The sequence below is a fragment of the Diceros bicornis genome, chromosome 5 (assembly GCF_020826845.1).
Source record: "Diceros bicornis minor isolate mBicDic1 chromosome 5, mDicBic1.mat.cur, whole genome shotgun sequence".
NCBI classification, from domain to species: Eukaryota; Metazoa; Chordata; class Mammalia; order Perissodactyla; family Rhinocerotidae; genus Diceros; species Diceros bicornis.
This window is the reverse complement of record NC_080744.1, coordinates 80,408,527-80,530,613: the sequence shown is the minus strand read 5'-3', so window position 1 is coordinate 80,530,613 and position 122,087 is coordinate 80,408,527. Positions and strand designations below refer to the sequence as shown.

Sequence of the window (122,087 nt, the reverse complement as noted above, 5' to 3'; positions counted from 1 at the left end):
CAGTTTTCAAAGTTTCTATTGATATATCCTCAAGCTCAGAGATTCTTTCCTCAGCCATATCTAGTCTACTAATAAATCCATTAAAAGCATTCTTTAGCGTTTTTGATCTCTAGCTTTTCCTTTTGGTCTTTTCCTAGGATTTCCATCTCTCTTCTTGCATTGCCCATCTGTTCTTGCATATTATCTGCTTTATCCATTAGAGCTCTTAACATATTAATCATAGTTGTTTTAAATTCTCAGTCTGATAATTCCAACATCCCTACCATATCTGAGTCTGGTTCCAATGCTTGTGCCATCTCTTCAAACTGTGTTTTTTGTCTTTCAGTATGCCTTGTAATTTTTTTCTTGACAGTCAGACATAACGTCCTGGGTAAAAGGAACTGCTGTAAATAAGCCCTTAGTAATGTGGTGGGGAGGTGGGGGGGCTGGGGTGGAGAAGTGTTCTATAGTCCTGTGATTAGGTCTCTGTCTTGGTGAGTGAGAGAGCCTATGTGTTTGGATTGTGAACTTCACAATGTTTCTCAGACGTTTTCACCCCGCTTAGGTGGGACAGGATGGCTGGAGTGCACTGGAGTTGGGTATTTCCCTTTTCCCAGGTCAGTTAGGCTCTGATAATACCCCAGCAGGTTAGGCTCTGGTTAACTAGTTTCCCCTGAGGGCAGGCCTTGTTAAGAAGAACAGAATGCTCTGGCATATTTCAAAAGGGTTCCCTTTTCCCTCCCCCTGCCAGAAATATAAGGGGATTTTTCCTCTGATACTTACTGTGGGATCCTGGTCGAGCTCCTGCAGGTAAATCTCACAATACTGTGGGCCCCCCTGTGACTGGGTCCCCTAAAGTTTTGGACTCTCAGAGTTGTCCACACTGAGCCTCCAGCAATGCAGCAGTTACAGTTCAGGTTTTCCTCTCCGGGCACTGGTTCCCACGGCAGTTTCCATCCATGAGTCTCTGCTCCAGGAAGCCACTACTCCCTTCAATCTCCTTGTCTGCCTCTCCAGGCTTGGGGGCAGCAGTTTTCCTTATGTCCTCCCCTCTCTTACTGATCCAAGAGGAGTTCTTGATTTTTGAGTTTGTTCAGCTTTTTACTTCTTAGGACGGAGTGCTGACTTCCACACTTCTCGCATGCAGAATCCTATTCTTTAGGTTTAAATTAATAATCTTAAAAGAACATATTTAAATTTTAAAGACATCATTCCAATTTAGTAAAATTGGAATGAACTAAATGAAAATGAACTAAAATTTACACTCACCTTGCAGTTTGCACTCTCATACTATTTTAAATTTTAAACACAAATAAAATTTCAGTGGTCTCATAAAATGGAAGAATTGAAGTAACTCAAATTGCATACCTTCATCATTCCAATCACTGTACCATCATTATTGTGTCAAATCTGCTGTTTAAATGAAGGAATTCATAGTAACCCAGGTCTGGAGACATGAGTTGCCCAAAGTTGCTTCCAACCCCTCACAACTTACTTTCAAAGCACATTTCTGGGCCAACTGTATATCTGGGAGTTCTCAAAATTAACTTTCATGTAGAATACAAAGTTTCCTAAAGGATAAGAAATAAAATCATGCTAACTTTTGGCACATATATACCCACAGTAACCCTAGCAATTGTTTAGAATTTAGACCAACAAAATATTTCCCCTGGGAGGAGTATTTCATCACACCTGGTGATAAAAAAACAGCATTCCAACTTGGTGGATTTCATTATTGGTCAATTCTCTGTGATGGCATCCCCTTATTGCCTAAAGCAAAGCAGACAGCTCCTACAACCCGCCCTTGGTTCACCACCTACACTTTCTGTTTCCCTAAGGCTTAGGAGTTTTTATTTTATTCAATCCTCACCAGAACCTTATGAGGTTAGGTATTATAATCTCCATTTTACAAATGAGGAAAGAGAGGCCCAGAGAGGTGAATGGCTTGTCCGAGGGCTAGCAGGATGGTACAGAGCCTAGAGACCAAGTCTGCTAGGCCCCGGTTCTCAGCCACTCTAGTTCAGGGCCCAGCTCCCCACTCGTAGGACCTCACCCAGACTGGCCTGTCTTATTGCTGCCATGGTTGGTCCACCCACCATCTTTCTGCTTTCAGATTCACCCTAGCTGGGCCTCACTCCCAGGAAACTGTCCTCAGCCCAGTGTCTGCTGTCAGCCCAGAAAGAACCTGGCAAATCATTCACAGTAAGGTGCTGAGAACCTGTAACAGGCTCCTTTCCCAGGAGGTATTTGCCCTTAACAAAGGGGGTTCTTCTTAAATAGCCAAAAGAATGCCTCTACAGGTACAATGTCAGGCCTCACCAGGCTGCTGGGAGCATCTGTACACACATCCTTTTTCCTTCACATCACCTCCCGAGTAGTTTGCTCCCCAAAAATGAGCCCTCCCTGAGGGTAAGTCAAGAGAGAGACCCCAAAGTCAACTCAGCCTCAAAGTGTATTTGGAGTAACAACTAAATGACACATTCTCATGCCTTGTGTCTGGTTATGTGGGGCCAAGAAAATCTAGTTTCTTCCTAACTGGTGCTACCATCCAACAGATTAGCCTCTGCCTTGTGAACACAGACACCCTCACCAGGGCCTGGGAGAAGGAGTTGTGACAGGACAGAATCTCATCACCTCCAGAAGTCGGTCCTGTCCTTCTCATGGCACTCAGATGCCTCACCTCCAGAGTTATCGGATTTGCCAAGCTTAATAAGTGCCACTTTTCTCATTATTGTCCTCCAGGACCTCACGACTCATTAAAGTCCTTCTGCACAGACAGATTAGGGAATAGGCCTGAGAAAAATCTAAACCTGCTTTTGAAAAAAATGGTTACAGGTTTCAGATTCCACTTTATATCAGTCATGGTTTAGTTACAGGAAACAGGAACCACTCTAACAATTTTGAGCAAAAAAGAGTTTAGACAGGAAATTAGGGGCTTACAATTTTATTGAGAGGGCTGGAGGAGCAGGCGTGGGCCAGACCTGTTGGAGTGATGCCCAGAACAATGCCTGGGGACCAGCCGGCTGGGTGCTGCTGCCTCAGCCAGATGGAGGGTCAAGAGGTCACCACTGCTGCCTCTACACCTGCGTCTTAACCCCACAGAGGGACTGAATGGACACTGGACCGCGGCTGCAGGAGGAACAACCACCACGACTTTGTGTGCTAGCAGAAACAGGTAGAAGCAGCAAGAGGATGCTCTTGGCCTGGAATCGTAATGGTATGCAACTAATTGGCAGAACTGGCATATGCTGGTGCTGGCTCACCCTGGCAAGTCAACTGAGCACAGCAATTCCAACTCCACCTTCAGTGACAACCCGTGAATAGCTTGGTTGAAATTGACTATGGTGGGAGTATTTACACCATGGAAATCAGCAAGCAAGACAAGCCAGGAGGCACTTTTTTTTTGAGAGCTGGTTGTTAAATATTTACCAGCACACCCCTGGGTGAAACCTAGTTCACATCTAGAACTCGAGCTGCAAGGGAAGCAGGAAATGCAGTTGTTCACTTTCCAGCCTTTGAAGGGACACTAAAAGGAGGGTAGAAAGGATGCTAGCTGCCAAACCACCATCCATTACACACACTTCTGGGAATGTATCCCACGGTAAACTGGCACAAGTGTGAAATGATGTACGACTGATGATGTTGCAGGATTGCTAGTAAGTGTATTGAAGCGAAAATTTCTTAACACAAATTGTTCTTGAGCATATGTGAAGTTTATTAATCCTCCAGCAAGGGAATTGGCAAAGTAACAAAATAGTCTGTTGGTTCAAAGAGAGCTTGGAAATTGTTAATGTGTATCTACAGGGGGGAAAGAATGCTCACATAAGCAGCCCATTAAGGAAAGAGGCAGCCAATAAGGTCAAAATTATGGTTTTATTTGCCACGATCATTAAAATGTCATTTCTGTATCAGCTGCCACAAATGAGATTTGAAGCACAACAATCTTGAAGGCAATTGCTGGAGAGGCCAATTGTTCATCAGAAATAACAAGAAACACATCCAAGGTGCACTGCATCTGTGACTATTAATTAGACACACAAAGTTACATAGTTTCATGTGCCAGCAGAGTTGGACAAGGGCCAGTCAGCCCTGAAGCAGCAAACATGTCAAGCAGAGGTCAGACCGGAGTCCAAGCAACCAGGTCCTGCTTTGTCTCCACCGCCATTTTGAGCTTCTGGTTCAAAAGTGTTGAATGTGCAGGTCATCAAATCCTTGGTTTTGTTTTTTATTTGACAATAGCCAAATATGGAAACAAGCCATTATGGACTGAATTGTGTTCCCACCCAAAATTCATATGTTAAAGCCCTAACCCCCAACATGACCATATTTGGAGACAGAGCCTTTAAAGAAATAGTTACTGTCAAAAGAGGTCATAAGAGTGAGGTCTTGAACCAATAGACCGGTGGAGAAAGAGACCCAGAGCTTGCTTACTCTCTGCCATGTGAGGACACAGCCAGAAGGCTGCCATCTGCAAGCCAGGAAGAGAGCTCTCACAAGAAACCAACCCTGAGGGCACCTTGATCTTGGACTTCTAGCTTCCAAAACTGTAAGAAAATAAATGTCTATTGCTTAAGCCACCCAGTCTGTAGCATTTGGTTATGGCAGCCCAAGCTGACTAATACGCACGCTAAATGTCCATTAATAAGGAACTGGTTAAATAAATTATAGTGTATCTATCTAGGGCCACATGGAACATCATGTGAAAAGTACCCCCTAGAGTTGTGCATACAGCAATACTGACTCCTACAATGAAATACAATGCAATCATTAAAATGAAAGCTCTATAAGCATAATAGTCTCCATAATACGTTAAATGAAGAAAGGAAGGTGCAAATCATTATATATAGTATGCTGCCATTCAGGGTAAAAATGGTCAAAGGAATCTATAAATGTGTTTGCCCAGCTAAGTAAAACTGTCTCTAGAAAGATATCTGAGAAAATGGGTCCACTGTTTGCTTCCAGAGAAGGGTAGCTGGAAGCAGGAGTGGGGAAGGAGATTTTTACCATATGCCCCTTTGTACATTCCGAATTTTGTACCAATGTGCTATTATTGCCAATTCAAAAACATTTAATTTTTAAAAAACATTTGCAGGAATAATAATACACTGGCCATTGGAATGTGGCATTTGGCCCTGGAAGAACAGGGAGAATCAGAGCACTGCCTTAGGCGACTGCTTTGCTGCAAGAATTAAGCCTGGACTTCAGGGCACGCAGTGGGCTGGGGCCCTGGTCTAACCTTGGGCAAGTCACTCACCCCGCGGCCTCAGTATCTTTATGTGCGACCGCCCTGCCTGGGGGACAGACAGATCTCTGCATGTCTGCACAAACCCAGGTGTGAGGTGGGCTCTCTTCCTAGGCGAGGCAGGGGTTTGGGTGCTCATTGCAACGTAACCCAGATCAGACCCCAAACCAGACACATCTATCAAACCCCATCCCCGGCACCCACAGGAAGGCCACTTCCCTTCTCCACGTGGAGGACAACCAGCCCAGCGGTACCAGCGGTAAGAGAGGTGACAAATGAGGGCCCTTGGCTGGCTTGTGTCCTTCACTACCCTTGCCCACACCTAACCTTGGCCCGAGGGACAAGCCTGGTCCACCCTGAGAGGTGCTGTGGGGACTGGAGGGCATGCGGCCCGTGGAGTGGGTGGCATGGGGCCACACAGAGAGGCCCATAAATGCTGACCAGTGCTATTTCCTCAGGTCCAGCTCTGGCCGGGAGGGGCCACCACAGCTGCTTCATGGCATCCCTGTGACTAAAATGTCATACAAACCTAAAGGCTTGTTCAAAGGAGCAGATGGCTTAGCAATTAGGAATGGGCAGGGTCCATTTGAGACGTGTGTGTAGGTGCCCTTGGCTGGCCCTGCTGGGCCCAGTCAGAAAGGCGGGCCGGGCCAGCCATGGGGTGCTATGTGAGAAAGCACCCAGGCCAGCCCTTGTCGGTCCCTCCCCAGCACCAAGGAGGCCCTGGTTGGCCAGCAAAAATGCCTCATTTATTCAAGAAATAGTCTCCATTTGCTCTTGAAAAAGTCCCTGTGCTCACCGACCTTTCCCCTCCTGACCCCTGACCCTCCTCCACCCCAGCGCCATGCTTCTGCAACAGGTCTCAGAGCTTGGCAGGACCCCAGCATCTCAGGGCAAGGGTCTGGCTGGGCCACAGCTGCTAGGAGCCTCTGACACCCCCCATCTGTCAGGGCTGCTCAGCCACATGTTTCTAATTCCCTGTCACCCGGGCTGTGAGGTAAGAGGGGCAGCCAGTGCCGGGCAACTGCAGGCTCCCAGGCAGCCTTGGTGGAGACAAGGAGGGGCTGCCCACTCAGGCCTGGCCTGCCCCCCAGGGAGCTCCTGCCAGGGTGTCCAGAGCTACTGGGAGAGCAGGGAGTGGCTAGCAGGGCCAGGGCTGAAGCAGGCCTTTTCCGGGCTGGATGTTTCTAGAATCTGGCCTTGAAAGGTCCTGACAGAACCCCTCCTCAGAGACGGACCTGCTCAGAGTTTCTTTAAGTGAGTCAAGATGACGAAGTCATTTCCCCAGAGCCTAGGAGGTAGAGCCAGGCCCAGGGTCTGAGCATTTAACCCGGGCTCCTTGGTTAGTGTCCTCCTTTCCTTCCCGGCTCTCACTGTGGCCTCCTCAATCCAGGATATCTGTACCAAAGATGGGTATCAACTGGCATGGCCTGGCAGGTGAGTAAATGGTCAGGTGCGGCCCTTCAGGTTGAATTATTTCTTAATCAAATTTATTGAGGTATAATTTACACACAGTAAAATTCACCCATTTTAGGTATACAGCTTGATGTGTTTTGACAAATGTATACAGTCATGTGACCACCATCACAATCTAGATAAAGAATATTTCCATCACCTCAAAAGATTTCCTTGTGTCCTTTTGCGGTCAATGTCCCTCCACCATCCCAAAACCTGGCAACCACTGATGTCTTTTCCATCCCTGTAGTTTTGCCTTTTCCAGATTGCCATATAGTTAAAACCATAAAATATGTAGCCTTTGGGGTCTATTTGTTTCATTTAATATTTTCGAGTCTCATCCATATCATTGCATGCTTTAGAACTTCACTCTCCTACGGCTGGGGGTGTTCCATTGTATGGATGTACCACACTTTGTTTATCCATTCAGGTGGACATTTGGGTAGTTTCCACTTTTTAGCTATTATGAATAATGCTGCTACGAACATTAGTGTACAAGTTTGTGTATGGACATGTTTTCATCACTCTTGGGTAAATACCTAGGAGTGGGATTACTGGTCATATAGTAAGTATATGTTTACCTTTATAAGAAACGACCAAACTGTTTTCTAAAATGGTTTACCATTTTATATTCCCTCCAATGGTTGGGAGTTCCAGTTCCTCCACATCCTCGTCAGCAGTTAGTATTGTCAGTCTTTTTCATTTTAGCCATTCTAACAGGTGTATGGAAGCATCTTATTGTGAATTTAATTTTCATTTTCCTAATGGTTAATGATGTTAGCATTTTTTCATGTGCTCACTGGCTATCTGTATATACTCTTTAATGAAGTGTCTGTTCAAATCTTTTGCCCCTCCCTGCTTTTTTAACAGGCTCATGAAGCTGTCAAAAGGGTTTCCCAGCATCAGGGGAAACTAGCAGACTTAAGGCCTGAGCACAGCTCTGAACACTGGCCAGGGAAGAGCCCGATTATTCAGCAGTGGTCTCTCAGCTCAGGGCTGTGAGGGTCTACATGTCATGCTCTCCCCACCCCCAGACTCACTTCACAGGCTGCACTAAAGTGAGAGCCACAGGCCAGCCAAGAGGAGGGCCAGTGGACGGCGGCATTGCCTTGGGCTGCAGCTAGGACATGCCTTGGTCCTGCCTTGTCCTTCTGGTGGGCAGTTCCCATGGGACTTAGACAGGGAGGAATGCAGAGTTCCCTGAACGGTAAAATAACAGTACCTATAAAGGTGAATTTGGAAATACACGGAAAGCATTCAGTTAGTGCCAAGCAAATAGCAAGTGCTCATTATGTGTCAACTATTATGGTTATTATAATCTAGTCATTCAGAATTTGATACAAATGTTCCTCAGTCTGGAACCTGATGTCCATGCCTCTAAGTCAGAGACCAAGTCTGGAAGGAGGTCTTCTGGATATCACAGGCCCCCTAGGCCTGTCCATCTCTGCAAAGTGGGCTCAGCTCCCACTCACTGCCTACAGGACACTCCCCACTGCCCCAGCAGGACTCTGAGGGTTTCTGTTGGTGTCATCTACCCTCTCTCTTCTAGTGGCCTCAAACAGTCCTGCATCTCACACGCACAGACCTGGCCTCATGCCTCTGTCCCTTCACCAGGAACACCTCATCCCCACCAACAGCAGCTTCCAGGAAGAGGTCACTGTCACTGTCGTTCCTTTGAACCCCTAAGGCCAACATCTCCTGAGCGGTGACTGTGGGCAATGATTGTGGGGGCAGAGAGCAAGGCCTGGGCATTGGGGGAGTGGGGGCAGGCCGTCTTAGCTGGCACCAGGCAGTGCGAATAGGAAAGCACCGGCGGAGAGGAGCCTGAGAGAGGGGGAAGGCTGCACTGCTAAGCAGAGGCCTTGAGTTTCATTCTGGGCCAGCAGGGGGACAGTGAAGGCTGAGAGCAAGAGGTGATGTGATCAGGGAGTTGGGCGGCAGTGCAGGAGCTGGGCATGGGTCGTGGAGGCTGGAGTGTGCTGTGGAAGGAACGTGGATTCAGGAGAAGCCACTCCTAGCTGTGAGACCTCGGACAAGTCCCCAAGGCTCTCTGAGCCTCATTTTCCTCCTCTGTGAAATGGGGCTAATGATAATAAGCCAGCCTGCCTCTGCAGGGAGCTGGGGTCAAGTACCCCAGAGGTACAACATGCTGTGAACACCAGGAACACGATGCCACAGGTCATCACATTGGCACTAGTGGATGTGGAAGGGGACGTGGTGGCACCAGGGTGGTTGCATGGCTTCCTAAGCAGGGATATGATAGGGACCAAGTAGGACAGAGACATCGAACATCCTAACCCCGTAGCACCTTCTACATATGCCTGTGTTCCAGAGAGCGCCTCCCCCTCCACACACACTCCAGACTGCCAGACCTCCCTTTAGATGTTTCTAATTCCACAAGTAACACACGAGGACAGACCAAGCCACATACACACACACACACCCTGCTCGCTCCCCACTGCGCAGCAAAGTGGGCTGGGGCCTTCCTGGTCTTCTACGCTTAGCACACAGATGCTCAGCACCCCAAGTGGGGTGTGTTTGTGAATGGTTTCTTAGCATATGTGTTGTCCCGAATTGCCTTTGTCATTTGACACCAGGACTTGGGGGGACCTTGCTCCTACAGGCCATAGGGACGCCCATCCTCTGTGGGCAGTGCCGAATTTCACAGAGCCACCCAATTGCTGAGCGGTGTTTGGGTAATCTCAGACCTCACTCAAGACGACAAAAGGCCTAGGAACAATAGCGACAGATTTCTGAAGTGTTTTTTCACAAACTGTCCAGAACCAGGAGGGATGTGGATCCAAGGGCCACTGATTTTCCAGGTGAGGAGATCGAGGGGTCTAGAGGCCATGCCAAGGCCTCACCCAGGGGTCAGAGCCAGACACCCAAGGCCTGCCCACCACCATCGAAGAATGCATCTCTGTTTGAAGGAAGGCCTCTCTCAGGGATCTGCTCTCCAGCGATGTGAATTGCTCCTGCCCCTCTGGGCCACATGGGTGACCAGACTCTGCCCTCCAATTGCGAGGACCAATAGAGGGGCTCAGAAGGCTGGGGCAGAGACCCTCGCCCATGGTAGCCCTTCCCAGAAGGGAAGCAGGGTTGCAGGGGTGAGGGCTCCAGCTCAAAGAGCACTGGAATCCCCCATGAGGGCTTTTTTACTTTAGTAATTGCCAAGTTACTGCCGGGTGATACTTCGGGGCTCTGTGACTATCCCAGGCCTGGTAACCTCTCACTAAACAGTTTTAGCGTCCACCAGTGGTCCTGGCCTGAATCAGTTACTCACTGAGGGTTGCAGAGCAGACACTTTCTGCTCCTCTCCTTCTTTCCACATTAGCCAACATTCTTCCGTGGAGAAGAGTTTCCTCGTCCCCTGGGATGAACAAGTGCTTCTCCTAGAGAGGTGCCATGCTCACCGCTAGTGATGGGAAACGGGCTTCTCTCTCTCTCCTCTTCCTTTCTTGCTTCTTTCCTTCCTTGTTTTTTTCTATTTTTGATGATCACAATGGGCCCATGGATTCGTATGTATTATTCTTTGTGCTCAGTTACAGTCATTATGCTTTTTGGTGCTTTAACCACCCCAGAAATCTTTGAGCACTTCCTTCTTTCCGGCACCAGATGTCCCAGGTCCATCTCATGCTATCCCAGCCCCAGACCTAGAACCAGCCAGTCTCTCAAAGAGCTGTGGGTCCTCGGCATGGGGACGGGATTTAGACCCCAGGATCTGGCTCTTGGTGTGCTCACTGCCACGGAGGTGACCCACTTCCCTTTACAGAAGGGGATCTGACAACAGAGAGGGGCTGGGGATCAGCCAGTTCCCACAGGCAGCCAGGGCAGAGTGGGGACAAAACGCCTGACTCTTGGCTCAGGCTCTGTGGGTGGGGGAGAGGTTTCCAGGTGGGTCAATTCTAGGCATCTGGCCCATGGTGCTCCCAAAGGGGGCCTAGCCAGGGTCTTTTTCATATTCTTGGTCTCACTTTTGTGTCAGGGCCTTAAGCCCAGGCGATGAGTCATTTCAAGGGCACTAGAAAAGGCCAGACACAGAAAAAGAACTGCCCACCCACTAGCTGGTGACTAAAATTCCACCATTCATTCCTAAATGTCAAGATTTAGATCTCTCTTAAGTACAACCTATCTGAGGAGTTCAATTTAAGTGTTCAGATGTTCCTAAAAGCAGATGCCACTGATGTGACAGACATAACCCTGACGTGCCTGGGTCCTGAGGTTGGAGGGAGGGGCTACCCTGCATGGGGAGGAGCCTGGGGACTTACACAGACTTTGGGGACTATCTAGGTCTGGGCACTACTTCACAAACAGGTGTCACAATCTGGCAGCCCCAGCCCCCTGCCTACCCACGGCTCTAGGAAAAAAATACATCACCCCCTGCAACCTTCAAGAGCCCCAGGGGGCTCCTTGGGCTAGATGTAGAACCCCCAGCTTTTGCTGGAGCACAGAGGGCCTTTATGGCTGCAATACATTGAACTCATGGTTGCCAATGAAGAAACCCATGTGTTTCCTTTTCCCTTGTAAGCCCTGTAGTCTCCAGGGCCTACCAAGGTACAAATGGAAATGTTATTCTTCAACAGAGTTGAGAGGCAAGGAGTGAAAACATCAAGCCAGCCAGAGTGGTGGTGGGCAGAGTGTATGCGCGTGTGTGCACGTTTGTGTGTATGTGTGTGTGTATGTGTCTGTGTGTGTGTCAGTGTCTATGTGTGTGCGTGTGTGTGTGTTAGGGGCCTGACTCAGGCTGGCATCTGCTTTGAGAAATGGGCCCCAAAAGACCTCAGGAGGGCTACCACCTTTGAGATGGGCTCACCTCACCCCTCCACACTGCCCTTCCCACCTGTCCCTCATGGGATCCAAAAACCTTTCAGGACAAAAAAGGTCTACCCATTAACAGAATAAAGAAAAGGTTTGTTTTCATTTCACAGGGAGCTATTTCTGTTTGCACCAGGATAATATTTTGACGTATTAACCAAAAGGTTTTTTGTACTTTATGTTACCCCCTCCCTTAGCCCATTCAGGCAGGGGCTTATTTTAGACAGGCTGTCCTCAGGGTGGGGGCCACACAGTGGAGAACAGAGCCCACACATGTAGGCTTTTGACTCCCACCACAGGCTGCTGATACTCAGGGAAGAGAAAGGATGGTAGGAGCCAAGGCTTAACACTGCAAGAGCCAGGCTTCTCGAAAGAGAAGGTTTCAGGTTTGGGGTTTTCCTTTTGGTCCTGAAAGGCCCAGAGGACAAGGATTAGACCTTAAACAGCAGAGCAAGAAAGAAGCATGGAGAGCCAGTGCTCCCACTGGAGGAGATGCAGTTTGTCCAGGAGGGCGGGAGGAGGGGACGGCGGGAAGGAGCAGTGGCCCCTGTCTGAGCCCCTCCGCCCCAGCCAAGACTGGAGACCGCATGCTGGAGAACGCGTGCTGGAGAACGGCCGGAGCCTGCAGAGTCGGGGAGATGACAGAAGAGAGTTGGGCCTGGGAAGACTTGTCCTTCAGGATTTCTCACCAGGGCAGGTGAGCTAGTTATGCTTAAACATGGGGCCCAGGCCACCTCCAGCTTTCCCCTCCACCGTCCCCTGGCTGCCCCCAGGCTGTCCCCGGTCCTCATGACTAGAGATGGAGTGCTAGGCATCGCGACCACGCTCCAAGCAGCATGATGGAGGAAGGGGGAAGGAGAGCCAAGGCCATTCCACAGCCGTGTTTCAGGATGTTCCCCAATCACTGCCTCACACCACTTCTGCTTTCATCCTTCTGGCCAGAACACACTCACTTGGCCACACCCAGGTGCCAGGGAAGCTGAGACATGTGGTCTTATTTCAGGAGGCCACGTGCCAGCTCAGTCAGGAGTTCTGGGAGGTGGTGAAGGGACATGGGTAGGTGACCGGCAATCTGGGACACAGCACATCCAGGCAGGAGATGCTCCAAGCCAGCCCTGCAAGACTCCTGCCCCTACAAGACAGTGGAGGACACCCGGGGCCCCCAGGGCTCTCTGCCAACATCTCTGCTCTAACGACATCACTCCCCCAGATTCACTCAGGGTTCTTAGGTTTAGGAGTCAGAGGCCTCTCTGTCCCAGAACCCTCCCTTAGATGAGGCTGTTCGACAAACAAGAGCTAGCCCAGCCCACCAGAGCTGTGCTGCCCCAAATGGTAGCCACTACTCAGCTGTGGCTGTTGAAATATAAACTTAAATTAACCGAAATTAAATAAATTTTGAAAGTCAACTCCTCTGTTACACTAGACACTTTTCAAGTGTTCGATAGCCACATGGAGCTAGTGACTACCATACTGGACAGCACAGACATAGAACATTCCATCATAGCAGAAAGTTCTATTGGCAGCACTGCCCCAGAGGGATGAAGGGCCAGAGTCCACAGCTCCCGTGGGGGAATATGGCAGTGGGCCCCGTTCAGTGACCCTGCTTCTTCCTTGACCACAATTCCTACTTCTGGTGACCAGAGCCACACCCTCGGCCTATAGTGCCAACCAATGGGATGGAGACTCTGCCAATGCCAGGGCCCAAAGGCCAGCTAAGTCTTGTGCCCCCACTGTGGGAGAAGAGACCAACGGAGACAAGGATGAAGACAGGGAACTTAGAGTGAGGAGGACGGGAGTGCTGTCGGCCTCTGTGTTATCTGACTGGGCAACCGGAGGCAAATCCCCTTTCTATCCTCAACTTCCTCATCTACCCACCCATCAACCCATCCATCCACTCATCCACCCATCCACCCATCCATACATTCATCCACCCATCCATGCACCCACCCATCCACCCATCCATCCACCCATGCATCCACTCATCCATACATTCATCCACCCATCCACCCACCCACCCACCCATCCACGCATCCACCCATTCACCCACCCATCAACCATCCATCCACCCATCCACCTATCCATCCACCCATCCATCCACTCATCCACCCATCCATCCACCCATCTACCCACCCATCCACCCATCCATACATTCATCCACCTATCCACCCACCCATCTACCCATCCATCTACTCATCCATCCATCCATCCACCTACCCATCCACTCATCCATCCATCCATCCATCCATCCATCCATACTATACTCCTGCCTTTCAAGCATTGTGAGCACAAAAAAGAGAAGGAGCCACAGTCTCCCACCTCAATGTGACAACAACTAGCAGACTAAGAATAATAATAATAATAACAACAACAACAACTACTGGCATAGTGGTGTGATACGTGCTCTGATAGATGAGGAGAGAATGCCCCATGGAGACATGGTAAATGTAATGCTGGTGAGCGCTGAAGAGCCCTCCCAGGCCTCTCCTCCTCTGGAAGTCTTCCCAAGGTGGGCTGAGGCTGTCAATCCACATGCTGGTACTGGCCAAACACCCTGAGGGAGGCTTGTGGGAGGCTGAGCGACCCCCTAGGTCCTGCTCTGGCCAGGCCACTCAGCCAAGGCGGGGCCCAGGCCAGTCCCCCACCTGTCTTCCCTATGGCCCCATGTTCCCAGGCTACCAAGTCTCCGCCCCCACAAGAGGAACAAGCCCAGAAACCCCCAAAGTGTGAGCTCACCTGCAGAAGAACCTGGCCAAGGCTGCCTTTGTGGCTCCAGCCTCCTTTCAGAGGAGTTGGAAAGGACGCTCTCAGGGCCTGGCCACAGTCCCAGCTCTTTCACTCTGGAGCTGCGGGGCTGCTCAGAGCTTCAGGGGCCCTGTCTGTAAAATGCAGAGCCATCCGCCTGGCAGAGTTGTGTGAGAATTGAAGATGATGTGAATAAAGGCCTAGACGGGGGCTGGGACATACTCAATGCTACAAAGGGTTACAATGTGTTCCTTTTCTACTCTCACATACTCTGATGCTGTAGAGATCTGAGGTGCATAGGATCATTCCTATAACTTCACAAGCCTGCACAGAACCATCTTGTCCTTGGGCTCCGGCTTGTACTCAAAGGGAAAGGGCAACACGTCATCAATCAAAACACCTCTGACCTGCCTGGGAGATCTGCTCCCCCACACACTGCGCCTGAGCCTGTGGAGCATTTGCATGATACACGTCAGTGTGCCAGACAGCCAGGGGGTCTGGGGCCTCCGGGGAGCCGCCTTTCACAACCTTGCAAACAGCCTTGGAGCCTCAGTTCACGGCAGGCAGCAGACAGGGCCTGTGCACACCTGAGGGCGAGCTGGTTGGCTGCAGTTCACTGCTGCTTATTAAAAGGTTCAAGAGTAGATCGATTAGTTGTAAATGCAGCTCGAGAGATCAGGGGGCCACAGGGTTTGCAAAACCATTTCTCCCCCACAAGCACATATCCTATAGGCAACATTTGCCCAAGCATTCAAGCCAGATGAGTCAACAGAAATTTCTGGAGCACGAGGTGCTGGGCTCTGTTTGAGAGATCGACAGAAAGATTATTCAAACAACATTTATTTATGGAGTGCCTACTCTTCCAGGTACTCTGCTAGTCAGTGAATAAGACGAGCATGGTCTCTGCCCTCATGGGCCTGGTATTCAAGTTGAGGAGCAGACAAGGAAATAGTCGAATAAATAAAATGCTTACAAATCAATGTGTTCAACTGATGACGATGATAATACTGTGCAACCAGAGGACTCTTCAACAGCATGACATTTAAACTGAGATTGGAAGGATGGAGAATGAGCCAGTCCTGGGAAGAGTGCAAGGAAAAACACTACAGACAGGGAGTAGTATGTGCAAATGCCCTGAGGCAAGAAAGAGGCTGCCATGCTCAATCCCCTGAAAGCCTAAGGCAGCTGAAGCATAGTGAGAGAGACAGGAGCAGAGGGCATGGGCCACGTAAGCCATAGAAGAGTGTGGATTTTATTCTTAGTTAAATGGGAAACTATTGGAAGGTTTGAAGCAGAGGAGCCATATGCTAACATTTATGCTTGAGGAATACCACTCTTCTGTTGCTGTGTGGAGAATAGACTAGAAGAAACAGAAGTGAAGGCAGATACCAGTTAGGAGGTCTTTGGAGCAATACAGGTGAAAACTGATGGTTACTTGGATGGCAGTGATGGTATAAGATAGGGAGAAGTGAGGAGAATTGAGATATATATTGACTACAGGACCCAACGTAACTTGCTGCTGGATTGGCTATGAGGTTGGAAGGGAAAAAGGAGAATCAAAGATGTCTCATACACTGCTGGCTTTAAAATGGTGGTCCCAGTCACTGAGATGGGGTACACTGATTGAAGTGGGTGGATAAATTAGAGAGGGAAACCAGGAGTTCTGTGTTGGCCATATAAAGTTGGAGATGCCTGTGGAACAACCAAATACAAGCAATGTAAGGGTGCTAGAATTCAGAAGAGAGAGCTGACATAGAGATAGAAATGTGAGGCCATCTATTTTTAGATGAAATCACCGAGACGGAGCAGGACCCTCAGATTTAGCAGTCAGGAGGAAAAAGAAGCGCAAGTTGAGAAGACAGAGAAGCAGCCAGAGGAGGAGGAAGGAGACCAGGAGAGAGTGGTACATTTCCCACCTTGAGAGTCCTGTGTCCCTGAGGTAGAATGGAGAAAACTTCCTGGTTTCCTGGTCTCCTTTGCAGCCAGGGCACAAGTATGTGACCTGGCTCCACCAATCAGATTCAACCTCATGAAATGTGAACTCTTTTTCCCAGACTCCTTTGCAGCCAGGGCACAGGCATATGACCTGGCTCTACCAATCAGATTCAACCTCTGAAGATGTCAATCCAGAAGGAGGCTCCAGAGGTCAGCAGTGGTTGAGCTCCAAGCACCAAAGGGACACTGGTGGTGGCAGCAGTGCTAATTGCTCCAGGCAGCAGACACACTGTAGCATCTAGTTTTCCATGGGACAATGCCAGTGATTTCCTCTCAGCTGGTCCTGTGGTGTTACAGTTTAGAGAGTTCATCTTTGGGGCTTAGTTTAAAGTCTGCTATTCCAGCCTTCCCCCAAATTCCTTTTAATACACTCCTGTTTTGTTTAAATTATCTTGACTTAGCTTCTGTGGCACAAACCACGCCTGATTTAGACAGAACAGAAAGCAAGGAAGAGCCTGAGTGCCCTGACACCTCTGGATGCTGGGCCAGCCCTGGATGGCCCCAGACTTCCTGTTGTGTGAGACCAAGAAATCCCTCCCCATTAATCAGGTTTTCTTGCAGCCAAATGCACTCCTAACTGAGCCAAAATCTGGTAGCTGGCAATGGAGAGCTGCAGTAATGAGCTGAGGAAAGAGGGAGGGGCAGATATGGAGAACTGCAACTTTGCAGGATGGAATGTTGGTGACGCCAGCTATGCTGTGGCAAAACGTTTGGCCTGTCACCTGCTACATGGTGGGACACAGACCAAATGCCAACTGAGGCTGCAGACTTGGGGAAATGTTAGAAAAAATCCTGATTGGGGCTGTTATTGGCTACTTTGGGCAATGTTCTACAAGAGAGGAATAGATTGAGACCAGAGAGCCAGATGTCAAGCAATGACAGAAGGGAATATGACAGCGTTGAAAGAAGCACCCTCTCCTGGTGGCCTGCAATCTGAATGGATTGAAAGTCCCAGAATTTGGAGTCTTGCAGGAATAAATACACACACACACACGGAGATATACACAGAGTTTCTTTACCCCAGACTGAAGCAGGTTCTTGCCTGCAAATGACAGCCATAGCAGCAGATAAAATTGGGACACAGGTCTTTCTCCAGAACCTTCTCTTAAGAATTCCATCTAACAGAGAGGCCCTCAGAAAAAAGCATATAAAGGGGGCATCTCCTACTGAGGCCATTGTTTTAAATCACCCCCATGCAGTAACCATTCCGTTAGGTGAAGGCAAAGCACAGAGGCCAGTAGGTAAATCATTGGAACTGTCATGTGTAAGGCTTAGGCTAGAGGAGATCTTTGGCTATGGTTACTCTCAAATGGAACTGATTCCCCCCCACCCCCCTGATCCCCAAAAAGGCCAGAAGCCAACCCAAGTTTTTTAGTAAAATGTATTATCCAAATTAATCCAAGGCTGGTAGGTAACAGCCAATTCCTGATGCAACCCCCAGGACCCCAAACTCACATCAACAGGAAGCCATGTGGCCCCCAGGATGGCACGCCCTCTAAGATCCACCTCAGGTATGGCCATAGAGAGTAATGGACAAGGAGGACCCTCTGGAGGGCAGAACAGAGTCCACAGGGGGAAATGGCTATGGCAGATCCTCCCAGGAACAGAGCAGGGTGCCAGATGACCACCCAAGGAGCAGGGCGTCCTCGCGGAGCAGGACTTGAGCTGCCCGCACCACTGACAGCCGCCGGCTTCCCAGTCTTCCTTTTTCTAATGGAAGCTGGGATTGCAGTCTTCCTATTTCTAACCCACCGCTGATCCTGAGAATGTTGGAGCAGATAACTTGCCTTGCAGTTTAAAGGTCACAAGACCACAGGGAGCCTTATGGAGAAGCCTGCCCTGGGTGCAGCATGATGAGATTCTGGCTGTCTGCCTTGGGAGACAGTGATGTTTTCTGTGTGTGAGGGAAGGGTGTGAATGAGTGTTGGATAGCAAGCTGTGTGGAAGTTTACTGCTAGCTGCCTCTCCAGTATCCATTCTCCCTTTCTTCTTTACTAACAGAGCCCTGGTTTGGGAGGGGGTATAAATGTGCCCTTCTAAAATACTCATCTTCTCAAGTAGAGAGGTCTGGCCAATGAAACGTAGGTGAAAAGTTCAGGGGAGAAGAATGCTTTCTAAATAAAAAGTCAAAACTTTGCTGGAAGAAAGACCACCTTTGTTCCTTTGCCTTTCTCTCCTTCCTCCTCTTCCTACCCAGAAAGGAGATGTGATGCTGGTGATGCAGCAGCCATCTTGTGACTATGTGGTGTGAAGAGATGTCATCAACCAATGTGAGAGAGCCAGAGAGATGTGGGGGGTTAGGAGAGAGAGGAAAGATGTGAAATGGTGGTGAGTGGGAGAGCAGGCTTGCAAAGAAACCCAGACATGACCCCACTCTCAAAGGAGAAAGGCAGGAAGCACTAGGAGAGGAGCATGCAGCACTATGGGAACCTAGAAGGAAAGAGGACAAGGAGGGGAAGGAAGACTGCAGCCCAGTGAAATTGATGGCCTTGCCAAGCATTTTCTAATACCATCCATTATCTGGAACAGTAGCAGCGTCATCAGTGATATTCACGGTGCAATGAGCTATACACTTGCGATTCTCCCAATCTATTTAAGTGGAGTCAAAAAATAAAACTGAACTCTAAATCAGCATTAAATTTTTATGGTGCTCATAAATATTTCGCTATTGCTTTGGCCAGGCGGGCTGACTTTCCCATAGAATAGGGAGGTCAAGAAGATGAGTAAGTTCCCGGACGTCCCTTTTTGGAATTCAGAGATGAATGTGAAGGGGAAACTGATTACCGACTGGGGGCATGTGCCCTGGGCTTGCAGACTGGCTAGTCCCCAGGGCCATCTGATGAAACCATGGAACCCAGAGCAGGACATCAGACAGCTGAACCACAGCTCCCTTGGGTGGGCAGGAAAGCGTTGGGAAAGCATTATTTTTCCCCGTAGTTTCACGGCTCTTTAGAGGCCAGACACAGAGTGCGGCCTTGTGCACCCGAGTCTTATGTTGTTGGGTCCATTTGCCTCTTCTAAGAGCCTCGTGAGGCAGGACGTGTAGAATGGTCACTGTTTGCTGATGCTGCCCCTGCACCCAGGACACTTAGGGGACAAATGGGAAGGAAGAGGACTGGGGATGGGAGCTCACCCTTCCTGGATGTCCCACACTGCCAGGGGGCTACAGAGCTGCACACATGCATGGAGGTCATCTCATTTCATCTTCGTAGCCCCCCTGTGAAGTGGGGATTATGCCCCCACTTTATAGATGAAGTACCTGAGCCTAACAGAAACAGAGGAATCAGCCACATTGCCTGGAGGGTAAGTGGCAGTGCTGGGATGCAGGCCCAGGTCAGTACGTGGAGCCCCCACACTTCCCCCAGCTCCAGTGCTGGCACCTGTGACAGTCTATAGGAGAGGACTGTGAGATTTGTCATCTCTCAGTACTGACGGGCTGTACAGTGAGGTGAGTGAACTAAGGGACTCTGGAGTCAGACGGCCTCCGTTTCATTCCCAATTCCACTACCCACTGGCTGTGTGACCTGGGGCAAGTTTCTCAACCTCTCTGTGCTTCAGTTTCCTCATCTGTAAAATGGGGATAATGAGAGTAGCACCTAACACATAGTCATACTGCGTAAAGCACATAGAACAGTGGCTGGCACGTGAGGAACCCTGTGTAAGTATCAGCTATTGCCATGTTATTATTTTTATTGCTGTTGTTGTTGTTGATGATGATAACGATGATGATGATGCTGCAGAGGGGTGGAGGAGCCTGTGAGACTGCGTGGCTGAGGCAGTTCTGGGGGAAAGCATCCTGAACCCTGCCGAGCCTGGGAGCCCCAAAAGCCCACGTGAGTGGTGGCAGGCCTGGAGGCGGGCAGCCGGGCTCTCCCATCCCAGGCACTGCCCTCCCAGGAAGTGGTTTTTGTTTTGTCTGACATTTTGTTCTGAGCGATCAGACACAGGCCCTTTTGGGTTCCTGACCCCACACAACCTCCCGTCCTGCTCCCCGAGAAGAAGTGAACTGTGCCCATTGTCACGTCCCGGGCACGCCCCTGCTGAGGCCTTGGCCTTCCTCTGGGGTGGCCAAAAGAGAGGGCGTGAGTTCCGGCCAGGCACCTGCAAAAATGTCAGCTGCCTCTGCTGAGGTTGCCTGTGGGCCTGTGGCCCGGCCGGTGTGGGGACACATATCCCTCATCCCCGAGCCATGGGGCCCTGTGTGTCCCTGGGAAGGCCCAGCCCACACGGAGAAATGTTCTGGCTGGTGGGGGTGGGTACCAACCTACACCTCTTATCTGCCCTCTGGGCTTTGATGCTGACTGGACCTGCCTGTTGTTTCCCTGAGGGCCGTGCTCTGCCTGAGATGGGTGCAGCATCTCTGACCTCCAGGGCCCGGCCACCCTTGGGCCTGGCTATAGTCACTCAGGCCTGACCTCCTGAGAGGCCAACACAAGGGCACGGGGTAAGCAAGGCTGCCTGACCCTGGTAGGCAGCCCCCTCAGTGCAAGCTCCAGGAGGGTGGAGACAGGGTCTGGCACAGTTAGAGCCCCACCACCCCCTGCTGAAGTGGAGAGCACTGTCCTCAGACCCATGTCCTGCACGACAGGCACTTAAACTGGCCAGAAACAGTCCCCACATAACCTTATCAGTCCAGATAGCCACAAAGCGTCCCGACTGCTCCAGCCTGGCCCCACAAAAATAGAGCTGCTGATTAGACCCTTCCAGAAACACTGAGGCCAGAGCCCTCCAAGGTACTGGAGAGACATTCTGGTGAGCTTTTCCTGCCCCCTTCTATCTTTAAAAATTACAAGAAATCTCTTTTGGGTTTTGCAAATTAGCACAGCATCTTTGAAGAGAAATTTGCCACTATCTTTAAAAGGCTGTAAAAATAGCTATTCCCTTTTACCCAGAAATCCCATTTCTGCGAGAATGTAGCTTCAGAAAATAATTGAAATGAAGGAAAAAAAAGTAATAGTTAAAGTTATCCACTGCAGGGTTTGAGTGAAACATCTAAGTGGACCCTGGAAATGCCTCATGTCCAGCCCTGGAAAGATGGCTATATTAGTGCATGGCTATCAACTCAATGGTGTCCTGTATGGCTGTTAAAAATTACATCTGTTTCGGGCTGGCCCCATGGCCTAGTGGTTAAGTTCAGCGCACTCCACTTCAGCAGCCTGGGTTTGGATCCTGAGCGTGGACCTACACCACTTGTCGGTGGCCATGCTGGGGCAGTGACTCACATACAAAAATAGAGGAAGATTGGCACAGATGTTAGCTCAGGGTGAACCTTCCACAGCGAAAAAAAAAAAAAAATTATGTCTGTTTCTAAAGGACAAATATATAATAAGCAATAAAAGAACACAAAACGGCATGAGTACTAGCTGGCATGACATGTGCCTGCACGTGAGCCAGAAGGAGGTCAGATGTTGGGATGCTGGGATTGCAAGTGGTTCTCCTCCCACTCTCCTTTCCTTCTTTTTTTCTTTCTGTCTCTCCCTTCCTTTAATGAGGCCATTGGGTTTACTGCCTGTCCTCCAGAAGCAGGGATGAAAGCCCCCAGGAGTGGCTCCTCTTGGCAGATGGAGAGACAAGGAAATGCCCTAAACTTCTTCCCAGCCTTCCTCCTTGTGTCCAAAACCTTGTTTTTCCTCTCAGCCCTTGTGGAATCCAAACAACAACAAACACCATCATCATCACCATTGTCGTTGTCATCAGAGCCAGAGTCATGCTAAACACCCTTCCTGATGAATCCACATTTTCCTGAAGGCCCTGCCCTGAGAGCCCACCTCCAGAGAGAGCTACCCCTGGAAGTCGCTACGTGGCAGTGACGTCACAGACACACTCTCAGGAGCAATCTCCAGCCACTCTCCCCAAGGCGGGCAGAGGCACTAACATCCCAAAGGAGAAGTCAGATGCTTGGTTGCTCAAGGAATACAGGCCAGTCGTCCTATGGGGACACACATTACACAGAAAAATAAAATTCCAGGCCTGAAGGAGGAGCCGATGATGGTACATGAGGGTGGGGAGACTGCCACGGTGGTCAGCAGAGGGGGCCTTAGGGAGTCCAGGACAGCGTCAGAGCCCAGGGTATTCCTGGCAGGTCTGGAAAAGGCAGGCATCTCCCTGGCTCACTCAGGCCTTGGGAGGCTGGGCTTGTGCTGGCAGCTCCTCAGGAGGAGCAGACTGGGTAGGAAACTGGGCGCCAATCCTTGGCCTTGAGCACGTTACCTAAACATCTGAACCACCGTCTGCTTCCGTGTAAAGTGGGAATTGGGACCTCAGCCAAGGAAGGTTTCTCAAGCAGGAAACAGAAAAAGTTAGTCTTAAGGGAAAGATTGATTCATTTGACTACAATACATTCTGAACTTCTGTTATCCAAAGACATCATGAAGAGGGTAAAGACAAGTTACAAACTGACAGTATTTGCAACAATTATAACCAACAAAGAGTTACCATTCAAAGTACAGAAAGAACTCCTCCATCCAATACGGAAAAGATAACAGTCCAATGGAAAAATGAGCACAAGACACACGGAGGCATTTGCAAACAAGGAAACTCAAATTACAAAGAAAGGAAATGAGGCTTAAACTGAAATGCAAAAGAAAGCCAAGATAAGAATGTGGAGCAACGAGAATCCTCTGTCTGTGGGGGTGTGAGTCAGTACAACCACTCTCAAAGGCAGTCTGGCAGCATCTAATGAGGGAGATACAGACCGGCCTTATGACGGAGCAAGTCCACAGTGAAGTGCAAGCTGCAGGGAAAACTCGTGCACAAGTGCACTGGTAGCCAGAGAATATTCACACCTCATTGTCCAAAACCCAGAACACTGGCAATGGCGCAAGTACCCTCAAAAGTTGACTAGATTATTTTTTAAATGTGGTACGTTCATTCAATAGAATCCAGCATTCATTAAACGGATAAATCTCGAAAACATCATTTTGAGCAAAAATGGGGAGAGTCACAGAATTTAAAAAGAATACCTTTAATCTGATCTTATTTACTAAGTACAAAAATAAGGAAAACTACCTAATGAATTAATTTGAGGTGCACACATACGTGGGTGCTAAGCGTGTAACTGTTCATTTTACTGCTACTCTTTAAGATGTACCTAAAATGATGCTTATACAGAACAACTTATTGCACCGTTGTTTGTAACAGCAAAAGATTGCAACAGCTTGTGTCCATTGGTGGGGACTCAGTCAGTGGATTAAGATTCATCAAGGTCCACTGTACAGAGGTAAAGCAAAACCAACCACCCAAAACAGACTCCCAGTACGAGCAGATCCGCAGGATATATTGATAAGCGGGAGAAATAAAACCAAAGTGTAGAACAGGCTATATGGTGTGCCTTCCTTTTCTGTAGAAAATGGAGAAAATAAGAAAACGTATTTTTATTTGTTTGTCTTTGCTTGCTCTTGCTCACAAAAACCAGGGCGACCACGTGTTCCTGTCCCAGTTTGTGTCTGCTGTCCTGGCATAACTTAATCACACCTTTTACTGGTGGTAAGGTCCTGATCTGGATGATAAATTTCATGGGTCTGCCTCATCAAAGCCCATTTTATTTTGTCCTGAGCACACAGCTAGATTACATTTCTCAGTCTCTTCTGCAGTCAGGTTTGGCCATGAGAGTGAGTTCTTGCCAGTAAAATGTAAGTGGAAGTTATGTCATGACCTCGGGCCTGGCCTGTAAAATTCTGCCATGTGAGACCATTCCACTCCAGCTGTCTGGGTGTCAATGCCAAGGGCAACCTTGGCAGCCATGAGCTGAAGATGGTGGAGCCCCTGGCAGCCTGGGTCCCTGAGTGACTGTGTGGAGAACAGCTGCCCACCCTCCTCGTCCGGCCTCTGTTGTCCTGGACGGCCTCGGGCTGCTTTGGTGAGTGGAAATTAACTTCTTTCTGTTTTAGCCTTTAGGTATTTGGGGGTCTACTTGTTACAGCAGTCCCCCTAACTAATGTAATTAATTTTTTATTAAAAACAATAAATGTACACATATATTTTACATGCTTCTTTATTTGTAGGATGTATTTTACAGGGAAAGTTATTTAAAATAGGGATCCTTAACCCACAGGATTACTGTGAGGATTAAATAAAATACTGTACATACAGCCTTCCTCAGTGACTGGACCATAGTTGGTGCTCTAAAATTTGTAACATCTGTTAATTTATCTGTTTACTTGTTTAAATTAAGGGCCATTGGCAGGGCTGATTACTGGACAGCTGGGCCCTGATCTGGTCTCTTTGCTGAGGCCTCTATCTTTTCTGTCCCCAGGTAGTGTGTCCTTCATCATTTTCTCTGCCCATCCCATCACCAAAGCTGTTCCCGCGCTCCTTTCTGGACGGAGAGGACCCACCCTCCTGGCGGTAACTCCATCAGGTACCAGGCCTTGGCTCTGCAGGCTGGAGGCGCAGTGAGGGCCGTCCCAGTCTTCCTCGGGCTGGAACTGCTCCTCACCCTGGTCTCCCAGCCACCACTGACCTTGGGGCCTCATCCAGCGTCCTCTGCCCACCTGGACAAGACCCAGGCCCTGGGTAGGAGGAGGATGAGATCTTGGCAATTAATGCCCCACTCTCTCACTTTTTATTTCCTTTTAAATTCTTAAAGTGCCCTCCTCTCCCCCCTCCAATTATTAAAGTAATAACTGCTCTTTGTAGGGAATTGGGAAAACATATTAAGGCTCAAGGAATAACATTAAAATGTCCACAATCCCCCTCATGATAAATAACCTCGGGGCTTCTTAGTGAGGTGAAGCACGGAGGGGCACCACCCAGCTCAAAGTGTGCGTGTGTGTTCATGTGTTAAAATATACATAACACAAAATTTACCATTTTAACTGTTTTTAAGTGTACAGTTCAGTGGCAATAAGTACATTCACATCGTTGTGCAAGCATCACCACCATCCATCTCCAGAGCTTTTTCATCTCCCCAAACTGAAACTCTGCACCCATTAAATACTAACTCCCCATCCCTCTCCCCCAGCCCCTGACAACTAGCATTCTACTTTCTGACTGTCAATTTGACGACTCTAGGTCCCTCATATAAGTGGAGTCGCACAGTATTTGCCCTTCTGTGACTGGCTTATTTCACTCAGCATAATGTCCTCAGGGTTCATGCATGTTGTAGCAGGTGTCAGAATTTCCTTCCTTCTTAAGGCTGAATAATATTCCATTGTATGGGTAGACCAGATATGTTTATCCATTCATCCAAACACGGGGCTTTAATCTGAGTGTTTTCTGTGGACTTTCCTCCCCTCTGACACTTACTGGTGCCCTGAGGGCCGCCTCCCCGTCCCAGCTCACAATAAAGTCTCATAGAAGGTGCTAGAGCAAGAAACAGAAAGATTCGGATGTGTGCGTGCAGGGCCAGGTGAGGTGGAGGCTCCCTGAGACCAGAGAGAAGGCCGAGGTGCAGGTCAGCTGGAGTCGTCAGGGGGACAGAATGGAGGTGGACGGGGGACTCTCCTGTGAGCTGAGCCTGCAGGTGACCCACTGCCCAACCGTCCTGGACACCTGGGAGTCTGGGGGTGAAGGAAAGACCCTGTCTTTGACAAGGACACAGGAACTGAACCAGGGAATGTTTCCGGAATCTTCCGAAGGAAGACAGTGGTGGACGCGTGACCTCTCTTCAACACTGATACATACCTACGGCCAAAACCCCCTGACCAGCTGTGGGTTGGTTAATTGAAAAAGACTGGGAATCATGAAATAAAACCACTCTTACAATTTAAAGCTTTTAAATGAAAACATACCTAGTGACTACACTTGGATGTCGGTTCAAGGCCTCCTATTTGAGAATGAGCCACTCAGTGGAATTCCGCATCAGCTTTTTTGGCACAAATCTTATCCATAAGGCGCATCTACGATTCCCAGCTTGGTTTCCTTTAAAGCAGAGCCAGAATTTGAAGACCCATGTGAAGCAAGGACCTTGGGGGCAGGATCCCCTCAGCTGGGTCTCCTGATCTTGCACAGCTGTCTTGCCCGCATCTAACTTGACCACAAGAGCAAAATGGTTCATCTTTCTCAAGTGTTTCCAAAACATTCAACTTATAGAAACAACGATTCATTCTTATTACCCTCAGATCTCATTGGTTTGCACAATATTTAATTAGATCACATCCTTATTAAAACAAGTGCAACTGGTATAAACAAGATCGGGAAGAAACTCACAGACTCTCAGGGGTGGCTCAGCGTCCTTACAGAGGAAATGCACGCACTGGCCCAGGGGTGAGCGGGTCAGGTGGGGTCAGTCCCAGCCCACGCACATCTGCATAGGTCACCAAATTGGGACCTTTCTCAATACCAACTATTAATAAAATAATACTTGTAAAGTGCTTAAACCAGTGCCTGACTCGCACTAACCCTCCATAAATGTTAGCTATCATATTATTATGGATCTCACACCCTTGGAGCATTTCTCGTAGGCCGGGCTCCACACGCCGTGGGCAATTCAAAGCAGCAGGACCCACAGCACAACTGGGGAGATGGGACATGAAGATCCCCAATTAACAGGGTAAGTACAAAACAAGCGTTCAAAACAGCACGAGAAAAACAGAGATAGCACGTGATCCACTGACACATCAATGGTTAGCACATAAGAACTTGCTCTGCAACACCTGGGTGCAAGAAACATTTCTTTGATTTCAAATAAAAATTTTTAAACTTTAAAAAAGCTGTGTTTGAGCAAGTCATACTGGAACACATTCCCGAGGTACAAGCCAGCACTGCTCAAGAGTGGGGAGTAGGTCTCCCCACCTCCACCCCCAGAGGGAACGCTCTTCAGGACTGGGTTGCTCAGGGTGCTGGTCTCACCACTGAGCAGGACTCCTACACCCAACCCCTTCCCCTCTCTCGGGGTGGCCGGGCCATTTCCCAACACCCCTGACCCAAGGCACCAACCTCCATCCTGTTCCACGGATGCAGGCCCCCCCAGGGACTGAACCACAAAGACCAGTGGCTTCCCCATGGGAATGGCCCAGCCCTTTCCGACACCCGGGGGCGGCTTCCCCTTCCTGGGATGGGGGGTGGGAAACCCTCTAGGGAGAGCACAGCTGCGAAAGGAAAAAGCCACACACTCAAAACCCACACAAGGAGACACCCGCTCATGTTTTCCGCAATTACTCACCTTTTCACACCCTCCCTCCGTAAGGCCCTGCAGACCCAACGTTTCTCAGCTGGGGCTGAGCCTCTGCCCAAGGCTGCCCCAAGGTGTGGGTGAGGGGTGTGGAGATGCAGCGTGTCTCCATCGCGAGTCCACACCCCCCACCACAAGATTATTTTTCTGTAAGGAATCACCCTGTTACACAAGGTACAGACAGCAAGTATATAATACAGAGGGTCTTAAGGGACAGGATGGGCAGGGAGCTGGAAATCAGAACACCTAGAAAGCCATCTCCCCACCCCCTGACTACCGGAGATCTCTAGACGGAGCAGCTCTTTGTCCTAGACATAGAAAAGAAGAGGACAGATTTGAGCTGGATGGGGACGAAAGGCAGAAGGGCAGGTGGGTGGATGCATGGAGGGACAGATGAAAGAACTGGGAGGGGGGATTTGACCATTAGTCAGAACTTTGTCTGTTACCAATGACAGAAACCAAATTCAGACCAGCTGAGGCAAATAGAGAATCTGTTGGCTTACATACCTCAGATATCCAGGAGAGGATCTAGTTTAGGCTGGATCCAGGGACTCAAACAATAATATCATTCTCGATCTTAGTCACATTCTGTCTTTACTTTCCTTGTCTTTACTCATCTTATATTTATGTGTTGACCTTTTCTTTCTTCCTGCGGGTGGGCTGTGCTATCAAGGAAGAAGTCACAAGTAGCCCAGGCTTATATCATCCCAACTTGGCACACCAAGCAGAAAGAGACACTTCTCTAATAGCCACATAGAGGCCTGACTGGCTTGAATCTCATGTCCACCCCTTGGGCCAACCCCTGATACCATGGTGATGGGAGCACTAGGATCAGACAAGCCTGGGTCACGTGTCATCATGTGGCCAGGAGGGGGAGGGACACTACGGCCCCAGTCCCACCAGAACTATATCAGTAGGAGATGGAAGAGGGTAGCTCTTGTACAGACAAGAAAAAGTCTTTCTGCTGCAATAGTCTAAGTTGTTGGAAAGGTATAAACAAAGGTCAGAAGATGGAAACATCCAGCTAGAGCAAAGCATCCTTGCTGAGAGAAGCAAGAAATAAGATGGAAAGTGGGTCAGGACACACCACAGAGGGCCCTGCACACCCCACGAAGGGCTCATCTTCTCAATCCAATGTTTTTTCCCTTTGCCTTCCATCAAAATCACCTGCGGATACAACTCAACACCAAAAAAACCCGGACTTAAAAAATAGGCAAGGGACTTGTATAGACATTTCTCCAAAGATATATAAATGGGCAATAAGTCCATGAAAAAATGCTCAACATCACTAATTATCAGGGAAATGTAAATCAAAACTACAATGAGATATCACCTCACACCCACTAGAATGGCTACTCCCAAAAAAACCCAGAAAACAACAAGCATTGGTGAGGACATGGAGAAATTGGACTGTGCACTGTTGGTGGGAATATAAAGTGGTGCAGCCACTATGGAAAACAGTATGGCAGTTCCTCAAAATAAAAAATAGAATTACCATATGATCCCGCAATTCCACTTCTGGATATATACCCAAAAGAATTGAAAGCAGAGTCTAGAAGAGATATTTGTACACTGATGCTCATAGCAGTATTACTCACAACAGCTAAAACATGGAAGAAAACCAAGTGTCCATCTACCAATGAATAGATAGACAAAACGTAGTATATGCAAACAATGGAATATCATTCAGCCTTAAAAAGGAAGATAATTCTGACACATGCTACAACATGGATGAACCTTGAGGACATTATGCTAAGTGAAACTAGCCAGTCACAAGAGGACAAGTACTGGATGATTCCACTTATATGAGGTCCTAGAATAGTCAGATTCACAGACAGAAAGTAGAAGAGGCTGGGGGTAGGAGGAATGGGGAGTTAGTGTTTGATGGGTATAGAGTTTCAGTTTGGGAAGATGAAAAGAGTTCTGGGGATGGATCATGGTGATGTATTTGTTTTAGTCAGCTCAGGCTGCTTTAACAAAATACCACAGACTGGGAGACTTAAGCAACAGACACTTGTTTTCTCACTGTTCTGGAGGCTGGATGTCTGAGATCACGGTGCCAGCCTGGTCGGGTTCTGGTGAGGGCCGTTTTCTTTGCTCTGCACTCACGTGGCCTCTCCTCAGTGGGTGCTTAGAGAGAGAGAGCTCTCTCTTCTTCTTCTCATAAGAGCACTCATCTCGTCCTGAGATCCCCACCAACCTGACCTCATCTAACCCTGATCACCGCCCAAGGCCCCACCTCCAAATACCACCACAAAAGAGGTTGGGGCTTCGACATGTGAATCTGGGGGAGACACAAACATTCAGTCCATGATAGTACTTAACTCCGCTGAACTGTACACTTAAAATGGTAAAATTTGTTATGTATATTTTACCCCGATATTTTTTTTTAAGTTACAGAAGTTAAAAAAAATCACCTGTGGGGTGAGTTAAAGATTCTGGTCCTCGGGCTCCACCATTGGTGATCTGATTGCTGAGTCTAGGATGGGACCTGGAAGAGGCTGATCTTTTACGAGCTACAAACAAGTCTGAGGCACACCACAGTTTGAGAAACATCACTTTAGGCAATAGGGAGCCATGAAAGGTTTTGGAGAACAGCGTCGTGAAAAACACAAGTGGAAGGTTATGCGGCGGTGTGCAGAAAGAGGCTCTGGAGCCATCCTGTCTGTGCAGCTAAGAGGAGGAAGGGGGAGAAAGACAGAGGAGCAAGTCATGAGAGAACAGGGTGAATGATCTCCAGAGAAGCACTGGGCAGAAACCCATTGACCTCGAGGCCGTTTCCAGCCCAGCCAGCAGCCCCCTTTCAAAGGAAGGGGAACTTCCGCTCCTTCCAGCTTGCTCATCCAGAGCCACCCCTGACCGAGGTGGCTCCCAACAGGACCATCTGCAGACACAAAAAGAGCAGCTTCTTCTGCTGCAGAAAACCAGCCGGCGTCTCTGGAACCTGGCCAGAGATGGAATCCAAGTTTCGGAGCCACCAGGAGGGACAAAGGCATCTGTGCTGTCCGGGCCAGCAGCCACCCAGAGGGAAACTCAGAACTCTCCCTGGGAGCCTCGGGCTCTGCGCTGACCCTCTGGCCACAGACGACTGCTTCTCATTCAAGGGACAATCCCAGCCAGGCAGAGCAGAGCCCAGGCCCTTCGAGGCTGGCCTCTCAGGAGCATTTCCACTGTCACTGGAGCAGCGAGGCCGCTCTTGTCTGGAGACACTGCAGCAGCTCCGGGAGGAAGGCAGGCATGTGTCCCCGCCCTGAAGCCAGGGCTTTGCCAGGTGAGACCAAGAGAGGGGCTTCTCACAGGGCCTCTCTCTCCTCTCCCCACGCTTTCCAAGGCTCAAAGCCAGACCCAGAATAATAAAGAGGAGCAGGAGCCCCAAGCCCCAGGGACTGGCTCCCTCCTTCCCTTCCAAGGTGAGTCCAGCCAGGTGGCAGCTGGATTCTACCGGAGGATAAAAATGGAGGGCACAGGGCAGGGGGTCCCCCTCTGCCACACAGAAGACCCCTCAATGGTGCAGGGGCAGATGAGTGTCATGTTAGTTCTTGGATCCTGCTGTCAACCAAGTGATCACTTGGAAGAATATGGCCAGAAGGTCGACGTCCGTGCACTTGGTGCTGGCCTTGGGCAGTTCCGGAGGGTCACAGCCTCCACATGGCCCTTCCCAGCACAGCACATTGTCCAAGTCTCCAGGATTTATCTGCAGAGAATCCTAGCTTCCCTTTTTTCCTCCATCATACACACTTTTTGTAAAAGCCTTGAACAATACTCTTAGGGTTGAATTGTGTCCCCTCCAAATTCATATGTTGGAGTCCTAACTCCAGTACCTTCAGAATGTGACCTTATTTGGAAATGGGGTCATTGCAGGTGTAGTTAGTTAGGAGGAGGTCATAGTGGAGTAGGGCAGCCCCTAATAAAAGAGGACATTTGGACACAGAGAGAGACGCTGTGTCTGTGTAGAGGGAAGACCATGTGAAGACACAGGGAGAAGATGGCCACCTATAAGCCAGGGAGAGACGTCTAGAACAAATCCTTCCCTCACAGCCCTTGGAAGGAACCAACTCTGCTGACACCTTGATTTTGGACTTCCAGCCTCCAGAACTGAGAAACAATACATTTCTGTTGTTTCAGCCACCCAATCCATAATATTTTATTCTGGCAGCCCTAACTGGCTCCCTCAGCCACCTCCCCTCCAATCCTCCAGGTAACCCCCATGGATGGTGTCCTAGGGCCACAATGCTCTAAACTCCATTCACAGACTTTCATACACCAGGGGTTCTGCACATGAATTAGATTCACTCATGAGGGGCATTCTTGTGTGATTTGGAAGGCAGGACTGAGGTAGAGGCCAGCTTGTGGCTGCTCCTGCTGCTGGCAGACATGAGACCATGGCTGTCCATGGCCCACCTCAACATAGTCCAGCATCTTGAGATGCTTCATGGGTGTGAGAGGTGTGTGTGGTAGTGGCAGCCTGGACATCAGTGACCTCTGAATCAAAGCCACAATGGTGTGCCCTCCCACAAATCAGTCCAGCCTCTGGCTCGCCTTCCAATAGCACAGCGGGCACCTAATCCCCTCTATTAAATGCCTTTCCTGGAAATGCCTTGAGAGGCTTCCATTTCCCACACTGGATCTTGACGGATAGAAATAATTAGGTAAGTCCTATTTCAGACCTTTCTGCAGAGAATTTACATACATTTATTGGTTTATTATTTAAAACTGAAAAATTAACACCCGCTTGTCATGAAAATTTGGGAATTACTTAAGAGTATACAAAAGAAAAGAAAAGAATCACTGTTAACATTTTGGAGGTTTTTCCATTCAATCTTCTCTCTGTGAATACATACATTCCCCTCTAGGCTGGGCTCATAATGTGCATATGGGCTTGTAACTTGCTTTTTATTCTTATTAATATGTGGAACAATTTCCCATGTTGTAGAATTGTCTTCAGGAAGATGAATTTTAATGGATACGGAATACAGTGCCACAGTTCATTTTTTTTAACTCATTTTTTTGTGAGATAGCTAATATAAAAGAAGTCATTAACATATGCAAAGTTTAAATAATAATTATTATAACATGAACACCCAGGTAAAGAAAAAGAACATTTACTGTACCCCAGAAACCCTTCCCCTGCCAGGTTAAACCACCATCCTGTTTTTATGATAATTTTTTCCTTGCTTTTCTTAGTTTTCCTATCTTTGGGTTCATCTCTAGACAACATTGTTTAGTTTGGCTGTTTTTTGAATTTTGTATAAATGGAACATACAGTAATGTCTTTCTGCTGGCTTCTTTCATTCGTTTGTGGATTCATCTATTGGTGCATGTAACAATAGTTAGTTTTTGTTGCTATATAGTATTCCTTGTATAAAGATATGCTTACCTCTATTTATTCACCCACTTTTATTGTTTGTGGAATTTTGGGTTGTTTCCAGTGTTTGGCTACCGTGAACAATGCTATTATTAACATTTTTGTATATGAATCCTAGTGCACATGCCATGCATTTCTGCTGGGTAAATACTTATGAGCGGAATTGCTCCTAAGACAAAGGATGTGTGTCATCAACTTGATTAGATAACATCAAACTTGCTTCCAATGTGTTTATACCAATATACACCCCCATCAACAGTGGATGAGTTCTCATTCCTCCATGTCCTCATCAACACTAGGGATCATCATCTTCTCCTGGTCTAAGGCTTGTCTTTTTGTTCCTTTTATGATCCCTCTTGATGTGCAAGAATTTGTCAGTCTTTGCCTTTACAGTTAGTACATTTTTGGGGTCTTGTTTAAGAAACCCTTCCTAACCCCAAGGTCAAGAAGATATTCTATGTTACTTTCTAAAAGTTTTATTGTCTTGCCTTTCACATTCAGGTCTTTAATCCACCTGTAGTGTTTTTGTATATGGTATAAAGAAGGAGCCTAATTCTCCCCAATTGTGCCAGCACCATTTGTTGAAAAGTCAATCCTCTCCCACAGATCCACATGCCTGCTCTGTAACATTTGGTATCAACCTATGCACAGACCTGTTTCTGAGCTCTCTAGCCTGGTCCCACTGATCTGTTTCTCTGTCTGCCCCAGGTTTTAATTAAGCAGTCCCCTATTACAGAACAGTGTGGCAGAATTACATTTTGAAAACAAATGTTTCCTCCACCCCACTATTTCCTGTTCCCCACTGTTCCCTCACTCAGGCAGCTGGCCTATGAGACATCCATTTCCTCAAGGGATGATTAATGATAAATAGTCAAGTTCTTGACTTTTGAATTTCAAAAGGACACAGATAAGTCAGAGCTAGTATCTCACACCCATGGGATGTAATAAAGATCCCTTAGATGAGGAGGAGGAGAAGCAAGGGGCAGAGCAGGGCCTGGGCCAGGCTTCCTGTCTCTAAGCCATCTCTCTTGAACCCTTGGTTTCTTGGGAATCTAAGAGCAGAGGGAACTGGGGGCCCCATCCTGAGTAGGACTGGGGATATTAGCAAGACCCCAGATTTACCCCTGTGCCTGGCAGTGCTGGAGCAGTGAAACAGAAGAGGCCCAGAAGGGGACACATGTTTCCTCAATGTGGCAAGTAGCACTACTGAAATCGAGAAAGGGTGCCCCGTGCAGACAGGCCTTGCAATGGAGTAGTGGACATGATAGTGACCTATGAAGCTCACAGCCAGAGTCCAGTGGCCAGAACATTTCAGCAGACACTGCACTCTACAAGGCCTCCAGTACAATGCTGAATAGAAGTGATGAGAATAGACATCTTTGCCTTATTTCCAATGATGGGATAAAGTGTTCAATACTTCACTATTGAGTATAATGTCAGTGCTCAGGGTAATTTTGTATATATACCCTTTATCAGATTAAAGAAGTTCCCCTCCGTCCCAAGTTTGCTGAGTTAATATCACGGATGAGTGTTGAATTTTATCAAATGCTTTTTCTGCATATATTAAATGATTATATGATTTTCCACTTTATTCGATTAATATGATTAATTCTATTGACGGATTTTTGAAAGCTGTAAAAACCCTACATTCCCAGCATAACCACCATGTGTTGCTAAACTCAATTTGCTAATATTTTGTAAAGGGTTTTTGTGTCTATGTTCATAAGTGATATTGGTCTTTTTCTGTGATATCTTTGCCAGGTTTTTGTATTGGGGTTATGCTGGCCTTAAAAATGAAATTGAGAAGTGTTCCCTTCTCCTCTACTTCCTAATAGAGCTTCTGTAAGATTAGTATCATTTCTTCACTAAATATTGATATAATTCACCAGTGAAGACATCTGGGCCTGGAGTTTTTTCTCTGGTCATATTTTTTACTACAAACTAAATTTCTTATTGTATGTGGGGCTATTCAGATTATCTGTGTAATCTTGTGTCAATTTTGGTAAGTTGTGTTTTTGTTATGTGTCCATTTCATCTTTGTTATTGCATTTATTGCCATAAAGTTAATATTCTCTTATTATTCTTTTAATAGCTGCAGGATCTGTAGTGATATCCTCTTTTTCGTTTCTAATATTGGTAATTTGTGTTTTGTCCCTTTTTTTCTTGATCAGTCTTGTAGAACTTTGCTAATTTCTTTAATCTTTAAAAAAAAACCCCAACTTTTTGCAATTTTCAATTTTCAATTGTAAAGTCCATCCAGTGAATTCTTCATTTCAGATACTGTATTTTTCAGAATATCCATGAAGTTCTTTTTCTATTTTCTATTTCTGAATTAAGATTCTCCATGTAGTCACTCCTTGAATATTTTTATAATAACATTTTATAAATAATAAATTTTATACATTTTTATAATAGAATATTTTATAATAAAATAATAAATTTTATATAATATATTAATTATAATAATATATTTTTATAATAAAATACAAAATTTTATCATAATTCCAAAGAACTTATCTGATCATTGGAACACCTGTCTCATCACAAGGTCTGTTTCTATTGCTTGAATTTTCTCTTGACTACAGGTCACATTTCCCTGTTTCTTCATATGTCTACTAATCAAAAGTTATTAGTCTGGTGTGGCAGCCAGACAACCAGTAGATCTTGACAAGAAACCCCTAGTAAGTGCTAGAACTTACCAGGGTGTAGTACAAAGAGGGTCCAGGATGGGAGTGGGGAGCCATGACTAAAACTCTGCCCAAGGCACTAAGAAGGCTTAACTGAGAGGGAAATTTTGGACCTCACTGATCTATTGTGCAAACTCTGGATTCTGTTATCTTCCTCTGAATAGTGTTGATTTTTGTGAATTCCTGACTGTTAAATTCCTAGATAATCATCTTGATTTTGTGGAGGCTTATTTTTCACACTTATTAGTGGAAGTCTGCTTTGATTTTGCCATTTGTCTTAGGATAAGTCTGAGACATAGTGTTTGTTCCTAATATGCATCCTGCTTGGGGTTTCTATGGAAATCCCAAGGTGTTTGCGAAGCTCCTCTGACTTAGTGGGATTCTAGCTCCAAACTCTGACTCCCCTGCAATGGGAAGCAGCTGAAAGCTGCTGATGAGATTTTCCAGCCTTCCAGCTATTGCTTTCTGCTGTGCTCCTTACAGTCTCCCCCACGCAAGCACAGTTCAGGAGTATCTGAGGCTGCGAGGGGAGTTGACATGCAGATTTGGGGCTTCCCCTCTCCATGTCTCCCTGCTTCCTGGGATTTCCTTCTTCCACTTCCAGTTTTGCTCTGTCAGCTCTAAATTTCATCCTCTAACACCGCAAGCCAATAAGAGTGGACCTTTCTGAGTCCTAATCTGCCAGTGTTCTGTGGCCTAGAGAGTGACCTCCAGGAAAGAGCTGGATAAATAATATGCATAATTATAGCAATATGCAGATCCCTTCTTTCAAGGGTCAAATATCCTCTGGTATCTGCCTGATTTTGGTCACTCTCCAGTGCCTTCAAATAGTTTTTTGTTTTTTGTGTGTTTTCTTTGCTACTTTGTCCATAGTTTATCATTGCTATCTACGGGAGGGTTAGTTTGATACAAAATACTCCACCATTGCTGGAACTGCAACTCTTCTGAATACCGTGTATTTTGAAAAACTATTTTTACTGCATCTATGTTGAATTGCATGGTTTCGGAAACTTAAAAAAAAAAAGCAGCCTTTTAAAAGGGCAGAGAAAAATTAAAAGATAAAGTATTTATGAATTCTGCCATTCTCCTATGGTTCTGAAAACACCCCATTCAGTGGGCTCCCACTTCCTGGTAGTCTGTGAGCACTGTAGGCTGAGGACCTTAAATTTCCCTGACAAGTAGACTGCTTTTCTCCACCCCCCCAACATGGATTTTGGAAAAAGGCTGACCTGGTATGAATTTTGGATCTGCCATTTATTAGCTCTGTGACCTTGGGCATGTCACCTAAGCTCTCTGAGCTCCATTCCTCCCTTGTAAACTGAGGTCAAGTATCCTGATCTCATAGGGATTAAAGGAACAGTAAGTGAAGTAAATTCTATAAAGTGCCCAGCACTTAGTAACTGCTCCATAAATGTTAGTTTCATGATTCAAGAGGGAAGGCATTCCACTTCTCTGAAGTAAGGTTCTTGTTCTTACATTAAAAATTGATTGTTTTTAACCTAAAAACTCAATGTCCCAGGTTGTCTGTATAGAAATATTTCATCTTAGTTGTTATTTTCCCTTGGCAAATAACACAGCCAAGAGCCTAGAATAGAAGTAAAGAGAAACTAAGATTGGCTGCACACCATGACCTGCCGGGCCCCTGGTGGATCACAAAGGTGAGGTGAGCCTTGGTCTCATCCAGTCTGGAGTGGCAACCAGGCAACCAGCAGATGGAGACAAGAAGCCCCCAGCTAGGAGCTAGAAATAACACGGGCACGTAGAGAGGGGGCCTGAGATGGGGTGAGGTGGCAGGATGAAACTCTGCCTAAGTTGCCCAGGATGGCTCCACTGGGAGGGTAACATTGCCACAGAATCCGCACCTTTGCCCAGGGGAGAGGAGGCGGGCATTCCAGGCACATGATACCCCCTGGGCCAAAGCTGGGAGTTTTCAGAGGGATTTCCTGTCTCCTCTTGAGTAGAGAGGTGTAGTGACGAGGGCAGGGGTTACTGAGCTCAGATGAGGCTGGAAAGGCAGGCAGAAGCTGGGTCAAGCAGAGCCTTAGGGCAGTCTGGCTATGTCTAGACTGGAACCGGGGTCATGTCTAAGCAGGAGAGTCCAGATGAGGTTTGTCTCTTTTAGGGAGAAGAGTTTGATGGCCATGCAGAGGCTGGACAGGAGGAGCAGGAAATGGGCAGGGCCTACCCTGTGCATGCAGCTTTGTGGGGAGACGGTGGGGCGGGAGGGGGGCCATCCTGGTGACTTTATCCAGGAGAGATTCATGGGATTTGATGACTCACCAGATACGGGTCTGGAAGGAGTTCTGAGCAACTGAAATTTCTAGGTGGGGAGGTGGTATGGGGGTGACACATTAACTGAAACAAAGCGACAGGAGGAGAACTAGATTCTGAGAATTCTCTCATCAGTCTTGTGAGGTCATCATAACTGTGCCCATTTTAGAGAAGGAAGCTGAGCTCTGGCACAGGCAATTTGTCTGAGGTCCCAGTGGCAGGCAGACTGGCACGGGGCCCAGCCCATCGTCTGTGGAGTTGATCCAAACCAGTGCTGTGCTGGTAAATCGAACTCTTAGAAGAAAAAAAAAAGCCCGATTTGAAGCATCTGCCATTTCCTGTGGTGTAAATACTCCCACCATGGCCAATTTCAGGCTATCCGCATGACGTCACAGAACTTGGAGCTGGGAAGAACTGTGCATAACCGACTGTTGTGAGCTGGTACGAGCCAGTACAAGCTCCAGCCCACCACTGACTCAAACCCAGGTCTGCCTGGTACTGAGGCCCCTTCTCCCTCCACAGCGCCAAACCAAACACCACACAATCAACCCAGTTCTTTGTCTTTTTATTCACTGCCCTTCACCCCAAACTCTCCCGGGTTTATACAACCACAGATTGGTGTGGCAAATGGGTTTTAGGGAGACACTTAACACTCCAGTAGAATCACTATCCTTCATTAGGTCCCCAGCCCCAGGCTATTTCAGGATGCCCAGTTTAGTGAATTCTGGAGCCATATTCAAGCGGGAAATCTCACGCAGAGGGACTTTTTGCTGAGAGTGCACAGGAATCTAGCCAGCGCACAGCGTGTATCTGGTTTTCGTGCTTGCCTAAGGAGCCGCACTTGGCAGCGCTCCTACATCAGCAGGATCGGATACCTGCTCACCATTTGGATCCCCAACACAGCGATTTCTCGTCCCAAGTAGAAACTGTGTTTCTGGTGTCACACTCTGCAAATGGATTCAATTTGCGCATCAGTCTTCAAAGTTGGCAACTCTAATCCTCTTAGACAATTCATTTTAAGACAATCTGCAGCATTTTAGTGCCAAACCTATGAAAGTCCATATGTGTCACATTTTCTCCCAAATCTTGCGGTTTGTGGATTTTTTCCTTCTAACTTGGGAATGACTGCCATGGAGGCAAGAGAAAGGCAAACACTCGGAGCCGGGAATTAGGGCAAGCAGAGTCCGGCTGACGGTGCCTTCTGTGGGGGAAGAGGAGAGGGGCTTTGGGGTGAAACGGAGCGATTCTATGATAAACTCACCTCCCAAAGCAACGAAGGGGCAGCTGGCTGCTGCAGCAGTGACTCTGAGGGCAAGGGCTGTGTCAGGCCCTCAGCCAGGAGGCGAGGGTGGTGACACAGCACTGCAGAGCATGAGCTAACTGGAGGGTCCCCAGTGAGGTGGGAAGTGGGAGCCAAGTGTCCTCCTAGCTCGGGGAAGACCTGGCAGCCGAGACCCAGCTCCTGGGCAGGCACAGCAGCCCAGGCTGCCCGGCAACTCCCCGCAGACCCATTGGACAACGGCAGGGGCTGGACAGGGCTTTCCCATCCCGCCAAGCTGGCGGAACATAAATGTCACATCCTCCTGAGAACGCGGCCCAGCCAGGGACTGTGCTGACAATCCACCTCAGAGAAACCAGGCCTGGTGAGTTTTCGCTGGAAGGCACATCCTTTTGGGAGAAGGAAAGGCCCGTCCCCAAATCTAATTTTAAAGAAGGCCTGTGAATCATAAAACAAACTGCTCATTACCCAGTGACTGCGTGGGGAGCGACCTCAGACCTTTAGCCTGCTCTAGCCCGTGAAAAGTCGTGAAGGCACATATTATTAACAGTGGCTTTCCTTGAGCCCAAGACCCTCTCTCAGAGATCTCCAGCTCACTGAGGCCCAACAGGGGTCTCCGGGTGCCCTTTTCCACCATGAGATGCCCTGTATCTTCTCTTTATGACCTGCTCCTGCTACAAGGGATGGTTCAGAGTCCCCAAGCCCTGGGCTCTAAACTTACCCACAGCCAAATATCACCTTCAAATCTAGTCACGCATTTTGGCTTCCAAGTAATAGGGAAGCTAAATAAGAATAAATTATAATTAACATATATTTTATATATGATAGTATATAAAATATATAATGAATCCTCAAAACTTACCTAGAACATAGGTAGGTGGTTCACAGTTTCACCTTTGAATAATACGATTAACTCCCATCTGTGTTCAAATGTACATGTTTCCCACCAGAAAATGCAGACTCACTTCTGGCTGCACAGAGGGATGCCTGGGTGCCTCTGGTCATGTCTACAACTCGCCCAGCACCCTCACCACCTCAGGAAGTCTGGAAAGAGCCACTCTTATCTTGAGCTGGCCACTTCCGTCCCTCGCCCCTGCCCTTCAGTCTCCTGGGACGAATGTCTGTGGTCTGGGAGTGGGGAAATATACCTTGTTCCCAAAAACAGGCCATCTGTCTGGAACTTGCCAGTCCTCACCCCCTGAGTCATCGATAAATTTGTCTGCCTTTTCTCTCACTTTGTAGTGACTCAAGTTTTGCAGTAACAGAGTTGAGTTTGTGGAGTTGCCGTTTTCAAGAGATGATGTAACCAAGATGCTGTGTGCAACATTCCCATAGTATTTCTCGAAGTTCATTTAGCTGTTCAGGTTTATTTTTAAAAGGTTTTATTAAAATTGCTAGTAGGTACAAAATGTCAATGTTGACCAAGTAAAATACCAAACAACTGAGTGTTATGTCAGAAATAGTCAAACATAAAAAGTCCCTCAGCCCCAGAGGTGGATGAGCACTTCTGGAAATCTATCTGATGACCAAGTATGAAAAGGGCTATCTATGTGCAAAAGATGCCCACTGTGGCATTATTCAAGACAGAACAACGGGACACTCAGGATGGTCAACAGTAGGGAAATTCCCAACTCTAGGTGACGTGGCAGCCTTTAAAGACGACTTTAAAGAATTAATGTTTTAAGTGGGAGTGGGGGGAGCAAGATGCCAAACTGTATGTACACCATTACCTCAAACTATAAATACATTATAATAACCCCATAGGAATCTGCCAGAGTGGGAACACGGTGGTGTAGGAGGAAGATACTGTGGAGGTTTGGTACTTTGAGGTTTGGCCGGAAGTGCTTTCTTTTCTGCAATGGGAATGGGTATGTAGCACAAAGCCAGGTAGGCGGTGAGCTGTGGCCTGACATGGGGTGATGAGTTGTGACACACCAGCAAGAGGAAAGAGAAGGTGGCAGCCCAGAGGCATCACCGACTTAATTGTGATGGAGAGAAATTCATTACAAGTGCATCAGCTCCATTTAAGTAGATTCCCGAGCTTGCCTACTTTGCATCATTAAATGATTTGATCAATCTCTTCTTATATTTTCTCATTAGAAATCAGGCAGGCATAACTGACAACTCTTACCATTTTGAAGGAAATGTAGCTAGAATGTTTTTTAAAGGAAAAAATTTTGTTTTTCTCTGTAGTAGAAATGAAGGCCCTTATAAGTGGAATATAATGGTAAATTAAAAGCATTAAAAAATATCTGACAACAGGCATTTAAGTGGTTTCACTGTATTGATGACAAGCCAGCCCCTAATCTGGGGGCCCTATGGCTTCCGGTTGAAGATTTTACACCCATCCCCCGCTCCACACACACATATCCCTGCAAAAAAACCAAACAAAACCCCGAGGCATAGCAAAACTGACAGAAGTATTTTCTTTTTCCTACTGCAAGTCACACAAAATGAGTTGCTGTAATTTGATCCATTGCATTGTAATATTTACATTTTCACTGCATTTACAAGTTAGCCTAAACAGATGTGGTGCGAGTGGCCTTTTCCTTCAAGTGGAACAGAAGGGGGCATCCTTCCAGGGCTTGGAAAGCACAGTGCGATCCACTGAGGCAGGTACGGCCCTGTGCAGCCACTTGAGCAGACAGATCCCCGTGGGCCCCCAGTCACTGTGGCACATAAGCTCCTTTACAGCAGAGATTACAGCAATTCGGACGCAGTAATGCAGCCTAATCCTCCAGGGCAGGCGCCAGCACAGGTGTAGGAGGGCTGGCAGGCACTTCCCTCAGGGACAAGAAAGCACAACGGGAGACCTTGGAAGTCTGGGGCCAGGGCAGAGCTCCTCAGCTGCTGGCAACCAGTCCAGTGGTCCTCTTGGAGGGCAGTCACCTTCCAAGAGGACCAGCCTTGAAAGGCAAGAAATGCCTCGGAGAACCCACTGTTCCGTTTAACCTCACTGTTGTCTGTAAGAGATGGGGTGTGGAGATGGCGGCTCACTTGCTCATGCATTTTACTCCATGGACACACTAATGAATGGAGGTGGCTGCAGAGGATACCCAAACCTCCAGGTGACCCCTCAAGGACACAGGATTGAGGTGAAATGTGACTGTCAATTAGCTCGGTCACACATCATGACAAATGGTGTGAGCGTTCTGAGCCTCCTGGGGGCAGAGGCATGTGGTATTAGCCGTGTCCCTTGCATCTGGCGTCTGTCTGCGCAGCAGAGCAAGCACACGTCCGCCGAGTTGGGGCTCAGGCTCGGAGGGCTGCATGAAATAGGATGTGGTCAGAGGTCTGGGCAGGAAGGAGGAGCAGACAGACTTTGCCTACACAGATCAAGAACTTGATCTGCTAGGCTGATGGGTGTTCAGGGAGGCTGGGTAAAGACGTTTCAGAGGGTCAGAGTTCCTTCTGTGGGTTCACCAGGACCACCCTGCCCTCTTCTACTCTCAGCACTCGGTGAAATGGAACGCACCTCCCTTGTTCCCAGTGTCTGCCTACTTTGCAGCCAAGAGAGATTGTCACATGACCTATAACGTGTGACACATGGGCCTGTCTCCAAACATGAAAGTCCTGGAATGCTATGGCCCATGTGTATGCTCTGGTCTCACGCTGGCTCAGAATAACAGTGCTGGAAAGTGATCCTGCCTTCCAGAAGTGAGGTGCAGATCAATGGCTGCCCCATGAAACAAGGCCCTCCTGCTCCCACTCAGGGCAGGGTCCCACATGTGCAACCACAATGCCCGGGAAGCCCTGCCCCCACCTCTGGACTCATGTCCACCAAGTTGTTACAGAACCAGGTCCACCTCTCCTGCAGCGAGAGAGGCTGGCATGGGTCCACGGACCCAAGCAAGCAAATGGTTCTCTCTCATTTGTGCAAAAAAATTTATGAAAATGCTTTCCATGATAGTCTATACACAATTCACACCCCCCTTCCCCACTAGGACACACAAACCTGGTGGTTCTTTGCAGGAGGGTCCTGAGGGCTGGATAGTTGGTGGGAGGATGGAGGCTCCATTTCATGCCTTTGTGCACTGTGATCCCCTCCCCGCTTTCAATCATCTTCACATATTATTATTAATTTTTAAATACTGTTAACAAGAGTTATCTGGTTTGGGGGTTATGAGCCATTTCATTTTCTTAATACTTTCTGTATTTAAAATAATGTATGCTAAGAGAAAGTATAAAGTAACAAATGATACAGAGGTCTAACTAGAAAGCATTCAGAGTTTAAGGGAAGGAGTTATTTCCAGGTCATGAGTGTGGGGGGACACAGGGTCACAGCCATGCAGTGGCAGGTAGGACTCAGTGGGAAGGCCAGGCCAAGGGCATTCCATTGGGAAGAGCACAGAGGTGGAGAATGGTGCCTAATGGTGCGGCTGGGGGGAGTGTAGGGCACCGTCATTCCAGACACAAGGGCCCAACATGCTGGGGTACCACCGGGAACAAGAGACCCAGGCCCTCAACGGCCTCCAGTGAGGAAAACAACATCACATGACCAGAGAATCAAATCCAGTAGTTGTATCCACACTGGAAAGATGTGGGATGATGACATCAGAATGGACAATAGGGGAGTTTCAGCCGGCCCCTGGAGGATGAGTCCAGTCGGCCAGCAGAGTGGTGTGCGAAGAGGGCTCCATAGAGAAAACATGTGTAGAAGAGAGACTGACGCCCCCACAAACTCAAGAGCCGTTTGGCTGGAGGAGGTTCCCTGAGGGTGGCCTACAGAGTCCACTCTCCGGGCAGCAGGAGGGCACTGGAGCTGCTGATTTGGAAGGGTGCTTTAGGAAGAGGGACCCTGGCAGCTGGACCAAGGAGTGGCCAGGGGGTGGGGGCAGGGTGAACGTGGAGGGCAGTGGGCACAGAGTCCAGGCATGGCACTAGCAGAGGAGGGGACCCGGAATGAAGGAGTCCAACCGTATTTCTGGAGACTGAGCATGGATGAATGTAAGGCAGCACCTTCATGAACATCAACTCTGACATCAGGAAGAGGAACAGACCTGAGCAAGAGTGCGAGCAGGGAAGGGAATTTGAACAAAGTCATCAGGGACAGACATTCAAGCTCCATGAAGCTATTGCTCACATCCCCTCCCAAATCCCTACATAGTTCACTATTATGATAAACGGGAGAGAATTTAAATTACTTTATCCTCAAGATGTATATTGTGCTCTTCCTTACTAAAGAACAAAAATGTCTGTGCTTTTCTCCAAGGAAAAACTAAACACTCCCACAAAGTAAATGGCAATTAGGCTGAATGACAGCAATTCCTACTGTGAGCACAATGTCATTATACTGGGTCTTAACTGTCATTACAAAGTAAATACCTGTCCTGGGAGTGTAATTCACATCCACAGAGCTTGCTACCTTGGCATCAAAAATCTTACTTTTTTTGATTCAACTGTATGCAATTTATCCTGCAGCTAGATCTGTCCTAAAACCCTGAGAACATTCGTGCACACAGCATCACGCGGGCACTTGTTAAAATGCAGATTCTAACGGGCACAGTAGGTCCACTATGGGGCCTGGAAGGTGCATTTGCACCAAGGAGCCAGATGAAGCTTGGACCTTGGACCAGATGAGGTTTGAAGATCCTTTTTCTAGAGAACACAGACTGAGCAAGCTGAAGAGGAACAAACCAAGGACAAATTCATTCTACAAAGAAGAGAGGAAGAGGCACTTGAAAAGTGAGTTTCATTTCACTTTCAAACTGCAGTCAACATCAATATTCCTCTTAAATAACTTGAGAAACTTTATGAATCAGTGTTTAAGTTTTTTACTTTCCAAATATAATACAATTCTTCAGCTAAAACAGGAGTAATGAGACAAAATGGATCTGAAAAGTACAATAGAAAAATATTGTTCACTGGTTTATTTTTCCAAATGAGCAACAGGCTATTTACAAATAAGCAGATCTCCAATGATGTATATTAAAATGGCAAGTCTATTACTGTTTGAAATCTAAATGAAAAAGAAAATTTATTAAGGCACATTTGATCTGTGAGTTTAAAACAAGCAAACTTTCTGGTGTAATGTCAGATTCATTTCACTTTTGTCCCCAACACACGTGAGCACCAAAATTGTCAAAGAACACTTAATATTTAGTAAAACAGTAAGGAATGTAAAAAATTAAGGAGGGAGGGAAAGTGTTTTCAAAAGGAAATCTTTGGAGATCAGTTTACTGCAAATAAAACATACTAAACACACTCCTGATACACATAAATACTAGCAACTAATAGGTACTCCAGAAATGGCAGCGCTCTAACCAATGGATATTAAATAAATTAAAGGTATTTCAGATACAAAGGATAAAACAAAACAGTAATGAAAATGAAATAACCATTTCCACCAACGTAACACAGACAGGATGAAGGGAACAAACCAAACACATTTCCCCCAATGCTTTCATTAGGGTGGTGTTTTTGTTTTTGTTGTAGCTTACGCACATTAGATTTATTACAATAATTCTTTACTGTTCTAACGATTAATATTTGACTCTTTAAAGAGAAGGGTCAGGAAGACAGAAAATGCCAACGCCTTCCTGGAATTTAATGCCGGGTCCGTTCAGGCTACAGGAATCACAAGAGCACCCGTGACCTCACTGTGCCTTCCTTGTTCCCTCTGCTTTGAAAAACCTACATGACCACAAGCAGCCCAAGTTTGGGGGAAAGAATCCACTTTGGAAAGCTCTCCTGAAGATGATGATACAGCTATTATCACATTTCCTTAGTTTACAATTGGAATATGAAATAGCTTTAAAAAAAAAAGTCGTAAAAAAGACAAAAGGTAGAATCTGTGCCATGTTAACAGTTACAACAAAACATTTACCAGTTACAGTGTTCTGTTACAATAATACTTTGCAGGATCGTTCATGTTTTTTGCCATAGGACTATAGCAAAGGGGTTGGAAAAGAAAATGTAAAAAAAATAAAAAATAAAAAGTTTTGTTCATCAGGTACATTTCAAGTCATAGTTAAGCAGGTCTGCTACAAAATGTTCAGCAATAAAATGTGTTCAAAGGCAAACATGATCACATTTTTGTTCAAAAAGCTCAATCTTCAAGGAGTCCTTTGTAAGAAAATCACGTGTAAAATATATCCTTGTATGTATGGACTTCAAAAACTGATCATACAAAAAATTTTTGAAAAATAAATTAGATAATTAAAAATGTCTTTTCCAGCAGAGCTGGACGTTAGGCTGTCCTCACTGAGCCATTATTATTGCTGCTTTTACTGTAACTTGGGTCGTTTTTTTCTAGCCACATTTCAGCCAACTGCTGTGTGGACCCATAGGTTGATGCTTTGGACCCCAAGCACATTTTGTACTGTTTGGGATCAAGATTGGGATCACAAAACACAGGATGGTGGATGTGGACTACTCCTACTTCTTGGCTCCTAAACGTCTTCAAACCCGCCTGGACTACCTTGTTGAAGAGGTCCACATCCTCGAGCCCCCAGCCTTGGATGGAAACATCAAAGCCACCTACTCGGACAAGATCTCCCTTATAAATACAAGTAATGCCAAACCCATAGTTTCTCCAGAAGCCAGTTTTTTGAGTAAAGGCAAAATGGTTGTCACTGGGAACTTTCCCACTATAAACAATCTTTGGATCGTACTGGCTAAAGATGATTGGAAAATATATTTGTTGGCCCAGAACTGTATTTGCTCGACATCGTTGGAGGAATTCTGTAGTGAAAACGAGGTCAACGTCACAGAAGAAGAGCAAAGATTCGTTATTAAACTGGGAAGAGCCTACTTCAAGGGCCAGAGCTCTTGAAAACTCTCCAGACACAGGCAAAATCTGCATGTCAGCTTTAGGGTACTTAATGCGATAATCTCTCATGAGTTCTACTTGTTTGGCCTTGTCAGGGTTGGAGTCAGAATTGAAAAGCAGAACAACAAGCTTGACATTCTGATTTGGAATGAGACATGTCTTCTCAAAGTTTCCCATAAATCTCACAAACATGTCGAAACGTCCAGACAAAGGAATCAATATGTTTATCTTTTTCTCTTTGGGTTCTTTGTGCTCATTCTTTGACCCGGAGAGCTGAAAGGGAACAAGCTTCTTCAGAGAATTCGAGAGAAAGGACAAGGATCCAGATTCTTGATTGATTTTGTTGGCCAATTCCTTGGCATCCAGTTCCTCGTGCTCCACAAACTGGATCTTGCTGAAGGTCTGCTGTAAATACGCATGCCTCCGCACAGGAACCGTCATCTTCTTCCCCTTGTGTTTTTTGTACAGAAGCAGCAGGTCCAGGATGTATTCGGCCCCATACATGGGATTCACTCGGCGATAGCCATATTGTATCTCCTTAAAATCAATAATGCGCCCTCTGGTCTTGGCATTGGCATTGATCATCTCCATGACCTGCATGACAATGTCATCCAAGGCCTCTCTCTGCGCGGAGTCCATCCCTCTTCGAGGGGGCTGGCCATCAGCAGCCGAATACAAATATTTCCCAGTCAGAAACTCCCACTCCAGAATCTCCTCTCGTTGGCGGGGCTGAAACCTCATAAAGGAAGGAGGAATTCCCAGCTGGAGGTCTTCCTTATGGACCTCGGTATTGCTGTATTTGCTCATCAGGACAATCTCCCGGTGCAGCTGTATGGTGCGGTGGCGGAGGTCGGCTATTTTGCGACTGAGCATGTAGCTGTGGAGCCGGTACTGGTAGGGCGGGTTTTTGTTGGGGTGCAGTGTGATGGCTCGGTGAATTTTACTGTTATGGAGATCTCTAATGTACCCCTTTTTGTTCTGTTCGTAATTCTCATAAAAAAGCTGCTGCATCTGTCAAGAAAAAGAAGATTGCTATTTTAGCATTATGTGACTGAGTGTCCCCCCATTCTTGTATTTCCTTACATGCCTGCATACTCTAAAAAAATGTAAATGTTAGAAGTCTTTCTAAATGAGCCACAGTACACAAAAGGTCCTGGATAAAGCCCAATCTATGGCAGTCCAATGAGATTAGAAGAATTAATATATATAAGCTGCTTAAGAAAAGTAAGACTTCATCAGTAACTAGAGTTGGCCAATGTAATTCTGCAGGCAAACAGAATTATGGAAAAGTTTCCCCACAAAGAAAAAGCATAATCCTGAGATCAGAGCGCACCAAGTCAGCATACCTGGAAGAGAAGGCACCTCAGGTCCCAGCAAGCCTGTGTCAGGGACCTGAGAGCCACAGTCCCCTCACTGAAGACTGGCACCCAATGGGAGCTGCCACCTATCTGGAACAGCAGACTCTGCAGCCACCCTTGTTAAGGAATGAACTGCATCTGATGGAGTGAAAAGGAGAACTGCGGGAGGACGACCTGAGCACAGGATTAATACTGCTTCTAGGGAGCTAGAGAGAAGGAAAGCGGTTCACATGCAGGGGAGGCCTGCCATGTGGAGGGACATGCTGTAGGGGAAACCAAGGTTCTGCAAGGCAGCTGGAAGCACACACTCTGAAAATCCTTTAAATGTCTGCTTGTTCCTGTGTCAGGTGTGCTATCCACAGCCTCTGTGCAGGCAGGAGAGCGTCTGCTTGCCCAGCACCGGGTCTCCAGCACCAACACAGAGCCGGCGTGTGGGGGTTCAGAGAAAGTCAGCTGAGCTGAAGGGCAGGGAAGGCAAGGCGGCTCGTTATTCCACCCAACTCTCCCTCTGTCCTATGATACAGGTTTGGGGGGAACATAAGCTTGAGGTCCATCAGCCAAACAGGGTCTGTGTTCCCTCAAGTTAGGTAGGGAATATACTTAATTCCCCAGTTCATTCAACCCACAAGATGATGAATGTCTACAAAGTCTTCTGGAATGAAGAATAAAAATTTGCAAAAAATGTTTAGTAAAAATAACGTTTGAGGTTGCTATCTGATAAATTAGTCCTATTTCTTTCATTTGTGGTTGTTTTGGTTTTTGTTCATATTGTTAAATACTAACTCTTGATAAGGGTGATATGGATTTGGACTGAGTAGTTATTGGTCTTTGGAGAGTCATATTTTTGACTTTTTCTTCTGAGCCACTATAATTGCCATAAAACAAAAAAATATAGATTAGCATTTTTAAATCCCATTTTCTTTTTCTATACAATACTATAAGCTACCAATAAATAAAGATAATAAGAAAAACAAGGGAAATACTTCCAAAGAATGACTTAAAAGAAGACAGGGAGTCTGGACTGCTTGCTGGCCAAGTTCCATGCAGAGGCTCTATGCACAGTCACTCTCTCTCTGAGTTCTCATGGAACCCTGAGTCTGACGAATCTGAAACTCGGCTCTTTCCTCTGCTGGACACCTGTGAAGTCTGTTCTTAGACTAGGAATTAGCATGGAATTACAGCACCTCCGAAATGCCCTCACTGTTTCTGACTTTGCTTCCCACATCCTCTGTCATCAACATATGAGATATGTACACGAATTATCCAATGCAAAAATTTCCAAACTTTACAATTAGAAATGGCAGTCAAGTTTAAAATAAAAAGGGAGCAGAGCGCATCTAACCTTGGAGAGAGCACCGCTTTTTCCATGTGCTAAGAGGCACTGGGGCACATGTGGGGGTGCTCACCCAGGTGTGTGCAGTGTCTGCTCTTGGCTTCTCTCTGCGTACTGCACACAGTGGCACTCAGTTACATGGAACTTCACATACCTTTTCTGTGACCTACTGTAATGAGGGGAGAGCAAAACTCGGGCACTTGATACAGCCTGCAGGAAACAGCCTGGGGTTTGCTGAGAGAAGGCATGAAGCAACTGATGCTTGGACCCCACCAAGGCCTGACGGACGGGCCATAGTGACAACTGAGAAAAACAACATTAAAATAAACACCCGTGGCAAGGTTTAGATGACGATCATAAGGACCATAATAATTTATCTTTCTTTTTATTTCACTCTTTCTGTGGGTCACAACAAAGGAAATTTAATGAGAACTGCCTATCCAAAGCATTTCTACTATTCATCTTCTAGCTGGGCTGATTCCTGGGCACAAATCGCATGGCGACAAGGTGACAACTGAGTGTCATCTGGAGATTCCAAGCCCTGAAGAAAGACTGAAGAAAATTTTTTGCAGGTGGTAAAAACTTGAAACAAACAGTCATCTCCCATCCTCTATCCCTCACCCCTTAAGTGCCCCAACAGTAACAGGGAAATGCTCGTGAGGCCATTCTTCCAGTTTTAACAGGGGTAGCCTTTACAACATGAATCAAATAACTGGGTGTGCCATCTGAGGACAGGGTGTCCACCTGAGGACACCACTTGTGTAAGAAGGGCCACTGAAGAGGTCACAGCAATGCCCCCACCACAGCAAATAAGTCAGCAACAACCTATGTGCTCTGTGACTGGTAAAACTATTACTGCACGCTATATGGTGGAAGGCTACATAATTTTGGCAGAGATTTTACAGATGGTTATAATTACGTATTATTTCCATTTTGTCTACTTATTTCCAAATTTTTAACAATGAGCATGAAGAACTATGACTTTTTTTTAAAGGTCCCTCCATTTCCAAGAATATAAACACACTGAGCAATCAATTTGGCCTCACAAGTTGCTTTCCAAAATGAGGTCAGAACAATCTGAAACAGGTGGTGGTCCTTACTCTCCCCCTGCAGACAGCTCATGCTGCCAATTCCACCTCCCCTGGGTATCTCAGACCCTGCTCCTCTCTCACCCCCTCGGGTTATGCCTCAGCCTCCCATCTGTCTCCTTGCAGAATTCTGTTCTTCCCTCAATTCCATTCTCAACACAGTAGCAAAAATGGTCTTCCTAAAATATAAATCAAAAACTATGGCTGAAATATGGGTGGGAGAACTCACACGATTCTCTCTTCCCAAATATCTCTTAAAAGAGAATAAACACATATAAAAGGAATAAACCCATAAAGACCAAAAAAGGGAAGAGACACAGCGGACAAGAGATGCCCCCACATTCTCAGAAAATGCAGTGAGTGAGAGAAGATAAAATCTAACAGACTGCTCTGAAGAGTGATACAACTTACTCTTCAAAATCCCAAGAAACATACCAGTGCTGCAAAAGGCAGAGGTGAGGCCCAGTGCTGAACACAGGGAGACTGGAGGAAGTGGGAATATGGAGCAGTGAGATCCCTACCTTCCCACCCCACACAGCCAGGGGACCACTCCCCCCCGCCACCACCACAGGGGTGGGGAAGGAGCGGGGTGGCGGATGCCCAGCATCTTCAAAGACACGCTCCAAGTTACTCTGCCATTTAGATGATGGAGCTGTTGACACAGTTCACGTAGGATTGCCTACCAATTGTTGTAACTCAATTAGGCTAGTAGCACATACTGGAGGTTTCTTAACATGTTCATCATTTGCAGTAGTTATTCCTAAATAACTTCCTCTTTTCCCTTACTCCTCTGGGGTTAGTTCACTGATAAGCACATAAGCCTGAAGTTCAATCTCTCCAGAAATGAAATCTGAACACCTGAGTAGGGATGAGTTCAAGGCTGACAACAGGGCGGGAAATGAAAGTCTAAACATTAGAAACGCCAGCCCTCTTCTCTCAACTGCCTCCCTGAACACTCATCCTCCACTCCAATCCTAAGTAGGAGACTGGAAGCATCTTTTCTGGATCAACTAAATAGCCCCATAGAGATCTGGAGTCCAACAAAAAAACATCAGCCAAAACACTGGATCACTACAGTAAAAATACAAGTTAAAAAAATCTTGCCTACAGAGTTTCCAGTTAACTTGTCAATGCTTTACTCTTAAGAGACAATCAACAGCCAAGGACCCTCAGGCAATTGAAAGAGGGTTCATTCATTCCAATGGGAAAGATGGAGACAAAACAAAGAAACAAAAAGCTTGGTGGAAATAGAAACAATGCAGCCAACAGAAGAAAAATGCAACAACAAAAACAAAACTGTAACGTATTCAAAGAGAAGATACTGCATCCATGCAACAAAAACTGAATACTATAAAAAAGAAAATCAGAAAAAGAGCTCTTGAAATTAAACATAAAATAGCAAGACAAAAAAGAAGAGTAGGATTTGAAGATAAAGTTGAAGAATATCCCAGAAAACAGAAAGAAAAATGGACAACAGAAAAGTATTCATTCTAGAAAGAGAAAGCACAGAATGCAGAAAATAACAATATAAACAATGGGGCTAGGGGCCTGCCCGGTGGTGTAGTGGTTAAGTTCGTGTGCTCAGTTTCAGCAGCCCAGGGTTCCCAGGTTAGGATACCAGGTGCGGATCTACGCAATGCTCATCAGGCCATGCTGTGGCGGCATCCCACATACAAAATAGAAGATTGGCATGGATGTTAGCTCAGGGACAATCTTCCTCAAGCAAAAAGAGGAAGATTGGCAACAGCTCAGGGCCAATCTTCCTCACCGAGGAAAAAAGGGGTAACAAAAAAAAAAAGGGTCCAGAATTAAAAGACTCAGGTGCCTGGATTAAGCCCTAAGTGCCCAATACAAAGTGTACAAATTCAGAACACCACAAATAAAACCATCTAAAAACTTCCAAAGAGGAGAAAAAAGGCCATTTACAAATAATCAGAAATTGAGTGGCATTGAACATAGACAATCTACTGGGAGATAAAGACCAATACCTTCAAAGGTGGGAGGAGTGAAAGTTATTCCTAATGCAGAATTCTCTTCCCAGCCAAACTATCCACCAAGTAAGAGAAGAGAAGAGATGTTTTCAGGTATTCAAGGACTCAATTTTACCTCACACCCCTTATTTCCCAGGAAGAGGATGTCTCTCTCTAGAACTGGGGAATAAATCTGGAAAGATGATGACATAGGATCCAGGAAACAAGGGGTACAACACAGAAGAAAGGAGAGAGCTCCAGAACTGCAGGGCAAGGAAGTCCCACAAGAAGAGTACTATGGACTGAATGTGTCCCCCAACTCATATGTCAAAGGCCTAATCCCAGTGTGATGGTGCTTGGAGGTGAGGTAGTTGGGTCTGGATGAAGTCATGTGGGTGAAGCCCCATGATGGCACTGGTACCCTTATAAGGGGATGAAAGGACCAGGGCACTGTCTCCCTACCGTGGGAGGACACAGCAAGAAAACAGCCATGTGTACACCAGGAAGAGGACCCTCACCTCAAACAGATCATACTGACACCCTGATCTTGGACTTCCAGCCTCCAGGACTGTGAGAAAATAAATGTTTGTTGTTTAAGCCACCTGGTCTAGGGTATTTTTGTTACAGCAGCCCAAACAGACTAAGACAAAGAGCTTTGCAGCAGGCTGAAGGAACCAGTGCACACGGGAAGAGCACGGAGGTTCCCTGTCTTGATCTCCAGAGTCTAGCTCAGCGCCTGACACATTACAAGATGCTCAACAGGTATTTGATGATTTCATGGTAAATAGTCAAGTCTTTAAGCATGGCAAATAAGAAATTCTTGAATGATCTCAATGCAGAAGAACACAGTTGATGAGAACTGACTTACAATCTACATACCTGGTAACTAACATACAGGGACAAGGCCGTGCTCCTCTGACCAGGAAATATTTTAAAATGTAAAACTCAGCAGTACATGTTAAAGGAAAATATATCCCCTTCCAGACAAAGGATGTAGTTGTCATCTGTTTTTCACTCCCGAGAAGACCAAATATTGACTGCACATTTTATTCTTGGCTAGAAAACCCCACAGGAGAGCGAGCTCCAATGGGAGTCCTCTGCGGGATGCACGGGCTTCTGTGCATGAGTGATTACTTCTTACAGACTCGCTAGGACAGCATGTCCCCAAACATTCTCAGGAATACGTTTCTCAAAGTGTTTCAGAGACTGTTTGTAGCCATTACTTTCATAGTGACTGAAGTTTAGGCGTGCTTTACCTGAAACACAGTGTACGTGGAAGGCATCAAGACGAACAGGAGAAAACTATCGACTAACAGGCTGATGAAAACCTTAAAAGCCCCGGAAACCATTAGAGACTGAGAGTTTTAAACTACAGTAAAGATGTTGTGGGCACCTTCTGGCTAAACTCCAAAAGTCTGACGGAAAGCAATGCTGTTACATTCATTTTTGTTTTTTTTTTTACAAAGAAGAAATCAGTTGCAAGACGAGAGAGAGAATGTATGTGTGTGTGTCTCTCTCTCTGATGGAGGGAGCACTGGACAAAAAGAATTTAAAAATAAGGCCAAGTCTATGCTCAGACTGGCTGGTGTCCTCTCACCTTACTCTTAAGGATTAACATAGTACACTAATATTGCTATAAAATAAATGTTTTAGACAAAGAAGCTACCCACCTGACTGACTAGATGGAATACATACCCACAATGATCTTAAGTCTAAGGAAATGCCAATTAAATAGGTCCTTTTCTAAAAGGGCAAATGCAGACCTAAGTACTTTACAGGTGAGCAGATAAAATGTAATAGGTGAGGACATGCAGCTCCACATAAAGGTATTAATGGTGACACGAAGACTCTGCCCAAATCTGCTTCAGGTGGCACCTGTCAGTCACTGAGCACACTCAGCAATCACCCTCAACTTCTGTACAAAGCCTTATTAGAAGTGGCTTTGGGGTAGAGGTAACGAACCATTTTCTTTTCACCCTCAGTGCCATGGGATAGGAGAAGTAGAGAGGGAAATTCAGATTTCAGAGAAAAATTTTTTGTGAGAAATGTATGTTACAAATCACCTTCCAAATTAAGAACAGGGAATATAAAATATAATTCAAAGAAAAAATTTTAATTAGATATTAAGGCCAGGTTAGGGAAGAATGATCCAGAAATCATCTGTGATTCCTGAAATGGACGCAGGAGGAAAATAACAGAGAAGCGGTGGCCCCAGTGGATCCACGACCCGGTCCAGACCTCTAGGGCCAGCTCCTGGCTGTGAGTGTGCAACACCTCCACGCACTGTCATCTCTCCCCTTTGCACTTTTATTCCAACTCACCCTTTCCACCTGATCACATCCAGTGATCTTAGGGCTTCTGGATCTCATTTCTGCCTTTGCAGTATTTCAGGCATTTGCATTTGATTTCGGAATCCCTTGCAAATTCTCCTCAAATTATCTTTGTTTGTTTGTTTATACTTTCAATAGTTTCTGGTTTCTCTGCTGCTATTTGGGTTTTTCCTACTTTTGTTTCTCTTTAAAGATGCTTGGCTGCACTTAAGAAAGCATGCTGTGGACGAGATGAAATAGAACCATTTTGCTCTTAGGTACCTCAATGAGAAATCATTGGATCATTAAACTGAACACATATCTTCTATCCATTGTCCCTCTCTCCCTCATATTACGGCCAATTTGCCACTTACCACAGAGTCCCCCATTAAGCAGCTAAGATTTAATTTCTGAACACCAAACAATTTCTTGGATTCAACAGGAATGAAGTCTAAATCCTTGAGCGGTATAATCATAGACTAAAGTAAGTGCTTAGCAATTTTCTGATAATAAAAATAAATCTATTAACTTCTCTGGAAAAAAGTTTAGAATATAACAAAGAATAAAAGTTAAGAAATAAGACTGTATAGAAACATTTATTGCTTTTATGCTACAAATAAGTTGTAAGACCTTGGACAGGTCAGTTGCATTTGTTGGATCTGAAGTTTTCTCATTTATAAAACGACTGTACTGTACTAGAGGTTCCATCAAGGTGAAGAATTCTCAGATCTTATGTACCCATTTTAGAACCAGCCACATATAATTCTAAAGTCGTGACCTGATGTTCTTCTACCCACCCATCTGATGTGGCTGAAGGTGCAGCATTACAATGTTACAGGATTCTACCTGCATTGAATCAAACTGTACCTGGAGCAGTAAAGGGTAATACCACATCCCAAGGAATTGTTTCCATCCTATAAAAACAAGCCTCCAATTCTGCTACAAATAAAATTATTTAAGGATATGAGATTCATAAAAGTTCATTTTAGTAACTCCACGGGTTAACAAATGTGTAATTTTTTTCTTATAAAGAATATTTTGTATAGTACCAAATTTAGAATTTAAGAGGATTTTATTATCATAAAGTATTTCAATGATCTATAATTTGGCACATTATTTGGAAGACTATTATAAAATAGAAAGTTAAAAAGTACTGCAGAAGAAAACATAAATCAATGCATACAGTTTATTTAATAATCACAAAGTTATTCCTTGCTTAAAAAAACTCACTGAAGAAGGCTTTTTAAGACACATACAGTACCACTGATGGTTTCATTTAATTTCCAGCGTCTGTAAAATAGCCCCTAAAATTTGTTCTGAGAAGTACCCACGTAATCTTGGACTCCAGCAAAGCCATCTCCTTTACTGTGAGATGTTTCAGGACTCTGAGTCATTCCACGGTAAATCCGAGAGGGGATAATAAATATCAAGGTCACGCTATTCCCAGGAACTTCCAGCCCAGCTGGGAACAACCATCAACTACCCACATCTATCTTCAGTTCACAAATACCTTCTACGGTCTTCATTAGCAAAAATGTCCTTCTTCTCCTCTGTGACGTTAAGTCATGGTCCTTCCCATTAACTGTTTACATGAACGTCCTTCATTAAATACATATTTCAGCCACATCAACAGACTGCCACTGCTCCGGATCTATTCTATCTAGCTATTTCTAATCCTGACTTATACAGTGTTTCAATTCATTGCAGAGAAGTTGTTTTCTTATCCTTTTGTCCTGAAAACTGGTTCAAAGAAAATATGAGTTGCCTCAACGTTTAGAGACCATAACTGGTGGCAGTTTCAAAATAACGATCTTCACGGGTTTTAAGTGTTTAAATTAACATCCTCATATACCTACAGGTAGGGGTTCGAGAAAATTTATTATTCGAAGCAAGACCTTTTGAGATGAAAGAGGGAGTCTGTTAACAACTAGGCCAAGACCACCAGCACAAACGGGTCCTGTCCCCAGCTCTGAGGACATATGGCCATCCTACATGTCCCTAGTATGTCTCTCCTAATTAGTTTTGTGTAGGCTTTGCCAATTTTCATCCAATTAAATTCAAGGATTAGGTACTTTGTATTTTAAAGACTCCATTCAAAAAAGTAAATTTTTCATGGGAATTAAGCTGGGTCTCTGGTGGTAAAAAATGAGAACTATATGAATGTGTCTTGAACAGTTAGTGTCAAATTCTGAAATCTAAATACCTTTTAGAGAAGTCTGATGCACTTCAAAATAATTGAGAATTAAGCTTGGCAAAGTAAAAAGAAAACTGTTGGTGATAATTTGAGACTTCTACATAAGACAATAAGCACAGTAATCAAGCTGAAATCAATTGTCTGCAAGTGAACATGCCGTGGTCTGAATAGTCAATAGCGAGAGCGGGAGGAGGAGAGGGCCCTTATCCACAGCCAGAGAACTGAATCTGAACTCAAGTCTCTGCTCTTTACTAATGTCTGACCTTGGGGGAGTCACATGAGCTTTTCCAGGCATCACCTTTTTCTTTTTTCATACAGAAAGCAGCAAATGCGGCAGCATTACGAACAGTGAACGTATGCAGAACTACTTTTTAAGGAACAAATGTGCAAAGGTGGCACCAAATACTTACTGGACACTCACGTGAAAGGCAGGGGAAATTCAAGAGGGCACGTAGAAGGCAAGGAGAACCATGCACATAAGATACAGCACAGGAGTGGGCAGCATTACAACCTGGGCCCTGGCCTGCTCACGAGGGATGGCCACGGAGCGCTCTCTCTAAAACCCCACTCACCAGTGGCGCCCGGATCCAGGCACCACCGGCCTCCACTTACACATCCCCTCACAGAGCTCCCTCCTCACTCCAGTCAGTGTGTGACCACCGACTAGCTCTCACACTCGACCAAAAATCTACATGATAAACTGATTTAAGCTGTAGTCTACGGGATCACCAGAAAAGAAATCCAAAACAAAATAAAACTAGAAACAAATTTACAGGGGCAAGGTGGGGGAACGCACCAGGGTGGGGAGTTGGGAGAACAGGGACAGGCAGGGATACAGGCCCAGTGCGCTCCTATCTCCTGACTTGTAAAGAGCAGCTAGAAATCTGGCACTTTGTGCAGTCTCCTAACTTGTAACACTAGCAGTCAGTTCAAATTAGAAAGTGCGAGAGAGAGAGAGAGAGAGAGAGAGAGAGAGAGAGAGAGACAGAAAGAGAGAGAAATGTGAGCCAAAATAAATTTGTAGGTCAACAAGTTCACTTCCTCCTAGGATTTTTTTTTTTAAGTGTCTTCCTGATTTGTTGCAGAATCTCATTTTATATAAAGACATTTTACACCATTTTAACATACCACATTTATCAAGTAATAGATCACACACACAAATGAAACACAAATGAAACAAAACAACCTAAAAATTCAAGCAGCCTTAAATGATGAAGGCCTAATGACAGGACAAAACACTGCAGTTGCTGTCACAAAGTCACAAGACAGGGCATCAAGGCCAGTGAGTAAGGGGGACAAGAACACAGCCCAATTGCAGTCCACTCAAGCCTGCAGCTTCTGCTTTAGAGCACAATGGTACGTGGCACGGCTTCACTTCAGGCAGTAAAGCCAGACCTGTCAGTATTTGTCATACACAGTGTTGACAGTGTCTGTGGTGGGGGTGGCTTCTGGATGCCTAGGTTTACCCTGTGGGGTGATGGAGGCCATGTGTGTGATCATAAGGAAAAACTTTGCTGGAGAGGAGTTGGGGGGAGCAAGTAAAACTTTAAATTCCATAGTGTTAAATTTCCATAGAAGTAATGCAAATTAACATTTTCAAAACAAAGGCAACCAACAAAAGGGCAAAGACAGTCTTTTCAACAAATGGTGCTGGAACGACTGGACATTCACATGCAAAAAAAAATCAATTTACATAGACTTTAAACCTTTCACAAAAATATACTCAAAATAGATCATAGACCTAAATGTAAAACACGAAACTATGAAACTCCTACAAGATAACCTAAGAGAAAACCTAGATGACCTTGGGTATAGAGATGACTTTTTAGATATAACACCAAAGGCATGATCCATGAAAGAAATAATTGATAAGCAGAACTTCATTAAAATTAAAGACTTCTTTGCAAAAGATACTATCAAGAGAATGAGAAGACAAGCCACAGACAGGGAAAGTACTTGCAAAAGACATATTTGATAAAGGACTGTTATCCAAAATATACAAAGAACTCAAATTCACAGTAAGAAAAATGAACAACCTGATTAAAAAATGGGCAGAAAAACATCTTAAAAGACACTTCACTAAAGAAGATATACAGATGGCAAGTAAGCATATGAAAAGATGTTCAACATCATACTTCATTAGGGAATTGCAAATTCTAACAATAAGATACCGCTACACACCTATTAAGATGACCAAAATACAAAACACTGACAATACCAAACGCTGGCGAGAATGTGGAACAACAGAAACACTCATTCACTGCTGGTGGGAATGCAAAAGGGGATAGCCACTTTGGAAGACAGTTTGACAGTTTCTTATAAAACTGAACATACTTTTAGTGTAAGATCTAGCAGCTGGGCAGTTTCTTACAAAACTAAACATACTTCTTGCATGTTTCATTAGCAATCACTCACTTGGTATTTAACCAAAGGAACTGAAAACTTATGTCCACACAAAGTTTGTCGCTTATGTCCTGCACGTGGATGTCTACAGCACCTTTATTCATAACTGCCACAACGTGGAAGCAACCAAGATGTCCTCCAAGTATGTGAATGGATAAACTGTGGTACATCCAGACAATGGAATATTATTCAGCAATAAAAAGAAATGAGCTATTAAGCTATGAAAAGACATGGAGGAACCTTAAATGCACATTACTAAGTGAAAGAAGCCAATCTGAAAAAGCTACATACTGTATGATTCCAACTACATGATATTCTGGAAAAGGCAAAACTATGGAGAAAGTAAAAAAGATCAGTGGTTGCCAGGGGTTGCGGGGAGGGAGAGGAATGAATAGGCAAAGCACAGAGGATTTTTAGGGCAATCAAACTATTCTATATGATACTATAATAGTGGATACATGACATCATGCATTTGTCAAAACCAGTAGAATATACCACACCAAGAGTGAACCCTCACGTAAACTACGGACTCTGGGTGAGGATGATGTGTCAATGTAGGTTCATCAGCTGTAACACATATCCCACTCCGGGGGGGGGGGATGTTGACAGTGGGGGAGGCTATGCATGCGTGGCAGGTAGAGGATAAATGGGAAATCTCTGTACATTCTGTTCAATTTTGCTGAACCTAAAACTGCTCTAAAAATATAGTTTATTAATTTAAAAACCACATAGGCAACCTAGTAGAAAAGAATCCTCAAATTATTGTTAATGAAAGTAGATTCTAGAGGAAAGCAGTTAATCCTTTCTCTGGCTTTTTATTTATAATCAGTTCTTTTGTTCATTCCTTCATTCCTCCATCCACTCACTGCTCTAGGGAAAACACAACCTTGAGAGGAATATATAAAACATACTAAACTTCAAATCCTCTGTGGAAAGAGGCAGGTGGAAATAAAATGCAAGTGATTAACAATTCGCAATCAGTAAGATCTTTCGCTCTTTAAGATAGTGACCTAAACTAAAAAGCCCTGTATAAAAAGGAGAAGACGGGGCGGGCCCGTGGCACAGCGGTTGAGTTCGCACATTCCACTTTGGCAGCCCAGGGTTCGCTGGTTCGGATCCTGGGCATTGACCTACTCACCACTCAACAAACCATGCGGAGGCAGCGTCCCAAATGCTTATTACCTACAACTATGTACTGGGGCTTTGGGGAGAAAAAAAGAAAAAAGAGGAAGATTGGCAACAGATGTTAGCTCAGGGCCAATCTTCCTCAAAAAAAAAAAAAGTAATATTTTTTGAGCATTTGAACATTTACAGTGAGACACCATGCTTTTCTCTCTCTCTAAACATGCACACACTCATTTAATCCTCACAATTTTAAGACAAAATTTTGAGGGCAAAATCCACTTTTGTTCTAGCTGCCTCGTCTAAGTAATTGCCCAATAAGTACGTGCTGAATAAATGAATGAATAGGTATTTCTCGCATTATACAGATGAGGACAAAAAGATCTACCACAGGTAACAATGTAAGTGGCTCCAGGAAATATTTAAACATCACAGAGAAAGAGAAGCACCACACTCAACAAACCACAGTGCTGACACCTTAGAAAAGAGAGCACGCCTCAGCACGCGGAATTTTGCCTGGCTGTCAAAGATACCCCCATCCTCACCCAACCCTACTCCTCCCAGTCCCACGGCCTAACAAACACGGTGACAAGAGCTGGGAGAAGAGGACTATAAAATGTGGATAATCTATATCCTCAGGGAAATGCAAGAGAAAAAGTATCCTCAAAAGTGGGTCACCCAGAATTCTCTATTTGCCCCACTAGACTAAGGTTCCTTGAAGGCAGGCCTCACATATTATTTGTGGCCTCAGCATATAGCAGTGCCTGGCACATGATAGATTCCCTTAAAAAACGTTTACCCAAAGGATAAAATGTTAATAACTGGGAATTTTAAGGTACTAAACAGATAATCATCTGACACTTCCAAAACAACCTACTTCCCCTACATGACCACTCAGCATAACCCTTCCGTTAGTTAAATGTTAGGCAACACGTCTGAACTGACAGCTTGTCCTTTAACTCTTCAGAGGCACTGGATTTTTTAAAAAAAAAAGCTTATTACCCCAATCCCTAATGGAAGTGAAACAATTTGTGTGATTTTATAACATTAATAAGCAATGCCTCTTGGAAGCTATGCACTTACCATGTCTTTACTCATTAATCCTACGAGGCAGTCTATCACTCTCCCATTGTAAGAACGGGGAGACAAGCCACGTGTTCAGCAACCTGCCCCATGCCCACCATCACCCTGTGGCTGGCCAGGGCTGGACCCTCAGCTCTGCCTCAGGAGGGCTGATTCCTGACAACTAGAGGTGTTCTCCTGGCAGGCCCTGATCTGGGCACACGCAGAGGCCAGGGGGTGGGAGCCCTGTTCTCTGGGAGCTCACACTCCGGGGGAGGGACAAGCAGTTTACAGTAAATAGGTAACACGTGAGACAGGAACTAGAGCTTTGAGGAAACATACCGTGAGGGAGACAGCAGGGAGGGTGCTGCACATTCATCTCCTTGGTCGGGGAAGGCCGCTCCAGCAGGAGAAATCCGAGCAGAATCCTGACGGAAGCGAGGGGTGAGGGAAGTGCTCTGGAGAGCACTGTCAAAGACTTGAGAAGATGCTGTACTCCCTCTAGAACATTCACTTTTTCAGCAAATATGACGCACCTACTCTGAGCAGGGCTGCACATGAGAGCAAGGAGCAGGCACCAGGGCTGGCCGCCCTGCCTGACCATCCACCCTGGACCTCTCCAGCCACGGCTGCAGTCCTCCTTCCACCCTCCACTTTCCACCACTGTTCCTCCGTACTGGCTCATGGCAAGGCTCATCATGTGTGCAGGGGGCCTGATTATAAGTCTGGGGTCAGATAAGGCAGCGCGTGTGTCTGTGCGTGTCCGTGCGTGCATGCTCACATGCAGATGTGTATTTTAATGGCATAATCAATAAGAAAAGTTTAACAGCTAGAAACAACAACCCCAAACTTTCTACACAAGTATGTAAACTCCATGGAACCAAATTTTGGTCAGATAAAGCATAAGAGCAAAGAAAAGAGTAGGGAAGTCCCCTATTTACCGTGCGCACAACAAACACTGCTGGCACTTAGGAAGAAGATCTGGTAACAGCGCCAATCTTCCACATCAGGATGAAGTGAACCGCACTCCCTAAGAAAACCCACCCTCTTGGCAATGGAGAGCACAGCAGGATCATTTTCGCTTGTGAGTAGGTGGGGGCACGCAGTCTCGTCATGGGGGATGCCAGGAGAGGAAGGGCCATGCCAGAGACAGTGTCACTTACATTCAGCAGGGATTTCCACACCTCCCTCTCCACCCACTTCCTTCCTCCTCTGCTGACTTACAGGCAGCCGGCAGCCACCTCACATTGGCCCAGCACCAGAACAAAGTGGGATCCAAATACCAGCCCAGTCATCCTTTAAAGTGGAAGTGAGTCAAAAGTACTAAGCAACTTCCCCCAGTGCTCTCTGGAAGTAGTTACTAAGTTATCAGCAGTAAAGCCATTACTAGCAACAGTAGTTAAATAATCTTTAAGCTAGAAAAATGAAAAGAAAACCATTCTTAAAAGTAAGAATGGGTAACTTTTGTTTTGTTATTAACATTTACTTACACATGGGCCTCAAGTACTGTAAAATGAAAGGAAACAGAATGAAAAAGTTCATTCAAGGTAAAGCTGTCTCAACTAACCAAATGCATTTACTCTTGTCTCTTTCTTACCCTGTTGATACGGACCCTTTAAAAAGGGTACCTCAGCTGAGAAACAGTTAAGCAGGCTAGGTAAGATTCAAGTATTTCAAAGTAACACATTTTCACTACTGCATTTTAAATCATAATTTCTAAATTAATTTCGCTCTGAATTGCGTGGCCAACACAACTGTCTAGCCAACAGTTTTCCCCTCCTATTCCTTGTTTCCTCTCTAATATTCTGCACCATTAAATACAGCTATATAATAATCAAGTACCAAAAAGGAAAACTGCTTCTAAACCCCCAATACAGCGGTATTTAATCAATCACACCCAGAACTTGCTACTCCTACGTGGAACAGAACCACTGCACACCCCACTTTCTAACCTTGCCTCCATTTCTAAGTTAAATCACAGCCCCTGACGACTCTGTGTCCATGTGTTTTGTTGGGGGAAAGGGGAGACAGTGAGAGCTGGGAATGGTGGGGGTTGAGGGATAATCACTGGTGCCTTTAAAAAGTCAAAATTCCATTTTCAAGAGTAGTCTTCTGAAAAGGATGCCAAAGAGATAAGATCTCATCTACTTCTTTGCCCTAAAGTTTCAAATAGATTTCACAATATGTGTCTTAGAATAAAGGGCAGATACAATGAAATAAAGGGAGATTTCATGAATCAAGTGTAGTCTTACACATAGCATTTCATAAGCCTGCGCTGTAAGCCACGTTTCTTAAAATGCCATCTTACAGAAATATTTAAATCACTTATGATTACCGACTATTTTAAAATATTTTTCATTACTGTAAAGCAACATTCATTCTAAAATACTGAAAAGAGAATCACTTACAAACCTATTCTGCTGACATTTGAAAAGTATTTGTTCTAATGTACATATTCACATATAAGGTAACAAAACTATACTCTGCAAACCATACAGTGCGTATATACTTGTAAGTTCATCATTTCTGAGTAATAATTCTACTTCAGGCCATCTTATTTTCCTGATATAGTTAACAACACTAACTGCTATATAAAATCAAGCTATTCTATTTGTCAATCAGGACTTTAACCAAAGAAAAAGAGACACTAAAATTATAAACTACAAGAAAAGCAAAAATTTCATAGAAATGAGGAAGCTTAAAGGCTATTATAAAGGAATAAGTCATATGTCAACCCAAGGCTGGAAGTACAAATTTTTTCATTAAAAAATTGTGTGTGTGCACGCGGGGGGTAACAAGAGGAAAGAATTTCACATAGATTCAAATTCAAGTTACATATTACCTTGAGCCAAGTTAGTCAATATAAATTATGTGTAAATATACAAAGTAGAAATAATATATAAAATTAAAGCATACTCTAACTAAACAATACTCATAAAACCCCATAAATATGAATTACACTAGAAGAAATGAAAACCTCTTTCTTTCCCAGTCTCTTGGTCAGGCATTTTCTCCTGTCCCATTCTGATGTGAAGTCCAGGTGTCAGACTGTACTGTATCATTGCAGAAAAAAGGGAGGGAGAAGGTTTATTATACAACCTACGTTCACTGGCAGAAACCAGGAAAACTCAGAGGTAAAAAGAAACGGACTCTATTCTTACTACCCAGCGATAACCAGTGGTACTATCTTAGGGTCCAATTAATGTCAAAATAATTGGGAAAAGCCAAAACACTGTAATGTCACCAAGTAATATTATATACTGAGATCAATGACAAATACTGTAAACTATAGAACAATTAGTCAATGTGGGCAATAAAAGCCTTAATTTAAATGTGAATGTTCTGGTTTCTTTTCAAATGTATTAGTCTAACTTGCTAATAAAATGTTACACTGGGTGAATGTAACCCTAGCAATTCACAATGAACTACAGGCATATTCCTAGAATACAAAGGAGCAATGCGTGTTGAGTTTTAATTATTTTAGTTCTGTTTTACCTTACTCACAAGTATGTATCTATGCAAATACTCAAGAATCACAAACTTTGCTTTATTTCTTCCCAAACAAGATGGCGTTGATCCAATTTGAGATTTTTCCCTCAAATTATTGATAAATTTGACTGCAAGCTCATTAATTATATTCCTTCCTTAAACATCAGGTTAAGCTATGCAATAATAAGGCATATCCATGCTCCCCAAATGCAAGTTTAATCACAAATGCATCCCCTGTCTCAGTGTTACGGTAAGGGTAAAGCTAAAAGCCACATAATATAAATTCAAAAGGAGACATCCCAAGGGAAACTTCCCCATCTGGGCTGATTTGCTAGTTTCATACTATATTTTGAGAATATTCACAAGTCTTCATATCCTACTATTACAGCCAGAATGATTTTCTATTACATTATCATTCTATTCCATTACATTTCTACCACATTACATTACTATTACATTACGATTACTATTACAGCCAAAAGAGGAAAATTTAGGTGAAATATCTACTGATATCCCAAATTATAGCATTTATATAAAGTTAAATTACAAGAGCATCATACAATGCAGTAAACATAAAATCAAAACTACAAATAGAATATACAGATGACCAGCTCCTAACAGGCAATGTTAGAAGCCTATTTCCTATTTGGATCTCCTATTAGGATCTAAACCTAAAAGTCAATTAAATTGCCTTGCACAATTGTATTTCTTAAACATCTGACCTTGGTACACTGCCATGATTTCCAAAGGTGGTATTTACACACCTTACACTTGCGACCTGAGAAACAAAAGCCCAATCCCCTAAAAGGGAAAGGCTGGTCAGGATCCACTACAGGATGTAAAGATTTCTTGCGGTCGTGTGGCACAGCCTGTGACCTCATCTCCAGTATCTGTCTTTCCTTCCTCCCTGGTGACAGACTGTGGCCTGGCTCTGGCTGCCCGCTCCCCATCCAGTTAGGTGTGACCACACATCCAAGTTCTCCACTGTGAGTGGAGACAACGTGCTCCCCTTCCCGCTGGGGCTTTCCCAGGGCCGGGCTCTGCCTCCCAGGCTCGAGCATCATAACCACTCAATTGAGGACGATGCCACAGGTGACTTGGGAGAAACGAAATGGAAGAATCTGGGCCTCTAAATGACTATAAGGAAGAGAGTCCCTGCAGTGCTGGAATACCTACCCTGGGCTGTTACTCGATAGAGAGAAATGAAGGTCTCTCTGCATTTCTCAGGTGTCTGCTATAGTGTTTAGCCCTTTTGTAAGTCAGAAATTATAAATCTGCCTACTATAGTAAACACATGAGCCAATTAATAAACTATGATTGATTGATTGATTGATTTTTGTGAGGGAGATCAGCCCTGAGCTAACATCCATGCTAATCCGCCTCTTTTTGCTGAGGAAGACCAGCTCTGAGCTAACATCTATTGCCAATCCTCCTCCTCTTCTTCCCCAAAGCCCCAGCGGACAGTTGCATGTCATAGTTGCACACCCCTCCAGCTGCTGCATGTGGGACGTGGCCTCAGCATGGCAGGAGAAGTGGTGCGCCGGCGTGCGCCCGGGATCCGAACCCGGGCCGCCAGTAGCGGAGCGCGCGCACTTAACCGCCAAGCCACTGGGCAGGCCCTAAACTACGATTTAAATGCAACTTTGCTGGATGACATCTCACAAAAACTGTTAGAAACTATTTTCTAGCAGCATTTTACACATTATTTCACGTAACCTCATGTCAGCCCTAGATAGTATTCCCATTTTACAGAGGAGAAAAAGAGCTTTGACAAATTGACTAAATTGACAGGGAAACAGCAAGTAAAGATCTAAAACACTCATGTCTGTAACTAGAGCAGAGGTTGGCCCACGGAGGCCCGCAGGCCGAAATTGGCCTCCTACTTGTTAAAAGTCTTGTTGCAACACAGGCATGCTCATTTGTTCAGCTACTGTCTATGGCTGCTTTCCCTGGGACAGGGACTCTACAGCGCACAAAGCCTAAAAACCTCCTTACAGTCTGGCCCTGGACAGAAAAAGCCCAATGACCGCTGATCTGGAGCCACACTATCCCAGTGCCCGCACTCGTGAATGTGAGCCAGGCAGGTGCAGACTCTGCCTGAACAAACCACGTTCCGAAATGTGGCATTCTCCCCATGCCTTCCACCTTCCTGTCCTCAGCTGACGTCTCCTCGCTCTCAGCTCCCTGACACCCAATCCACTGCCCTTCACCAGGCCAGGCTGTGTCTTCCTAAAACAAGACACCCCGTTTTATCTGTGGAAGTCGCACTTCTGGCTTCCTATCTTTTCACTTCTTACAGAACTCCTTCACGAAAAAGTAATTTCAAAAGGAACAAACATTTGATTCAAGCTAAATGAAAACCTGAAACTAAGAACACCAGAAGCAGAAAACACAATGCATCCAATTCTGTGTCCCTTATACTTTGTGGTATATGTTTATTCTACTTTCGTTTTGTCCATAAAAGGCAGTTTTAAGAAACTAAAAACAGACACAGCACTCCCCAAAATAGAACCCTCAACGACCACGAACAGCAGACTATGTTCATTTTATCCCCACTTCTAACCAGTATTATAGCTGCATCAGCAACTGGATATGAATGAGTCACAAAAGCTCTCAAAAGCATCACTCTCAATAAGGTACAAAAATGTGACTTAATTCACATAGTCCATCCCACACAACAAATATTTTGTGAACACCCACTATAAGCCAGACATAGTTATACAGGTATCCAATACTCTACAGCATGAAGTAAATACTTTTTAATTCCAAATACTCATCACCATTCAGGTGACAACCTAGGTTGAATAGGACAAACCACTGTCACCACTTATAGTTATTTCATTAGCCAGCTTACCTCTAGAATTTTTTTTTATTTTCATTTTTATGACTTTCAAGGTAAAATAAGAGAAGTTTTAACAAAAAAAAAGTTAGCTATAAACAAAATTATTAGGGTTTGCAGTGCCAATACATCTAACGTGACTGGTAAATATGACGCAAACAAGAGACCAAGAAGTTGGGGCCTGCTTTGCTTCTCACAGGCTGTGTGTCCTTGAGCAAGCCTCGGTTTAATGGTGAAATAAGGGGACTAGACATGAAAGTCCCTTCCAGGTTACAATTTAGGGCAAATTAATAGTATGAACAAGATTCAGGATCGTTCGAAGACTATTCTCGAGTACAATAAAAACAGGCCTTGACAAGGATACCTGGCTGCTCCCTGCCTCCCACCTGCACCCCCCAAGTTGGTCAGTGACTAAACACTGGGAAATGCAGCCCCTGAGTCTTTCCGATGTATTCAATCTTCTGTAGCCCATCAGCAAGGCTAATCTTAGCTGGCTCTGAGCCTCATCAGTTCTCACCTGGCTGCTGCAAAAATTTCTTTGCATTCCCTGTCCCCAACCTTACCTTCCTCTAAACCTGTCAGGGTGGTCTTTCACATATGGAACTCCGGTCATAATTCAATCCACCCGAAGGAACTGCTCTGTGTAATCTCTAGGTCCCCTTACATTCCAGTCACCTCCACCAGACTCAACTCCGTGGCAGCTCTGTGGCTGGGCCAGTAGGTTCCCTCACTCCGTACATGCCAATCTTCCAGCTTGGTCAGCCTCCTGGGACTCAGTCCTTCCCTGAGCCAGGGTCTGTGGGCCCCAACGAGCCTGTGCACTTTCTATTACACAATAGCCCACTGCCTGCTGCCCTCACAGGATCTCCCAGGGTGTGCCTAGGGGTGTGTGTGTGTGTGCACGCGCATGCATGCATGCATGCGCTGGGGGAGGGTATGAGGAGAGAAAGAAGATAAATCTGCTTTAATTCTTACAGAGCAGTGATTCTTCAGAAGGGGCACACAGCAGAATCGTCTGAGATTCTGATGCATGTCCCTGGCAAAACCCACTACAGAAAGAACATAAAGAGGCTGGTGTTTGGAGAAAGGAACCTCAGAAAGACTTGCCTATTACTCCCCGAATCCCCGCCTTCCATGAATCTCAACATGAAGGCACTCAGGCAGGAAGGACCATCTCTCAAATCCTATGGAACAAGGTGGGGGACAAATGAGTAAATGAGAAAGGAATGCATTAGAAAGCTGCCTAAGAATGGGTAGGAGGTTGATTAGCAGTCCCAGCCTCACTCCTTAATGTCCTTTTGGGGCTAAATTGATGCATTTAATGGGTGGAGAAGTGGGCTCCTTTTCCAGCAGGAAGTTGGGCAGGCCGGGAGGGCAGGCAGGAAGGCACCACGTCAAAGGAATGAAATCTTAGCTGAGGGTTACAGCCGTGAGTCACTGGATGGAGAGATGACAAGAGGTTAGAAGTACCAGCGGCAGGGAAGAAATGCAGACAGGCGTTCCCTGGCAGCTCTGGCAGCCCTGGGCTGGTAGGGGCTGCCCTTCTCTTCTTATTCAAGGGATATCTTCTCATAGCAACCAGGCTATCCAGATGGAAAGGAAGGAAAGGAAGATTGTCACCTTCCTTGAATTGAGCCCAAGAGAGAACTGGAGGCTGCCTTCATGCCCTCCCGGCTGGGACAGGAAGGGTTAGAAGTGATCTCAAGTCAGCAGCAAGCCACCCAAGAGCCATCACCACGGCTGAGGACAACCCTCAGACCTCTGACTGCACTTTAGCTTCCAATCTGAGCTAATGTAATGGGTCAGACTGCATTCTGTGAGCTTTAGCAACTTCAGAGGCTGCTTATGACAAGCTCTGGTCCTGCCCAGCATGCCAGGGGGAGAGGAGGCAACCAGGCCTGGAAGGGGGCAGTGGGATCTCAGGACGGGGGCATCTGTGACCACTGGCAGCACTCACTGGTACAAGATGGGACAAGGTGACCCCAACTTAGGACGCTGTTGGTTGTTTTTTACCTTAAAAAAGGTTGCTTATGGGGCTGGCCCAGTGGCACAGTGGTTAAGTGTGCACGCTCTGCTTCGGTGGCCCAGGGTTCACAGGTTCGGATCCCAGGCGTGCACCGACGCACCACTTGTCAAGCCGTGCTGTGGCGGCGTCCCATATAAAATGGAGGAAGATGGGCATGGATGTTAGCCCAGGGCCAATCTTCCTTGACAAAAAGGGGAGGACTGGCATTGGATGTTAGCTCAGGGCTGATCTTCCTCACCAAAAAAAAAAAAAAAAAAAAGGTTGATTATAAACAGCAGTTTGCATGTTTAGGGATTTTAGAGAAGTAGTTGAGACTAAAGGATAAAGATTATAAAATGAAGACCAATAATTAAGAAGGTCCTATTTAATGGAAATCAGATAAGAAAAAAACCACAGAGTACAGGTGAGATAAACTATTTTTGCATCTTTAGATGGCTTTTGGGGCCGGCCCGGTGGCATAGCAGTTAACTTCACACATGTTCCGCTTTGGTGGCCCAGGGTTCACCGGTTTGAATCCTGGGCGCAGACCTACTCACCACTTGTCAAGCCATGCTGAGGGGGCGTCCCACATAGAGGAGCTACAACTTTACAACTATGACACACAACTATGTACTGGGGCTTTGGGGAGAAAAAAAAGAAAAAGAGGAAGATTGGCAACAGATGTTAGCGCAGGGCCAATCTTCCTCAAAAACAAAACGAAACAAAACAAAACAAAACAAAACAAAACAAAACAAAACAAAATTAGACAGCTTCTTTTCTACCAGCATAAACCAGCTATAATTTGGGGGCAAATGCCATGGTCTTTGGGCTTATAGCGTATGTAGACCTAGATTCCATTTTTTTTTAAAAATCCATTTTGCACTGCTATAGAAAGGTCATTTGTTTCTAGAAGAAAACATTAATAGCATTGGTCAACATATAAAAATAAACATGTGATAACAAGTTTCAGTAATAGCTATTTTCAAGTAAACAAAACAAAAAACAACCACAGATTAATTTTATTAAGAATTGTTTACACCTAAAACCAAGCTTTAAAGTGGAACATGCTGGGTTCCAGAAGCCACAAGCCCCTGAAAGAGGGAGGTGAGGGGGTACAGACTAGATAACAGCAGAGCAGGCACCCAGAGAGTGTTCAGTACATGTCCACAATCCCCAGAGGCCACACACCTTCTCCCTCTGGGCTGCCCATTCCACAGGTCGAGACCATACATCCAAGAGTGCAGGATGACAGAGGACAAGGGAAACACTATTTAATTTCAATGCAAAGGCTTCCCACATTTATAGCCACTCAAACGACTTCTAAGAAAGTAAACAATTACCAAAAGCCCCTGTATAAAACTGCAGGGCAAAAAAATTACCATCTGATGCAGTTAAGAATACGACCATTTGAAAAAATCAGAGTAATTAATTCAGATAAGAATCATCAATGGAGGCTAAAATTAGTAGATGGCAGATAAAGGAGAAATGGGATAGCTCAGAGTCTCAAAATATCTCCCTATAAAATATGTATTAATTACAAAGGGAAAAATAGTAATTTTACAGTGCAGACTCAGCAAGCGATCAGAGTTAATCCTGCCCATTGGGGTCACAGTGACATCACGTACCTCCTGATGTGATGCACTGTGGAGGACACACATCACTTAGCTGGAGACACAGCAGATAAACCCAAAATGAGGGACGCAGCAAAATAACCAGCACTTTTTGACAATGTCAAGGTCATGAATAGCAAAGACAAGGTCAAGGTTAAAGGACACTTAAGACACAGGTCAACAAAACGCTGCATGTGATCCTGGACTGCACCCTGGAACACTTGAAGTTTTTTGTTTTCATTTTATTTGTTCTTTGCTATGAAGAACATCAATAGGACACTGGTGAAACAAACAGAGTTTGTAAATTAGATAACAGTATTATGTCAATGTTAATTTTCTGACTTTGATTATTGCACTGTGTTTATGTTAGTGAATGTCCTTGTTCTTAAATACACACTGAAGTATTTAGTATTTAGGGGCAAAAATGGGCATTATGTCTGCAACTTACTCTCAAATGGTTCTACATATACATATAGAGAAATGAAAAAGCTGACGTGGTAAAAGGAAATCTGGGTGAAGGATATATGGGGGGTTTTGGTACTATTCTTCAAATTGTTCTAAGTCTAAAGTTATTTCAAAATTTAAAAATCACCAAAAAGAGTGGTTAAAAATGACAGTGATGGTTTTTTGCAATACTCCAATCCACCAACAAATAAATCATGAAATTACAGTATGACATTTCTTAAAGATCCTTTGGTTATTCAAAGAGACTTTCAAAAGTATAAAGAAAGAAGCTTTTGATCTATAATCTGTTTTATTAAACCTAAGGTTTCAATATTTTATCCTTTGGATTTTTTTTTCCTTTTTCCTTTTTTAAAGTAATCGACATGGCAATACCTCATTATATTCTTTGAGGTTTCCTGGACAAAAACTTGTTACTATTTCTGTCTCTAATTCATCCTTTTTGCTTGCTGTGTTGTGGGCATGACATCAATTTATTATAACCAACAATTTACAGTGCCTCCTAGTCACTAAATTACCACCATATACACTGATGATTCAGAGGGATAAAAAACAGTATGTACTACTAGAACCAGCACATTCAAAAGTCTGGTCCTTTTATTTCCCATTAATATAAACAGTGCAGCTATAAATTTTTACAGCTATTTGCTGACATATACAGATAAAACCTAAAGAGTATTGTGACAACAAAACTGTTATGAGTCTGACATTTCTATTGACGACTATTAGTATTAGCCATTCTGACACAGACACACAAACCCACACATGCTTACTCTGTTCAAAGTGAAGAACTTTAATTTTGAAGATGGTTTAATAATTTGCTCTACCTCCCATGTCCCTCGTATGGTACTGTTTTCTATTTTAAGTACCTATAGCTAGGAATATGCTCCATTCTTAAAATAATAGTATTCAAGGGCATTTAATTTTTGATGCAAGTTACATAGTGTTTGCATGACTAAATGAGAAGTTTAATTTCAAACCCAACCCCAGGTCAGCTGTCCTTCCTTTCCCTCGGGCAGTCTCTGAGCAAAGAGGCACCATCTAGGAAACAGACTGAGGCCACACGGGCATGGTCACGCCCAGGTGTCAGCATGGGATAGTCTAATAGGAAAACCCAACAGACATCAGCAGGAGAAGATGCTCCTAGATGTTTGTTTTTAAGGAGTCATATGATCCATTAAAGAAAATAACTAAGCCACTGGGACAGGGATAGGAATGTCACCATAGCCCGCACAGGGGGCAGCAGCTCCTGTCAGCTGGTTTATTAATGCACAAGCTCTGAGGATGGATGTATGCTAAGTGCTATGGAGGCAATCGGGACGCTTCCCAGGGAGATGGTCTGGAACAGAAGCATTTACATGGGCTGACTTCATACAAGTCATACCTCAGAAATAAACGAACATTTATTGAATTATTCACTGAAAGAACCTGGTGCTCTCTAGAACGGTAGTCAATTGAGGAAACTAGGAAGCTAGAAAAGAGAGCCGCATTAGACCCATCAGTAAACTGGCTACAGAAAAGAAGAAACGGATAAAATACACTTTATAACCTGTGAGAAAACATGTAGTTTTCTCATTTTTTTAACACAGAAGTACCCCTAATGGCAGAGAAGAGTGAATCAATATTCCCATGGTTTGCAGGGCACAGCTAAAAGCAGTCCTCCAATGAATATTAAATTTCTTTTTTCATTTTTAATCTTAAAAATTCCCACAAATTTGCATTATATTCTATGCTATCCATGTTTGTCTTATGACGAAAATGTCTCTCCCTCTCCCACACCTGATGTAAAACTCCTGTTCTGGGAACTGCAGCCGTGTGTAGTCTCTGGTTACTCAGTACCACCTAGCCTATCAGCACACACGTGGACACCTTTTGGGAGAAGCCTGGTTCTCAAACTAAAATTTTATTTAAGAGAAACAAGACCAGACAAAACAAAACAAAATCAAAAGCAAAGAAACAAAATTTAAAGGGAGAAAAGTCCTAATGGGATATCAGAACAAATCTTGTCTATTTCTCAGAAACAGTCCACTCCTGAAATATGTTTTTCATATTAACATAGCATTTATAGTCAAAAAGAAAAAGAAACCACTCACTACCTAAAATGGGAATAAAAGGCTTTTCTTCTATACCTCATTTCTGGAAACAGAAAATCTTTGGCTGAAAGAAAAGGAAAGAGTTACACCCATAAAAAACTTCAGAATGGGAAGAATTAGTATCACCAAGTGCTTCTTAACTTTGCCAACTAACAACAGGATTTTAAAAATTATTCATTTCAATTTTTAGAGTACAACTCACGATGCTAGCTGGCTGTCAACAGCTACACACTCTAGTACTTTATATTTAATTTCAACGTTAGCAGAACATTTTTCTTAAATCTCAAAGTACCTTTACCATATTATTTATCATATAAACCTACATATGTTTATCAAACATGTAAGTGTCTAATGCATTAGCCTCTAAGAGGAATACAGAAATGGTTAAGATCCAATCTACTAGGAAAAAGACAAAGTCAAATATTTAGTGCAAAGAAACATCCAAAGAAAACAGATCTTTAAAGAATATGCTATCAAAACAGAAATACTGTTTTGCTAAATTTACCAAGAGGTTTTAAAATTACTCTTAAAAGGACGGCTACATTGCTGTGTGACATGGTCAGGTATTACCTAGAATCAAGTAACTAAAACTACAAAAGCCTTTTTCAAGATAGATTTAGGGTCCTGCCCACCCTCCCCCTTTTTCCTGAAGTGGGGTCAAGCAAGGTAGGGTCCTCTAGTGTGGGGAGGGTAGGCGCGCACAGCAGCCCAGTGTGGGGTGTCGGAGGTTGAACAGTGAGAAACGCATGTATACGGGGCTGTTACAGCAACAGGAGATTGGATTAGAAACTGATCCAATAAGTAAATATCTGAGGATAATGGGAGCTAAATTCCTCAACTGTCAAAGAAAGGACTTATGAATATGGAAAGGGAGATAACGATAATAAATTCCCCTTAGTGCTGAAATGGGATTTTTGGCTATCAGTGTGAAGCCATGGATACACACATGCATGCATGCGCACACCACACCCCCTTACCCTGGTTCAGTTCTCTGAGCAGGCCTGAGAGCAGCCACACCCCAACAGCAATAAGCAAACTTAGAGCCTAGATCTTGGCGTCTAAATATTTTCCATGAAAGGGAATCAGCGTCTCTTAGAGAAATGGCAGATGCAGAACTGGGGCAGGAAAAAAATAAGAGCCTGGAACATCTTGCTGTGCCAGAAAGCAAGAAAATGCTCAAATAATGACAGAGACATGTCAAAAAGACATGGAAACCAGCAACAAGGGCTGCCTCTAGACAATTCGGGGATGATTTAAACACAGAAAAAATATAATAGTAAAAGACTATAGCCCATTGAATAAAATAGGAATACGAGAGTTTATACTCATACAAACACATACATGAATAAATAAATGGGAAGAAGAATAAGCTTTTCCGTACTTTCAACTAATAAAAGGAGAAAGAATGACTGGAATTAGAAAATCACCATTTGGCAATCACAGTAATAACTTATTCAGCCAAGAAACATCAATAGTTGCTAAAACTAGTGGGTGTGAGTTTGATGAGGAACAGGATATTTATTTACATATTCTCAAAGTACCTCTCCACCATTATGCTCATTAATTATAAACAGAGAGTAATTTTACAGAGGAGAAACCTGGCAGACACTGCCTTAATCAAGTGATCAATGTTAATATCAACAATGACAGAACAAATCAAAATCATCAACTATTAGAACACAAGAACATAGCATCACTTCTGTAAAACTCCTGCCCCAAATGCATACCTTAGATCTAATCATGAGGAAACAACAAACAAATCCAAACTGATGAACATTCCACTAGCCTGTAATCTCCAAAAGTGTCAAGGGCTAAAAATCAAGGAAAGAGTGACGACCTATTTCAGATTGAAGGTGACTGAAGAGACATAACACTCAGAGCATTTAAAATGCCATCCATTTTAATAAAACTTCAATTTATATAGATTTATAGAAAAATGATAAAGAGATATATACCTGTACGCTGTGAAGCTTTTTCTGTTTTAAGGAAAAAGGGTTAAGTAAAAACCTTCATCACTGATGCTTAAGAGACTAGAAATTGTTATGCAAATTCAATGTTCCATAGGAAAAAAACTGCAAAACAAAAATCACAAATACAAAGTGAGCTGCTATGCAACAATGAGACACGTTTGCATGAAGCCAACAAAGGAGGAGAAAAGGCAATAAAAATGAATCTTTCTATATTTCCTACGTTAAATTTCCAGGATAGGCTGTAAACAGTCTAATCAGAAACTGTTCCATTAGACGGAGAGGTTTGCTCTGAACATACACAGTGGCACGCTTCAGTTTATTGGGAGGTGGAGTGGATATAACATTATATTAAAGACAAGTCTATTAGCATGTGATTGATCTGTACTAAAAGACAATTTAAATAGCAAGTTCAACAGAGAAGATATAAAAAGTGCCTTCAATTTTGTAGACCCTTTAAGATTACAAGTTAGTTAAAATACTGATCAACTTTTCCCAAGTACTTGTCTTAGACTTTTAGTCTAGTATTTTTCTTCCCACCTACTGACTAACCTTGGTAAAACTTTCTCAATGCTTCTAGTAAAAAAAGCATGGAAAGGAAAAAAAAAGCTCAAAAACAAGATCTCTGTTTTTAACCTTGGTACAGATTTGGTTGTAATTACTCATTAAATAGTTTGAGATTAGACAGTACCTTTTATCGGTCAGGTGTTTTAAACACCTGGTCACAGAAGTTGTTCGTATGGCACACCATAGCCAGAATTTTGCACAGCACATAAAGTAACGCTGCTCAGTAGAAAAAGAGGCTGAAGGCTCTACCACATCAGCCTCTTGAGACTATATTCTTTGGTCACTGCAAAAACACTACATTTGATAGAAAAACTCATTCTGATATAAGTAACAATCTAGAAAAGATACAGAGATACCTACATGGGTGTTGGCAAAGCACTGCTTTGAATCCCAAATCCTATTTTCTTGAGTTTCAAAATGAGAAATAGTTTCTGTGAGTCAAAAGAAACTAGGATCTAAGTTGTAATAAAATATCATAATTAAGAAGACTGCAAAATGGAGGGGGGTGGAAGGAGAAGAGGAGGAACACTGCATCATAAGCCTAGGGGTGGCAACTCCATGTTCCTGGGTACGATGTATCTCCTCTGCCCCCTCACATGCATTCAACACCTACTCACCAGGGCCTGTTTATATGACAAAAGCCACTGCAATTTCTAGGTTCTTTTTTAGGGAGACACTGACTACAGCAAGGTCTGCATCAACCTCACTCCACAAGCTCTTTGTGTCTCCATCTGCCATCTTAAAACAACGTCATAACTGAACTTTCAATCAGGTACGTTCTCTACAATTTTAATAAATTTTTACACTTTGGTACATGAATGATGTGCAAAGACCTGAAAATACTAGGTAAAGCCTATAACTCACAGGGCCAGTAATCTAAAAGGTTTTCTGGAGTACAGTATCAACATGAGCCTACAACGTCAGACAGAGCAAACTTAAGTTTGAAAGCCCATTAAAAAATGAAGGGGTGAGTATATAATGTTCAGTAGTTACTGAGTAAGCCCTTTCATGGCACAGACTCGTACATAATTTTAAAACACAGAGAAAAATAAACTCCTTCAAAATAATTTCATAAATCAAAATAATTGTCAACTGCAAACAGATTTAGAGTATTCTCATGCCAACACTCATATTACATGCTTCTGTCACTGCTGTATGACGTTGGGCCTCAGTTTCCTCGTCTGCAAATGAGGGATAACAGTACCTACCTCCTCGGGTTGTTACGAAGATAAATGAATTAGTATATGTGAAGGGCTAAAAAAAGGGCCAAGCACTTACTTAACTGTTAAATATCTTAGCGAGTATTATTACTATAACATAGCAACACTGGTTTCCGTCAAATTCGCTACCTTAATAATTTTTCTAAGCATTCAAGCTGCCTGAAACACCTTTCCCCACAGACCTTCTCTATCTGCCTAACCATCTTCAACCCTTAGCTCATTTATATTGATGTCTGTCCATCCATCATCCATCCATCCATCCATCGACATATTCACTCTGCTATCAGACACCTACTTTGTGCCAGGAACCGTACTAAGAATTGAGGGCATGGGCAACAACCTTGGGAGTTCACAGTCTATTCTAATTCCACAATTCTTCACACTGATCTTCTAACAGGCTAGTAAGCAGTAGGAAATACTGAATTTCATCCATTCCAAGTTTTTCACATCCTCACATCTCAGAAATCGGGAGGACTTCTTACTGATAAGAAAGCACTCTATCATAGTTAATAGGTGGCAGTGCTTTCCTTCTCAACGGTACATAAAATAATGGCGTGTCTTACGATGGATGGCATCTTAGAGTCAATGAAATATGGTTAAGTTCCAGTCCCCAGAGCCAACTGCTTGATTCCTGTGCTCTGTTTCAGTCCGAATTCTTATACTTTGCTGAACAAATCATAATTCTGCTTACTTTTCCACAGCTTTTTCAAGTTTCAAGCTCAGAGGAAAAAATAACTTTGTGATTCACTCACCTGAGGGGAGGATGGGAGTTAAGAAGATTTTAGGATCCTCCTGTCTTTGAGCAGAAGTAGCTCAGCGACCATCTTCAATAAGACTCAACTACATAGCTTTTCAACTACACGAAAATATACTTTACTCTGCACTGGCTTCTTCCACATAGTCAAGATCATCAAGAAAATTTACAGTCTTTGTTTTTTCTACCACACCATGGAATGATTCTCATTTACAGAAGTTTCTGTGGATGAATCAGGCAATGTCAGCTGGGCACATACAACTCCCCATGAACAAACACACTGGGGGAATCTTCAATCTCTTCATTGTAATTACTTTATCTGTTACAGGAAGCTCAGCTTTTCCACACAAAGGTCTATTAGTTTACTTGTTAGCTAATCAGGTAAAAAATTTCTCTGTTAAAACATCAAGGCAGTCCACATGGAATGGACTGCACGTTGATGCCCTAACCCCCTAAAATAAAATCTAATCAGTTTAGTCTATCTATCTTTCCAGTCTAATTTCTAATTAAAGCCACGTGTAGTTTTCACAGCAGCTTGGACTATCCCATATCCCTGTGACTTCATACTTACTGTTCCCTTTGAGAGGATGCCCCACCCTTGTAAGGTGGGGACCATCCTCTCGGTTAGTCTGCGCAACAGTTCCCTCCGCACGGACTTCTCCTTCTCCCCACTCCTCCACCAAGCGGTCTGTCTTTGGTTTCCTAGAACACGCTGTTCCCAGCTCCATCAGTTCTTCTCACTGAGATGTGTGATTACACACGATCTCTCCCCAGTGGGACTACAGGCTCCTTGAAAGTAGGGTTCTTGTCTTACTCATCTTTGATCTTCTGCCCGGCTAAAAGGAGGGGAATGCTTTTTACTCTTATATTAGCCTGTACTGTTTCTATTAGACAGTAAAAATGTCATCTAAAAAAATCCAGTCTCTGCAAGAAGTACATTCAACATACCACTGGTACTTTATTTACCTATGAGGGGAAGGGATTGGGGTGTGAAGCACAAAAACAGTCTTTGCTGGGGGAAGACATCAAAATGAAAGGAAGGTGATTACAGAACATTCCCAGGTTCTACTACCCGCCTACCCTCAACCCTCCTTCTCGTTCCACTCTGCACCTCGCCCCCTCCCCACCTGAACCCACTGGACTTGTACTCATCATTCAGACACCTCTTCACGGAGCCGCCCTGACCCACCAGCTCAGGTCAGGCCTGCCGGCTCTACACGCTCACAGCTCTCTATCCTTTGTCTTCGTAGGAGTACCAATGCTATAGTCAATGAAAGATTGCCCTCACTCGGATGTACTCTGCAGAGGGCAGGGATCTACCTGCTGCTCACTCAACTCCCCAGTGCCAGGCACATAGCAAGCACACGAGTACTTGCTAACTGCCCATTTTGCTGAGTGCTGAATGAATCACAGAAGTTTCTATATCTTCTGTTTCTCTCATCAGAAAAATTACACAACGTCAGGGATGGGTACATGTCTACTCACCTTAGTAGCCCTGCCATCTAGCACCACGATCTCATGGTAGGCATTTAATAATTACCTGTTTAGTGAGCAAATGATGAACAATTCATGTGTCTCTTCAAAATCAGCTTGTTAATATTCACCTAGGTATGAAACACGGAATGTGATCATCTTTTGTAAGCCGTTCAGACTTGTTCCAAAAACTTCTGCCATTACCACTAAGGTTAAGTGCTCTATATTAATATTCTAGATGCCTAAGGCACACGAATAACCATAAAAAAAACAAGGGGAAAAAAAACCAACCCAAGCCAAGAGAAAATCAATTCAACAATTTTCCATATCCTCATTATAGTCAAGCATAAACCTGTCCGAGCTTAATATTATTAAAATACAAAAATGGAAAAGCCACTTGCCCAAATTACACACAGAAACACAGTACCAAATGAAAGCACATCAGCCTTTTATTTGGTCCAAAAACCTCTTCCTAAAACAACAATGAGATACCACTACACACCTACGAGGATGGCTAAAATCCACAACACTGACAATACCAACTGTTTGAGAGGATGAGAGCAATAGGAACTCTCGTTCATGCTGGTGGGAATGCGAAATGGGACAGCCACTTTGGAAGATAGTCTGGCAGTTTCTGGCAAAGCTAAATATAGTCTTACCAAACAATCCAGCAATCACACTTCTAGATACCTACCCAACTGACTGAAAAACTTATGTCCACACAAAATCATGCACGCAAATATTTTATAGCAGCATTATTCATAATTGCCAAAAACTAGAAGCAATCAAGATGTCCTTCAGTAGATGAATAAACTGTGGTAAATGCAGACAATGAAATATCATTCAGCAATAAAAAGAAATGAGCTATTAAGTCACAAAAAGACATGGACGAATCTTAAATACATATTCCTAAGTGAAGAAGCCAGTCTGAAAAAGCTACACACTATATGGTTTCAATTATATGACATTCCAGAAAAGGCAAACCCACAGAAATGGTAAAAAGATCAGTGGTTGCCAAGGGCTTACTTACAAGGTGTGGGGAGGGAGGGAGGAGCACTGAACAGGGGAAGCACAGGGATTTTTTTAGAGTAGTGAAACTATTGTGTATGATACTGTAATGACGGATACATGACACTACACACTTGTCAAAACCCATGGAACTTTACAGCACAAAGAGTGAACCTTAAGGTACACAAATTTCTTTTTAAAAGTCATTTAAGAGGTCAGGGGATCCCAGGATGGAATGCAGCCTGTGACAACACAATCAAACTGTTTTACGAATGCACAAAACAACCTCACTAAAGGGAATGGAGGAGAAGGCTGCTGACCTAAATAACTGTGGAAACTGTAAGACTAAAGGCAAATGAAACTGTACATAAGTGCTGTACTCTAGTTGATAAAGTTTCTCATGGGGGTACATGTTAAAAATTCTAAAACAAACATGTATACTGGAATTGAACAATGAAGTAAGGGATGGTGGAGGGTGAGAGCCAGGTCTCTCACTGTTGGAACGGGAAGTTACAGTTAAGCAAAGGGAGGAGGCTAGAACAATCCAGGTGGTAGTGACTGGAGCTGGAGACATCAGTATCAACTCACATTTAGTTTAATAAAGATACAGCTGGTTACATACAGAAATATTTATAGATATGTATATATACATGGGTCAGTATACACACATAGATTTCCTTGCTCTGTCTTATGTGGGGGCCTAGAAGTAAATGAAAACCCAACAGCAACTAGCACACCTAGCACCCAGATCTTGGTTGCTAATACCATTCTCCAATAGAAGGAGCCTGGGCTCCTTGAAGAAATGGCTGATTCTCGTGCTGGGGCAGAAAATTTAAAGATGAGCCTGCAGCATCTTCTAGTGCCAGAAAGCACGGAAGTGCTCAGGAGGGAGACGGAGAAATAGGGAGGGAATCCCAATGGCCAACGCTGGAACAATTTTAACAACCAAATAAAGCAGCATATAACCTAAAATATAAAATAAATATCCATGAGTCCATATTGAAATAAATAAATAAATGAATAAACAAATGGGAGAGAAGAGATTAATCTCCTGTGCAGAATTCTAAATACTGTATGTAGATACTGCAACCTCAAGGGGAGGAATGTAACTCCTCACTCCCTTAATGTGGGCTGTGCTTAGTGACTTCCTTCCACAGAGCACAGGATGGAAATCAGAGAAAAGAGTTTTTACAAAGGAGAAACCTGACAGTCCCTCAGTCAGGTGATCAGGGTCAACATCAACATGACAGTCACGTTGATAGCACAGTACTCTTGATACGATGTGTGAGAATGGCACTTTATCACTGTTTTTCCTCTCAAAAACCCATAACCTTAGTCTAGTAATGAGAAAAACATCAGATAAATCCTATTAGAGGGACATTTTTCAAAATACCTGAGCAGTATTCCTCAAAACTGTCAAAGTTATCAAAAACAAAGAAAGCTTAAGAAACTGTCATAGACCAGAGGAGCATAAGGAGGTATGACAATAGAAAAAAGACAGCAGGTAAAAACTAAGGACGTCTGAATAAAGTACAGACTTTATCTTCATAATGTTTCTGTAAATCCAAAACTGTCTTAAAGTCAAAAGTTTATTGCAAAACAAACAAACAAAAAAAAAAACAAAAATCTCTTTCTACTCATCATTCTGTACACCACCAAACCTTAGGTCAGTGATCCTCAAAGTGTGGTCCCTGGACCAGCAGCATCAGAAGCACCTGGAAGCTTGTGAGAAATGCAAATTCTCAGGCACCATGCCAGCCGTGCTGAATCAGGTCTGGGGACAGGGCTCAGCAACGTGTTAAGCCCTCAGGTGACTATGATACACGCTAAAGTCTGGGTGCACAGTGGCCCTGATTTCTCCTGCAGGGAGTGGGTGGGACTTGAGAACCAGGTGACACTCAGGCTGCTGGTCTGGGAACCACACTTGGAGAATCACTGCTTTAGACAAACCAAGCAATAAGAACGGCCATTACTGAGTGCCCATTGTGTGCCAGGTACTTACCACAACAAAAGGTTTTACCGCCTCCACATTAGAGAAAGGGGGTGGTTTTCCTCAGCCCACATAGTTACATGAGGCGACTGTGGAGCCTTGTTCTGCCTTCCTGAGTGGCCGCATTTCTGGGTAACACACAGTTATTCGTCTCCTGAGGCTGCTGTAACAAATTACCATACACTGGGTGGCTTAAAACAACAGGAGTTTACTCTCTCTCTGTTTTAGAGTCTGGAAGTCTGAAATCCAGCAGGGACATGCTCCCTCCAGGGAAGACCCTGCCCTTCACCTCTTCCAGCTTCCGGTGGCTGCTGGCATTCTAGGCTGTGGCCACATGCTCCAGTCTCTGCCTGTCTTCTCCTCTGTGTGTCTGTGTTATTTCCCTTTGCCTTTCGCTTATAAGGACACTTGTGATGGCACTTAGGACCCACCTGGATAATCCAGAGTAATCTCCTCATCTCAAAATCCTTAGCTTAAATAATCTGCAAAGACTCTTTTTCCAATAAGGTAATATTTACAAATTCAAGGGATTAGGACTTGATTATCTTTGGGTGGCCTTTATTCAACCTACTACACATATTATAAGTCAAGATGATATTCAATGGATTTCCTCTACAAAACTATAGCAGAGAAGGAAGATTTCTGACCAAAGATGTGACATCTTTTTTTCTATAGGGACAATCACAGAATACTAAACAACATGAGCTGTAAACGTGGAATACTACCATCTTCTAAACGACCTAAAACTCAATTATACAGTATCTTCATCAGGGTCAGAGAATTCAGAGGGCTTGTTTCAGAAGATCCTAATCCCCATCTTTAAACAGACTTTGGAGAAATTTTAGGACTAGCTTAAAGATTTCTCAAGAAACTGATGCAAAAATTTTTGCTCTGCTGCTCTCTTTTATAAAGAAATTTTCCTAAGAGTAAATCCAGGGACTAGAGATCAAATACCTCTTTTGTTTGTTCTTAGGTTGAGGTCCACCACTCTAAACCCATTTAAACCACTGCTTTCCACTAGCCATTTACACTAGCTTGGCAAGAGTCTAACAAATAAAAGCGACAAAATACTATGAGGTCCAATTGCTACCAGTTGAATATTATCTTAAGCATGAGTATACTAAAAATATCCCATCAAAGAAACGTAAGAACCATGAAAATTTTCCCTCTGTCTAAAATTCTCGACAACTGAACTTTATTGGTTCTTTTCAAATGAATACTGGCAATATGTACAATAAAAAGGTAGACTGCAGTGCAATATTATACAGAGAAAGAAAATGAAATTTCATTTGAGTCAAACTGCAGGCTCTGCAGTTAGACCGCCTGGATTCAAATTCTGAATCGAGCACGTTACCATCTGTACAACCCTGGACGAGTTAAGTAACCCTGTTTCAGAGAAGCGGACACTGAGGCTCGGGAGAGCACAGTTTAAAGGGTTCTCTCTCCATACCAAAAGCATAAGATATCCTTTAAACTTCACGCTCCTCCAAAAACAAATTTACTACAAAGGTTTAACTGATCAATGTTCAATTATAACTCTCTCCTGAAATTAACAGTGATCTCTACCTTCCAAGTTAAGTGCCTACTCAGAAACCTTACTGATCTACCGTAACTGTTACAAAACGACAGACCACCTGGTGATCAGCAAGCTTTCCGTCTATTATTTCTATAGGCCAAAGATTATAACAGAAAGGCTGAGCCCTGGTACATGCTATACCAATTAGTAAAGGTAGTGGAGTGACTTCGTGATGATGCATGCAATTCTACGGAGTGAGTGGCTTATCTTTTAAAAAATAAGCAAAACAATGCAGTTTTAAATCAGCATAAGTGAACGTCAAGTTTCATGATAAATAAAAACTGGGGCACAAGCCCCATGGCTTATTACTCCAAGGAAACAATATTCCAGCTTCTGCCCGGGTGTTGGCCACCAGCCATCTGTGGTCCTCTGGTCCTCGGGATGCCCCCTAAGGTTTATTAGTTTCAAGTACTGTTCCCACACACCAGTCATCAGTAGATAAAAAAATTCCCCACCATTACTTCAGTACATCTCCCACCCTGTCCACCCCATCAGAAAATTCTCTTTCTAAAGAAGATAATGTTCACTTTTGATAAAAATCTGCCACATTACCACCTTCCAAGCCAACTATAACAAGTACCCAAATGGTGAGAGTTCAAACACTGCAAGCTCAAACTTGCAAACTTAATCATGAGCAAACGTAAATCGAAGGTGAGGTTTTCCTCCTATTTCACTGGCCTGCCCTGCTCATTTCCTTGGCTAGATCCTCTTCATCTCTGACTTCTAACTCCTGGAAGCCCCTGGGCTCAGCCCTACGGCCTTTCCTCTATCTCCACTAACTCCCTAGCTGATGTCACTTGTCCTCTGGCTTTCAATATCGGCTAGATGCAGATGACTCACACTTGTATCTCTAGCTGGAACTTCCCCAGTCTCTCCCATCACAGTAGCTCTATCCCTCCAACTGCTCAGGCAACTCTTCTCTCTCCCCACATCTCATCCCTCAGTAAGTCTCATCAGCTCTACCTTCAAAATTCGCTTCAATCTAACCGCTGGCTCACCACTTCCCCTGCTACCACCCTGGGCCAAGCTATCTTTCCCTCTTCCTGAGTTACCAGAAGTGCCTGCTCACCCATCTCCCTGCTACCACTCTTGCTCCCCTGCAGTTTCTTCTCCACCCACCAACCAGAGGGGTCCTCTGAAACATCAGCTCCCAGCACTCCAGTGCCTTCCCAGCTCACTCAGCATAGTACCCAGAGCATTTATCACCGATAGGCCTTACAAGATTTGGCCCCTCTCACTCACACACTCCAGCCACCTAATCAGGCACACATTCCTTGCCTCTGGGCCTTTGCACGCGCCTATTTTCTCTGCTGGAAATGGTCCTCCCGGGATACATAAACAAGGTTGGCTTCTCACTCTCTCAGCTGGACTAGCATCCCCTCCCCCTCCATCACTCGTATCCCCCTATCATGCTCGTGTCTCTTCAGAGGGCTTAGCACCAACTGCCAGTATATATTGGTCTCCTTATTCTCTGATGTCCTTGTAGAGAAGTAAACGCATCACGAGAGCAGGCTTTGCTGTGCTCAATGCTGCAGCCCCAGTGTCCAGAACGGGGCCTGTCACACAGCAGGTATGCAGATAGTTGTTTTTTTTTTTTTTTTAATAAATTAACCGTGTTAAAAATTTTAAGAAATTGGGGCCGGCCTGGTGGCGCAAGCGGTTAAGTGCGCGCGCTCCGCTGCGGCGGCCCGGGGTTCGCTGGTTCGGATCCCGGGCGCGCACCGACGCACTGCTTGGTGAGCCATGCTGTGGCGGCGTCCCATATAAAGTGGAGGAAGATAGGCACAGATGTTAGCCCAGGGCCGTCTTCCTCAGCGAAAAAAGAGGAGGATTGGCGGATGTTAGCTCAGGGCGGATCTCCTCACAAAAAAAAAAAAAAAAATTTTGAGAAAAAAAAAATTTTAAGAAATTAACTATGTTAAAAATTTTAAGTATGTTTATATCATCTGGGACATTTCAATTTCCATACCCATCTTACCCTAATAAAACAACAAGAACTCCAAATTATTACAGAATCAATTTATAAAAACCTAAAAAGCAAACAAGCATTCCTCTGGTGGTAAAAAAGAAATAAGAATGTACTCATCTTTCTGCCTTAAATAAACCACATCGTTATAAATAAGTCTTATGTCTTTAAAGTGAGTGTTCTGTTGAAGGGCAATGCACAGATGTTAAAATATATGAAAGGAAAAGTAGTAACAACAGCATTTTTCAAAAGAAAAATCTTTGAAAATAAATGCCAGAATCAAAGAAAATAACTTTGTACTGATTTCTTTATCCCTGCAAGGGTTCACTGGGAGAAAACAGAAACACTATATAGGGTTAACCATGATGACGCAGCGAGAGCGCTGGCATTAACTTGCCGAGGGAATGCTGAGAGATTCTTTTTGGCCAGGGAAAAGTTTTGCTGTAATGGTACCATTACAAATTTCTTACAGTAATAACACGGTACATTATAAGCTTGCTCAAATGATAAGCTCTTTATGAGGGCTAGAAGTCTGCAGCCCTCTCAAACAAAGATCTTTCTGTCTTCGATTTCCTAGAAGTCAATAAGCTAAAAATCACATCCTGCACAATATCCACTTAGACTCACAGAAGATCTAGTCTTCTACGGCTTCACCCTGGTTCCCCAGGGCACTGAGCAGTCAACAGGACACAGTGGCAAAGACGGCAACCTTACTTCTGTGTCCAATTAGATCATCTCTGGGTTCAATGATTTTTTATTCTGAAACAATTTCAGTTTTGCAGCAGAGTTGTAAAGACAGCAGAGAGTTCCCATCTCTTCACTCCACTTCCTCCAATATTAACATCTTATGTAACTATGCTACGCTTATCAAAACTAAGAAATTAACAGTCATACAACACTATTAACTAAACTATAGGCTTTATTCAGATGTCATCAGTTTTTCCACTAATGTCCCTTTTCTCTTCCAATCCAGGACCCCACATTACATTCAGACCTCACGTCTCCTTGATCTCCTTCAATCTGTGACAGTTCTGCAGTCTTTCCTTGCTTTTCATGACCTTGGCACTTTTTAAAAAACACTGTCAGGTGTTTTGTAGAACGTCCCTCAACCTGGGTTTGTCTGATGCTTTCTCATGACTAAGGTGGACTTATGGCTTCAGGGCAGGACTAACACAGAGGTGAGGAGCATTCTCATCCCATCGCATCCAGGAGTACATGATATAAACATGACTTAATACTGGTGATGTTAAAGTGGTGTCTGCCAGGTTTTTCTACTATAAAGTTACTATTTTTCCCATTCTCTACTCTATTCATTAGAAATGAGTCACTAAGTCCAGTCACTGTCAAGGAGAGAAGGAGTAAGCTCCACCTCCAGGAGGGAAGATTATCAAAAAATTAGTGAATGTAAAACCACCCGAGTAACTGATAAATACTTTGTAACTACCTTTTTTTTTCCAACTGAAATTTGTTTGATAAACAAATCTCAAGTTATGGTTCATGGCAACTAACAAAACCTGAGGCTTAAAAAAACAGCTTAGGCTTGAGAAAGATTTATAACCAGACCACATAGACGTGGTCTTTACATGTGTAAAATCGTCAACTGCAGAGACAAAAAGGATATTAAAAATATCATTTAGTTTAAGTGTTCATCAGTTTAATCTCTGGCCAAAAGTCCTTTGTTTTCATCATCGCATCTAACAGAGCTTCCTTCCTGTCATTACTCAGGATTTACTGCTGACCATCACTCATCTTCACTGACTTTTATCCTGTTACACAACTCTCTGCAATTAACATGGCTTAGAGGAGGGAAGAAAAGGAAAAAACATATAACCCATTAAGCCTGCCAAACACATACGATGAGGTGACACTGTGTGCCACGTTTGGCTTCCCTACCAACCAGACTGTAAGATACTTACTGGAAAGACCAAAGTCAAAACTCCATTCCTGTCTTCTCTGCTACCTAGGACAATGCTCTGCACAGGATAGGTGCTAAAGAGATGATGCCAAGTAACCAAAACAAAACTTCAGTCTCTACCCAGTTCTAAAACACCACTGTATCATAAAACATGTTGTAAGAGTATAAATGGCATCGATGGTTCTTAAACATGAGCAAGTAGAAGAATCACCAGGGAAGCCTGTGCACGGTGCAGATCACTGGACTCCAGCTGCCAAGAGTCTGGTTCTGGGTTTGGGCCTGGAAATTTACTCTGTAACCAACACCTGAAGTGACTCTCTTGTAGATGACCTCCTTTGAGAAAGAGTAACCTGGTATAAGACCTATGGGCAACGCTAACAGTTGAAGCACACACACACAGTGACATACACGTATACACACATGCACAGATATACACACACACAGAGACATATATACACACGCACAGAGACATATATACACACGCACAACGATTTTCCCACTGGAAAAGGTCCCTATGTCATTCAAGTTTGAGAAACACTAATTTACAACACCCTCCTAAAGCTTATGCAGCTTTACTTCCGCCTCTTTCTTCCTAACCCAGACAATACTGCTACCATCAGACTCATTCTTGCCTTCGTCCCCTCACCTGTTACTCTTCAGACACCAGTCTTATCAGTTCAACAAAGATGATTAAATACTGGAATTAAAAACTTTAAAAAGCTTTGCTGTTGCCATCCCTAGACCTCTTACAAATGTGAAAGGATACCATCCTGAATGTCATAATGGCTCGTATAGCACTTTGAATACTGATAAATGATTGAAAAGATCTATCAGCTTACTGCAGGAATTGGGTATGACATCTCTGATCTCAATCTTTCAAACATATGGGAAATGCTACTCAGCTATACCTTAAGATAAAGAAAATGGTATATCAATCCCACCTCCTGATAATGTGGCTTAAAGCCCTTTTCTGTCAACTAAACATAAGTTAAACATGCCCAGTGATGACCTTCCAATAAGAAAGGTGATTAACATATAAAACCTAGAATATCTTTAACATACTCCTACCAAGCTTGAACATTATGAAGACATCAATTTGCCTTTAGACCCACACCTCCTCCCTCACAACCATAAGACTCTAACGTACCAAACGGTGAAACTATTTCAGAGATGTTTATATACCTATATAGTTTATATACCTATAGGTGAAACTATTTCAGAGATGTTTTGTCAGTAAAATAATTACAGGTCCAAAGCAACTAACTTCTCCATTTTAGGTAAACTTTGATTTGTTCTGTCAGAATTGTCTCCTCTAAATTGTAAAAGCAAAAAACAGGGATTCCAAGACCACAATGTTACTACAAATCATATTCAAGTATTTGTTTAAACAGGTCAAAATCCATGCAAAGTTCTCAGGGAATGAGTTCTGAATGGCTTAGTTTTTCAGATACTTGAGGAAATCACCCAACAACCTGAGCTTTTCACAAGTAGTCACTCTGTGCCAAGGACTAGCTACGGTAGTCCTTGAGATGAGATGCATCATCTCAATTAATCCTTGAAACAATCCTACAAGATAGGTAATTCTTCTTATCCTATTTTTTAAGAAAATTACGGTCCAGAGAAGTTAGGTAACTTGCTGCCCAAGATCACACAGCTGGAGAAGAATGAAGCCAACTGAACTGCGACTCAAGCCCAGTCTATTGTGCCCTAAACAATATCCTCACCACTCCCCTCGCTTCCCTCAACATCTCTGCCACTTGGCCTCATCCTTCACCTCTCTCCTTGCTCACCCGACTCCAGCAACATTGGTCCCCTTGCCACCTCTCAAACACATCACACACACTACCCTGTACCATCTGTCTCTGCACCCCAGCCCAGCCCCACTAGAACGGAAAAGCAGGGCCCTGGCTTTCTGCACTGCTGTGTCCCCAACTAGAACAGTGTCTTGATCATAAAACATAGTTAAAATGCCCATACTACCTAAAGCAATCTACAGATTCAATGCAATCCCAATCAGAATCCCAATGACATTCTTCATGGAAACAGAACAAAGAATCCTGAAATTCATATGGGGCAACAAAAGACCCCAAATAGCTAAAACAATCCTGAGAAAAAAGAACAAAGCTGGAGGCATCACAATCCCTGACTTCAAAACGTACCACAAAGCTATCATAATTAAAACAGCATGGTACTGGTACAAAAACAGACATACAAATCAACGGAACAGAACTGAAAGTCCAGAAATAAAACCACACATATATGGACAGCTAATCTTCAACAAAGGAACTAAGAACATACAATGGAGAAAGGAAAAGTCTCTTCAGTAAATAGTGTTGGGAAAACCTGACAGCCACATGCAAAAGAATGAAAGTAGACCATTATCTTTCACCACACACAAAAATTAACTCAAAATGGATCAAAGACTTGAAGGTAAGACCTGAAACTATAAAACTCCTAGAAGAAAATATAGGTAGTACACTCTTTGACATTAGTCTTAGAAGGATCTTTCCTAATACCATGTCTACTCAGACAAGGAAAACAAAAGAAAAAATAAACAAGTGGGACTTCATCAGACTAAAGAGCTTCTGTAAGGCAAAGGAAACCAGGACCAAAATGAAAAGACAACCCACCAGCTGGGAGAAAATATCTGCAAATCATATAGCTGACAAGGGGTTAATCTCCATAACATATAAAGAACTCACACAACTGAACAACAAAAAAACAAATAACCCAATCAAAAAATGGGCAGAGGATATGAACAGACATTTTTCCAAGGAAGATATAAAGATGGCCAATAGGTACATGAAAAGATGTTCTACATCACTAATCATCAGGGAAATGCAAATCAAAACTACACTAAGATATCACCTCACACCCGTTAGAATGGCTATAATCACCAAGACAAAAAATAACAAATGTTGGAGAGGTTGTGCAGAAACAGGAAATCTAATTCACTGCTGGTGAGAATGCAAACTGGTGCAGCCTCTACGGAAAACAGTATGGCGATTCCTCAAAAAATTAAAAATAGAAATACCTCATGATCCAGCTATCCCACTGCTGGGTATTTATCCAAAGAACCTGTAATCAACAATCCAAAGAGGCTTAAGCACCCCTGTTCATTGCAGCATTATTCACTACAGTTAAGACGTGGAAGCAACCCAAGTGTCCCTCGACAGTTGACTCGATAAAGAAGATGTGGTATATGTACACATAATGGAATACTACTCAGCCATAAAAAAAGACAAAATCATCCCATTTGCAACAACATGGATGGACTTGGAGCGTATTATCTTAAGTGAAATAAGCCAGACAAAGACAAACACCGTATGACTTCACTCATATGCAGAATATAAACTAACACACGGACAGAGAGAACAGTTTGGGGGTTATCAGGGCTAAGAGGGCTAGGGGGTGGGCACAAGGGGTGAAGGGGTGCATTTATATGGTGACTGACAAATAATAATGTACAACTGAAATCTCACAATGTTATAAACTATTATGGCATCAATTAAGAAAAAAGAGAGAGAAATCTTGGATTTGCAACAACTTGGATGGACCTAGAGGGTATCATGCTAAGTGAAATAATTCAAAGACAAAGACAAGCACTACATGTTTTCACATATATGTGGAATCTAAAAAACAAAACAAAAATGAACAAACAAAACAAAACAGAAAGAACTCAACGATACAAAGAACAAACTGGTGGTCACCAGAGGGGAGGAGGATGGGGGGATGGGCAAAATAGGTGAAGGAGATTAAGAGGTACAAACTTTCAGTGGTAAAATAAATAAATCACGGGGATGTAATATACAACATAGAGAATATAGTCAATAATATTGTAATAACTTTGGTGACAGATGGTTAATAGAATTCATTTCATAATGTATATAAATGTCAAATCACTAAGTTGTACACCTGAAACAATACAATATTGTACGTCAACTATACATAAATTTAAAAATTAGTTAATGCTTTTCAAAAAAAAGAAAGAAACCATGGATACCAGAAAGCCTCCATTCAAAGTGCTGAAGAAAAAGACAGTCAACCAAGAATTCCGTATCAACAAACCATCCTTCAAAAGTGAAGGAGAAATTAGGACATTCTCTAACATTCTCAAACAAAAACTGACAGAATTTGTCACTAGTAAATCTGCTCTATGAGAAATATTAAAGGGGGTCTTTCTGACTGAAATGAAAGGACACTAGACAGTAACTCAAATACACATGAATAAAGAGTCCAATGAGGGTAACCACAGAGATAAATATAATTTACAAGACAGTATAAATTTATTTTTTTGTTTGTAAATCTTTTTCTCTCTAATTTGATTTAATAGACAACTACATTAAACAATAATTACAAATCTGTGTTGTATGGGCATACAATGATAAAGATAGAATTTGTATGACAAGAACAGCACGAAAGAGTGGGGAGATAATGGAACTATATAGAAGCAAAGATTTTGCATATTATTGTTAATAAATTGGTATGAATCTGAACTAGGTTGTTATCAGTTGTTAACTGTAACAGTGCAACTTCTGAGAAAATACTTCAAAAAACTAAAGTAAAAGAAACAACAAGAGAGTGAAAATGTATAGAAAATATCTAACACAAAAGAAGGCAGGAACAGAGGAACAAAAAACAGACATAGAAAACAAATAGCAAAATGACAGACATAAATCTGGCCCTATCAGTAATGACATTAAATGTAAAGGGATTAAACACTCCAATTAAAAGGCAGAATTGGCAGAATGGATTAAAAAATGATCCACCTATATGTTATCTACAAGATATACACTTTAGATTCAAAGACATAAACAGGCTGAAAGCAAAAGGATGGAAAAAGATGCAAACAGTAAACAAAAGAGAGCTGGAGTGGTTATACTAGTATCAGACAAAATAGACTTTAAGACAAAAATTGTTACTAAAGACAAAGAAGGAATTTTAGAAGGATAAAAGAGTTCATCCTCTATATCAGGAAAATGTAACAGTTATAAACATATATGCACCTAACAACAGAGCCCCAAAACAAATGAAGCAAAAACTGACATAATTGAAAGGAGAAATAGACAATTCAACAATAATACTGGAGACTTCAATATCCCACTTTCAATAACAGATAGAACAACTAGACAATCAACAAGGAAAGAGAAAAACTGATCAACATATAAACCAACTAGACCTAATAGACATCTACAGAACATTCAACTCAACAACAGCAGAACACATATTCTTCCTGAGTGCATATGGATCATTCTCCAAGGGAGACCATGTTAGGCCATAAAAAAAAGTTTCAATAAATTTAAAAGAATTGAAATAATACTATGTTCTCCAACCACATGGAATGAAATTAGAAATGAATAACACATGGTTGGTCTTAGATTCCTGTGCTGTTCATGGTCTCACTTTCTCTTATTATTTTTCACTTCCCCTTCGTGCCCTTCCCAAACACTGCTGATACAGTCCTTATATAGTAGCTCCCTTTTTTGGGTGCTAATTTGCCCTTCTAATCTACTAGGAGCTTGGAAATGGAACCACCAAATTTGCAGAACAAAAGAATAAGGCTCAGTATAAGCGACAAAGGGGCTCTTCCTTGAATTAACAGGCAGCATTAGTGCTCAGTATTTGGAGCATCTCTTCTAGCCATTCAAGGGCCTGCCTGGTTCTCAGCCATACAAGGTTAATGGGCAGCCTAAAGGAGTGAGGAAGGCACCACCCTAACACAAATCAGGTCCATGACAATCGGCAGTTAAGAAACATTATTTCTTCTGTTATTAAAGAAAAAAAAAACCCAGGCTTCTGATGTAAGGATATTCAACATTCCTTTATAAGTGAGTCAGACTAACAAGGAAGAGCTTCTCTTTTTACATATTTTGCTCTAAACTCCAATTCCCCTTGATGATATGCCTTCTCACAAAAAGAACATCACTAATCTTACCCTTCCCTCTACTGTTTTATATTTCAAATTAGTACCACAGGGTTTTGTACTTTTAAATTTTTTTCAACTATTTCATGAACATATGTTTTTGTCTCCTCAACTAGACTAAATTCCTTGAGGCACCAAAAGGCCATTCATGTTTCATTCTTCTTTTGCAATTTCTTACCAGTTCAGAGGACAGTGCTGGGCCCAATAATGATCCCTTAACAAATACTGGTTAACCCAGAGTGTCACAACTGGTGTATATTAGTATACTAATGTATCCCAAACAAGTTCTAGGTGTGCCAACATAACAAACCCTTCAGGTCGGCGGGTGGAGCGTGCAGTGGTTGGGGGCTGGGGTAGCAGGAGCACTTTGAAGGCAGTGGCCTCTATGTGTGTGCCATGATGTGAAAACGGTCGGGAAACGCTGGGTTAAATGACTGATTAGAAACACTGCTGAAAAGAACTGGAAATAGCCTGAACGTCCAAAAAGAGATAAAGCTCTTTATGTACTAAATGGAAAATCTTCTGAGACATGTAAGTGAAAACTAGCAAGACGTAGATGGTATATAAAACATGCTACTATTCATGTAAAAGGGGGGAAGATATACAAACTTAATAGCTTATACATGCATACGGCATATCTGCAAGGATACACCACAGTGGCTGTCCCATGAGAGGAACCCAGTGGTTGACACAGAGGTGGGAAGATGTATCCCTGTAAACCCTTTGCACTTTTGAATTTTGAACTATGTGACAGCATTAGCGATTAAAAAGACAATAAATTATTTAAAGTTGCCAAATCCTCCTATGCCTGTCTCCAACTTTCATTAGTAATAATTATTTTCTACCCAAAACACCTTCATTACTAGTCAAAAGTTGAGTTAAAATAATAAAAGCAAGATCTGGATGCTGGTTACCCAGCTGTGTTCAGTTTGTGAAAACCCACTGAGCTCTATGCTTATTTATAATCTATGCACTTTTCCGTAGGTATAATATACATCGATAAAAAGTTAAAAATAAAATGAGTAGGTTACTCAGGTCAATTTTCTTTTTGTTTTCTCTTATTAAAAGAGTAGTATAATATTTCATATATTTACCTAAATAAAATATTGTTTCATATTTTTCAATAATGTTTCTCAAAAAACTCTTGTATAACTTGAGTTCATAATGCCGACCCACTAGTATTAAGAGCATCAAGGCCCACACTCTCACTCTGCTGCTAGGTCTTCACAGTGGAAGGTTTCAATAAGCCTTGAGGAGCATTACTAAAAATCTCCTTATGGTTTACTATACTGCAATCGTATTTTTTCATCATGAAAATGAAGTATTTAAAGCCACTTATCAAAAATACCAAGGTCATAAAAGACGAAGAAAGAGGCTGTGCAAACGTTCCAGATTAAACGAGGCTCAAGAGACACAACAACCAAATGCAACACCTGCCCCTAGGCTCCATCCTTACCGGAGAAGGAAAAACTGCTAGACGGGATAGACGGGACCTTACTGGGTCAACAGACAAAATTAGAATATAAACAGTAGGTGAAAGTATCCACGTTAAATTTACTTAAACTGTACTGTGGTTATGTAAGAGAATTTCCCTATTCTTAGTCAAACTACACTGATATTATTTAAAGTAAAGGGCTACAATGTACGTTACTCTTGAATGGCGGGGGGACAGGTCTATGTTTCTGTGTAGGGAGGAGGGGAGATACTCAGGAACACAAGCAAATGATCATGCAAATGGAGTAAAATGTTAACAGGTTAATCCAGGTTTGGGGTGGATCAATGTTCTTTGTACTATTTTTTACTTCTGTAACTTTTCTGGGAAATTAACATTATCTCCAAATAAAGTTTTTAAAAGCCATGTATTAATAAATAACCACCAATAATAATCAAAACAAGCTTACAAATGAATCTGGATTTTGATTATGACAGTTGCTCCTCATGAGCCATTTTAATTATATAAGTGTAATTCCAAGGCATTATTTCGACTTGCAAAAAAAAAAATTACACCTTCTGGCTAGGTTTATAATAGAGCTAAATAAGTACCTTCCAAGACCCAAAGCTTAACATAATTGTCTTTAACATAAGACTCCACCTCAATAATTTCTCATAATGTGAGCCTTAATGGAGAAACAAGATTTACAGGAAGTTTAATAAAAGTTCCTCATTCACATGAGGGATTAACCTCGCCTGAGTGGTGAACACATGATAAATCCTAATGACGACTTAGGTTAGAAGCACTTAAAGCCCTACAAAAGAAGAAAGGGGAAGAAAAAAAAAAAAAAAGAAATCAGAAGTCTAATGAAAATGGTAAATGTCCCAATAGAAAGAACTCTTAAAAATGATGATGATGAACTATATGTGAAAGGCGAAATTTTAAATTTACAGAAAAATATATAGGAGAAAATTGCTGTGACCCAAAGAAAGGAAGTTCTCTTAAACAAAACACAAAAAGCACAAACCATACAGGAAAAGGACGATAAATTAGACTTAAATTCCAGTTTGCATATAATAAAAATATCATTTAAAATGAAGACAAGCCACATTCTGGAAGAAGATATTCTCCAACAAAAGGAGGGTCATCCGGTACAAACGCCGTGTAGAGCAAGCCGGCAGCATCTAAGAAAAGTTCTGTCGTCATCAGGCATTTAAAGAAATGAAAAGCAGCAGGGGTACCACTCGAAGCTGACTGGCCACACTCCTCTGTGGGGGACCCTGGGCGGGGGACAGGGAGCTACCTTGGAAGGGGGCTTCCACCCCCACCAGATGCCTTTAGCTAATAAGGTCACTTACCAGATGCCTAAAGAGGTGGCTCCAAGTGTCCAGACAGGATGAGTCCCAGCACCCCAGCTTCAGGCCTTAGAAAACTTTGGCAATTACACCATAATAGAGGGAAAATAGCCCTAAAACTGTCTCCCAATGTTTGCAGCCCCAGGACAATACTTTCTAATTATATCTTGGCACTAATGCTAAGTCAAAGTTTTCAATAACTCAAGATACTGGCTCTACTGGTGTCTACCTAGCAGTATGTAAGGTAAAACAACATGACGACACTAAGACACATATTTTTTAAAATTCTCTCTCAAAGGTAGGCCTCTCCTCTACGATTCCAGCAGGAAAGCTAGCTTCTCAGAGACCAGGGGCAGTGTAATGCATTTCAAAATACACAAGGCATTAAATATTTTAACCCTAATGAAACATGCTAAGGTTATAACTACTTAACTAAGGATAGAGAAAATGCAGAAACACTGCCACAGTTGTTTTCTGCTTAAAACTGCACGAAATCCCCAAACGGCTTTCCCTGCTGCAGAAATCCATGACAACAGAGATCCCCCCTAGACCAAGGGAGCGGGGGAGGGCAGACACAGAGATTAGAGGGTTCACTCAGATCACATTTGGGATTTCAAATGTATCTTAAAATTAGAAACTACATGAAAACTACTTCCTGTATACGAAAATGTCCCCTTCCTTAAAAGTTCAAAGGAAAGACAGAGTGACAGGAGACATTTAGAACCAAGTTTGGGGGAAGGCAAAGACAGGCAAGAATACTGTTTCTTCACTCAAGTACTTTAGAAAATTAACTCAGAAGAAAAGCTAACAGTTTACAACAGAAACTGTTTCTTTTTCTTGGACAAAGGGTCTAGCGATTCCCTCGGCTCCTCACAACTATCGGTAGTTTATCAACCTAAACACAACACAACCTAAATAATTTTTTCCACTCTGACTAAGATCAGATTCTGCACCCGCAGGCAAGAGGTGCACGTCTGCCAATAACAACAGAGAAAAGCTAACTCAAGTTCTCTAGAGCTGTTCAAGAGAAAACATCTACAAGTAGATTTCCTTCAAACAATTGCATTTATGTGTCAAGATAACTCAGAAATTGCCTATTCTGAAAGGAACAACTATATTTCAAATTCACAGATTACAGGAACTGTCTAAAATGTCAAGGTTTAAAACAAATGCAAAGCCAAATGCTACTGGCTGTTTTACACCATTACTAATTTTATGAATTCAAAACATGTAAGCTTCTAAACTGTGTGGGTCAACATGACCAGATGAGAAGTCAGGCCTTCGGGAAAATACCCTATACTCTTGCAATCAGCACAGTCAGATTAGATGAACTTTATGGATAATCAAGAAAATATCACTGCGACCTGCAGCAAACCTATCTTTTCTTTGGCCTCCAAATGCCATTATTTATTAACTAAGGTATTAGGACAAAAGTACAGAAGATACGTTCTAAAAACTAAGAGAAAAGGTAATAAGAGGGAGGGCCGGCCCCGTGGCTTAGCGGTTAACTGTGCGTGCTCCGCTGCTGGTGGCCGGGGTTGGGATCCCGGGCGCGCACCGACGCACCGCTTCTCCGGCCATGCTGAGGCTGCGTCCCACATACAGCAACTAGTAGAATGTGCAGCTATGACATACAACTATCTACTGGGGCTTTGGGGGAAAAAATAAATTTAAAAAAAAAAAAAAAGGTAATAAGAGGGAATTCAAATAAAAGTAGTAACAATACCAATTTTAAGCCTTATAGAGGATATCACCAGTTTCCTATGATTGGTTCAGGACTAATAACAAAATTAACAGATTTTTTTTTCTGTTCTTACCTCATAAGACCAGACACACTGCACCCCTGCAAATCTCCGGACGCATCTGCCCACCTCCACGTCCTCGTGGGTGGTGTACATTTCCCGGAGACACTTTCCAATGTGTGGTACCATCCTCCGGAGGACCTCCCGGCTCATGATCACACCAGGGCCCCCCATGCAGAAGTTCTCACCGGGTTCCAGGGCCAGTTTCCCCATTTCTTCTGTGGTGCCCAGTCCCGTCTGCCCGAGAAAGAGGGGCTCACTGCTATTCAAACTCCTCAGGAAATTCTCCAGGCGGTCTCCTTTGATATAAACATCATCGTCTGCTCTCATAAACCATTCATACTTGTCCAAGTAGTGGTCATGCATGTACTTGAGCATCATAAAAGACTTCTTCTGAGGTGGGTAGGAGTCATCCACGCCCCGTAGTGGCACTATCGGAATTGGTATCGATGTGTCTGAACCCTCACTAGAGAAGAATTCAACTTTCCCAGGAATTGTCTTGGACCACGTTCTGGAATTAAAATAAATATCAGTGAGAGAACAGTTTATTTCAAGCTTCTCATTTCCAGAAATTCACTTATCTACTTATGTTGCATCACTGTGTGCTCAAAAGGATGATAAAAAGCTACTTGATCTGCTTGCTTCCCCTTAACGGAAGCCCACACTACCGGGTATTGCAAAGTCCAAATTCATTTTCAAAAGAATCCCAGCAAAAAAGAATGATGAAGTGTTAAAATACTGCCAGGATAACTAAGTTTTAGCTATGGCTGAAAACCAAATTGCCAGGGCACCAAGGTCTAGATATTCAGGTTAATTTTCTGATACTATCAACTCCATACCTACAAACTCCTCTGCTCTAAAAACAAACAATAAACAAGTCAAATTGTTCATTCCACAAATGTTCTTTGAACGCTCATCAAGTGCCAAGTATGCACTAGGCCCAGGGGGATGCAGTGATGAGCAAAACACATACCCTCACTCATGGAGCTGACATCAGGAGAGACAGACATTTATCAAAATGGTCACACGAATATACATACAATTATGAACTAGGCGAAGACCTTTGAAAGAAAGGCGCCCAGTCCTAAAGGGACGCAAAGTACACACACAGAATGGAGAACGCTTCCCTGAGACAGGGGTGAACGTCAAGGATCCAAAACGCAGTGTATGGGGGGCTGACATGAGGGGAGGACGGAGGCAAACTGCAGGGCCTGGCAGACCCCCCAGAGAAGGGGGCATTTATGCTATAAAAGCCACGAGAAGCCACTGAGGAACGGAGCAGAAGTCGAGATGAAGGGCTACGCCTTCTGAAATCACCAGTGGGGGGAGGAGAGGGCTGAAGGAGACCAGGTAAAGAGAGCTTCAACTGGAACTGCTCATCCCACTGCCAGAGGAAAAACTGGTGGTCAATTAGAAGGAAAAAAGGAAAGAATCCTGCTGCTGAACAACTGATTTAAGGCCATCATATTACATTTTCTCTTATACTTTATCCTATATATCAAGAGCTGAAGTAGTCTAGCTACAAAAATGCATTTATACAGACTACTTCTAGGAAAAACATACCAGAGAGAATACATGAAATCATAAATTTAGCCTTAACAAAATCAAAAAGGCATAGTTCCCAGATGATGTTCTCCCAAATATATTTTTATTTTATTAACTGTTACAGTTGTATTCATTATAGTGAAAAGTCACTTGAAGGATCAACGAAAACCACACATATCTTTAACGGAGAATCTTAGGAGAGAAATATCTGAAAAGATATATACCAAACCTCTGGGGAAGAGGTACAGAAGAAGGAAAATGGGGAGGGGCTGGCAGGTGGATAAAGATGACTTTCACTTTTTATTCTGTGTATCTCTATATTGAAGGAAATTTTTATAGGCATGATATTACTGTTTTGGGAAAAAATGTTTAAATTGTGATAAAATATACAGTACTTGAAATTTACCATTTTTAAAGTATAATGTTCAGTGGCATTAAGTACATTCACTTTGTTCTGCAACCATCACCACCATCCATCTCCAGAACTTTTTTCATCTTGCAAAACTAAATTTCTAAAGTACAGTATTACTTTTATAATTTTAAAAACAATCTACAATGAAGTACTTAAAAAACAATTACTGGCTTTTAGTTCTCTTCCTACCCCAAATATAAGGAATACAAAACGACTTCAAACTTATCTCTTTCAAGCAGAAAAAAAATTCGATGGGACTGAACTTTTGCCAAAGGTGCTTCTCAAAAAGTCCAAGGATTAAATACATATCGTTTTTCATCAAATCTAGGATGTCAACTGCAAGATGCACCATGGTTTTATGTTCCAATAACAAAGAAAAAATACTGTCAATCATAATCACAGGGGTGCCAGCAACTATAAAATGTACCATGATTTCAGAGATGTTAAAATGTGGGGGAAAACATGTGCATCTTAGAATGGTTGTAATGCACTATTTGTAATATTTTCCCCTTAATGCCTATGAATTTAAAATGGACCTACAGAGACTTATGTCACTATGGAACTCTTCAACAAAGAGTTCGGCATATATGCAACCCAATGAGACTACAGCTATCGTACCAGGTACTGTACTTCATTTTCACAAAGGATATGCTCCTATAAAAAAAGATGTAAAGTAAACACAGTAGGAACTGGGCAATTCATTTAGAGAAACCAACCCCTCCCATAGAGAGACAAGCCCACTTAAAATATGAATGAAATGCAACCTGCATAGAACGTATGATAACCTAAACACACGCTTCTGACGGGGTAACATCTGGAGGGCAGGCGACTTTCAGCCTCAGGAAGTCAGCGATGATGAGGCTGTACTGAGGAGATCCCGTCCAAGTCAAGGAGCCCCTGATTCCTCCCTTCATGTAGAAATGGTTTTTGTTCTTGCAGTCACAATTCTTTGAAAACGTAAATAATCTCACTGCTTGGCACGTGACAGAGGTCAATAAATACTGCTCACTGGTGTGAAATAAGTGACTTAAACATGCCGTGTGAGTGTGTGTGAGCGTATGCAAAAGCACAGAAATCATTTCTGTCTCTTATCTTCGACACATTGCCAGGTGAGCTTCTCATTGCTTTCCATCAGCCACACTAACCACTCCTACACACAGAAATAAACTGAATCAAACCACAAGCAGGAAACAATTATTAAGAGGTAAAATTCACAGGCATGCTGGAGTTGAAATATACTACCACTCATGGTACTTCTGAAATGTAATTGAAAGCTAACAGTCTGTATTACCTTAAAAGTGATTTTACAGGGATAGTGAATAAAATCTACTTAACTTGAGCCTCTACCCAACTGCTTCTGAACTCAAATGTGATTAATAAAACAGACCGGGTTCGCAGTAGCACTAAAGTAGCCAAGCCCAGAAGCCATTAAAACACTGAAGCACCACGATATTATTGGGACACGGTGTGGCTAAGACAACGTCTGCTTCAAAGGAACAGGCTACTAAAGAGACAATACACAGTGTAACGGTTAAGAGCATGGGCGCTGCAATCAGGCTGCTGGGGTGGGAATCCCGGCTCCCCTTTGGCCAAGTTAATCTGTGCCTCACTTTTCTTATCTGTAAACTGGCGGTAATAATAGTACCTTCCTTATAGGGTTGTTGTGAGGCTTAAATGGATTATTATCTCTAAAGTGCTTAGAAGTCAGCCTGGCATGCAGTAAGCTTGATGTAAGTGTGACTTATTAGGGAAGACAGGAGTTTGCAAACAAAATAAGGTAGTGAAAGAGAAAATGAGGGAGACAGGAAAGTGGGGGCTGAACTCAGAACAGTCAGTCTCAAGATTACACTCTGGAGGCACAGTATTACAGAAAATGCCACTTCTCACATTTCTGGCTAAAAACCTGACACTCAAGCTATATATCAGAATTCTGTTTTACTATCAATCGCAGACAATGTTACAGTAGAAGTCTAGTAAGACTTCAAACTTTGAAAGCATTTTCACTTAAAACACCGGAATCCTTCATATTAGACAGAAGACCAAAGTTCATTTTCGTCTGGCCCTGCTTCCCATGTGCCCCACCAGAAAGAACACAGTGATGGAAGCTCTAAACCATCACTGATGCTATTAATGCCCAAACTATGACTTGAGATGGTGTAATGTGTCCAAGAAGAGAAACCAATTAATTTTAAAAACAGACAATCTAACCTCAAACCATCCTTAGAGCCTCTCTGCAGTTTTATGGTAACTTCACCCAATTATTATTTTTCCCTTTTTAGGTAACCCAGGGAAAAACCTCATGTTGCCCTTTTCTGTTCTAAATGACTGATGCTTTGAGGCAAATCTCTCAATATGAAGTTTCTGTAAATCCTCCAATCTTAAGAAATTATGATCTTTTCTCTTAGGGTAACTTTAGTTTAAATAGTTCCATAAAGTTAAGGAGTTCTGGAACATAAATCGTGATTCACCACCCTGGGGGAGGAGGGAGAGCGCCTTAATCATTTCAAAGGAAATGCTGCTGAAGAAGCACGCTGGCCCTCCTTCCGGGATAGAAACAGGTCAAGTTCCTTAATTTTCATAAGCTAATGTCAACTTGGCCACCAACACGTTTGTCACCGGAGCAAACTGCTCTCACTTAATGGAAACCACAGAGCACTGGCAAAGGTCCTTGCCAGAAAGCTCAAGTTTCAACGGACTAAGGCACAGATAAGACAAGTGAAATTTGAGAATGCCAAGCAAGCAATCTTCCACTCCTCCAGGCTTCCAAACGCGGTCCCTTCACCAAGTTAAATCACAGGTAAGCAATGCAGTTGGACACCATCAGCTTCACTAAGGAATGCCTTTGCTCAGTAGGACTTAATATCATAGCCTCCATTGTTATTCAGTACCATTTTAAGAAAAACTACATAAAATACATTTTTGTACAAAATTGCATGACTGTTGTCCTGGGTGTACATTCATAACATATGGGTAAGTTTAAAAAGCAGGGAATAGTATGTAATTGTGATGTAGATTATTGAGGGAACAAAAGTACACAGACAAAAATAAAGTAATGTACAATTTTACCCCAAAGTGTTTACTGTGGTTATTTTTCAATGGAGGATCAGAAGGAACTTAACTGTCCATGTTTTGTACATTTTCCAAATTTTCTGCATAAGACAGGTATATTTAGAGTTAGAAAAAAATTTTTTTTATCTGAGGGAAAGCATTAAGCTAAAAAGCATCCAAAGAAATAAAAACACTTCACAAGAGAAAATTTTACTTTGTAATAAAAATATTTTTTTACTCTAGCCAACGGACAAAAACTAAAAGAAAAACAGAGTAAGACTGAGTACTTCCTTTCACATTTGCTAAACTTTAACAGTTACACTAATTTTTTTTTTTTTTTTTTTTTTTTTTGTGAGGAGATCAGCCCTGAGCTAACATCCGCCAATCCTCCTCTTTTTCTGCTGAGGAAGACGGCCCTGGGCTAACATCCGTGCCCATCTTCCTCCACCCTACATGGGACGCCGCCACAGCATGGCTTACCAAGCAGTGCGTCGGTGCGCGCCCGGGATCCGAACCAGCGAACCCCGGGCCGCCGCAGCGGAGCGCGCGCACCTAATCGCTTGCGCCACCGGGCCGGCCCCCAGTTACACTAATTTTTATAAGCAAAAAGAGGAGATGTTCTTCTGTAAGTTCCCCCAAATCACAATTACATACGTTGTCCACAGTGGTAAGTGTGAAAGGACTCAAATGATCAAATCACCTCAGAATTTAGAGTCAAGGAAGGGAGAATATAGTTTTTTCCCTGTAGAACTGATAGATAATAGGAATTAAATGTATATATTTATATTCTTCCCTATTACAGAAAGGATTTAAGACAACTTAACCAAAATGCATACAGTATGAAAAAATAAGCAAGAAAATGAGGCCAAAGAAAAACAAGTGTAGGAAAGTTGGAGCAAGGCGTGAAGGTGGCACCTGTTCCAGGGAGGGCAAAATCATGGCAGGGCTGCCCGCCCCGCTCTACGTCCACGGCAAACACCAAACCAATGAGAGCACTGAGGAGATACCAGCTCCAACGAGGGAGCTCACATGGTGAGACCTATTTGCCATCACATGGCCTCATCATCTGCTAATGGTGGGCCGAAATTCAGCTACAAGCCTTTCAGTGGGCAACCAAGAGAAGTCACAAGACTGTCTCCCACTGTTCAGGGTTAAGTGAAATAACTATCCCAGATGTTAAGACCTGAGGGAAATTTCTCCCCTGGGGCCACGGTAGGGAAAGCAGGGCAAATGTAGTGAGTATCCTTACAGTAAGCACAGTTTGACGGAGCAGCATTCTAGCTCACCCTCCCAAAAAAGTACATGGAGGACAGTTCTATGCTGCCCGTCAGAGCGGCCCTGGGCTTGAACCTCATCAGGCCTTGGGAAAACGCAGAGGTCTTCCGAGGCTACCAAGTGATGACTCAAGGCCTCTCCAGGAGCTGAAGGAACGCCCTCCGGCAGGATGCTGCAAGCACTAGTCAGCCCATTATCTCTGTTCTGTCCTGGTCTGGGGAGCTCAGCAGCCGGCATACGTAGCTGCAGGTTGTCCCTTCCGTGTATGTGGTTTCCGGTTATGTGGTTTCCTCTTTTAAAATCTTTAACTGTCTCACTGTGTATGACTTTATGAGATGAGCAATCTCTAGGTGGGGAAACAGAACAGAGATCACAAATGGTGGGAGAAATTTTTTAAAGAGAAATCAAATTATACTCTTTACTGTTAATCCTAAAAAATAGACTTAAGGTGAAAGCAAGTATTAAAGAGCCTTTTTTCCCTCAGTAAAGCTGTTGGCGGGTGGATTACAGCTTCCCACCTCAACAATGGCCTGGGCACTAGCCCAGGAGGCAGTTCCAAGGTATTAAGAGCTAATAGCAACTTGCCTTTGGAGCCCAGGTTCACAGCAAACAATGGGAATACTCATCAGTAGAGACCACAAATACACCCTCTTTGAAACAGAAGAATTAAAATTTGGAGTGTTATTGACAGAAGGCAAATTCTGATCTCACGATACATTTCCAAAGCTGCTAGTGTTGGAGCGCTACCTTACATGGTTTGTATTTTGCTGCTGTACACTTAAAAGCATAAATATGCAACTAATTCTTAATCATGCATGAACAAAATTAGTTTCCAAATCTAATTCTAAGCAACAGCAACAAAAAAATCAGTGTTGTTTCTCGCAAACAATAAAACCATGCTGAGCCTACTCTGGCTGACCCCTTTGCAAGTCAGTCCTCCCCTACTGAGGCACTGCCCGGTATCAAGCCCCCTTAACAACAGCCAACAGCCACCCTTTACTGAGCAGTTCCGGAGTGCAGGACCCCGAGCTGAAGGCACGAGACACTCAATCTTATGACAACTCTACGAGGCATGTGAGGTGTTGTTACCCACATTCTACAGACTGGAAGACTGAGGCTCAGGGCCATGTAAGTAATTTGCCCAAGATCATAAAGCTAATAAATGTCGAAGCCAGAAAGCAAATGGGGTCTGACTCGAAAGCCTCCACTGGCCAGCCTGCTGGCTTTTTCATCCCGCACGCTCGTTTCCCAGATTGTCACCTACATGTCTCTTGCAGTCCCTCCTCTGCTAATAAGGCTGAGCAAACAGTCATCATAGATAAGGAGAGCAGCCTGACATCCACTTCAGCCACTTCCACCCACTCTGTCTGCCCGGCAGAGACCTGTCTGTCAAAGACACCTCTTCAGAGTTTGGGCGGGATTTAATTGAAGGCCAGAAGACTATTCAAACGTCAGCTTCTGAAACCCTCATTTCTATGTCTGCTACTCCAAATCCTGCCCAGTCATTTTCTGGCATTAGGCTGGAAACGTAGAGAAGCAAGTTTAACACAAAATCACCCTTTGCATCTTGGTTCAACCTACAAAACAATCATTTTAGTGGCATTAATATCTACATTTTCAATAATCCTCACGTGTTGGATTTGCAAGCTCAGAGTTGACATCAAATCAGAGCAGACTACATCTTATTTTTAATCATCCACAAACAAATGTACTCAGCTACAGAACAAATACTGTAGCTATAAACGTTTCAGAAATGACACTGAATTAAAGTGAGAAGATGGACAGCTTCACTACTTTTAAACCATAACTAAGTCTTTTATTGTCTCAATTCCATCCAGAACCAGGAGTCAAAAAGACATCAACAACAAGCGGAGGCAATGAATATTTACATTAATACTGTAAATGGAAGCCAGGGCCATCACATTAAAAATCCTGTCACCTAATTCTCCCAAGTATCACCCATAAGTGTGAAGTTACAGTAACCAAATAAGCATGTTTACCCCTACATTTGGGGACAGAATTAACTATCACTAACTGAAACAAGAATGACCCGGGACTTGAACCCCAGGGAGCCAACCGTCAACATGCAATCTGCACCCAGCAGTCTTACAATTTAACACACTCAAAACTGCACTCAAGGGGCCAGCCCCGTGGCGTAGCGGTTGGGCTCGGCGCACTGCACTTTGGCCACCCGGGTTTGCAGGTTCAGATCCCAGGCACAGACCTACACTACTCGTCAGCCATGCTGTAGTGGCAACCCACATACAAAATAGAGGAAGACTGGCACAGATGTTAGCTCAGGGCTAATCTTCCTCAAGCAAAAAAAAAAGTGGATCTTTGGGGCCGGCCTCACGGTGTAGTGGTTAAGTTCCCGCACTCTGCTTTGGCGGCCCGGGGTTCATAGGCTCAGATCCTGAGGGCAGACCTACACACCGCTCATCAAGCCATGCTGTGGCGGTATTCAACATACAAAAAATAGAGGAAGACTGGCACAGATGTTAGCTCAGGGACAGTCTTCCTCACCAAAAAAAAAAAAAAAAAAAAATCCTGCACTCATATTTCTTCCCAAGAGCTGTCATCTCCTTTTTTTACTGTAGCTCTGTAGCTTTATGACAAAATAACTGCTCATTGTAGACAAGTGCCAAGAAGAATATGAAAAATCATTCAGCATCGGGATGTGTATATTCTTTTACACTTTCTTTTCTATGCTATACAAACACTAAAGTTTATTTTGTTTGATTTTGAACAAAAATAGTCTCATATACTGGGCATGCAATTTTATAATCTACTCTCAAACACTGTGAACCTCTCTTCACTTCAATAAACGTATTTCAGCCACATCATTTGTGATGGTAGAAAAGCAGTTCAGAGTGTGGAGAAGTCAGTGAAATCAACGATGGTCTATACCAGCTCCGAATGCAGGACCCCACGGATACCTGAAATTTCCACTTCATACCTACATCTTTGACCATATCTTCAATTCCTTTGGAAAACTTTCTAGACGAATTGCTAGATCTCAGACCCAGCCCCAATGAACTGTCCTTTCTCCTCATTCTTCACCATTTCCTGCTATTCTATGTTTCCGGGAACCTGCTGTCTCTGGCTCAAAAACTCCTACTCATCCCTCAAGACTAAGAGAAGGAACAAGGGGAGGAGTGTGGGAGAGACCTTTCTTGATTCCTCCATAAAACAGCGCAGGCCTCGTCCAGGCACCCTGGGAGCCCTCATCACGCAGAATTATCATGTGTTTCCTGTTCGAGAGGATGAACTCTGCAGGAATAGGATTATTAGTCGATTTTCAGTAAATAGCAGCTTAATTAACGGCCGAGGAAAAGTGAAACTGCCAACACGATGAAAACATAATCACGTATAATCCTCTACTAACAACATGGCTATCCTTGGAACACTCTAACTGCTGAGGGCATCAAGATCTGGAACCACGACATATAAAACTAAACTCATTTTCAGGACCACATTTTTCACTAGTCTTTTCACACAGGGAAACTCATCCTGTGAAATCCGTTGTGCTCCAAACGTTCACTTACAGGCTGGTTATTTGGCTTACAGAAGGCTGTCAGTAAATGTCTGCTAAACTGAATTCTACCTGAGAAAGCAAGTATTGCTCTAAACTCTTTCAAGACAAACATGGTTTACTGAGTTCAAGAAATAAGGGAAGGAACTCTGAGATTTGCTCATTAAGGTTGAAAAGGAACAGTGCTTCATTAAAGCACAGGAGGCCATTAACAGGGATAACAATATCTTGCAATAAGATTCCTGTATCTGAAGCTGGTGTTTCTCAAACTTTCTTCCCACAATTCCCTACAGACTGATGCTAATCATTAATGGTGCCCTTCGTCACTCCTGGGGCAAAGAAGGGACACCAGCCACCTCCTCCTTCTGAGAAGGTAAAGAAAGAATAGTGCCCCATCGTCAGCCCAAGAAAGGGAAAGACCAAGACAAATAAAAGGTGTTGGATTCGCTTAGTGTTCTGGGCATAAAAGTGGACTAAAAAGCTAAGTATGTATGCTTTTTCCTTTTTAACAAACCATTAATTAAAAAAAAAATCTAAATAGCATCAAAACTCTCCCAGCAAGAACAGGTTAAGCGTCGTTAAGTGTCGCCAAGAAATGTTTGAAACAGAAGAGTAACAAAGGAGAACTTGTCTACCGGATATGAAAATATTATTCAAGGTCCAATAATTCCAATGGGTGGTACTGGCACAAGAACAGACAGAAAGATCAACGGAACAAAACGGAAGTCCAAAAATATGTCCAGAAATTGTGAGTGTGATGAAGATGGCATTTCAAATTGTAGGGAAATGGGAGCTTATTCAACAGATGGTGCCAAGACAAGGTACTATTTGGGGGAAAAATAGGTTGAGATGATTTCTATCCCTTCTAGAATTGGAAAAAAAAATGTTACTTTTAAAAATCTCTCCAGGGCAACAACTTTCTGAGCTTGGGGGGAAAAAAAACCCTAAAATCAGAAAGGAAAAGACTGAACCACATGAACAGTTAACTTCTATATATCAAACAACAAAGAAAAAAATATGAATTGCAGCTAGTAACGAAAGACATAAGGAACCCAGGAGTTCTAAAGATCTATCAGTAACCAGCATAATAAATTACTTTGGAGGAATCATGGTATCATTTTAAAGTGAAATTACCTAAAACACAAATACTTTGCAGATGAATCAGAACACATTTTTTATATGTTTACTTGTAGATTTACAGAACCCCAGATACTCAGAACCCTCAGGGAATTTTAGTTTAAAATAGCTTCAGAGTTCCAACTCTGTAATCACCTTAGATGTGAATCTTTTCTCAATTCCTCTTAAAATTCATTATATTTATGAAGCTAAGGATACATCCACCTGTGCATCTAAAAGCTTTCTTAAAACTTTTCCTGTGCAAAACCAGATCTTTGCTGACCCACCTCCTTCCCCCTAAATCTATTCCTCCTCTAGTCTTCCCCCTCAATAAATGACACAATCACGCTCCTTGCCTTTCAAGGCAAAATCCTAGAAGTCATTGTTGATTCCTCTTTGCCTTACCCCTCACAAGCATTCCGTCAGCACATCTTTAACTCTGGCTCCAGCATAAATCTGGGAACCACCCACTTCTCTCCATCTCCACTGCGACCACGCTAGCCCCAGCCACCCTCATCTCCACCTGGACCACGACCTAACGTCTCCTTGCTTCCCTACAATCCATTCTCCACACAACAGGCAGAATTAACTCTTTAGAACATAATGCAATCACCTCCCTTTCCAGACTAAACCCTCCAAAGGCTTTTTAATTCACTTAGAATAAAATTCCACAAGACCAGAAACTACCAGGCCTCATCCTCTTTCTTTTATTGGCCTTCTTCAGGTTCCTTTCCAAGCTGGTTCCTGCCTTGTAACGTACCAGCTCTTCCCTCGGCCTTGCACGTTCATCAAGGATATTCACACAACTGCTTCCTCATTATCAGATCTCAGCCCAAATACTAAGCTCTCTGAGGCCTTCCCCAACCACCTAATAGAGAGAGGACGCCACTGGACTATTTCCTTATCCTGTTCTATTTTCTCCACAGCACCCACTGCTACCTAAAACTCTCTTTTTAGTGTTTGTCCCTCCCACTAGAACAGAAGCTCCACGAGAACAAGCATCTTCACTATTGTGTCCCCAACACTCAGTCTGGACCCAGAGGCTGAGTCAGGCATGTATTTGTGGAACAAAAGGATGAATCCTACGTGTATCCGAACATTCTGATGAAGCAGGATGACTCCTATGAACTTCACAGCTACAGTGTCTGCTCAGGGCCCATGGAAGAAGTCAGCCCTGGCCAGTCCCTGATGGGCTACACTTTGAGTTTTGTTTTGCCTGCTTTTAAAAATCTGTTTCTTGCCTGCCATCAGCTGTCACTGTACTGCTAACGTCTCTTGGCGGCCCCCCTCCCCACTTCGAGCATATGGCAGGTCTGGAAAGTAAAAGTCTATAATGATGGGGCTGTTCCACCATTAAAGTGCACTAACTTTAGTGCAGACAGGCGTATCTCCTTGAATTTTTCAAAGGCTTTTTAGCCCCTTTCTGGATCTCAGTTACAAGTCCCTAGATCTAAATTCTGACATTTTTAATATCCTAGCATAAAGGTACATCACAGTGTCATCTTACTAAAATGTTGGCATCTCCTTCAACCCATAAGCCAAACAATAATTTTATTTTAAAAAACAAATAACATCCGAGTTTCTTTTCTAAGGTAAAGAACTAACTTGTCTTTTAGGGGAGATGTAAAACTGAGCACAGCCAGTGCCAAATGAGAGTTCTGCCTTGTGCTAGAAGATTCAAGCCGATTTTTATACTGGACTGTGCATGAAATTTCCAATTTAAGAGCGGAGTGCAGACTTTTGGCCTGGGTTGCAAAGCACAGCAAAGCCATAATCATAAGTTACACCCTATAACCTCCATTCCAATTCAGGCCTTCCCAAAAGTTCCTTAAGGCTAAAATCGTCTTGTGCCATCTCCCGCAGCCAGTCTAAACACAGGGTTCACAGGCGGAGCAGCAGAGGACCCTAAACAGCAGGGAAGGTCCACCCCAGCACCAAGGAATTAGACTTCTTAAGATCAGGGAGATAAAAGAAAAGGTATTCGGGAAAGCTGACAGAACGACTGGATAACGACTGGATAGGATACGCTGTTTCCTGATAAGGGTTTTCCTTTATCAGAAAGGTAGAGTTGTCATAAAGAAGGGAAAACTGGGGCCAGAGGGCAAACTGTGTTTCTACTTTCCTAACTGCCTGAAAGAACATAAATAATGAGATAAAATTTTACATCCAAAAAAGTTGAGGAAGGAGATTTGGAAAGGAGGCCAAAAGTAAGAGCCTCAAGCATGGGCTTTGGGAAAAGATCATCTCCAAGTGCAAAATTCTGGGTCCAGTTTGCATTACATTTTCTGAGTATTGCTGGTATACCAGGACCCCTACTGGTTTGTACCTATTGATTTTGTATCCATGAAAATGTATTTGTTTGGGGGGCAAGGTGTTACTATTTGAAGAAACTACTTTGGTAATTAGCTCCAAAGTTGTGATTCCACAGGGCTTGTCACCAAATTGCAGTCATGCAACTTTACTTTCAAAACCATGCTGTAACCAATTGATACAACTCATCCTCAATTTCTGATGTGGATATTTCTCTTGTCAAAAAGCACAATTCGCATAAAAATCCCAGGTAATTCATGGTACATCTAGGAGAAAACCATGATCTGCAAGTTCCCAAATTGCTACCTTAGTCTAAATTTACACTACCTACATGCTGAGCTATTCAGTCACTCAGGACCCTTCCTGTCAGAACCTGAGCCTCGACTTAAACAAGATCCTAATGGAAACACACAGGAATGGGGAATCAATGCACTGCAAGGGCATTCTCTACTGCTCTTTCACCTTTTTCAATCCTTTACTTCCCCCCTTAGAGGCACAGAGATCCATACATGCTTTTCCTCTCACAACATCTAATGCCTGAAAACTCAGACCAGGACTAGATTTAAAAGCTGAACTTACAGAGGTACTGAGTTATAAATTAAGAACTAACAGCAACCAGCTTGGCCTTGGTCAGCAGTGACTGCTCTAAAAGTTCATTCCCAGAGGACCTCCCTGCATTGACCTGTTCTGAGGCTGAATGAATCCCAAATCTTATCCCTACCGTAAGCATTTCTGTACTTCACACATATAAGATTTCCGTTAAATCACTTTATTTAACCTACACCCCTCTTCTACCTCAAACTCACTTCAATACAAATCTGCCATTCCAAAATCATCTCCCTTCTAGTTAATCCCTTTGTTAATCCTGAACGTGATTCCAGCCACTTTTATGACTTATGGCCCACTAGAACCCAAATACTGGATAACACCCATGTATCACTAAACTGTGCTAGTTAACATCGAATCTACCATGGGCCAGGAACTGTTTTTCCCAAAGGTTCTCCTTCCATTTACTCAACAGACTGGTGTGGTTCAGTGGGCAGTGGGCACCCCGTTTCGTTTACAGGTGTGCGTCCACCGGTGAAATCTGCAAATATGCTATGGAAGGGCTCTAACCAGATTACGTTATATCGGCTCTAGTTCTGCAAGGGCAAGGGTGCGTATTTCACAGAATCAAATAATAACCATCAGTGCCACCACTATCACAGGTATTGTACTCAGAGTCTTTCCAACAACCTTGCAAAGGAGATACGTTCAATCAGGCCCATTTAACAAAGGAGAGACCTTGGACATGGAAAGCTTCAGCAGAAAGTCAGGGTGAGGACCACACCCAGAGGGGCTACCCTGGTCCTCTGACTCCAAAGCCCATGCTCTTGAGCACTGCGCTCACCAGTCCGCCCGTGACCACTGCTGCCAATGCCCAGCATCGCCCGAGGGCACCCCGACCCCATGGGAACCTTGGGTCTGAAAAGCAGGCAAAGGCGCGGGTCACGGGAGGACCGGCAGGGCCTCCCGCCGGGATGCTGGATGCAGAAGGCGGTGCCCAGAGAGCGGGGGCTCACCTGTAGGCGGCCACGGCGCGGGTCTGCAGGTATTTCTGGGCGGTCATGACTCCCACGAAGAGAAAGTTCTTGTCGCGCGGGCCTCCATCTGGGGCCGAGCCGTGTGGCCAGAGCTGCGCCCCGCGCGCATCGCCGCGCGCCCCGCCGGCCTGGGAAACCGCCGCCGCCTGCCCAGGCCGGCAGCCCTCGGGACTGGCGCGGCGCCGCGGGCCCGCTCGCTTCAGCTCGGAGGCGCGCGGCAGGACGAGCCGTGAGGCAAGCACGAAGCCCAGCACGAGCCCGAGCAGCACACTGAGCAAGGCGCGCCGGCTGCGCGCGGCCATGCCCGCGCCGCTGCGCCCGCCGGGCCGCCGCCGCCGCCGCCGCCGCAGGCTCCGCGCGCCCTCAGCCCGCCGCCCCCGCCCGCGGAGGCCAGCCCGCCCTAGCGCCGCGAGGCCCGGCCCGGGCAGCGCCGCGGCCGCCGCGGGCCCGCCGCGCCCATCGCGGCCCCCGAGCCGCCCGCAGGCCCCGCGCCGGCGCTTTGTTCCGCTCGTCCACTCCCGCCGCCGCGGCCTGCGCCTTTAAGAAGGGACCATGCCCGGCGCGCGCCGGCGGCGGCTCGGGCGCGAGGCAGCGGCGGCTCCTCCCGCTCGCGCGCGGGGGCGCGGGGCCAGCGCGACGGCGACGACAGTGGCAGCCGAGTCCGGGCGCCCGTCCCGCCCTGCCCGCGTCTCCCGGCTGGCTCGGCTCCGCTCGCGCTGCGCCCGCCCCCGTCCTCTTCGTGGCCGGCGCCGCCGCTGCAGCTGCACATCCTCCGGCTTAGCTCGCCATTGCAACAGGAGCCCCTCACGTCACGCACGGCGCATTATGAAGCGGCCTCGGCGGCGGCGGAGCCTGGCCCCTCTCGGGATCCGTCCGCGCCGCCCGATTGGCGCAAAAGTGAATGGGGGGCGGTTCACGTGGCCAAAGTTTGACCAAAAAAAAAACCCTCCTGCCGCGCGCGGCGCCCGCCCCGCCCCACCCGAGAGGTCTGCGGCGGCGCGGCAGGGGCGGAGGGGGCGTGGGGCTGGTTTCGGCGCCGGCGGGGGCCCGGGCCGCGGCGCCCATCGGTCCGTTATCCGCCCGGGACCACGCCCCCGCCGGCCCGCGCTCCCACTCCCTGCGGCGGCCGTGCCCGGACAGGTCCGAGGGCGTTCGGTCCGAGAGCGTGCCCCCCGGCAGCCGCATTCTGCAAGTTGCGTGGCTAGCATGAATCCTAGGAGGGACTTTTGAAGGGGCTTCGTGGTCCCCAAACTCTCCATGAACGGCTCGTTCCTCCTGCATGGACTGTCCTCAGATACACCCGCTGCCCACGCCCTGCTCTCCAGTCGGGCGGACCTCACCGTCGACCTTCCCCGCGTCCTCAGATTCACACTGTATCTTTGTTCCCGCCGTTATGTGGGCAGGAGCGAGCATGTATAGAATAAACAGTTCAGGAGCCATTTGAGACGTGCATGCTTGAAGAGTGAACCGTGAATCCAGTTACCTTGTTCCTTGCCACTGGTTTCTAAGCTAAAAAAAAAAAAAGCCATATTTAATGCCCCAGCTCCTAACAGTACTAGCATTTAATGGATGTTGAAGAAATGGTAGGTGATGTTAGTACTCTGGAGGGTAAACACTTTTATTTATATTTTAGGTGGGCAGATAGTCGGCTAGTACCCCTAACCTGAATCTTTGTCAATATTTTAACATAGTTCATCCATGAAGGGACTGTGGATTTCTAAAGACAGGTTTTGAGTACCGGCTTCTCTACAATGGATTTTAAATGTTATACATTTCCTCTTAAAAAACAAAACCAAACAAAAACCTCAGCTAAGGCAAAAGTGCCCATACAACAAATGTTTGTATAGAGTGAATATTAGTCTTGTTAGGTAGTCGCTAACATATATTGGGGTTTTCTAATGAAACTACTGGAGAGCAAAGTATTTTCCGGGGCCTGACAGGTTCTCTTCCTTTAATCGAGTGAACCCAGGAATTAGGGACAGAAAATAAGCATGCCTGGGGTAATCCTTGGATCTCTCTTCATTGTTATTATGACCAAATGATTGAAATGTTACACAATTTAAAGTGCCAAGTTGTGGGAGATACAGACACCATCTCTGCAGTTGAATGGCGGTCACTCTTGTTTATTCTTTGGATATTACCACTTTCTTTGGCACTTGTGATTTATGTCAAAAATAGTTCATTACCCACCTTCCCACAGACTCCCTCCCTAAGAGGTGATCCACATCTAAAAATAAAATACTCATTACGCAGTGAACACAGAATCCAGCAGTGGTCTTGAGAAAAATACAGAACATATAACCATGAATTACAGGCTCAAAAACCATGCAAAGGGGTTTCCAGTAAGACCATAAGCCACAAATGCCAAGTAGTCACCAGATCGCCCAAATTCAGCAACAGCCCTATAATTCACAATGATTTCCATGAAGCACAAATCTGGCAAGATACAGATGATCAATTTTGTGACGTATTTAAGGATTTAAATATTTTCTAACCTGCTTTAAACGTCTCTATATTTCCTCCTCTAGACTAAATCTGATGAAAAGTACATAAACGTGAGATGGGAATTCACATTTTGATGATGCTAAACATTTTGTCCTCCTCAATTCCCCAGTTCAGTTGTCTCTCATTTCCTATGTCAACAGCCTCACCTGCCCCACCTGCAGACTCAATGGGAGTGTTTCCTGCATAATGTAGAGAGGACACCCTGTTCTCCATCAAGGCTGAGCCTGAAGGCTTAGAGCACCTGGAACAAGGAGAATGTGACATGGGTGAAGTCCTCGCAGGAAAAGCAGGGGAATGCCAGGCTAGAGGAAGGCGGGAGGAGAAGGGGGAAGCCAGGGTCCTGTAGAAGTTGCCCAGGGTCTCCAGGAGCCTTCACACTAGGGCAGAGGCCACTTTCCAAGTGCAGCCTGGGGAGGGGAGGCGAAGCTCCAGCACAGCTGGAAGAAGCAGCTGGATGGTCAAGCTGAGGCAGTTCTGCTGGGGAGGGATCCAAAAGTGTCCCACCGAGGGCCTCGGCAGAGGCCTGGATCAGGAGGCACAGCTGTCCTACTTGGGGATTTCACAGCAAATGCCTGGAACCAAGGACTTCAGGGACAGCCAGAGGCCCAAAGGGCCAGACAGGGCTGGTAAGCCCAGTATGGAAGCCCACTCAGAGACCAACCCCACCAGCCCCTGCACAGCCAATACCAGCAAGAATCCAGGGAGGATGGCATGCATCTGATACCCCCACCCGCAATGCACACACATGCACCCCCCCCCCCAAATCTCCTTGAGGCCAGGACAGCTCCTCACTCCTCATGTCTCCCTCTCCTTAATTTATTTTTAAAGGCAAGGAGAGGTCAGGTTGATCAGATTTCCTAGGCATTTCACCTCAGTAAATTGAGGAAAGAATTTTTTCTCGATTTAGCTGCACTAGGAGCCATCTCTGTTAAGTCGAGGGAGTCACTGACCATTTTTCTCATGTAAAAAAGGAGTGGTGTTAACCATAATCAGATAGACTTGTAAGGGAAACCCCAAACTACAGAGTTATTCAATGACGAAGTCTCCGCATCCCATTGGAGATGGGGACCCCGCTGGATCCGGGATGCAGAGCGTGGCTCATGGTCTTCCTTGGGGAAGCCCCACCTGGACAAGCTGCGTCCCCACTCAGGGTCTCAGTTTCCTCATCTCTAAATGGGTCTTTCCACTAGATTATGTGGAAAGTTCCTCCTCGATGATTCTAGACTGATATTTAGAAATTTGCTCAGAATGCCACATCATCTAACTTCCTTTCTGTTTTCATGCATGTGATTCTCTATGACACGTAATTAAAATTTATCTCTACCTACATTAGTGAATGTTTTCCATACATATTGCAACTCTGTTCCCACATGGATTACATTTTTTCTGTTGCTAATACATCGAATGCCTGTTACAGGTATAACATTTCATATAATTTGCAGCAATTTCTTGGAAACCCTTGGTAAATACCTCAATTGTTTGTTGGCAGCAAGCCTTGAACAACTGACAGAGTTCCCTGTAAGGGCTTCTTTAAAGACGCAGCTCCTGGACTCCCGTCTCAAACAGGGGGCCCTGCAAAAAGTGGTAATAATTTTTTAAGACCTCTAGAAATGCCTCTTTTAAGAAACAGCAAGTGCAGAGAAGGGAGTTATAATAATCCGTCCTTTCAGAAGGCTCTGTTCATTGCCTTCAAAGAAGAAAATCTATAATGACCATTTTACTAATATGACCACTTAACCTCTATTAACCCAATAAAAACTTGCTTTATTATTAATGCTGCTATTAAAGTGACATTTAAGGTCCTCATTAGCTAATTAATTTTCCTCAATATTTCCTTCTATTTGCAGCATTTCCAGCCAGATGCAGGAAAGGGCAAATGATTATGGCTTCCAGACACTAGTGGATCTGACTCTGGTTGTGCCAAAATGTTCTTCATGCTTCCTTGGTCTGCTTCTCAGCTCTGTCCATTCTTTCTGTCAGATATTGTCATTAGATGTGTGTTTCTCACACAAGTGTGTGTGTACGTGTATGAGAGAGAGAGGGAGAAGAAATTTAGCACCACCTGATGGGGTGTAATCTTCCTAACTAGAAAACGTTGACTGCCGCCAGCTCAGGCACTGTTGGGAGACAGCCTGAATGTTCTCTGGGAGATAACCTCACTGCAGAGGCCAGCAACCATTTGCTTCTAGTCTAAGACTTAATCCTTGTGTATCAGACAAGTTTGCCTTTCCCATCTGTTGCCAAGAAATGCCATTAATCTTGAGAGCAATGCCAGAGTTTCCACAGCTGGAGAGTCTGCACACAGACAAGGCTTCCATTCCTCAGGAGGGAAGGAGGCCCCCCCGCCCCATAAGAGCCCAGGCGCTGGTCAACTGGTTAGCAGCATTGCCACCTGAGGGCTACACACAGTGGTGCTCAGGCCTGGGCGCCTTGTGGAAACACTCCAGATGTGCTGCTCAAGCTCTCTTTGTTTTTCTCGAGGCCTAATGAACCATAAAATTGCTTGGGAAAAAAATTCAAGCTGCATAAGGTGGTTTGAGCTACGAATTGAGGCAGCAGAAATTCAGATCCACAAACACATGAAGTAGCATGCAAGAATAAGAAAACATTAACACCATAAAACCCACTAAATGACCCTACTTGGTAGATCTTTCACACACCCTGTTATTATGCTCTCATGCCCATGCTGGGGTGGCAAACACTGTCACCCCCCATCTGATGGGTGATAAGGGTTGTTTCTCAGTCCTGGCATTAAGGCCTCTCCAAGAGATCAAAATAAAAATGGTACGAGGATATATTCTGTTGAGGAGTCTGGAGAAAGAGGCTCTCAAACATGCTGGGAGGAGAGCAGAGTTCTACAATCCACTCAGAGGGCAATTTTGTCAAAATTGCAAATGACGAGTGCATTTACTTTTTTTTTTTTTTTTTTGGTGAGGAAGATCAGTGCTGAGCTAACATCCATGCCAATCCTCCTCTTTTTGCTGAGGAAGACCGGCCTTGAGCTAACATCTATTGCCAATCCTCCTCCTTTTTCTTTCCCCTTTTTTTCCCCAAAGCCCCAGTAGAAACTTGTACGTCATAGTTGCACATCCGTCCAGTTGCTGTATGTGGGACGCAGCCTCAGCATGGCCAGAGAAGCAGTGCGTCGGTGCGCGCCCGGGATCCAACCGGGCTGCCAGTAGCGGAGTGTGAACACTTAACCGCTAAGCCACGGGGCCGGCCCTGTGCATTTACTTTTGACTCAGGAATCTCCCTTCTGAAAATTTTTCCTCTCGTCATACCAGGACAAAATGACACCTTGTACAAGGTTATTCTCTGCCACATTTTTTGTGATAGTAAAATATTAGACCCAAGCATCCATTTAAAGGGGAATGGAGAGGTAAACAAGGGGGTATCCGTCAGAGAATGAAATACTCTACAGATGTAAGACAGGATGCAGAAGCCCTCTCTCTCGTGAAATGGAAAGAGTACCATGTGGTGGAGAACACAAAGAAGAGAGAATAAGAATTTTGCTAGTGGTTTTATAACAAAACACTTGAAGGATGCACAAAAAATAAAAGTGAAACCTATGAAACGGGGGACTTGTTGAAAGGAAAGATGTGAGCGAGGTTTCCCAATGGATACTTTTAAATACCCATCTGATTTTTATTATGCGATTGTATTAATCTATCTAACTCTCCAAAAAAGGTACCAATTTCCCACAAGTTGAGGCCCTAAAACAATATTAGCAGAGTCTTGGTCACTAAGACCAGAGATTCTACCCGACAGCTTATTTCACAGAAGCGGAGACTGGGGCCCCGTGAGATGAAACTAGCTAGCCACATGGCGAGTGCTGTCACCAACCAGTTAGCCAGTACCCCAGCCCAGGATGCCTCAGATTCTAAGCAAGAATCCCTAAAATATTTTCTTTCAAGTTTTGTCTCTCACCGTTTGGCAAGTGGTTAAAATGAAAATTTCAGAGATCTAATTGAACTTGTACTTTGTAGTTTCCTCAACACATCATCGTAAGCGGTCCTCCAGCATGGAAATATTTAGAGCCTTCTCAAACCATCAAAATGCCTATCCTTTCAGAATCAATTTCTTCCCTTGTTTTATACTTGCTCCTCTTGTACTTCATTCTTGGACCTTCCATATTCTTAGGGCATCATGCCATGTCTTTTTTCACCCTTAAACATATAAAGGAAAGAATCAATCTTTCAATATTTTCTTAGACTTTTGTAGTATTAAACACCGCAGTGCTAGAACTTTGGGACAATGGCGCCCTCTTGTGATTTGTAGCTATTCCTGTTAAGTGTAGGTCTCTCATCTTGGACTCAGTCGGATATTTTATTTTATGGTTAATAGTAACCTATTTCTAATTACTGCCTTTACCAGAATTTTCCAAGGTGGTATCTTGGTCTTGGGTTTGTGGCTAACTAGCTGGTGACACTGTAAAGTGAGAGGAGTTGAACTAATGGTCAGCTAGAATCTGCCCCTTGCATCTTGAAACTCAATGAGAAACTCCGGGGGAGGTGGGGCTGGAGTCTGTAGATTTAGCAAGCACCTCACCAGATAATTTTGAGAGCCATGGATCTCTGCTTTCATGTGGGAAATGGGTCAATTTCCTCAACAGACATCAGCCAGTGGAAACTGGTTGTACATAGTGGTAGATGCTAGTGGAGAATCTTTTGTCCTCTTGCATCTGCCTGGGGCCACAGCTGCAGAGGAGTTCATACTGGAGAGGCTGTCTGCAAGCCCTTGGGGCAGAAGTTTGAAGTCCAAATGTTTTCTTTGCAATTCTCCTCAACATGCCACCTTGGATACTTTTGCTCTCACATGAACTGTTGGTGGCATGGCTGTCTGCATATGGTGTTTGCCTTGGTTTTGTCCCCCCAAGAAAGGCCCCAGTCCCCACCCACACTTGAACTCAGAGGGCGCTCTGAAAATGTGCCCTCCTGCCCAGCAAGTGGAAGGGCAGTCTCAAAGATAACATGCTTTTATCATCACCAACTGAAGTGGCCTTAAGATACAGAACAGTATCCTAAGGAACAGAATGGTTCCACATCATTTCAATGATGGTGAAATTAACAGGAGGAAATTATACCAAACTAGTATAATTTGTTTTCATCTCTACATTTCCTGGGTTTCATGACATTTTCTAATAAATATTTTATTTGGTCAAATGAGAAACGACCATTTATGCCATCGCAAAATACATTTTGTTTCTAAATAGTAGCAATAAAGCCAACTGCTTCAGTTACCAGAGGGCGAACATCAGAAGCACGGGTGAGAAGCCGTGTTACTTAAGCTCGAACACAGAGCTGCCCATGACACTTGCCTGGAACATATTTCAGGCCTGAACCACCTCTGCTTCACTCCTTTGTCAAATTTTGTGATGTGAAGAGAGCAAGGCTGACAGAGACTCAAAGATCCCACAGAGAGCTCTGATCCCGCACCGGAACCACCTGTGCCTCCAGGGTCCAGTCAGGGGACAAAAACCTCCCCAGGTATTTGAGCAGAGAGAATTTTTAAAGACAGTTTTATTGAGGTCTAATTGATATACAATAAACTGCACGTTTCAAATGTACAATTTGATAAGTTTTGATACGTGTATACACCTGTGAAACCACCACCACTGCTGTCCCCCCAAACCCCGCCAAATTCCTATGTTGAAATCCTAACGCCTACGGTGATGGTATTAGAGGTGGGGCCTTTGGGAGGTGATTAGGCCATGAGGGTGGAGCCCTCAGGAATGGGATTCGTGCCTGTATAAACAGGGCCCC

The 122,087-nt window shown here is 44.0% G+C and overlaps 1 protein-coding gene across 1 annotated transcript; it reads right to left on the bottom strand.

Annotated features, from left to right (window-relative positions):
- Positions 1-44,701: 44,701 nt before the first annotated feature.
- On the bottom strand, positions 44,702-114,186 carry CHSY1 (chondroitin sulfate synthase 1). The gene is made up of 3 exons (XM_058542309.1): positions 113,800-114,186; positions 99,015-99,510; positions 44,702-47,725 (listed from the first exon to the last, which is right to left on the bottom strand). The coding sequence occupies exons 1-3, from the start codon at positions 114,120-114,122 to the stop codon at positions 46,133-46,135; spliced, it is 2,412 nt and encodes an 803-aa protein (XP_058398292.1). The 5' UTR covers positions 114,123-114,186; the 3' UTR covers positions 44,702-46,132.
- Positions 114,187-122,087: the final 7,901 nt, after the last annotated feature.

Bases quoted from the DNA above. Each gene is read 5' to 3' on its own strand.
- CHSY1 (XM_058542309.1), bottom strand. From the start codon at position 114,122: ATGGCCGCGCGCAGCCGGCGCGCCTTGCTCAGTGTGCTGCTCGGGCTC. The intron at 99,511-113,799 runs GTGAGCCCCCGC...TTTTAATTCCAG, and splicing joins CGCGCCGTGGCCGCCTACAG to AACGTGGTCCAAGACAATTC. The intron at 47,726-99,014 runs GTAAGAACAGAA...TTTTCTTGACAG, and splicing joins AGTGTGTCTGGTCTTATGAG to ATGCAGCAGCTTTTTTATGA.